The sequence below is a fragment of the Rhipicephalus microplus genome, chromosome 9 (genome assembly GCF_043290135.1).
Source record: "Rhipicephalus microplus isolate Deutch F79 chromosome 9, USDA_Rmic, whole genome shotgun sequence".
NCBI lineage: Eukaryota > Metazoa > Arthropoda > Arachnida > Ixodida > Ixodidae > Rhipicephalus > Rhipicephalus microplus.
This window is the reverse complement of record NC_134708.1, coordinates 19,823,809-19,967,987: the sequence shown is the minus strand read 5'-3', so window position 1 is coordinate 19,967,987 and position 144,179 is coordinate 19,823,809. Positions and strand designations below refer to the sequence as shown.

Below are 144,179 nucleotides of genomic sequence, written 5' to 3'. Positions count from 1 at the left end.
CAGCACTATATGTATCTCTGAGCTCCACACACACACACCCTGTCTACATCTTTTTTGGAGTGAGTTCGCCCCTTTCCAGGCTTTTTTTTTGTTGGTTATGCGTAGTGTGTACTTGCAGTCTCCAGGATGAATGCGAAGTTCCATTTAGCTGTAACATACAAGACCCCCCCCCCCCCTCTCCGCCTTCACATTCTTTATCGGCTAATTCTCAATGTTGCGTGTGAGCCGTGAAATCGAACTGTAGTATATTCTTGCATTGCTTCTATTTCACTTCATCATCAGAATTATCCAACTTCGCTTGTGGGGAACTTACATCGTCGGGCAACGCCAGTGGTACTGCTAGCGCGCGATGCCAGCAAAAGGGTGTGTGAATTTAGCGCATGTCTTCACTCTTTCGTTGGTGCCGACCACCGAGTTCAAGCAGGTTCTTTAAATAACCTGCCATGTATTCTGCAGTGGCTTTCCGAACCACCCTTTATTATTTCCCTCTGTGGTTCCTGGTAGTTTTGATAGAGACCGGGACAACCGGCATCGCTATAACCAAAGCCTCTGAGAATAAGGCGTTTTTTTCGACATTACGTGAAGAGTGCATGTGCCGTGGGGTCATGAGTAAGGTGGATAGCGGTGACAGAAACACTCTTTCTTTAGGCGTGCAGCTGGATCTTCAATCAACCTTTAAATGGTTCAGGAATACTGACCTCTTTCGCTGCTCCTCAGTAAAAGTGTTTATCTTCCAGTTCCCGAAAGTTCAGTGATTGTGTCATACTAGCTGAAATCGCTGTTTTGCACGCCTTATCTTCAGCAACATTAAGACAATCAGATTCCATGCAACTGATGGGACAGTTTGAATGCTACTCATACGAGTGAATTCAGCGTTGTTTTCCGGTGTGAACGATTGACGGTACGAAGCAGCTTGCTTTAGGAAAGCATGTATTCAGCAATAAGTGGTTTTGGCACCTTGAACACCACATTGAAAGTCAATCGTCAATGTATTCAGCAAATTAGGCTATTTGAACGAAAAGAGCATTGGCGCATCAGCCGTATGAAAAGAAGAAAGAATGATTAAACACAAAAACTATGCTTTGATAAAAAAAAACATCGCTAAGGCTACGGAAGATGGGGAGTGGAATTCCATGATGTCATTTTTAGAGGAGAAGCAAACCGGGTTTCTCGCGGTCACATTGATCCGTGAAAGAAGCCATCACTCGCCGCTGGAGCAGTAGCGTAGGCACCCCCCCCCTTCAAGCGACCCGGGGTAAGCGAACCCCGCAAAGTGCTCACGAGGAATCATCCCACAGCACACGCGTGCTCCGTCGAGCGGTGCGCTCAAATGGCCCAAACATGGCCGCCCACGACGCCGCGGAGGCGGCGGCCAGGGGGCGCTTCCGCGCGCATGCGCGCTCCGCTTCTTTTCCTCCTTCCCCCGTGCCGTCCACGCCCCCTGGATGGTTCCAATGGCAGCGGCGGCGACTTGCACGGCCGGCGGTCGCCGGTGAAGGTTGCTCCCGGGCCTCCGTCAATGGCACTGGAAGAATTCACGGCTTCCTGATAACGTCGCCGTGACTTCTCCGGTGCTGTGGACGGCGGTGCTGGCAATGCGCAGCGCCTCCTCTACGCTCTACGTCGTCACCATGTTTCTCTACACGTCGCACATATTCGGTGCCGTCGGTGTCACTTGCGATGCACTGATTGTGTCGCTCTGAAGTCGCTCGTCGGAATTTACCACCTACAAGTTGTCGCCCGACGAAACCATCACCATTTATGAATTCACACAACTTTAAAGGACACGTTGTGGATGGAGTAGTGCCTTCAAAGACACCCTCTTCGGATGCTCTTCAGAAAGTCTATGTATCTTTCCATGGATACTGTATGGATTCAAAGCATATGGACCTCTGAAGTCTTTCCTTGGAGGTCGCCTCTAACTATTTCATTCGATGAAATCAAGCGGAATTATCAACTGGTACGCCTACAGGACAAATTGAGGATGTGGTAGTTTCTCAACTACCTGCCACGGTTGTTTTTGAGATTCTACAGATCTTTCTATAGTTGTTAGATAGTGTGTATGTATGGACGACTTATGCCACCACTATGTCCTCTTTCGGCCTTTATCTCGTAGTTTTTTTTTCATTCTGTGAAACCTACAGAGTATCTCTTCGTACGCTTACACACACACGCACACACACAAAGTCAGCAGGGTACTGCTTCTATACAAAGCCCGCGGCGGGTGTCCTTGTGAGCATCTATAGATCTTCTGTCAATTCTGAGGATGAACCTATTTGTGGGAAAAAGTCTCTGTCGATGCGAACTCCTTATGGTGTGCGATCTTGGAAATCTTCCAAGGTTACACTTGGAAAATTTCCAAGTGTAACCTTGGAAACGCGTGATCTTTCTGTGTAATATTATTCATTTTTCTGGTGCTCTGTTCCACGTTGTAGCCTTGCGCATACGTGTCAGTGTACTTGAGGTCAAACTTTTTTTTTAGTTTGTGTACATGTTGTGTACTCCGCACACCTTTTCTCTGTGAATGAGTGTGTTTAAATTTGCATACCTCCACCAGTCATTTAACGAATACGCGTCTTATCGTAAGTGTAAACAGGTGTTTCATTACGTTTACCCGGAACTGCTTCAGAGAATAAGCACTGAGTAAGCCGTCGCTTCGACGAACTTAAGCAAGCAGGGCCAGTTAGCGAATCCAATGTATAGCACCTGGCGCCCATAGCTAAACGTCTTACGGGGTGTCCCACTCAATGGTACACCATCGGATACGCAGCTCAGGACACGTAGAGGGGCTGGAAAGAGAATAGACGATGGCGTGTTTATGGAACACGACTATCAGAGGCTGTCTTGTCCATTTAGAGTCTATAGAGTGTCGCGCCGAACGGATGGTGCATGGAAGTGACTCCAACGTAGGTGAACAAAACGGACGAATAGCCTCCTGAAGGAGCCTTTGCGCGTGTTATTTCCGGAAATTGCTCAAAAGACGCTTGTTTTGTTGGAAGATTTCCAAGTCGGGCCAAGGCCACGGTGTCCTCTCGGAAGTGCAGTTTAGTCGACCTTCGTGGGTGGCGTGAACCGATTAGAGTTTTGCTGCTTGCTGGTCGCGCATGGAGGCACTAACCGCGTTTTATAGCACATATATTGCGTAACGCATGAGATCGATGAATACTTGCTGGTACGGTATGGACGGAGAGTGCCTCCGGGATTCGAAACACGTTTGGACTGTGTATGCTCTACGTTTCTGAAAGTCGATCGCAGTTATACAGATGCACCCTTTGAACGCAGATCCCACTTTGCTCGTATATAATCTGGCGCAACTTAAAATTCCACTACTAAAGGGGTTTAACTGTGGAAATCTTCACTCTATGCTTCGTTTATAGCCATTGAGTTTTCAATGTGGAATCCCTTTTTTCGTCATTGAATGTGAATAAAATGATGCCTTTATTATACCAGAGTTCACTGGTTTTACATTTTGTTCCAACTAAGACGTCAACCACGCACGCACACGACGAACGATGATGTTATCGTGTTCACACAGTGGGGAAGGGGCGCATCTGGGAAAACCGAAACTATGCAGTTACATCTTCGGTGTCGTATCTGCCGTCCCTGTCTTTCGCGTTCCACTATTCCGTAACTTCCAGCGGTTGTGCGGGCGAGCTTAAAGGCATCCGTCGCTAGACAACGTGCTCTAAAAAGGTGTCTCACGCGACGTGACCCGACGTGCAGGGTCAAGCAACCCTGCAAGTCACGAGGCCGGGTACCGAAGTTTTCGTCGTGTCACCTCGAGATGCGTACCTTCCTCCCCATCTCTCTCTCTCTCCTCCTGCTGCTCTCGGTATGCGCGCGTCGCTTCTAGTGTCATCTCGGTGCACTTCTTTCCCCCGCTTTATACGCTCTCCCGTTTTATGCGATCTCATTCCTTCGGCGCCGTCTTATTGTCTCCGTGACTGCTCGGTGTACACGCTGTAACCGGACCCGTTTCTGCCGCGTACCTAGCTCATCTTTCTCGTTTCGTTTCGCTCCATGTTATACATGCGCAACTCCCCCCCCCCTTTTTTTTTATCCTCGAGTCTCGCTTTTTTCGCATTTGCTCGCCGCCTCCTTTTGAAAGTGTGCTTTTTTTTCATTTTCCTTTTCTGAACGGAACACCATTTGCCTCCCTCTCTCCGCTTTCAAACACACACTCACTCGCATCAGATTCTCATTCACACCCTCTAATGACCACCGACAGCGTTACCAGCGGAGATGTGATGGAGAACGCACCGCATATCCTTCTCCTCGAAGTGACTGCCGCATGCATGCTGCTGCTACGACAAGCGCTACGATAAGCGGAGTGAGTCAGTATAGGAATGGGTTTCAAAGAGAGAGGGGGAGGAGGGTAGAACGCGTTGCTGCCGGCGTTCGCTAGATGGCGCTAGCCTCGACGGGTATGTCGCGGCGCGAGTACATTACGTGGTTCCATCCCAAGACGACGGCGCGTTTTTCCTGGCCGGCGCCGCCGGTACGGATGTCGATGTGCTCGCGTGCAATCCTTGCTCGGTCCATTTGGTCATGCCTCCAGTTTTCAGTTTTTTTGTTTTTTTTTTCAGCTTTCGTGTTTTTACGGTTTAGTGTCCGAGGGAGTGGCCACGTTGATGAAGAGAGCGGCGCAAAAGAAAGTTCGTGGCACTATCGTTAGTATGTGGTGCTCGACGAGTTTTTTTTTCTTTATTTATTTATCTCTTCCAGTATGTCGTGGATGATGTCATTGTTGGCCCTCCGCTTGGGAATGCGCGACTTCTCGCAAAAGCGTCGCAAGCAGGTTGCCTGGATGTAGACCGCCCTCCCTTCCCCTAAATGAAGAAAGAAGAAAACTTACGGTATGAGAGGGCGGGGGTGTAGTGAACCGGCTTCGACGTGTAATGCCCTCACTGGCGCATTACTTGGGCACGGGCCAACGAACTTTACTTTTTTTGTGGAGCACCTCGATGCTCCCGTCCTTGTACGCGCAGCTCGTTCTGTACTTTGCAATAAACCTTTCTAAGTTGTGAAAAACCTTGCTGCTGAAGTATTCGCTGACTCACCGTGATGAACTAATTAAGATCGCAATAATTCGATCGCGCTAATTAGAGCGCAAAATCTGTGCTCTCGCACACGCTACCAAAGGATAGTTATTATCTGAACACGAAATAACTGACGTGGCTTGTGTTGTAATGTTGAGGTCTCGTGTGTGCATGCAAACGCTGACGTATGCGCCCCTCTTTTTATACGTCCCCACATTGGTTGTATTCAGTCTACCTTTTATCGCGGTGCTGTATTGTGGCACCATCTGGAATGCGCTCAGATAACGACTGTTGTTGCCTCAGGCGCATCGATGCACGACCCTAAAGCACCCCACCCCTCTCTATTTTATTTCATTCTCGCTCACGATGGACACTCTTCGTCCAAGTTGACAAATACCACCGAAACATTTTGTGTAACGAACCATTCGCGCAGGTCGTGGATTCTACAGTAGGCTTAGGCTTTTACGTTGAAATGGTTCTACAGATGGGCACTTAATTTTTTAGTTTTTTCTCTTAGACCGACTAATGGTGTCGAACACCGTACAAAAGTGAGAGGTGATGGCTTTAGGGCGAGAAATGCACTTATTTCTTCAAACTGTGCATTCGTGAGTGACGCCGAGACACGGGAACGCTTAGTCACACTCGCTGCACTTCCCGCTCGAGTGCGTTCGCTAAAATCCCTTCACTGCGATGGGTTGCGGCTTGCCTCGATATAGCAGTGGCTCGATAGTTGATAAGGTATCATCCGAAGTCTAGTTTGTAGCATTCATTAAATAATAGTCTTCGTTGTTAAGAATATTGTTGTGCATTAAAACACAATATACCACAAAAAACTACTCTGCTATTCACGCTCTCAAGCAGTTAACAGCCACGATAGCCAGAGGCATGCTTGCAGCACAAGCCGTGCAATGGTCGCAGCCGCCGCGTTTGTACGTACAGTTTCTTTTAAGGGTTGCTTATATAGCTGTAGCAGATTATTACTTAAGAGAAGTTTCCTAAAATGATAAGTATATACTGTGATGCTACTGAATTATCAATAGCAATTACCATAATTTCCAAAAAAAAAAATCACAGCGTATCCACAGAGTGAATGATGATGAGTGGGGCGAAGCGTCCATCAGCCCGTCCGTGCTTCCGTCCGTACGTTCGTTCTTGCTTCCGTCCGTCCGCGCGACCATCCGTGCGTCCATCCATGCTTCCGTCCGTTTGTCCGTGTGTCCGTCCATCCGTCTGTTTGTCCGTTCGTGCGTCCATTCGTCCGTACGTCCGCGCGTCTGTCCGTCTGTCCGTCCGTCTTCTAGTCTGTATGCCCGTCCGTCCGTGCGTCCATCTAGTGAACACTCCAAGTACCACCATCTCTCATCTCGCATCCCGGTGGCTACTTACGACAATGACGGAGGATGGAGAGCCCCACGCCTTAAGGAGCTTCGCCCCTAAAAACACTTTCTCGTTTAAGACCCCTCCGCCGAATTGGCATCTTGGGGGCGTATTAGTGCACTTGCTCAAAATGACACTAAATTTGCTAGTGTGGCTGGGGTATTCTGTGACGCTGTTGTGCATATGCTACACTCTTTTTTTCTACGCTCCCCTAACTCTTTCCTCTGTGTATGGGGTAGCACGCCAGCTATTCTGGGCTGTTCATTTCTGGTTGAAGCAGCGCACATGGGACGAGGACGAAGAGAGAGCACAGTTTCGTCACTTCAACCAAAGATGGACGACTACCAATTCGCTCAAGTTTCCATTTTTTATTTTCTATACTAGTAAACCTTCCTGCCATGACCCTCCCTCTTTTTTCTTTCCTTCTTTTGGCTGAAAACATGGCACACGGTGTCAGTAGTTCACCGAAGACAGTGATTCAACTGTATGGCTCACTATGTGACGAAGTTGATGCTACGAGCAGACGGTAGGAAGCGACGCTGGCGTTGTTTTTATGCAAGATGATTGACAGCAGGTCGGAAAACATTCTGATTATAAACATTCAGCAGCGTTCGTGCCTTAAGTGAAGCCTGATATTAGGTGTGGATCACTTTATGGACTATAGGGTTGTCGGCGTCTCCTCTCATCACGGTGTGTCATGTAGTCACGGTCCATCATAGAATCAACTTCACATGATGCCATCATATGTCGTGACATCATGATGACACAGGGTCGACAATATTTGTGACGCAATCATGACGTGGCGAAGAACCTTATATAGGGTCTCGCTTGTCGGCGTCTGTGGTGTAGTCACCGTCCATCATAAAAACGGGTATGTGGCACTAAATATGGGTAGCTTCTACTACTCGCCACCAGAGCACTGGAAATGAAGAGGCTGTAGATATCGCAACGAATAGCCGACGACGTAAGTGGAGCAGAAATACTTTTTCCGTACATGTCGTATGGGGAATTAAGACCGCGAACATATAGGGCTGAAGAAAAACACTACATGCTTCGGCCTTGCCCAGCTTTCACGTATATAGTGAAGCTGGAACAACCTTCCCTACATCATGGCCTCCGAAATGGTGAGCGTGCGCCCGCCATCTCGGAGGCCATGCCTATATGCTTTGCTCCTCCCCTGTTGTCTCTCTTCTCTTTTAAGGGGCGTGGTGCTTCAACCATACTTCATGCACATTCGTACTTGCGTTTGTGTGTGCGCATGTGTATATACACGTATAAAAGTGAAAACTTTTCAGTAGTATGAGTGCACCCCAGTCTCCTTCCCTGGCGACGCCAGTGTTCTGTCCGTTACCATTCGGTAATTAGAAACTCTGACCGGTAATTCTTCCCGCCGCTGCAATACGGAATACATTTACCACTCAACTCAGGTGTCGAACTCGGTCAACTATATACGTTAAAAGCTAAGCGTAACTGATTTCCTTCGCCTGTGCAACGCTGTCTTAGCAATGTTACGCGCGTGGCACGCCCTGTGCTATCGTTTATCCAAATCATAGGCTTTAGTAGCATATTGTAAGTAAATTTAGCCCAAGTCTGTAATGGAAACGCTCACACATTCACATTCGCTTCCAGCCGAGAAACACACACCACACACTGTTTTTAGTGGAAGTGAGTGTGAATGTGTGTTTCTAACATTCAGTTGCGCTGAGCCTACTTACAATACGACGAGTTACCAGCTATATAGTCCAACAACAAGTTTCAATTAGTAAGAGCGTATACCCCTGACTCCCCCCCACCCACCCACCCTACATTGCACCGCCGCCCGCCTGCCTTAGAACCTTGCACACGCCAGTGGCGTAGCCACAGCTTCTATTTGGGAGGTGTTTGGGGAGGGTGGCTAGTTCAACCATACCTTGTGTATTCGTGCGTGTGTTTGCGTGCGGGTATAGACACACGGGCCAAATTGAAAAAAAAATGGCAGCATATCCACGGAGTAAATGATGGAGAGTGGGGCGAAGAATTCGTCCGTCCATTTGTTCTTGCTTCCGTCCGTCCATGCGTCCGTCAGTGTGACCGTCCATGCGTCTATCAGCCCGTCCGTGCGTGCGTCTGTTTGTGCGTCCGTCCCTGCGTTCGTCCATACAGCCGCCCCTGCGTCCGTTCATGCGTCCATCCATGCATCTGTCTATGTGTCCGTTCGTCCATCTATTCAACACTCCAAGTGCCATCATCTCGCATCTTTTCATCATATATTCCCCATATACAAGCACCGTCATCCAGCGGACATTACAAGGACTAAACGAGAGGTCGCACACGCACACTTTCTTACGGCTTGCGCTTCGGGTCCACTTCCCACCTTTAACCACCTCGAGTTCATGGTATATACTAGTTCACTGTATTCATGGAACTGCGGCCGAACGCTCGCTAAACCTTTCGAAAACCAAGGAGGTTACGCCCAGCGAGTATGACGTAGCAAACTTTTTCAGTCAGATAGTGCTCAATGTACATGCCAATGGCTGCTAATGGGAAATGAGAGGCGGAGAATTCGGCTTTTACTTTCTTACGGCTTGCGCTTCGTATCTACTTCCCATTTTTAACCACCTCGAGTTCATTCATGGTGTATACAAGTTCATTGTATTCATGGCACTGTGGCTCAACGCTCGCTAAACCTTTCTAAACTAAGGAGGTTACACCCAGCGAGTATAACGTAGCAACCCTTTCTTGTCAGATAGTGCTCAATGTACATGTTAATGGCTGCTACTGGTGATCGCAGCCTGCGCGTTAACTAAAAGCCGAATGCTCCTGTCTCTCATTCCCCATTAGCAGTCATTGACATGTACATTGAGCACTATTTTTTATTGTTCAACAACGCACAGAAGAAGTCTCTCACCGGCACCACCTTGGAGGTCAGAATGTTATACTTGTTACATACTACGAGGGATGAACGGGTGCCGTTATAAGGAGCTTCGCCCCTTAAAAAAATTGCCGCAGGAAGTGGGGCGCCAGAATTCCTTTTGGCCACGCCAGAGGCAGATGCGTATATGCTGGGTAGCATAAAAGTTTAACTTTAAAGCTGTCATTTGTATATGCATAAGCACATTCCCCTACAGCGTTCGTCGCAGTCACAAAGGTCTGCCTAGACACTGTTTGTGGTTGTTACTGTTGTTTCGGTGAAAAGTTAATGCAGATGCCAACGTTCGATCCGGCCAAAGTTCACTCGCGTTGCGGGTCTCATGCGTTGTTGTGGGCCACTGACGCAACAAAATGTCATAAAAAAGAGAGAGAGAGAAACGAGGACAGGTCGACCCTCAATATCACGCCAACCCTGTCGTCTTATACTCTGCATGCGCACCCACTCATATATATATACGCGCGCGCACCAGTTCGGGGAGCGGACACGAATCTATACGCAGACTCGGCATTGCGTCGATTAATCGAAGGGATCGATATGACCGGCCGCGCGCTGCATGCGATCCGACGGCAAATAGCGTGTACGCGTATCTTACAGCAGTATACTGAATGAGTGGGGCTTCGGCCCAAAAGCCGGAAGTGAGTTCCGGCGGCTCGAACAAGCTAGAGGAGCCCGCGTATGCAGACTCCCACAGAAATCGCCGTAGGTATAACACTGTGGCGCAGTGGTCGTTCGGACGCCGTCATTTATTTTGTTTGCAAAATACTGCAGGTTCAAGAATGGGCCCATGAAGGGTGCGAACGTGCAAAGAAGTGCAATTAGACGACGCGAAATGCGAACAAACGTACGTACAAAGACATACATACATACATACATACATACATACATACATACATACATACATACATACATACATACATACATACGTACGTACGTACGTACGTACGTACGTACGTACATACATACATACATACGTACGTACGTACGTACGTACATACATACATACATACATACATACATACATACATACATACATACATACATACATACATACATACATACATACATACATACATACATATATACATACGTACGTACATACATATATACATACGTACATACATACGTACGTACATACATACATACATACGTACGTACATACGTACATACATACATACATACATACATACGTACATACATACGTACATACGTCCATACGTACATACGTACGTACGTACATACATACATACGTACGTACATACATACGTACGTACATACATACATACATACGTACGTACGTACATACATATATACATACATACATATATACATACATACATACATACATACATATATACGTACGTACGTACATACATACATATATACGTACGTACGTACATACATACATATATACATACATACATACATACATATATACGTACATACATACATACATACATACATACATACATACATACATACATACATACATACATACATACATACATACATACATACGTACGTATATACTCACTGTGGGGGTCTCGATATGGCGAGCGACACGCCACGCTCTTAGAGTGAACGAACACAGCAGACGCCGTCGGTACAAACCAAAGAACAACATACATTTATTTAACTAAGTTAGAACGACGATATCGTCCGTCGAATCGATACATCAATCGTTATCAACATGCTACGACATCCGTACACCATATTACCATACACTCCATGACAAACAAAATAACATGACAAACACACAATAACATGACTAACACACAATAACATGACAAACACAATAACAAACTCAAGCCGGCGTCGCCAACGCTTGACTTGACACGAGGGCTCCCGGAACACAGCCCGCGGTGCCACGCACCGGGGACCCACGCTAGAGACAAGCGTTCGCGGCAACCGCCACGCCCACAAGAGACTCGCTCAACTCTCGCCCGCCACCAAGGCTTGCCTTCCGCCAGGGCTCACCGCCGGCGCTACCACTCCATCAACCATGATGATGATAGTGGTGCTCAACGCGAACACAACGCCATCTATCGCCCGGTGGTTGTAACCCGAAATGCGGCTTTTGGGCGAGACACGTGCGCCACGCAGCGCAAACAACTTTACAGGGGGTGTCAGCACCCCCACAATACATACATACATACATACATACATACATACATACATACATACATACATACATACATACATACATACATACATACATACATACATACATACATACATACGTACATACATACAACGAACAAAGAATACATATTCAGCAAAAAAACGAATAGATTAAAAGCAAAAATGAACATGAAAGAAAGTCGTAACAGAGTAGCAACATGGTGAAATAAACGCAAAATTTTAACATACTTCAATTTAAAGTAACGTTGATAAGAGCGTGTCGTACGTAGTTACACTCAACGTGAAAAAAAAGAGAATTCAAACAATTTTAAGACCCATTGATCAGAGTACACGGGGTCACCAATTATTGTACGTATAAAAATAGCTAATGAATGACAGGAAAGTCACATAGTTGCACGTTCTGAAAAATTGGCGTTAGACGAATGGGAAGAAGGTATACGTTGTATTAATCATTTATGGTGCGTAGAAAGAAGGAATACTTGAAAGGTTTAGTTCATCCGATAAGGTGTTAAATAGAGACAATAATCATCCATAGGCTGTGTTTCAAAGAATGATTAAAAGTTATGTATTTGTGATGGAGGACAGGCCTCACGAAGTCAAGCCAGTAATTCACTGTCTTACCAGCGCAAAGATGAAAGGTTAGCTTTTATAGCGAGAAAAAAAATAGGGGGGGGGCGGATTTTTTCTCACGTGTCATACCAATTCATTATGGCTAATATTTCGGGACAAACAGCGCTAAAGACGTTGCCCCGCCACGGTGGTCTAGTGGCTAAGGTACTCGGCTGCTGACCCGCAGGTAGCGGGATCAAATCCCGGCTGTGACGGCTGTATCTCCGATGTAGGCGGAAATGTTGTAGGCCCGTGTACTCAGATTTGTGTGCACGTTAAAGAACCCCAGGCGGTCGAAACTTCCGGAGCCCTCCACTACTGCGTCTCTTATAATCGTATGGTAATTTTGGGACCTTAAACCCCCCAAATCAATCAGTAGCGCTATAGACGTATGCGTTTGTGCTTAAAGTTCCCTTAAAAAGTATCGCCGTATACGGATAATGTTTACTGGAAGTCAACTCATCGATACTATTCTTCCCGAAAGGTTACTTTCGCTGGCTGTTGACTCGATGGTCGTGGGTTCGATTCCGGCCGCGTCGGTCGCATTTCAGTGTAGGCGAAATGCTATAAAAGCCCGTGTACTGTGAAAGGTCCGCGCATATCAAACAACACAAAAAGCTCGACATTACTGGAGTCCTCCGCTACGGCGTCCACTGTAATCATATTGTGGATTTGGCTCGTGAAGCTTCATATATTATTGTTACTTGATTAGCCTAGCACTTACATCAGCACAGCAAAACCACTTCGTCTCTACGTGGGCATCAGCCGACGAGGGGGCATTTTTCCGAGACAAACCACGGGAAAAGCAGTACTTCACCTTTGCCGGTAATGCTTTGCGGTGTGGCTTCCACTTCAGCATTAAAAAAAAAAAATCTGGTTTCCGTTTCTGGGGTACACCGTCCTGGACAGTGTCGCATACTACGATAATTCCGAGTCTTCGTAATGGCGGCGTTTTACGCCATTCATAAATCCTTCTGGGCCAATCAGAAGTGACCCATGGCGAAACTCTGCGACGTGGCGGATAATGACAACGCCTCGAATAACGCTGCTGGACGTTCTGTAATACTGCCGAAAATTCGTAGTCATCACGAGTTATCCTGGGGAAAATTCACCCGCGCGATGAATTCACGGGTGTCCCAAAACTTGTGATGCAACGATCACGTCATTTGAACGTAACGTATCACGATGAAGTCGTCCTTTAGTCAAAGGTGCTTGTGTAGGCACTTCAAAACCCCTTTGAATGCTGAAAGCTTTCAAGAGGTGTTGGGTGTGGAGGTGTATCAGTGCAACCGATTCAGGTGAAAAAGGTGATAGCGAGTCATTTCAAGCTAGTGTAAAAGTGACCGTGTGGAGTTTACCTGTCCGCCGTTGATATTCGAGATGCAAAGTGAAAAAAAAAAGTTTCAAAGGCGATTTTGATTAGCCCTGGGGGGGGGGGGGACGACGATCTTCTAACTGCCGACATTCTCTGCTTCCGTTTTGTTTTTCAGCTATATCGTTGTACTCAGAATGATTTACTGATACGTGCCCGACATAACATTCAACAATATTGTTAACTAGGCGATTATTAAGCAAACTTCAATTGCGCTTTGAACGAGACGCCGGAGTAGATGCGGACAGGACGAGCGCAGGTGTTGCTGTCCACTTGTACCCTGTTGTCTCTTCGCAGGCACACTTTAAGTTCAAAAATTCTTGTCTTGTGAATTAGTCCCACTTCTTCCCAACCCGGACTCATTGACTACGTAAGAGTGGCTGTCGGTACACAAATTTTTCGTCTTTGCCCACTGCGGTGGTTTAATACAATGACAAGAGTGTACTTTAGGTTGTCCTACGTTTATTCTTTTTGAGCGACATGACTGAGCATGTATTTCCACTGCCCAGGTAAGCATCCTATATACCCTGTTATTTCCTCTTCCACTACGGTAGATGGCGCGTCCATGTATCGCAGATCTATGACTCGTATTCACAAAGCAACACATACTTTCCTCGAGTTTTTCTTAATAGTTTTAAACCTATATTGCTCATGACAAACAAATATAACGCATGACGATAGTTGTAACGCGAGAACAGAACGACGACAAAGAGACAAGAAGGACACGAGCGCTCGTTTTCTTCTTGTCTCTTTGTCGTCGTTCTTTGCTCGCGTTATAACTATCGTCATGTCATACCAGCTAGCCCAAGCTGTCGCATTTATAACGCATGTATAGGGAGTACAGGAAGTTGAGCAAAACGTGAGGTATAAGGCCGAGGTTGGTTTGGGAATACGCGCCTCCTGACTGGCTCCTTTTTGTGTCTGGCGTTTCCGGCGGGTCGCTTCTGTTTGATCAGCCCCGGCAGCTGGCCACACTTTGTCTCCGCGGCGAGCTGCAGCCATCGCGTGATGCTACTTCTCGTGTCGTCCGATGTCTGCGCACACTGGCAGCAACGCAACATAACCCCGTGACGACCGGACTAACGAAACGCTATAGCTTGTGGCAGCGCATTCGACGCCACATCGCTGTTTGGAGTGCGTCGATGTACTTCAGTGATCACGTAGGTGTTGGTGAAAAGTAGCATGTAGGCCTACTGATAAGTGCATGTAGAGCAAGACACGTAGCTTATTCGTCTCAGTGTCGAAACCTTCACCTGTCGTCCAATATGAGTCCCGCTTAAGAGCACGTGGTTGTCTTCAATGTCGCGTGCAAGTCGTACTGAGAATCAGAGAAGACATATCGTCCGTGCCAAGTCGGGTCTACAAGTCGGAACAATGATATACTAGGAACAACGTGTCGGAGCTCTCTGTCGGAGCTCTCTGTCGGAGCTCTCTGTCGGAGCTCTCTCTTGGAGCTCTCTGTCGGAGCTCTCTCTTGGAGTTCTCAGTCGGAACTACGGTATACTAGGAACAACGTGTCGGAGCTCTCTCTTGGAGCTCTCAGTCGGAACTCTCAGTTGGAACTCTCAGTCGGAACTTTCTGTCGGAACTCTCTGTCGGACCTACAAGTCGGAACCATGTGTCGTCAGCTTGAGTCGTCTCTTGTGTCATCCAAGATGAATACCGTCAGAAGCATATCATTGTCCTCAAATTCGCCTGCCCGGAGCCATATCTGCGCGTCATATAGCGAATCGGAAAAGAAGCCGAGCTTCCACGCCACTGAAAAAGTAGGCCTACTTGAGACTGCTTAGAGATAAGTCATGCTACTGGGGGTCACAAGGAGCTAACCGTCTGCACGCCTTGACTAGCTATGCAGCCTTCCGACAAATTGCACCTACTCGAACGTTCTATTACAAAAAAAAAAAAAAAACGTCTCCCAAAAACTGCGTGATGTTTTGTGTATACGACCTTTGCGAGGACGGTGACGAAGGGGCGTCATGATACAGCAAGTACGAACGTTGTCAACCATCGTCTGCAAACACTGCAGCACTGCGCGAAAGTTCGCTACGTGACATGCGCTGCCGTCTGCAGCCAATGACACGTTGCAGAAGGAAATCAGTGGTGGTGAGTGTGCAAAAACCAATCTGTTCAAGTGGTTCGAACGGATCGTTGACAGGGTTAGCAAGTGCAGACAAGTGTAACGGAGCTTTGCAAACGCCACCGAACCAATTTAAGTGAAACGAGTGTGTGCTTTCGGGTCGCTTTGGCGGTGCAGTCTTTGCAGCCGTTCTTGCACATCGCACGTGAGTTTATGCGTCGTCGAATCTCACTTTTCATCCGAGTTGCTATGCTCGCCACACTGCGGAATAATGTCAGATTTCGCGATTCATCTCGCAGATTGCCGCTTTTATCTTGCGTATATGAGCCAACCTGTGGAGTGATAAATTAGGAAAATTGGGTATAGGCTCTGACGGAGTGTTCTGATATTATACAGGTGTGGTGGGATTCATTCTATAGTGTCTTCTGTTTTCTCTATCTTTGTAAAAGAAATACGAGAACATTGTTGTTTTTTTACCTGTGGCTCCTGGTCGTTGCTGGAAACAACTAGATCAGTCCGACAGATAGGCTGGGTAAGGCATTGGGGCCATTGATTGTTGTCTTTTCCTGTATTGTAGCAGCAGTTTCGTTACCCGAAGTGTGTTAAACCGAACGAAAAATCGCCCTTTCCGTCGGTGGCATAGTACCAACCCACAACTTTTGAATTATGCACCAATCGAGCTGCAATGGCAGGTGCTTGCCCGTACGCTTCGTTTGGTGTTTCTGTATGTGTAACACGCACGCATGCACACACTGTACTCATTTAATTGAGCGCCCACAGTAACGTTGCGGGCGCTTGCATGCCGGCCACAGGAATCCGTCTGCAGAGCTACTGCGCACGCCCATGCAACTAACTTATATTATTTATCTATTTATTTACAGGTTTCCTGCTGGCTTCAGAGTAAAGTCATAAGCAGGAGTAACAGGTAAACATAGCGCTCTAAACGTTTTAATGATATATTTCGCACGGGAAATGCCGAGAACGCACAGTTAGGAACGCGGTAGATCAAATAATAATAATAATAATAATAATAATAATAATAATAATAATAATAATGAATTACCTGTGTCAATGAGAGAGTGCCAGGTTGCGCGTATTTTTCAAGGTGCCCATATGTCACCGCACCTCTTCAAGAAGGGGTTACTATGTAGTAAAGACCATCATCACGGAGTGGATGGCGATCAAAAGTCGGGGCGGCGTTTTCAACACTAAGGAACGTAGTCTATACCAAATTGCTAAGCGTACGCTTTCAATCGCACCCCGTAGGTGCGTCGAAAGGCGACTGCTAATTCGATGGCCGAGGGACCAGCAATTTCGGTAAAACGCCCCCCCCCCCCCCTCCGCAGTCGCTCCATGCCCTTTCGTTTTACGCTTGCTTTGCACCGGCTCGGCCATTGTGTATAGTACGCATGCGGCGGCGCGCCACTCCACTCGGATAATCGATCATGACTGGCTACACGGTCAATTGACCCGGCGGGAAGCGTATACTGGCCGCGTAGTATGGCCACTGCGGAGCTTGTTTCCCGGGTTGGAGCCGCCGTTCTAACTCCCGTATTCTAGAACATTCCCTTCACTCAAGTGACGTTTCACCTTTCACTCGATAAAGTCGATGGAAGCGCCCTCTGTAGGCACGGCAAGTTACTGCGTATCGGCGATAATGTGGTGCGATTCTCGAGCAGCGCAGCGTCGTTTTCAGCCGAGATGTGACGCAGTGCTCAACTCTGTCAAGTGAAGGGTGAAAGTCGAGTCGAGGAGCGTTTGTGAATACGGGGGTAAGGCCTCGGGATTGAATGCCGGCAGCTGGGGGCAAAGCAGAGTCTTCTTTGGTTGACCTTCCTGTCTTTCCTTTATCTCCCCCCCCCCCTCTCTCTCTCGCAGAAATGTAGATAGCTGAAATTCCGATGTAGACGTAAATGTTGAAGGCCCGTGTACTCAGATTTTTGTGCACGTTAAAGAACCCCAGGTGGCTTTATTTTTTATTTCTGTAACTAATTCTGCATTTCGATACGTTCCACGCTTCGGGATCCGACAACGTGCATGGTGCTTAACAGTGTGCACACACTAGCGGCATGCGCTGGTGATAGACGGCGCTGCGGTCGCAATCCCGCAGTGCCCCCAGGAGTGCGGTCTTATATGTGTATTCACTATTATTCGCATTTCTGTGAGAACGTTTCTTGGCTTGGTCGCTGTAATTCCTGCGTGCCGTATCTATTCCTAAGTATATTCATTCTAATATATCCCGCCACGCTCATCTTCAAGATGTCTTGCGATAGAAATTGAGTAATATAGGGTATTTCTGTCGTAACATTCATATAACGTTCAATAAAGTTACTTTAATCGACAGTCATTTCAATCAATCAATCAATTGGAGAGCATAGGGAGAGCATAGGGAGAGCTACAATGCGAGAGCATAGGGCCGTCCAGTGTGCCTCACATTTGATTTTTCATAGAAATGTGCTGGTTTTGCCTCGCCTAGCAGTGTTTTGAAAAAAATATTGTCACAAACGTCAATAACACTCCACAGAACATTTCCTTAAAGAACACCCATATATACGAAGCGACTGCTGATGATGGGTTGAAGCAGTGTGCATCGGATAACGAATCGTGGCTTTCTATTTTGTTCTGGTTGCCAGACTTTTATTTTGCTCTTGCAACGTTTTGTTCTGTCGTATACATTGATTTATGGTTCGTTAAATGTTGGTGTTTTCTCCGATGTTTTGGGCTTTTATTTTGTTTGTTCCGGTTAACAGCCTTTCGATAACATTTTTGTTGTTCACAGATGTTTCGCTTTCTACATCTGCTGTAAACACCGGGTGGTGATTTATGGACGGAAGGACATTGTACGGCCTTAAGGTCCTTCACCCCCAAAAAGGCAATATTTTCTTGAAGATAGAGCTGTCGTCACTGGAGAGGAAAAAAAAAATACTGTTACAAAACTTGCACAGTTGACACGTCCCCATCGCGCCTTCGTAGCCGACGCTTCCGTTGAGGACACTTCTCTAGCTCTAGCGACACTCGCCCAGTTAAGTTGAGAAAGCACACTGGGTCTGTGACGTAAGCGGTGGGCTATGCAAGGCCTTGTGGTCCGTTGCAATCATTGCGATCCATGATGTGGACAGAGGAACTCTGCGTCGGTGGGTGGCAGCGTACCATATAGACCAGATACCCAGGTTTATACGGAGATACACTTTACCCTATCACTAATGCCTATGTAGTCTTCATAAAATAAAAATAAAAAGTGGGGTGATGCACTTTTGCGCCTTCCTCCCAAATGCGCGCGCGTGTGCTCTCTGGAACTTCGACTAGAACGGGGCGCGTGATTTGGGCCAATAATGAAGACCTTCTCACGACCGATACAACTATCTGCCTTCCCCCTTTTCTCCTCTCCTATCTGTCGCTGCGGCCGCTCCACGCGAACCGTGACAGCGCAGCTCCGCTTGCCCACTTCGCATCCGCCGTTACGCTTAGAAATCGGGCGGCCCAGCCAAACTATATTCCTATATACGAGATGGACGACGAGTGAGAGAGAGAGAGAGAGAGTGTGTGGAGGGGTCGAAACGAGACCCGACCCCCGACTGCGGGGAGCGTGGCAGTACGGTGAAAGGGGGGGAAGAGGGCAACGCGAGTGTGAACCAGCCAGGTTGTTGTGACTTTCCGTCGCCATGGCGACGGCTCTGCTGCTACTGCCAGGCCCCCTTCTTCTACATTCAGTCCGTCTACCCGAAGAGGCAATGTAGAATGGAGGCGATGAGGGAGGTCTAACTCGCCCGTCTCGATTTTCTTTTTGTTTTACGTTGAAGGTGGGGGAGGGCATTATTCTCTTTTCACCTCCCCCCTCCCCCTTCCTGGTGCTTCGGCTTTTCTGCAACATCGATCATTTCGGCTGCTTCCCTGTAGGGCACACAACGGGCCAGCCAGCGTGTACCAGCCAGGGGCCGCGGTAGGCGCAGCCCTGAAGGCCCGGCACCGCCTGCTGGCCGACCTGGTGTCCGTGGAGTGGACCACTGGTTCCATTCCACTCCGAAGCATTGGCTGCTTCGTCGCCTTCATGTGTAACTGGAGTCCTAATCGCGGTGAGTTTCCCTAACTAGTTGTTTTCCAACTGCAAAACTCGGAGTACATTGCAGGTAACGGGACATCCGCGTTCTGGTTAAAAAACGGCTGGAATATCATGATATGTGTCTATGCAACGATTGCCGAGGTGTAACGCCCCAAAACTACGAAATGATTATGAGACGTTGTGGGGGAAGGATCCGCAAATCTCGACCACCTGGGGTCCTTTTAATGTGCACCTAACTCTAAGTACACTTGCATAAAGCATTCTCGCCTACATCTAAAATTCCGGCGGCCGGGATTCGATCCCACGACTTTCGGGTGTAGCAATCAAGCACCGTAGTCATTTAGACAACCGCTGCGGGTCTATAAATGCTGGAAGTTGTCCTTTCTAGAACAGAATATCTCGTACTGTCCGCGTGGAGACGAAGAGCCCGTGCAGTGCTCCGCCATTTTGCCGTCCCAGGATGCCTCGCAGCCTCCTCTGTGCCGGCTCTTTCATAAGGACTGCCCCTTATTGAGCATATATATCGAATTGGTTGAAATAGCTTTAATCGTGTCTCTGTTCAAACACTGGCTTTGAGTGTACCTGTCATAAGACGTAGGCTTAGGCTCTTGTAATTTCGCGCGAGGCTTCGGCTTTGACCTTCAGCAGGTTGATGAAGATTTGTGAACTTCGTTTTCCGAATCGGTAGGTTTTATAGACCTGAGCTGTATGTGGCCCTTCATATCGCGGCGACTAAACGAACGTGTTTGATAGGTATGATTGTCCTGGCCTATATCTGGCAGAGGCAAACAGTTCAGCAGCAACGAGCTCAATAGACACAGGGAACTCCTTTATGGTAATAGGTGTGGCTAAAAGCCACGGACCACATGTGGCGCTTTGTAACATTGCAAAACGTAGTTATATGTAACCATTTATAGCACCGCCACTAAATGAACGCTGCGGTTATTGTGAACCCATTCGTTCTTACATGGAAAACCAGCGAAAACACCTTCTAACGGAACTTGTGATGTGGGACTTTGAGTCCATAGGATATACATGACTTTTATATAACGCAGTGAACACACGAACACCAGGCATCTTTAGTAGGCTGCCATTCTTTCCCTCGAAATAGTAATTCCTTATCGTAAATATTTTACTGGCCGCAAAGAACGTCGGTAAAAGCGCAGCCTTCTGGGACAGCATCTTGCGAGAAAATGTTATATTTTGTAGATGCTCCAAGTGCGAGAGGGATTGTAGCTTTTTTTTTTTAACTGTAAAATCTGTTTTTGACGCCTCTAGACATGTCTGTATCCATGCACGTGAGATATTCACATGCGAGATAGCTTCTTTCCAGTTGCGAATTATTGCAATCAGATTTTCTTACGTCCAATCATAGCTCATCCGTAGCTATGGGTAACGCTTGTTGTTGCAGAGAGACGACATTGTAGCCTGGTTCCTCAGATTTCCTTCAGGTATAGCCTCTGCGGAACGTCTTCACATATAGCAACCCGAAGGTCGTGGGATCGAATCCCCCAACGTGGCGGCGGCATTTTCCATAGAGGCGAACATGCTTTAGGCCTCCGTGCACTCTTGAAGAACTCCAAGTGGTCAAACTTTTTCGTAACCCTCCACAATGGTGTATTTCATGACGATATCATGGTTTTGGGACGTCCAATTATATTTATTCATATATCGCCAATTCTCCAGCATCGTGACAGTCAGCCCAGGAGGCGCAGATCTGGTGAACCGCCATCTCTTCGACCGTTGCGCAAACGCTTGCAAAAGATGGTGGGTGATAGGAGAAAAAAAAAAAAACCTTTTACATGATCCGCAAATCAGCCCAGCGGAGAAACACAAAAGACGCGGCTAGCACCTGGGTGATTTATGTTGATCGATAAGCAGACCGTGTAGTCCATCTATAGTTCAGTCACGTACCCCTAGTGGTGTCGGCCACTACGTAATAACAGTCCCCATCAGGTTGGTACCAGCCGATAAAAGAACCACAAAACGAACTTTGCGCAATGTGCAGATTACATTGTAGTGTTATCTCTCTATCTCTTTTTATTTTCTTCTCCAGCCGAATTACATGGAGGTCTTTTATGCCCGACTTTGTTGTTAGTTTTAGCCTACTCACTGATGAGGGAATGCATTCTTGGAACGTGAAACCTTCGTGACGCAATCGTGTAACGATTAGCTGTCGTGTAATTTTCTAACACTGGCTGGTCACGGGTGGTTAAAGGGATTTCATAATGCAGCATCGATTATTTCGCTTCGATTGTGTTTCATAACGAGCTCAGTGTTCCCAGTGCTTACTGGTATATAGTGTAAGAAAGCGCCATGCAGACCGGTGATCGTGTTTGTATGAGAACTGTTCATGTATATATGCATATAAAGTGGAAAAGTTTCAGACAGGACTAGGAACTCTCTCAAAACATATAAGCCATCCCGTCGCCCTCCTCCACTCAAGTTACGCCTATGCTATAAACAGAAACACGTCATCTACTTCTTGTTATGGCGCCATGTTTTCAGCCGAAAAGTTCACGTTACTTTTTCTCTATAGCATGGCCGATTCATTCTTAACCAAGTGTATCGATTTTGGCGTGGATATAATGCTTGTTACTCATGGTGGGATGCAGTGATAGGTCGACGAAAAAAATTCGGAGCTCGCTTAGACTCTCATGAAACATATTTTGCCCTTGAGGCTCACTCAGACTCATAACCGTAAATTTTTTTCTCGACTCTGAATGAGTCGACTTGACGAGTGAGTTTGCAGATCTATGGATTCGGTGTACTATTTTATTGCGACTGATACCTTTAAATGTCACGCTACTACCAACTATGCAGTGTGTAAACATTCTCCCCCTACCCACTCTGTAATGCCTTAATGACCCTGAGGGTATTCTGTGGTCAAGACACTTTGGACAGCTGTATGCGCTAGCGGTGCGAAGACAGAGGGTTCAGCGGAGCTCGTGGCCTTCCACTCCCTCTCACCCTCGCTTCCATTTTTCCCACCCTTTCCGTGTTATACCATACTTGGCTACGTATGCTATCCTTCCACATCGCTTTGCACAGCTGGGCCGAGCTTTGTGCGGTCGCTGGTCACTGGTTGAACTCATGATTAACAAATAAGTAATGCTAGTGCGATGACGGTTGATCATGACGAAGGTTGTCGCGTATCTTACAGGTGCCCGTGTATACCCGGTACAGTCGGTTCATCAAAAGGTAGACTTGTTAGACCGGCGAGTCGCAGACCTCGGATCGGATGCCGTCTGCCAGCAGCAATTGCCGTCTGCTGCCACTGGTCTTCTGCTACCGTTGCTGTTCTTGGACCTGTCAGGACTTCGCGTACCAGGACTGGCGATACGAGCGGGGTTCTCGGAGTACCAAAACCAAAAGGCGACGTTCGTTCTCGACCAAGACCACGCACGTAAGTATAGCCTCGTGAACACGGCTCGTGGTTGTATATGTATACAGCTGGCAGAGCGGTCAGGAACGTACTGTGTTGGCTGTGTTCCAGTTCTGGACAACATCGTTGGCAGTCTATGCTGGCCGCTTAGACGATGGCATCTAGCACCAGTTCTCCGAGAAATTTATTTACTTATTTTTATTTATGGAACGCGTCTGGCTGACGTCTGCGCGACGTGACGTGACCTCACGTCGAGAAGACAAAGCTTAGAAAATCAAATGTAACTATTTTAACTTCATTCGTCTTCTCATCTATGAGAAATTGAACGTAGCTTACATTGAACGCTGGGAAGGCGTGTCTGTTTGTGTGCAAACGACCGTGCCGGTGGGATATGAACTATCCGAGCATTTTCCGAGCCGCCATCGCTGAGCTGCAGTGAGTGAGTGCGCAGATCTCGGAGTGATTGTGCGATATCGAGCCAACCCGTGGTGGAGGTGAAGCAAGCTTCAAGCACTCCGACCCATTCCAAAGATAGGTTTAACATCTTCGGTCCGAATAGGACCCTTATCAGATAATAAGCTCGTAGTATACTTTTAAATCGTGTTACACTCACCTTTAAAAATATGGGTTACAGATGGAACATGATCAGAATGACAAAGTAGGTGTATACATTAAAAACTAACAGAAAATAGTTAAGAACGGTTTGTATAACTTTGTCTTAGCCACACTTTGATATTAGTCAAAACGAGTGTTTTTGCCTGCGTGAGAAACTCTCGTCTTTTACGTGTCATTCGAACGTTAAAATGCATCAATATGAAAAGTAAAAAAAAACGTATTTCACCTTTTATAGACGTTGTCGAAGAATTTACAATGAGCCGTGTCACTTTTTGTTGTATGCTTTATTCTGTACTTTTCTTTCTCGTCATGTAACACCCAATGGCATAGCTTTCAACAGGTTAGGTACTCCTTTAAAGATAATTAAATACTGCATACGTTGAAATATGTGACTGTATACGCTTTGCCCTGGAAGTTCTTTATAGGCCGCGAGCCCATCGACTGGGGTATCTGCACCTCCCGCAACCTGGCGGCGACTCGGAAGACTCGCACCTTCCGTTTTTTGGCACTAGCACATTTTTGTGTTTCGATGCTACGACAAAAATTGTGGTAGTGTCAAGCAATAGGAAGAGTTAACAAAGCAGCGACTCGAAGACTGCGACGGCGTGCAACCCTCTGAAGTCGGCCGGCGAGTAGCAGCGGCATCTACAGCTGGGATCCACGGGTGAGACACCCTCCCACACTTTTTGTGGCGTTTGCTATAGGTTTTTTTTTAATGACAACAGCGATTAATTGTAATAAAAAACATCGGACATTAGCCGGGTGAGTATACCGTATACCTGAATAAGTGAACCATTTACTTCATGGAGATTGCGTAAAGCCAATGAGTTTTTTCAGCCGAGAGATATTGGATGGATGGATGCGAAACTTTATTTGAAGCCCTGAGGTGCACAACTCAGCCCGCAGCAGCCCGCCTCCACGTTGGGACAGCCAGGCCAAGACCGACTACCGCATCGTGGGTCCTCTGGACAGCCCACAGTTGATCCCCGACATCCGGGCTCTTAATATCCGGATAACCATTTTTCTTCATTGAATTGGTCCGTGACCCGCAACGAGGGGCAACGCCAGAACATGAGGTCTAGGCTAGCCAATTCGTTGTAGTACCTACAAGAGCTATTACGATAAATGTCGGGATGAATTTTATGCAATAAAGCCGGTCTGGGATACGAACTTGTCTGCAGTAGTTTGCGAGCCAAAGCCTGCGCTCGATTTAACCTATTGTTAGGAAGAGGAAAGAGTCTCTTGTCGAGATGAGTTTTTTTTTTTTCGAGGAGCTGTTTGACCTGGAGGTAATACTGTTGATGGTATAGAAAATCATTATTTAGGTCCGTCGGGGCGAGAACTAGCGCGTAGCAGGCCGCTGCCACGTCGGGACAGATAGGCCTAGCCTCTCCGCCATGTCGTGGGCCCGTTGGACTACTCATAACCGCGTACTTAGATCCGGACTGCGTAGTGTTGATGTCCGCACAAAACTTGGCCGCCACACAAAGCTATAGCATGTGCCAAGCAACTCCTAGCATAGCATAGCCATGCATGTAGTATGTATAGCAAGGGGTTGGAAATGGGAAGTGATGGGCGAGAACAAAGGAAATGAGGACGGGCGAATGGTAAAGCATGGCATAGCTTTGTATAGTATAAGAATGGTAAAGGGAATTGTGGGGGAGGAGGGCTGATGTCAAAGCGAGGAGGAGAGAGTGTGAAGCATATGAATCACCATGCATAGTACAGCGTAACAAAGTGTTCAAAGAGTGGATGTGAGGAGGAAAGAAAGGAGCGGAGAGGGCACTTCTTTCTCCGTGGGAGAGGGTAAAGCGTCGTATAACTTTGCGTAGTATAATTTAGCAAGGGGAGGAGAAAGGACAGGAAAGGAAGAAGACTAATGAGCACAAAAATGTTAGTGATGGGGAAGAGGAAAGGGTGAAGCATAGAATTGTAGGAAGAGGAGAGGGGAAAGCCTAGCATACTCATATACAATATAGTATAGAGCATCGTCTAACTTGGTGTAGTATAGTTTAGTAAAGAGATGAGAAGGTACAGCAAAGGAGGGGTTTAGGAGCACCGATATCAGGGTGAGAGAAAATGAGAGAGAGTGAAGCATTGTACAGCACGGGGTGGGAAAGGAAAGTGGTGGCAAGGAGAAGGAGTGAGGGGAAGGAGAAAGAAGTTAATGAGCATGGAATAAATGAAAAGTACGCTATTTTCTGCCTCCCTTGCATAGTATGGCACGAGGCTAGGAAGGAAAGCGATGGTGAGCAGTATGGCAACCCTGTACCAGCTCTGCTGTTTCCTCAATCTTCGCGTAGCAGCCCCATTTTTCGTTCACATTTGCATGATGAGGAGGATATCCTCTTTTCGAACGCGCTCACACACAAAATAGGATGGGCCGAGAACTGGGTGACAGACTGTTTGAGGTCAAGACATATGAAACCTAAAAAATAACGACAAGTTAGGAGAAGAAATAACTGAAATCAAAACGTTGATTGAGTGGAAATATTTAACGAGCAAGTGGCCAGACTCTCAGATGGGATTTATGACAGAGATAAGGCCCGATTTGGAACCAAGATAATGAAGACATAGAAATAAGGGGCCTTCGCACAATTATGCCTTACGTACATAAGGTATCTCACAATTTAAAGAAAATAGCGAACAGAGAAGTTTTGTCAATTTATTTTTCAACCCCTGCAAGCTTTCGGAATGTGTGGTAAACAGCAACAGGAATAGTCGATCATGCAATGAATCGTCACGAGAGCAGGTTTGCTGAATGCTAATATGATGTTGTGTATGATATTCCGGCGCGATAAACGTGGCAATTTGCTTTAATGACCGAGCGACACAGCATCCTACAATGTTAAAAATGGCTATGGATAACCACTATGCTGTACACTGCAAGGAATGTAAGTGCAGTCTTATCTTCTATACAACACGGTTTTCGAAACATTGATTGATTTGTGGTGTTTAACGTCCCAAAAACCACCATATGATTATGAGAGACGCCGTAGTGGAGGGCTCCGTAAATTTCGACCACCTATAGGGTTCTTTAACGTGCACCCAAATCTAAGTACAGGGGCGTACGGCATTTCCGCCTCCATCGGAAATGCAGCCGCCACAGCCGGGATTTAATCCCGCGACCTGCGGGTCAGCAGCCGAGTACCTTAGCCACCAGGCCACCGTGGCGGGGCACGGTTTTCGAAACAAGCAAGAAGGAAGAATGAAAGAGAGATTATAGAGGTTTTTTTTTTTTCATCAGGAATGCCTGGGATCGATGCATCAGTACACTATCACTTCCCTTTTTTGAGACAGCGTATTTTTTTCTGTGTCCAGAATATTTTTCACGCTGGGAACCCAGCCCGGTAATCTGCAGGAAGTGAATGAAGTTGCTCGCTCGCTCGCTCACTCACTCACTCACTCACTCACTCACTCACTCACTCACTCACTCACTCACTCACTCACTCACTCACTCACTCTCTCTCTCTCTTTCTCTCTCATGCGTGTGCCGACGCGCAGTAGTGCTGTTCTTTCACACTGTATGAAAGCGGTCATGACAACTTCAATAAATTCAATCGAAAGTCAGCGCTCTTTCCTGCTCATTTTGTCTCTTCCTATCGTTGTCGTGCTGTTACTAGAGTAAACCCAGAAATAGACTAACTGAGTAATCTTTATTTGTTCCATTTATTTTATCTAACCCAGAACAGACACCCTGTGGCTATAACATAATGCAGTGTCGCCAGGTGATACGTTTTATTATTTATGCGCAGTTGCAGATATCCTTGTGTTATACGTCAAATAAAGCATTAAACACAGAATACAGCCGCCCTGCTGTGCCTTGTCACTTGTTTTTGTTTGTGTTGTGTTGTTATTTTTGATCGTTCTGTTTGTTCCGTTTCTTATCTTTTTTTACCCTTCGGTCAGAAATCGACCCGAGCACATCATACCCCATGGCAAAGAAGTGAACGAAAGGGTGGCAGAAATACGGAGTTTTGAAAGTCTAAACGGGAAGATGTCGGCGACACGAGCATTTGATTTCTACTAATTTAAACACTGTGCATATTGTGAAATAAAATTTGGTCATCCTAATCTGAATTGTTTTGTTTGGCAATTAACCTTGTCAGAATCCCAGAAAGACGGTAGCAAGCACGTTTAAGTTCTTCTGTTCAAGACCAGTGACACAAATGTTCACCTTGGTGATAAAGCCAATAGCCTCAAACATGGAGGTGTATGCTGGTGTAATTTTGGTAAGCTTGCCATTCTTGCCCATGGGGTGCCTCTATGTTCTCCCATAGTAAAGTACCGCGTACTTAAATTGTTAACAACTATTTTCTAAACACACAATGTGAGGCCTACGGTACGGCTATTCGCTCTCCCATAGTTTAGTACCAAGTACTCTAAATCTTAAACAACTATTTCTGAACACGTAAAAACATAAGCCGTACAGTCCATTCTGCACGTCAATGGGTCTGAACTGGTTCAAGACGTAATTTTTGTCGACGCGGCCTCATCAAGCGTGGGGCGCACGGGAAGGCTTTATGCTTTCCCATAGTAAAGTACCAAGTACTCAAAAGCATTCACCGCTTTTTTTAAACAGCCATCTGAGCACCCGTCTCAGAACCTACCGGGACAGCCTATTGCCCTCCCATAGTAGAGTACAGTGTACTCTAAATCGTCGAAATTTTTGTTCTCAGACACCTGACATTCAGCCGGTATAGGAACGGCGTATGTCTGTCATAGCAGAATGCTCTAAAGTGCTCACAAAACATTCTTAAACGCCACTTCCACAAATTCTAAGTTATGCTTGATGTGCCCGGGCAATGCGTGACAGGCCTCTTCTCTCTGAGTTTATAGATTACCTAGTATCTCTAGTGTTCACGGGAGTCGACAAGGGTGTGCAAGCCTGTCCGACACCGACCCCTGCTCCCATCCAAGCTACACCAGCGCTGTCCCCAACCACGATGCAGCACAGATTTGCAAAAGCGAGGACAAAATCCTATATACCGACACCCATGGTGCACTCCAGAGATCCTTTACACCTTTTCGAGAGAACTTTGCGCTACCTCGATAGTTGGCGCTCTAGGCGTTACTGTGAAAGAACCCGGCACGTGCGAGTGTACACTATCGTCTCTTATGAACGGGAACACACGAGCGCGTGGCCTGCGCTCTGCGGCGGCTGCCTACAACGCCATTAACCGACGGTCAAGGAAATCGAGTCGGCTGTTGGCGCCATCTTTTGGCGATCAGTATAACGAGTGTCTCGCGTGGTGCACCAGTGGCGGAAGTGCTCAGCTGCTGACCGCGAAGTACGCGAGTTTTATTCCGGCCGCAGCAGTTGCATTTCGACGAAGGCGAAAAGTTTGAGATCCGTGCTCTGCGTGATATCAGTGCACGTTAAAAAAAAAAAAAACCCAGGTGGTTGAAATTTCTGGAGCTCTCCCCTACAGTGTCTCTAATATTGATAATATAGTTCCGGGATGTTAAACCCCCATAGTTATTATTATCTTTCAAAATATCGCGTTTCAATAAATGTGTCCAATAATCTCAAAAATCAGGAAATTAAAATATTTCGCTCGCTGCCTTCCGAATGGCTTGTTTCTGTTGCGAAAGCCATCATGAGATGGCTAGAGAGATCAGTTAAGACAGTAATTAAGTAAATTGTCCTAACGAAATTTCTAATTAGTGGAGTTAGATGGTCACGCAAAGGGGAGTAATGAAGACCTCGTGCTACTAACCAATCGTGGATTTGCGATACTGAAAAGCGACCTCTAGTAATTGTCATGGCGTTGCGAAATTCGACAAAGTTCAATGGCTGTCATTGAATTCGGTTGAATTTCATGACGCCACGATGATTGCTAGAGGCCGCAATTTTCTCCATATAAAAGGGATCAAAGACAAGTGTTTGATTGGTGACTTATAGTTGCAAAGTTCATCCGGGACCTTCGAAATATGCCTCCAAAACGTCCGGAACCCGTCGCACCGTATAATGCTAAGGTCTATATAGTTCACAGGGGCGGTTCGTGGGCACTGTGACCGTATTTTAGATGGGCGCGAAATGCACAAAAAATACACGTTTACTGATATATAGGTGCAGGTAATTGGTCAAATTTTAGCCGCAGTCGATCCGCCTCGTAATCACGTCGTGCTTTTGGTACGTGAAACAAACGAATTATCATTGTTGTTATACAGGTCATATGATTGCACAGACGAATTCGAGCGAGTATACTCAGTATAGTTGAGTGAGTATAGTAGCATAGTTATCGGTCGTTCGAGAAATCGGCTCACACGGGAGACAAAAGAAGCCGAGGCTATAGTAGAATTAGGCCATTTGTGTGTGACCTCGTCATCGATTTCCTTGTCAGAAATGGAAATGACGTTCCTTGGTTTAAGAACACGTGCGAGATGAGTTGTGCTTTGTCGCGGATGTATAAAAATGGGTGTGATTGGCATGAAATAAACAGTTGGAAGTTTAGCGCCTACCAATCTCTACGTCTGTGTCGTGTCCCTTTCTTTCTTTTATGCCCTGCGCTAATACACGCCGCGTTCATGGATGACCAACTAGCCCGATCAGCAACCCTTCTGATACTCAGCAAGCCGGACACATGCAGCGTCGCAAGAGTGTACTACACTCAAGGACAACATTTCTTGGCATCGGAGCGAAGGCTACTGAGCCAAATAGCGTACATCCTACACCGTCAGTGGATGTATATATAGTTCCGCAATAGCGCGCGCATTTTAAATGTGAAATATACAATGTCCTTTTTTTTATTTCCCTACGTGAGGCTAGTTGCGATTTTTCTCGTTATTTTTATTTGTTTGTTTCTATATGTTTAGCCCCCTCTCCCACTTTATTGCTCTTTCTATTTTTCGTCCTATGTTTCCATTTCTCTGTTTCTATTTCGCGCTTTATTTCTTTCTTTTTTCTATTTTTATGCGCGTTTTTGCTTGTATTACAACAAGCGCACTCCTTTTATTGTGATGATGATGATAAGTGATCATCGTCAAGGCACTCGAAAAAAGAGGAAAAAGCCTTCTTAGCGCCAAGAAGAAGTCTCCTTCTTCTTTTTCTTGACGACAATTTATTATCGTCAAGAACAAGAAGATAGATTATCGTCAAGAACAAGAAGAAGCAGACTACTTCTTGGCGCGAGGACACGCTCAATGTGCTGCACGCGGAGTTACACGCCAAGTGACGACAACGGCATACTACAGGTCTGTTCAATTTGGCTGCACCGGGGGCGCCAGTTCAGCGGGTACCCCATGCACCTCTCTCCTCGATTTATTGGTGCAGCGCGCGCTCTCTGCACTGGCTTCCTCGCTTTGTCGCGGTGCAAGCGTCAAGTGCTGCACGAGTTCTCTACCCGCCTGCACTTTCTCAAAAGGTGGTGGTAGGGGTTAGAAGAGGAGAAGGGCACCTAAAAGGTGGTGGTGGTAGTGGTTAGTTAAAAGAGGAGAAAGGCACCTAAAAGGTGGTGGTGGTAGTGGTTAGAAGAGGAGAAAGGCACCTAAATGGTGGTGGTGGTGGTATTAGTTAGAAGAGGAGAAAGACACCTAATTTCTGCAGCCCGGTCGGGAGCACGGCGCAGTGCCTACACCTAAAAGGAGGGGCAGAGAGGTTCAGCGTGGTGTGTGCCCCTTTCTCTTCCCAAGCTTGTAGCAGACAACTCTTGCGTGTTGCTCAGGGCGTGCCTGCGAACAAACAGTTGAGTAGAGCTCGTGTCACCGACGGGTAATCTTAGCCGTGTCTTATCGGCAGCTACTAGGACAGATTTTATACATGTGCGTCTCATGAACAGAAAAATACGCCGTGGCTGCAGTAAGAACCGTAGAAAAAAAAAGGTTAATGTAATAAAGATGCAGCTCGAGCCACAAGCAGCGCGCTCACTTGGGCTTTACGAATGCGCGAATCCGATGTGGTAGGAAGCCCCCAAAAATACTGTTTTAAAACACCTACTGCAGGGACCTTGCAGAAAAGAGCACACTCTGTTGGTCAAAGAACCCTTGGGATTGTTTTCGCTTTTTCTTGCTTATTCTTGCACGTACTTGAATATAAGGAGTACGGGATTGAATACTAAACCACTAGATCGTCGTTCTAGACAGTTTGAACAGTCTCTTGAAATCATACTGATGGAACCGTCCGACAGCATTCTTGTACCTAAGAACATGACTTACATTTTCTCGTACAACGAGCAAAGGAGTAACACAAACCCCGTCAACACCACCTACAGATCGCCGTTGTCGAAATGCTGCATGCTGTCGAGCAGTTTTCTTTATACGGCACGAAGACAGCCGTCGCGGCAGTGTTTTTGAAAACGCCACCATCAATACACGCCGTGCTAGCTATTCGACGAACTCTACCTGCACTTTCATCTTCGTTTTGGCAGTAGCCGCCGTGCTGTAGTGTCGTGACTGCACCTGCACTTGCTGAACAGTTGCTGCGCGCCCATTGCTCCGTGCACTGGCATCTCTGTGACTCTTTTCAGAACTAGTGCAGGTAGCGCAAGCCGAATCGAAGAGACCTTACAGCTTCCTACGGCATACGAAAGTCTGCTACAGCGCACGACAGCATACGATAGCCCGGCTCCCTAAAGTGCTCTGCACTTCAAATAAAAATTTATATAACTTTATGCGTGCACGCTAGAAACGGCAGAGTTGCGTCGCGTGATCAGAACGTTTAGCATATAGCGTCACCACGCCCACCGGCCACCAACTTCCTATGCTTATGTGTATACTGTGCGGTATGCAAGATACACGCAATGTTGACGCTAGGTCGAGGGACTTCCGGCCCTGCAGGTTTGACATCAAGTTGCAAAGACCCAACCAAGCTCGATAGCCGTGCAGACGTGTCGATCGCCGGCTCGCGTGAGTTCAAAACTTCTATTCGTGCTGGATGAGTGTGTCGCGTGTACTGCCCTCAGTGACATACGAAACTACTACAGGAAGTTGGAACGGTAATGTACATTGATAGATAGATAGATAGATAGATAGATAGATAGATAGATAGATAGATAGATAGATAGATAGATAGATAGATAGATAGATAGATAGATAGATAGATAGATAGATAGATAGATAGATAGATAGATAGATAGATAGACAGACAGACAGACAGACAGACAGACAGACAGACAGACAGACAGACAGACAGACAGACAGACAGACAGACAGACAGACAGACAGACAGACAGACAGACAGATAGATAGATAGATAGATAGATAGATAGATAGATAGATAGATAGATAGATAGATAGATAGATAGATAGATAGATAGATAGATAGATAGATAGATAGATAGATAGATAGATAGATAGATAGAAGCGTCTGGGAAGTTACGCGTTACCCCCTACCCTTACGGCACTTTCACCCGCACTTATTTTTACCAAGTTCCATCAAAATTTAATGTGTTGCCTGCAAGAACCTTCATATTTTATTTGTCTTTGTTTATTCATCAAAATGGCCTCACAGGCTCTTATATTGGAGGATTGTCTGAGGGAATTGGGTAACATAAGCTCGGGGTAATAATAGCCGGAGCATAAAAGCTTTTCTATAGAACTGCTCTATAGAACTGTTCTTCATTATACATTGTCCCCTTACTAGTTTTTTTTGTATTATTGTGTCGCGTACAGTGGTTTTCGCTGCCACCTTGTGAGTATTACCAGGTAAGGAACACTTAGACTTATTCATCCATGCTTGAAGCGTCCACATATAGTGACACCGGATGTCCCTGGTAAATTCGTTGCCATCAGCTCAGCCAGGTTACTACAACGTGTAAATTAACAGGCATTGTCGTGACGACCTTTATCAGCATCCCATTTCAAACGAGGTGGTGCAACCAGTAGTCACCTTCGTTGATGATGATTATGATTAAATGGGTGGCTGTTTTCATAGTCCCGGAATTTTTCTCAAAGCAGGCGAACAGATCCAGCGGTTAGTTACTAATAGGACGTGGGAGTGTACCCCTTGATCCACGCTGTTCCTTAGGATCGTTTATTACTTCATCTATTGTATACAGCATCCTGGCTAGATTTCGTTTTCTTTCCACAAGTTGCTTACATTATTGATCGCTGTGCGTGGAATAGCAAACTTAGATGTGCTCTGAACGGTGCCCAGCGTTACGCGGTGGGGAAGGCATCACGACGTCTATGTTGGTGGCTGTTGGTATTGGCCCGTAGTTGAAGAACAGCTATGGGTCGTCTAACAGGCCGACGACGCAGCAGAGATGATTTCTCTAGCTTTACGTTCCAGCTGCATGGTATGCTTATGAATGATGCCTCAGTGGAGGGCTCTAAAAGTTTTGGCCATTTGGTGTTCTTTAACGTGCACTGGCATCACACACTACTCAGCTCTCTTGCATTTCGCCTCTTCAGTCGTACGGCCACAGTGGTGGGGTCAAACCGTGACCTTCGCAGTAGCAGTCGAGCATCATGACCGCTACTATACCGCGGTGGACGACGAATTGTTTGTTTGTTTGTTTGTTTGTTTGTTTCACCTAGACTCAGCTGAGACTTGTTCTTTCTCTTCCGACGTGGGAATGGTCCACTGCGTGCTGGAGTGCGTTCCGAAGGATCCCTTATAAGGTTTTACCATCCATGCATTCAAGCTTTCGTTTTTGTATAACTTAGTGCCGCTATCTGCTGATTTGATTGATTGATATGCGGGGTTTAACGTCTCAAAACCACCATATGATTATGTGAGACGCCGTATAGTGGAGGGCTCCGGAAATTTCGAACATCTGGGGTTCTTTAACGTGCACCCAAATCTGAGCACACGGGGCCTACAACATTTCCGCCTCCATTGGAAATGCAGCCACTGCAGCCATGATTCGAACCCACGACCTGCGGGTCAGCAGCCGAGTACCTTAGCCACTGACCACCTCGGCGGGGCAGTACCGCTATCTGCGCCAAACATCTATGAGGCTCTGGGATGGGCCTTTTTCAGGTACGGACAAGGCCTCCAATGAAGATAGCCGAAATCGAAAGTGGAGTTCCCTGGCCTCCGAAGTTGTCAGGAGAAAATCTCGGAGGCTAGATATTTTTAGTGAAAATTTGCAAATGTCGCCGCCCAGTGACCCCCCCCCCCTAAAAAAGAAAAAAGAAAACATGACACGAGTGATGTCACCACTGCTGTGCATGCGCAGGCTAGTCTTATGGAATAGGCTCATTGAACCCCGTGTGACGTAACTTCCGTCGCGTTTTGAAGCGTGGGGTTGTCACGCCCCCTTGCGCCATACTGCGATGACTGGGCGAAGAAGAAGAGTCACGGTCGCGGAACTGGTGCCGCTGGGGGCTCGTCGCAAGGCCTTGTCATGTCAGGTGAGAAAACGCGCGTTTTCTCGAACGCACGTCGCGCTACGTCAGAAAGTCTGTAAAGCTTCCCGACCCCGGCGAAGACCTTATAGTTACAATTGCTATACTGCATAGCGCTGTGCATTATACGCTTCCCTGTAACCGCCGATAATGCTGCTTGTGTCGCAACAACAGCGCGTAGCGTTTAACACTGCCTGCAGCTGCCTCACATCGTTGTGGTCTTTCGGGCTTATCAATCGACGCGCTTGTGAATGCTACGTCACGTGGTGCACCACGAAGGAACATATCTTGATGGTTTCGGAGCATGCGCGCAGATCACGTACTTATATTCAAGCGTCGTCTGCTAAGGCTTTTTTCAACGAGCACGACACAGCTGCTGCTGTTTATCAGCACGTCCATGTCCGTAACAGCGTCCATAACACTTGTAGACGCAGGAGCGCATGTACAAGTGTATGTTCGTTTAGCATTAAAAGTGGATAAGCAACAGGAGATATGCGGAGCTTATCGCAATGGCGTATAGGAAAAAATGCCTGAGAGAGAGTGAGCGTCGTTCTGTGCGCATGTGCGCTTCTTTAGAAGCTTACTTTATACACTTTTTTCATTTAATGTTATCAGTAAATTTCGTGCCAAGCTCTAGAAGCTGCAGGCTCTCAATCCGCTATGGTGCCCGGTGAGGTCAGGGCACAAAACGATCGCGCCAGCATCGCTTTTCCCTTGACGGTGACATTTCAGCGACTCACTCGCTGGATTTCGTGCCGACCGGTGTAGCCCCCGCGATCTCCGACGACAGCGCAACTCTGGCCGACTGGACTCGCCCTATGCCATCTCCCGACGCCGACAAGAGCTCTCGCCGAGTGGTGCCCCGTCCTCGGACTCCTGCGACCATGTCCATCTTTCCTATCTTCTCCTTACTTCCGTATATATGTGGCTGTCCCTGCGCCTCTCTCTCTTCCTGCTTCTCTCTCTCTCTCTCTCTCTCTGTTTGGGTACGTGCGCATGACGTACCCAAACAAGTCCAACCCCTAAGCACGCGAGCGGTGTTGCTTTGTTCACCAGCGTTATGTTGTGGTCTTCTGCCTGTTTTTTGCGGGATGGTTTGTAAACGCTGTCTTAGACGTGGTAGAATAGATTAGCACAATGAGTGCGCGAACACGTAGGAGCGTTCTACGGCGGTCGTCTGTTCAATGCGCTGACCGTGGGGACCCGAACGCATGCGAAACGCTGGCACATTAGCCCTGCATCTCGTAGCAATTCACGGGAGAAAAATGGAAAAAAGACGCTCACATTCTCTTATTGCGTCTCATTATTTATGTAGAGCTTCATTAATCTCGTTAAGCAACAAATTACATAAACTACGCATGCCATATTAAATAATTTTCGTTATGTCACGCACCACTCTTTGCAACGTAAGAGCAGAGTCGTCTACGTAGAGGACCAACGTCACTGCATTGCCGTGTACGTAGGGCCATTCATACGCGCATGCCATGCCCTGATTGTCTGGGCGCGCGCAGGCAGAAGGGAGAGGGAGCAGCGTTCATCTTGAAATTTGATCCATTTCCGCGGCGCGTAGCGTTGCAAATTTTGGCAGACGTGATCATGAACGCCTCGTCTACGCATTGCGCTTGTCAGCTCAAAATTGTCAAACCTGGTGAGTGGCCCTTTAATGGTGAGAGCCAGTCAACCTGTTGACTGGCTCTTCAAAGTAGCCGTGTGTTCCGGTCAGCGCAACTTCTTAATATGCTTGACAGGAGTGATTACGGACTCATCATTCAAGTTGGTCACTTGGCAGCAATGATAACGCAGAATAAGGGCCGCAGCATCCCACTTTCGGTTGTTTTCTTTTTGTAACTGAGAACACTGAAATAAAAGGCAAGCGCTGCTGATAGATTGCTTAAATCTGAGTTGTCGCATTTAATGTTTTGCGCAGCATAGTAAGCACGTGGATAAAAAATTGACGCAGATAACCTCGACAACCGATAAGCGCCTGTGAAGTAGCAGCTGCATAACTCAGCTCGGTGAGTTGTTTTGGGTAGCAACGCTGTATCTACGGCGTGTATTTTAGAACATCAATAGACTGGAATCACCTTCCCGGATCTGTGGCCATCTTGACCGATCATCACTTCTTTCGTTCTGCGCTAACTAGCATTGCATAAACGCCCACACTTACTTGTTCTGTTTGTACGCAACGCTTATATTTTCTGAAAAAGCGCTGTATTCAGGTTCTGTGATCATCCTTCTCGGGACGGCTTTAAGCTCTCCCATAGTAGAGTACCCTGTGCTCTAAATCGTTACCCCCTTTTTCTAACCCCCCCCCCCCCAGTACTCTAAATAGTCACCCACTTTTTCTAAACACACATATTGGTTCTTGGACAGCTTCGTGTTCTCCCATAGTTGAGTACATCGTACTCTAAATCGTCGAACATTTGTTCTAAACCCAATAAACTCGGGAGAGCTAACTGCTGTCCCCTAATGAAGTGACTATAGTCGGTTACATCCCAACAATAAACAGATGCACCACCTCCAGTGGTGCAGCGTGCCTGTCATTCACCCGTGCATATGAGCAATGATTGACACTTTCAGTTTGAACCATAAGCACTTCTTTGCTGATAATGCAAATACTTTGCGTGTTATAAATTAAAAGTTCGTCGTTTATTGTTAAACTGTTACGTTTGGCTGAGCAGTAACTTTTTTTTTCGCGAAGTGTGCCAAGAAGTAAACTTTTTCGACTGAAAATTATTGAGATGAAAGCTTGCGTGCAAGGACAAAGTTATGTGCCCGAATTACGTGAAAGGTCGTGACGGGACGCAAATTAGTGATTGCAATTTTCGGGGACATTTGCGAAAATTGTGCTCGGGGAGGACGGTGACCGCTGTGGGCGGAACTTACATTTATTCTTAAGCTGCAACCGAGGAGGATCAAAGAAAATTGCTGGAGTGTAAATCATTGCCCACGAGTGAAGCCCGATTTTTGTTAATCTGCCTTGGCTGTAACCGACTACAGAACGCCCTGAATATTTAACGATTTCTGCGTAACCAGGGCCGGACCAGAAATGTGCGTGAGCGTTCTGTCTTACGGCCTTCGCTATTGAACTGAACCGAATGATAGCGTTTATCCGTGGTTAGCTCCAGCGCTCAGCGCGAGAGGCGCGGCAACTCAGCCGTATAAGAGAGTTTTAGTACTGCGTGCGCTGCGTACGTGGCAGCGTTGCGTACGTAAGGACGCCACGTTCTGCGTAGTGCGCATGCGCAGATCGCAACGCGCACGTATCTTATTACGTACGCAGCCGCTACGTACGCACGCATGAGATGCGTGCGTGCGTACGTATGAGGTGATCGCGCCGCTCTCGAGCAAGTTCGCGACAGCGCGAGACTTCGTTTTGCAAAATGGCGGCATCGAAGGCAAGCACCGACCGGCTCTGTGGCTTAAAATATGGCCATAATCTGGCTATAACACTTGGATTGGCTCACATTGGCTGTCAACAACACGTGCTTCTATTTTGATCTACCAGATGGCGCAACACGCTTCGCGCTCGCTACGTACGCGGGTACTACGGCGTACTAAAAGCCGATTAGTGGCAAACGACGCCACGTAACGCAAGGCGCTTGCGTGATGCGTACGTAGCACCATTCCGCAGTACTAAAACTCACTATAGTTAAAACTATAGTGGCTAGAAAGGTATACCTAGATCTTGGAAAGCAGCGACACTTCTTGATCTACGCTGCCACTCTTTCGCCGCTCCTTCGACCTCCTCTTTTTTTTTTTTCACCCATTCTTTTGCAGAGCCGTCGTATATATACGCAGCGCTGAGTGGCTGGAACGCGCTATCAGCTGGTCAGGTGGCCCTGACGTCACGAGAAACGTGCGCAAGCGAACTTGGCGCGCTTTTCACCGCACACACGTCATGAACCTTTCAGGTTCCCCACTCTAAACCTGCTTTCTCAGAACATATTTGTTTCTCCGTATAAAAAGGAATTTTTCCGGGGCACTCCTACCGACACTGACACTATAGCTTGACGTTTGGCGACAGTACTAATTTTGGTGACTTCTCGCTGTAGAGGCTAGAAAGCCACTATAGTCTGGCTATAGATGTGATGACGTTAGGTGCCAAATCTTCTAAGATGATCGCTTGTGCCTCACCAGCGGAGCCATGGTACCGAGTCAACACCAACGAGACAACAGTCAAGGTGGTGTTGGCCGAGCAGCCGTATAGAAATGTCACTAAATCGTGCGCGAGCACGTCATACAGTGTTGTGACGTCAGGATACAGTAGGAACCAAAACTATAGTTATTTTTTTTTCAGGGCGCACTCACTGTTAGCAGTAAAATTTTTTAGGCCTTGAGTGCGTGGCCTTTCATTCGATGCAAACGAACAAACAAAAATTTCCGTAACAGTCTACCCCTTTACGAAATTCGACAATGCGGTGGAGTTTGACAGCGTCCAGAATGGTGCCCCGGGCCTTCCACAAAAGACACCAATCCGAATCCAACACATCCCGGCATTCTTTTGCATACGACGGCGGCGCAGAGCCAGTTTTCCTTCTTGGTTATCGTAAGGAACTCTGTGCATGGGCGCATTTCCGGATACTCTCACACTTTCTGTCACCCCCTCCTGCTGAGAAAAATGCAACCCACTGAACGCATTAATCGGTAATTCTAATAATGACCACATGCAGTGATTGATTGCATGACGTGTGGACATTACGCAGAGCCATCCGAGCCGTCGTGGTCGTCGACACTGTCATCCAGGACGAAGGATGAGACGTCAGGTCTGGGTAAGTCGATGAACAGCCAATACTGGATCTGCAATTTCAATAGTTAATTAGTTAGCTTGTTGCCTAGCTAGCAAGGCAGTCATTTAACTGGTTAGGCACACAGCTAGCTAGTTCGTTCGTCCGTTAACTAGTTAGTCAAATAAATAGTTGCTTCAATAATTAGTAAGCCACTTGGGTATAATTCTAGCTAGTTACATAGCTCTTAGCTTCTTAGTCATTTTGTATGTCAATCAGATCACTAGTTAGTTAATTGTTGTGTTCCAAGCACCCCTGTGTCACGAGCAAGCCTCCGAATCCGCGAAGGACCGGATGCTGAAACTGCTTCCAGATGTTGACTCTTCCCCTTCCCCCGCTCGGCGCAAACGAGCCACCGTCGTTTCCCCCGGCAGTTCGGCCGCCGCCTAGATCCGAATAGGAATAAACTTGTTTTTAACCGTTCGAGGCTGTCTGAGCTTTTTGGACTCCCGCGACCAACCCATACGTCTATGGGCCGACGACAACACCGGACATAACAGTGGCGACGAGGATGGGATTTGGACCAACGCTACGCAACGATATTGACAAGCTACAAGCTATGGCTACGCACGGGCTCCCAAATAGGCTACCCCGATTCAACGGCTCATCATGGTCATCGTGGTTTGGCCGCCTGCAATTTTACTTCGAGGCTAACAACATCACTGATGCAGCAATGAAGAGGGCCAACCTGCTAACGCTGTGTGGGGAGCAGACATACGACACAGTCTGTGCCCTGATTCAGCCACGCACTCCAGCAGCCGTTGACTACGACGACATCGTAGCAGCGCTACAAGAGCACTATGACCCAAGGCCATCGGAGGTCTACTGTCGAGCCCGGTTCCAACGGCGAGACCAACTGGAAGGCGAAAAAGTGGCCGAATACGTAGCGGCTCTCAAAAAGCTCGCTGCTGACTGCAATTTCGGGACGTTGACCGCGACAACTGCAGCTACTGCGCAGGAGGGAGGATCGACTGCCACACCTGCTAACACCACTATGCTCCCCTTGGACGTCATGTTGCGTGACCGTTTTGTGTGCGGACTGTGTGACGCAGGTCTACAACAACGCCTGTTCGCGGAGACGGGTCTCACCTTCTCCAAAGCCTACGACATCGCCCAACGAGCGGAGAGCGCCGGTCACCAGCAGAGGGATATTCGACGGAACGTCGAGCCGGTGAATCACACCAGTCAGCCGTCAGGTCATTCCACGTCTAAGGCGAAATCAAGCAGAAAGACACAGCGCTGTTGGTGATGCGACGACATGCACGATTCCCAGGTATGTCGATACAAGACAGCGACCTGCAATTTTTGCCAAAAACTGGGACACATTAAAAAGGCATGCATCTCGAAGCGCAAACAGCTCGGACCGAAGACTTCAGTGCAACGGAACAACAATGTCGACGCACAGGAGGGCCAGACGCAAGATACAAGCCGAACAGCACTAACGTCATCGGCACTATATGACTTAAACGCCGTTGTGAACCTCGGAACGAGACCGAAGATTACAACTGAAATTATGGTACACCAGCACCCTATCAGGTTTGAGGTGGATTCCGGAGCAGCATGTACGCTCATCAGCGAGGACACTTTTCGCGCTACTTGGCGTGAGAACGCGCCAGCTCTCCAGCAAGACAACACGCAGCTGAGAACGTGGTCCGGACATTCCCTTCCACTGCTGGGCTGTGCCAACGTAGACGTGTACTACAACGGGCAGACCCATCAGCTCCCCTTGCTAGTCGTCCACGGTTCTGGATCAAGCCTTTTAGGACGAAATTGGTTCACCCCCCTTGGAGTGGTCATTGGCGGAGTTCACCACACACCTAGTTATCCGTCAGTGGAGCAGCTTCAAGATAAGTACAAAGCGATTTTCTCTGAAGAAATACCAGGGAACAACGGACCTCCAGTCACACTGGAGCTGCGGGAGGATGCGACGCCGAAATTTTTGAAAGCTAAGTCGGTGCCTTTCGTCCTACGAACGTCAGTCTAGAATGAGCTTGACCGACTGCAGGAACAAGGGATCATCGAACCGACGCAACATTCGGAATGGGCTACACCACTCGTTGTCGTTCGAAAGAAGAACGGTACCCTACGTTACTGCGGAGACTACCGGAGCACTGTCAACCTGGCGACAAAAGCATCTTCCTACCCACTGCCGACACCGGAAGAGGTTTTTAGCACGCTTCGTGGTGCAAAAATCTTCAGCACCTTGGACTTGACACAAGCCTACCAGCAGCTGAAGGTGAGCGAATCAACGTCTGAACTGCTCACAATAAACACTATTAAGGGTCTTTACAAAGTTAAAAGGCTACTATGCGGAATATCTGCAGCGCCAGCAATCTTCCAGAAATTTATGGAGTCTACACTTAGCGGGATCCCAGGTGTTTGCGTCTACTTGGACGATGTTATTGTCGGTGGCGCCTCCAATGAAGAGCGCACGGAACGCTTGGAGCTCATTTTGGAAAGGCTAGCAAATGCTCATTTGCGCATCGGTAAAGAAAAATGTGTTTTTGCGGTGCCTGAAGTGAAGTTTCATGGACATCAAATTGACGCGCAGGGTATCCATCCCACTGAAGACAAAATGCGTGCAATCACCGAAGCACGAGCGCCTACTAACAAGCAAGAACTGCAGTCGTTTTTGGGGCTATTGACGTTCTACGACCAGTTCTTAGAACATCGAGCTACAGTGGCCAACGATCTATATCAGCTCCTGCAGAAAGAAGTCCCATTGACTTGGTCGCCACGCCACCAAGAGTCATTTGTTGCCCTTAAGCAACTACTTCGCAAGTCTACTATTCTGCGACACTGCGACGAAAGGAGACCCCTACTGCTAGCCTGTGACGCATCACCATACGGAGTGGGAGCAGTCCTCTCCCAAGTTGACGAAGAGGGACGGGAAGCCCCGATCGCTTTTGCTTCGCGCACCCTATCACAGGCAGAGAGGAATTATTCCCAGCTAGATAAAGAGGGACTTGCCATCGTCTACGCAGCAGATCACTTTCGGCAGTACACTACCGGCAGGAAAGTGACTTTCATAACAGATCACCAGCCCTTATTGGGTAGTATGGGTCCCCAGAAGCCAATGCCACAGACATTGTCGCCGCGAATGACACGATGGTGCATCAAGATGTCGGCGTACGATTACGAACTCGTACATCGCACGGGGAAGAAACATTAGAACGCCGACGCACTAAGCCACCTGCCGCTAGACACCACAATAGATGAACCACCCCCGCCGGGTGATATACTCATGTTCGATGCGCTGCCCAACCCTCCGCTAACAGCTTACACGATAGCAGCATCAACGCAGGAGTGCACTGTCTTGAAGGAAGTCTACGCAGCTATACAAGAAGGCAACGTGCAGAAGCTAAAGGGTGAACACTTCAACGCTTACCGCAAGCGAGCTGCGGAGTTGAGCACTCATCGCGGTTGCGTCACGTTGGGATCAAGAGTTGTAATTCCAGCGGCACTTCGCGAACAGGCCATGTCGCTTGTACACGCAGGTCATCGAGACATTGTTGCCATGAAAAAGTGCGCCAGAAGTTATATGTGGTGGCCTGGTATCGACCATGATATAGAATTAACAGTTCACGATTGCCAGCCTTGCCAATGCACCCACCGAAGCCCGCCAAGAGCCCCTATTCCTGAATGGGAAAGACCAGACACGCCTTGGCACACCCTGCGCATTGATTTTGCTGGACCTATCGAAGGGTGTTCGTTCCTGGTGGTTGTAGACGCATACACCAAGTGGCTTGAGGTAAAACAAATGGCTACAACGACATCGGCAGCAGTTATCGACACTCTGCTGTCGTTGTTTGCAACGTTTGGCCTACCACGCAAGGGGGTCTCGGACAACGGCACTCCGTTTGTGTCCACGGAGATTCTAAAGTTTTACAGCGACAACGGCGTCTCGTCTGTTACATCAGCTCCTTACCACCCGGCTACGAACGAACAAGCCGAGCGCTACGTCGCTGAGCTAAAGCGCGCCCTTACTAAATACCAGACTGGGACAATGCAACGCCGCATCGCGCGCTTTCTCTTCAGACAGCACAACACTGTTCAAAGCACTACTGATCAAACGCCAGCGAAATTGATGTTCGGACGAGAAATGAGAACCCAGCTGACAGCAATTGTCCCGGAGCCCTCAGCGAAAGCACCGTCGGAGGAAGAAAAGCTCCCGCATAGCAGGAGAATTGAAAGTGGACAGCGCATATACGCCCGCCAGTTCCACAGAAAGCCCGGCTGGGTTGAAGCGACGGCACTCAAACGCATAGGCTTGCGGTCATGGCTCGTCGACATTGATGGAAAGGCCACACGCCGCCACCTTAATCAGCTACGCCGTTCAGGTAATTTGCCAAGGGAACCTCCCATTCAAGCAGCCACCTCGACGGAAGCTTCGTTTCACTTAGCCTGGCATCTCGCACCAGATGAATCGGCGCCGCCGCCCGCCGGCCTTGAACACAAGAGAAACGACACCCAGCGATCGGAGGCTTCTCTTCCTAGTGCGTCCAGAGCGTCCACGCGCCCACGGCGGCCCCCAGATCGTTTCCAAGCGACAAGCTAAGGAGGGAGGAGACGGTGTGTTCCAAGCACCCCTGTGTCATGAGCAAGCCTCCGAACCCGCGAAGGACCGGATGCTGAAACTGCTTCCAGATGTTGACTCCTCCCCTTCCCCCGCTCGGCGCAAACGAGCAACCGTCGTTCCTCCGGCAGTTCGGCCGCCGCCTAGATCCGAATAGGAATAAACTTGCTTTTAACCGTTCGAGGCTGTCTGAGCTTTTTGGACTACCGCGACCAACGCGTACGTCTATGGGCCGACGACAACACCGGACATAACATTAATTAACTACGCAGTGCTTGCTTCGAGCGAAGGTGACGTTTGAAGCGACAGGCATTAGGTTACACATCTGCTGGTGCTGATAGACACGGCACTATTGCAACACTAGGACGTAATTCAACGTTCGACATAAGCGACGTGGGTTGACGCTCAGTTTGAGACCATGCCATGCGGAATCGTGAACTTATTTCGACCACCATATGCACGTATTGTCGCTGAACGTACAACGCACTGAAAATATCAAAACATGTGGAGTCAACTTCGTACATCTCGTTGTAATTAACGAAGCTTTGAAAAAAAAAAAGAACTCACACGGTCTCGCATGCAATCGCCGAAGAGTCGAAGGTGAATCGAAGGCTCCCACCCTCCCTGAAATAACTTCACCACGTGACATCATCATGTGAAGTCACGTGATGCGAACCGAGTCGTACTGATGTCACGCAGGTGTCACAGTGTTGGCCGATCTGCGACGTCATGACGAAGTCGTAACGTGACGTCATCGCATGATATTTGCACATCTCGTGCTGACGCCACCGACGCTGATGCTCACTTTTCGAGCTTGACCAGGCGCGTCTAAGAATCTCACCCTGTGACGAGAGACCTAAACCATGTTTGCCAATTAGGTAATTAATTGTGGAAGATTGCTAACAAGTTATCCTCAAGAAAACCTACTTTGCCGTTTAGAAACTTTTGTTCACGTTTTCTTTGTTGATGACTGTAGTTGCAAAACGAGGCACTGACGATTATGTTTAAAGTCGTACTCATGATGACGTATGTATTCGGAGAACCGACGCGTTTTACCCGACGATCTACACAGGAGTGGAGTCTTGCGCATCGTTCAGCTTGGTATTCTAACCCATACCTTTTGCCCCGCTTGGTCTGAAGGTGGTGATGACAGCTGGCTTTCTCATATGTCGAAACTGAATGCTCGAAAACCCCACAAAGACCGATACGTAAACGAGAAAAAGGCTCCACCCCCAAATTCCGACGACTGTCTGTGTCTGCCACTTTCGCTGCCCTTGAGTGCTGCACAGCCCAATAAAGCTAAGGGGGGGGGGGGTACTGACACCAATTTCCAAAGCTACATTTACTCAAGTATAAATATCTCCTGCATGCAGAGACGACTCTGAGCATGGGTGAGACTCGGGAAATGTAGATATATTCTAACATTAAGGTCTAACTGCGCGTGGCACACCAACTTACATCGACATTAGCGTGATTTCAGTATACAGCGTCAATTCACGTGCAACCATGGCTTGTTGTACGTCACCATCAAAGTTACAGAGCGTAGCAGCCATGGAAGCCTCACGATACTCGCAAAAGTGCTCGGAGGGAAACTCGTACCGTGTCGTGAAGTCGGGGTGCAGTAAGATCCGAAACTATCTTTTAGAAACGCGTTGTAATGAGTATTTCCGGAGCACTCACGCTTGCCAGTACACTTTTCTGTGCTCTTGTGCGCTCGACTTTTCATTTGACTCCAATAAAAAAAATTGCAACATAAAATATTCATGTGAATCATTCTTTAAAGCCTTTCTTGACACTTATACTGCTCGCTTCTTCTACGCGTCACCACAACGGCACAGTACGGCGCCGAATTGTACAAATGTTTCTTACTTGCAGAGATAACGAAGAGCTCTGGCGACGGCCTGTGTAAGTCCTCCAATATCGTTACGTCTAAACAGTGGCGTGCATGACTTGACTGCGTATAAACAGCTAGGTGATACAAAATGCCATGATTACATCGGGGGACCCACCATAAACTTAGAGGTTGAGTAAGAGGTCCACTGTTAAAGGGAACATTTAAATGAGCATGCACCTTTCTTGTTCCTGCCCACTTAACTGCAAGTGGATGTCTGAACAACGCTTGGTGCACAGCAGTAGTCTGACACATAAAGACGGAACCGTCACCAACCAGCAGTTTTATGTAAATTCACGTCAGCGTGATTTTGCAAGAGACCGAATTCCCGACATGCCATGCACGCACGTGTTCCCTTTAAAAGTGAACCTGGCTGAACTTCGTTAGTAAAAAAATATATATATATAGTGCGCACGAGCGGTGTACGACCCTTTGCAGAAAATTTCCCAGACAAGTTTGAAAAGACCTACTTGCGGATAATCTTCTCGTAGTGCATCGTTTGAGTACGTACAGTCCTGGTCGGAAGTTCCCAGGTCACGCTTCCATAGAAATACATGGGATAGTAACCTGAAAACGTTTGACCCCTCTTCCCTCCCAACCCCACCCTGCACTCTAAAACACTAGTGACGTTCTCGAGAAGGAGCAGGCTGTGGTTGTTTTATTTGGCTGCTGTGTATGTTTTTCATAACTGCGTATTTTTGTGTGCGTTTTCTTTGTTTTCTCTCTCCATTTTGGCAAATGCCCGGCCGGTAAATTGTGCGAATTAATGGCAAAAGTAAATAAAATCAAACTTGTTGCAGTAGGCGGACTTCGCAGCAATGGTATTGCTGTAGTAAAATTACATATTATTAATGAGTAATGTAATGGATTACTTGTAGCGAGTAGGGCTAAGAAAGTTACTGGTCACTTTGAGTAATGTTTATTACGTGTTAAAAGTAATTTTTGTTGAACGTAATCTTTGGCGATAGGTATTGATAGCTTCTGGTTGTAGTTGACCGATGCATAAAAAAATAACAATGAAACGATAGTAATGTGTGTCACTACTTTCGGTCAGCTGGAAATTGTAGTTTATTTATATATGACAATTTTTGAAAGGAAATTAGAAAAGAAATTAGCAGTGTAAACTAATTACTTTTTCAGAGCGATTTCGCCATCTCTGGCGGTAGAGATTAACAAGCTTGTTCTTAGGGCTATCCTACCAACATATAAAAAATAAATGAAAAAAAAAGTTAATGATAAGATCTAAGTAATACAATGTGGCGCCAGTTTCGAGCAAGATGGAGGGATGAGAAATATGAAACCTCAATTACGTTTCGTGACCGGCCGAGTTTCGTAATGAAAGCGGGGCGTGGCAAAACACGAGAAGGGAATAATTTATGCACGCCGCCTGGAGAGATCATTATGGCTCGCTTCGCTTCGATACGTGCGCCGCGTACGTAGTTAATCTCTATCTGTCATCTCTCATTCTCCGTAATCGCGAAGTTTTTTTTTTTTTCGTTAAGCCTGTAAATAAAACGTTGAGTATTTCTTTCTCGTCTTGGCTTTCTTTCCCACGCCGTCCTCCATTGTTCCTATTCTGTGTGTGTCCGGGTATGAATATTGAACAGCCTTGATGATTGCGCCCTTTTAAATTAAAGAAAAATTACTGCGATACTTAATTCATGAAAGCACGACCCAAACGAGTTTTTAGAGTGAAGCTATTTTATGCCCGTATTTATAAACAAATCTCAGCCTTATCTCGCGTTTTTCTTATCAAATTTATGACTTAAAGGGGCCCTCAAACCCTTTTTTAGTACGCATGAAATTGATTCACTGGAAAATCGTATTGCCTCAAACAACGCTGCAAGAATTTTAAGAATCTGTCCAGTACGAACGGAGTTACAGAAATTTGTCACACGCTGCAATCGAATTCTCTCTTCTCTCGCCTCAACGAAAGCGCTGGAAGCTAAGCCGAGGGAGAGTTGGGAGGGGCAAACAAAAAACGTCGCACGCGCCTCCTGACCTTGAGCATTTTGTTTTCTTTTTTTTTCTCTTCAAATGCGTGAGTTTCTCAGTGTGATCGCACGTGCACGCGTGGACAAGAAGCGGCCTCCCGCGGCGATCTCTGTAACAACCGAGCGCGCCATGTTCAAATCAGCCAATGGGTGATAAATGGGCTTACTACGAGTGATTTATGGGCTTATTCTGTGTTTTGTCGAGAGAAGAGAGAGCATATTTAGCTGACTTTCATAATTTATTGTGAATTTCAGGCCGCGTGCTGCGCTTTAACATTTGGCTCGCGTGTTTTCGGGTGCCTCTACTAACGATCAGCAGCGTTTTTTGACCATGCTCAAAAAGTGTTGGCCCCTTTAAGTATGCGTGATATAAAAAGTAGGCCTAGCATTCCCAAGCCAATCTTGTAGTCATCTTTTACCCGATTACCATTTTTGTGTCCCTATAACCGCATAAAAAAGAAAACACAAGATAAGGTTAAGGTTGGTTTGTGAATATGGGCAATCAGTCTACACTGTGCCGTCGTCGTTGTCGTCGTCGTAGTAGTCATAATAGCAGTATGTGTTGTGTTGGTGGTGGTGGCGGTAGTAGTAGGCGTCACGCAAGTCAAATTTCCAAGTGGGTGATGAGGTTAATGAAGCCAAACTATGATAACTAGGATGTAGCATTCAATGATGCAGATACTGATGCTGACCGGATGATGATGGCGACGATGCACGTGACCTCGCTAGCCAATCACATAACGCGTCGCGCGTACAGCTCTGCTATCCCGTGGTGTAGAGACGGGGTGGAACTGGTTGAATCTGTTTTGTTCCTTTAAGGTTTGATGCTTGATACACACGTATTCCAATATGCGGGTTGACTGTTTTCTGTTTTCTTTGTTTCGTTCTTTGTGTAAATGAAGTACAGCGTTACTGAGGCCCACAGCTGTTCATATGTGAACTTTCATCAATGAATGAATGAAAGAAGGAATGAAAGAATCAATGAACTCTGAAGCCATAACCTGGCCTATACATTTGGCGTCGTCATAACGCCAACTGTAAAGAAGCCCGATGTGACACAGTGAGTGTTGCGCATATTCGAATCGTGCCGCCAGTTTTGCTAGATATCACTGCGATTTCGAATACTTTTCGAATATTTTCTAATGTCATCTAAACTGAAATGAATACAAATATAAGTACAAGAGTACGCCAAATTCAACAAGGAAGAGGGTAAACATTTATTCGACGCCAAATACGTAGAGCTGATGTCCATCGTGCAAGACTCGTCATTGTTGGTCAGGTGGCCAGAAGACCTCTGTCCCTGGTGGCTGCCTCTGCCCGCTCCGTCACCCACACTCGTGTTTCCCGGTCGCAGCCGAGCAGCGAGGTATCCTACTGCTGAGGGATATGCGCAAGCCGAGGATTATAAACTTGCTGTAACCTAGGACAGCGCTGGACGACGTGGTATATTTCATCACGCGGGCATTACCACCAATTTCGAGCAGTGACGTAGTACACCAGACAACCTTCCTTGCTTGCTCCGGCAGCCGGACTTCACCGGCTGTATAGGAAGCCTGTCCGTACACACACTTCGAAGAGTACCGACGATCGCACTAAACTAACGAAATGGGGTCTAGCCTCTCATGCATGTCGCTCATTTGAAACACGCGTTACTGCAAAGATATCGTTTCTCGGGTTTTTCTACTGCATTAAGAGTGACACTGCTCTCTCCACAGTACTACAGCGAAAAGCCAGCTCATCGAGTGAGTATTCGAAACCACAGTTTACTCGTAATATGTATCTACCTGCATGAACTGTGCACTATCAGTTATTGTTTGTTCTTTCTTCACTTTGCTACGTTTAGGCGTCCAGAGCTCGTAAGTGCCGAAGTGAGGCGCCTTTTAACCTATCTATCTATCTATCTATCTATCTATCTATCTATCTATCTATCTATCTATCTATCTATCTATCTATCTATCTATCTATCTATCTATCTATCTATCCATCCATCCATCCATCCATCCATCCATCCACCCATACATCCATCCATCCATCCATCCATCCATCCATCCATCCATCCATCCACCCACCCACCCATTGACCGACCGACCGACCGACCGACCGACCGACCGACCGACCGACCGACCGACCGACCGACCGACCGACCGACCGACCGACCGACCGACCGACCGACCGACCGACCGACCGACCGACCGACCGACCGACCGACCGACCGACCGACCGACCGACCGACCGACCGACCGACCGACCGACCGACCGACCGACCGACCGACCGACCGACCGACCGACCGACCGACCGACCGACCGACCGACCGACCGACCGACCGACCGACCGACCGACCGACCGACCGACCGACCGACCGACCGACCGACCGACCGACCGACCGACCGACCGACCGACCGACCGACCGACCGACCGACCGACCGACCGACCGACCGACCGACCGACCGACCGACCGACCGACCGACCGACCGACCGACCGACCGACCGACCGACCGACCGACCGACCGACCGACCGACCGACCGACCGACCGACCGACCGACCGACCGACCGACCGACCGACCGACCGACCGACCGACCGACCGACCGACCGACCGACCGACCGACCGACCGACCGACCGACCGACCGACCGACCGACCGACCGACCGACCGACCGACCGACCGACCGACCGACCGACCGACCGACCGACCGACCGACCGACCGACCGACCGACCGACCGACCGACCGACCGACCGACCGACCGACCGACCGACCGACCGACCGACCGACCGACCGACCGACCGACCGACCGACCGACCGACCGACCGACCGACCGACCGACCGACCGACCGACCGACCGACCGACCGACCGACCGACCGACCGACCGACCGACCGACCGACCGACCGACCGACCGACCGACCGACCGACCGACCGACCGACCGACCGACCGACCGACCGACCGACCGACCGACCGACCGACCGACCGACCGACCGACCGACCGACCGACCGACCGACCGACCGACCGACCGACCGACCGACCGACCGACCGACCGACCGACCGACCGACCGACCGACCGACCGACCGACCGACCGACCGACCGACCTACCTACCTATCTATCTATCTATCTATCTATCTATCTGCCTGCTTGTATACGCTAATTATTCTAAATTTTAAAACGTAACATGTTGTACCGCGCTTACAACTTCCACTCATCTGCTATTTAAAGCTGCTTCTATTTCACTTAAAACCAAAACCATTCAATACAATCATTAAAGATGTTATTCTAAAAAAATATTGTGCAAATTAGTGATGTCTTGACAAAGATGGTAATTTTTTAATTATCATATGGTATGTACTATTCAAACTATTCGATCTATTCCATCCGAAATTGTTTGATGAAAGCACTATTTTGTTCGAATAACCCTTGAACCTCAAAGTGACTGTTCGCCCACCTCTATAGTGAGATCATGATGATGGCGTGGTACTGTGGTAAGATGACAGCCCTGCTTGGTACACTATGTCTCTGTCCTCGCCTGTTTTCTTCGGTGTTATTCATGATATAAGCCTTCTGGACGCATTTCACCTTTCCCCATTTCATCACAGTAAAAATTTTTGCACCCAAAAGGGTGTAAAAAGGGTGTTTTTACGAGAAAGCACCCTTTGCAACACCCTTTAACACCCATAAATGGTCGATTGAAAAAAAAGCACCCCTTTGTTTGGGTGCTTGCCTCGATAGCACCCTAAAATAGGCTCTAAGGGTGCTTTTGTGCCTGAGAAGGGTGTAGGTGCCGATTCATCAGATGGAATATGCAGCATAAGAAGAACACATAATTATAATATTTGGGATTTTACGTCTCAAAAACCTCGATATGATTATGAGGGCCGTCGTAGTGGAAAGCTGCAGAGATTTTCACCATTTGGTGTTCTTTAATGAGCGCTCATATCGCACAGTGCAAAGGCTTCTACCTTTTCGCCTCCGCCTTAATTCGACTGCCACGGCCGGCATCGAACCCGCGACCTTCGGATTGGCGGCCGAGCAGCGCAGCTACTGCACGAATATGTGGACCTTGCGTTAAGTGACGGCCTAATTGACTTTGAATGTGTGAAGGTGCTCTCCGAATACAGCAGAATGTCAGCAGAAGCAAATCGCGTTTCATCTATAATGGCAATTAACTGCAATCCATGTTAAGAAAGCTTTCCTTAGCGTTGGTTATAAGCTGCATGTTTGCTGTGGATTATATATAACACAAATAATGTTCGCTCGAGTATGGGTGTGTGTGCGTGTAAGCGCGATTGTGTGTACACCCGTGCATGTGTGCGTGTAAGCGCGATTGTGCGAGTCCGTGCTTGTGTTAAGCGTGCCTGTGCACATGTGTACGCCCATGCATGCGTGCGTTTACGGTCGCGTGTGTGTGTGGCCGCTTGTGTGTATACGTGTATGTGTGTGCGCCTGTGAATAAGTATGCGTGTGCATCAGCCCGTGCGCCCTCAAATTTCGTGTGTGTGTGCGGGGGGGAGGGGGGGCACTGCTTCTTAGTGTTTAAGGTCCCACACCTGTTCAGACTGGGAGTCTATATGGGAGGTGGCTTAAGAAATGGCGGTGGTCAAGGCACTGTACACTAACTATTCAGTACATGGAAAACAGCTGCACATTTTCGTACCTCATCATTGCTTACGAACTTGCTGTGGTAACTGATTAGCTCCGTTGAGGCGCTTCTACGCTCGAAAACGTGGGTTATGACCAATTCACACGGAAAGCTGTCACTGCACTTATGCACAACCATCGTTTATATTAACAACGTTTAACAAGAACGTGCACTGCCTTTGCTACAGGTGCTTAGCTAGCTCATTGGGCAACCATATGGAATTATGTGCTGATCATGTGGTCAGCAAAAAGTTTGTTATAACAACCTCGGCACGTTTCGTGGTGCATGACAAGCCTTCTAAACATCCGCTACTGTGGATTAATTTGTTCCAGCTTCGACTACGCATTCAGTGTTTGCGGCACCATACGCGGAATCGCCTGACACAGACAATGCAAAAAGAAATTTCTCTGGAAAAAGGTGTAGCGATGCTCTCCCGCTAATGCCACCGAGGACGAAATAATTATTGTTTCTGGCCATTCCATGGTGGACTTTGTTTTGCGCAAGTTTTGCTCCACTATTTTTCGCCCACTGCAATCGCATTCCGTCAAAATACTCAAAGAACCCGAGGCTGGTAAATAACCTGCGTCGCTGTGCGACTGGCTGGAAGGAGAGTGGCCGTTTACAAGGAGTCATTCCGCGTTGAACGGCCGTCCGCCGTATGCGCCATAGCGTTTGCCTTTCGGCGCCGTCCTGGCGGGTTTCCCGCTCCTCCCCCCCCCCCCCCCCCCGCTAGACCCGGCCAGCGTTGCTTTCACAACGGCGGCGTAGATAAGCGAAGAGTTGCGTCACCGAACACCTGCGTCGACAGCTGCGGCGCCGCCACGCCGCCGCCAGTGCCTCCTCCTTCTCTCTCTCAGTGTTGCCCTCTCTGTCTCATCAGTCTTTCAAATGCGTAGCGTTGGTCGGGGGTCTTGGTCGCTGTGTGTGTTCTAGCGAACAGGCGCATATTCAATGGTGGTCACGCATGACACCGTGTTCGAAGTGACGCGCGGATTAAGGAATATTCATGGAGTGGCGGACACGGACAACGTGGGCCTGTTAACGGTGAGTGTACTGTTTTCGTAGGTAGTAATCATACAGCGCTAGGTGGGCGCCTGCAGCAGCTCTGCCGAAGTAGGCTGCCAGCCATTTACAACAGCATGCGTTCGCGGGCCTGTTGCAGATGCCCGATTAAACGTGGGACTTAACGAGTTCACACTGCTATGCGCGATGTTGTGTAAGTGCCTGCATCACTCATACAGTGAGTGATGTGATCACTTAACAAGGGCGGGATTAGTTGCTGATCGCACATTGTCTCTACACTGCGCAAAGTGATTGATATTGTTTTAAGATGTGCTTTGGGCTACATCGTAATAACATTTCTATTAATACTCAAATGTGCAACGTGCTTCTGTAGGTGTAAGCGCAAAAAAAGAAAGAAAAAGCAAAAATTATGTACAGAGGCGCACTGTACGAAATGGCTTTTTTTTTTTGCTTAAAGACGGTATAGTTGGAGGTGCTGATATGCCGCGATCCTCCCAGCACGTGCGCCTCGGTCTTTTAAGCTATTTAGGACAAGTGCCACCAGCAACAGGGAAAGATCTAGCAGACTTCCAAAGGCGCGTTGTTGTGGCCATCGCCGTGCGTTGTTTTCCCTCGTTTCTGTTTGCTGTTTTCGTGCTTCGCTTTCATCTGCGATAATGTTCGGCGTTATAACAGAATCGAGAGAGTACACGTGACTGTTGGAGCTATGTGCGGTTGCTCTAGCATAAGTCATGGCTGCTGCAACGTAGTCGGCGTCCGCGCGCGTTGGTGTCGTTCGAGCGCTCTTACTTGCGTGATTATGTTTAACTGAGTATTTAGGCACGGGTTACGTTTGTAAATCTCGTAGTCAATAATCGCTAATAGCGTGCCCCTGATTGCCATCAGAGGATGGGCTTGGTTGTCGAAATATGCCAGACGCTTTTTCTGAAAGCAAGCTTTGAATTTTTTTTTTTAAAGAAGTACTTTCATACGTGCAAGGCAGTGCCTATTGCAGGCCCGCAACTCTTTAAAAACTGGACGAGCTATCACATCGTTTATCAAATTACAATGAATTAAGATGATTGAATTATAGATGACGAATTTCTGTGCTAGATTAGGTGCACAAAACACATGTTCGCAGCCCTACGTCTAGAAAGCAGGCAAATAGGAAGCACAGCGTCAAATTTGGATTAGATTCCATTGACGGAGCGTCTTGTGAGAGTAGAAAGAACGAGAAAATTGTTCATTTTTGATGCCCTTATAGAGGCAGTCAGAATTGCACTGATTGGTGACTTGTAACAATTCCTCAGATTGTTAGAGGCGTGATTTAAGTAAGTAAATCTTTTGCTTTTTTTTTTTGCAGACCTCTTCGCTAGTGCCACGCCCAAGATCATTTGTTCTCATGTAAATAGAAAGCAGAGATGTCTTCACTGTTCGTACATGAAGAGGTAAGTTTCTTGTGCATTTTGATTAATGTTACATGTTCTGAACGTTGTACTTTAGGAATTGTTTTTCACACTGGCTCACTACTCTAGAAGGAATATGACTCTTAGGTGAGTTCAGGCTTTCGTAAGTGCCATTTTTGAGCTGTAGTCTTAAACTTCATCTCATTTCGGGAATTTGCTGTATGCTCGAAAACTCTTATCTTTATCATACGAAATTATTGGAATGTATGGGTTGTATGCTTCGAGTTCAGTGTAATGTCTATTACAAGCCATTTCGAAGGATACACATTACACATTCTTTATATATGGTGCTACCAGAACAGCACGAACATCCTTTTATGAGAAGTCATATTTGCTCTTATTACAGGATGGGAGGGTGCCGCTGACGTCCTGCGTAGTCTACCCCCCGGCCCCAGCCTAGAGCAAGCCTACTTCCTGAACCTCCACATGGATAACCGAAAAATCTTCCGTGTCAGTAATGACGAAGAAGGAGTGACAGCACTGATGAGTTGATTTTTTTTATTTTCAACATTGTCTACGGCCGCAAGGCCTTTGACATCCACTGTGATTGAGCGGCTTTTTCTCGGCGTGAGTTTGGAGTTTATCAAAGAAGTTGTTCAGGCAGTACGACGCTGAAAATTTTAGTGTCACAATGCCTGAACAACTTTTTCTAGTGTGGTCATGGTAGATGAACAAACATTGTTATTTGTGTAAGTTATTTTGCTTAAATATAGCTGGACCATTCCATGCCAAACGTCCCAGCCACTTTGGCGACCATCTGAATTGTATTTGAAAAAAAAAATGTGCTGACTTACTGCGTTGAAAACAGTGAACTGCTAGAATACTTCAGCGAGAAAAAAAGTTTTGTTCATGTGGCTGGCCTATTACTTCCTGGCATAATGCTGTCTGTGTGCTGTTTGTGGAAAATTTCGTTTTAAAACTACCGCTTATTTTTTCTAAAGCAAATTCGGTCTACCTGTTAAGCAAATGTGCTTCTGTAAGGTATTTGAAGCTGAATAATAATAGGGCAATTTTTTGCCACATTCGCTTCCAAAAATAAAGCCAAAATGTGTTATGTTTGCATTTTTTATTGCAATATTGCACCTTGTATGAATATCTGAGCAGTGAATACTTACTCCACAGAAGGTATATTATGAGGAAAAAATATCTTTAGACTTCTCAAGCTGCTGAAATATACGAGAAAATATCACGAATTTCACAAAATTGTGATTTTGGTCCGTATTGAGATGCAGTTTGCTCCATGTTGTGATACAATGAAAACTCATCATTATACCTAAACTGTAAGAAAATGAAATTCTTTTCTGTAATAAAAATCTTATCGCAAAAAGGACAGGAAAGAGCTCTGTCAACTGAATTTTATTGAAGGTGCTACGAGCGTTTTTATACTGAGCACAAGACCAGGGCTCATCTGCAACAACACATGTGTGACCATGACAAAATCATTTTAACCGAGAAAAGAATACTCTTTTTCGGAAAAGATAAATGAAGGTGTACTGATGCATTGATCCTTGGCCTTCCTGATAAAGAGTTCTAAAATCTCTCATTTTTCTGCTTGCTTTTTTTTCAAAAACCGTGTTTTATGAAACCTAGGACTACACTTACATTCTTTACGGTGTCTGGCCATGAGACTACTATAGCCCTTCTTAACATTTGAAGCATGCTGTCTTGCTTGATCATTGAAGCATTGCCCAGTTTGTCCTATGTTTACTTTTCCACGTGTTAGCGGTATCTCATACACATTAGATTGGCATTCAGTAAACCTATTCTAGTGACGAATGGTGCAAGATTGACTATTCCTGTTGCTGTAAGTACATGCACTTTTGAAAGCTTGCAAGGGGTGGAAAACAACAATGTCATATCTGCTGGCTCTTTTCCTAAAATTGTGAGACACCTTATGTACGTAGTACCATGTGACATGCAAAGGTGATTGGTCATTCTCTGTTTCTTTTGGTCCTGTTTCCTTTAACTTTACTTTCTGCAGGAGGGTTTCGCAAACAAGTGTGATGATGCTGTTGGGGTATTGGCTGGTGCTATCAGCCCAGGAGTGCTCAGAATGTTCTGCCTTTTGATAGTGGGCATTCAAAATTAATAGAAAGAGGAATTGATACCACATGTATTCAGGCCACCCTTCAGAAGTCATGTTAGCACAAGGGTGAGGTCAGGCTTAAAAACCAGATTAAAAGACTAAAAGATGCTGGGTATCCCAACAGAATCTTCACACCCGTTTGCAAAACCCTCCTGCAGAAAGTAAAGTTAAAGAAGACAGGACCAACAAAAAACAATGACCAAAACCTTTGCATGTTATACCACATCACGTGTCTCACAACTAGAAAAATAGCCAGCAGATATGATATTAGCGTGTTGTTTTCCACCCCTTGCAAGCTTTCAAAAGTGTGTGTACTAAACAGCAACAGGAATAGTAAATCTTACCCCATTCACGAGAATAGGTTTACTTAATGCCAATTTAACATTTGTAGAAATATTTTTTATCAGGTAAACCAATGATCAGTGCATCACTACGCGTTCACTTATCCTTTCCGAGAGGGAGTATTCTTTTCACAGTTAAAATTATTTTGTAGTGCTCACACGTGTCGTCGCGCATGAACACGGTTCTTGTACTCCGTATAAATGCGCTCGTAGCACATTCATTAAATTCAGTTGACAGTCTGTGCTCTTTCCTGTCCTTTCTGTCTCTTCCTAAAGTTGTCGCGCTGTGACTAGCACACAACCACGATGAACCAACTCTCCCAAATTAAGCTCTTGTTACGTAACATGTAGACCAAGTTTCGTATGGAAAGAAGGAGCGGTGCTTTTAAAATAAAATTTTTCACATACAACACCTAGACGGCATTCCAGAAAGTTCAGAAGGCAGCCACGTGACCAAATATTTTTCCTCTCCTAAATATTCCAGGAGTTCACTATTTTCAATGCAGCACGAGTTTTTCGAATACATTTGAGATGGTTGCGAAAATGGCTGGGACATTTGGCATAAAGTGACCCAGCTGTGTCATTAGCCATAATTATGCATTACCTCTTTTGTTTTTTGTGTGTCCTGACTCAGTTTTGTGTTCGTTTTTAGCATATTGTGTTTCTGATCATTGTATTGGTTTCTTAAGTATTCGCTAAAGTTATATGTGCGAAAACCCGTATATGTTTGCATGTACATCATTTCTCATAACCAATGGTTATACATCCAGGAATACAAAGCTTAATCCACTGTGATTGTATACATTTGAAAACACTATCCACATACATTTTTGTCTGCATCACTACTTGGGAACGATTGTGTACATGAAGGCGTATATAGTGAAATCATGGTGATTATATATATTTGAAAGAATCGTAAGTATATATTTGCCTGTATTTCATTCCTATTAACCGATTGTGTACACGAAGGAGTATTAAACTGGAAACCACAGAGATTGTAGATACTTGAAAGAATTATAGGGATATATTAGTGTGTATTTCATTTGTAGTCTCTATGTACTTGAAGCAGTATACTAAACTGAAACCAGTGTAATTGTATGTTGCAAAGAATTGTCAATAAAGTGAAACTGAAAAAATATAATAAACATTTGAGGTGTTGCATGTGTAGTGTACATATACATGAACGTATATCTGGTGAAAAAGTTGTGTGGCAGAAGAAAAGTTTATGTTTTATTTGCCTAATAAATAAACGCAATATGCAAGGGCAGCAAGGCTTCATTTTCTGTAACGCACATTATGCATATACACTGAAGTATATATAGATCCAGCACAGGTTCATACACGATTGTACGCGTTTATATTTTTGCCCACACGCAATGAATGGAGCTCGACAGGTGGTGCACCATCGATAATCAGGACCACTTTCTTCAAGTAGTGTTTAATCAGTGCATGCTGATATCTAGGTGGCAGTATTCGCCACCCCTGCCATGGGCACTCAACACCCTTGTGCACCCTTCTCGCACCCTCCTCAGAGGGTGCTAAAAAAGTGATGGACATCGAAGGCACCCTTCCTTAAGGGTGTTTTCTTAACACCCTACAGTTTTTTTACATGTACACCCTATTCTAAGGGTGCATGGTAAAGCACCCTTTTTGGAAGGTGCTGAATTAACACCCTTAGGGTGTCGTCCACGGGACAAGCTCATTTACACCCTTCTGGGTGTAAAAAGTTTTACTGTGCACCTGTCCTTCTTCCTTCTTGTTGCACTCAGTGACTACGCCAAGAAGGATGCGGCGGTTACCTTTCGCATCTACCTGGCCGCCGTCGTCGGTGCACTGTCGGTCACGATTCTCGTCATCTCCGTGCTCACCACCGGGCCACCCATTGTCGGCGAACAACGCGGTACGAGCGGTTCCACGAAAATTCACTGCTTTATGTAGCGCTTAACTACGCTGTAATCCAGTGCTAATTATGCGGTTAATGTAACGCCGATGGTCACTACTCTCGTCGTATCCGTGCTCACCACCGGGCCACCCATTGTCAGCGAACAACGCGGTACGAGTGGTTCCACGAAAATTCACTGCTTTATGTAGCGCTTAACTACGCTGTAATCCAGTGCTAATTATGCGGTTAATGTAACGCCGATGGTCACTATTCTCGTCGTATCCGTGCTCACCACCGGGCCACCCATTGTCAGCGAACAACGCGGTACGAGCGCTTCCACGAAAATTCACTGCTTTATGTAGCGCTTAACTACGCTGTAATCCAGTGCTAATTATGCGGTTAATGTAACGCCGATGGTCCCTATTCTCGTCGTATCCGTGCTCACCACCGGGCCACCCATTGTCAGCGAACAACGCGGTACGAGCGCTTCCACGAAAATTCACTGCTTTATGTAGCGCTAATTACGCTGTAATCCAGTGCTAATTATGCGGTTAATGTAACGCCGATGGTCACTATTCTCGTCGTATCCGTGCTCACCACCGGGCCACCCATTGTCAGCGAACAACGCGGTACGAGCGCTTCCACGAAAATTCACTGCTTTATGTAGCGCTTAACTACGCTGTAATCCAGTGCTAATTATGCGGTCAATGTAACGCCGATGGACTTCTTGCGAAGGTTTCGGTGTTGTCCTAAATCCCGTGCTTAAATCCCGCGCTAATGTCATTCTTGCGTGGGGGCCCTGGTGTAGTTTTGAGTCCTACGCCTAATACAGCTCCAATACCGTGAAACCCGAGCAATCGCGTAGCACGTACCAAGAAGAGATACCATTGGCAATCGCGCACTTGACACAGCCTCGACAATGGCGCGCTTGGCGAGGCAGTGGCGCCCCCTGGCGCGTGGTGCGGATATCAGGCGGGTGTTTCAGAAGTGATCTATATGACTTTGGATAACCTATTGCGATTAACCTTATGCGGTTGCTGTATAGTTTGTAACATTTTAGGTCTGTTTATTTCTCACTTGTTTAGAGCATTGCTAGCTATGTCGTTGGCCTGTTTCAATCACTGCGTAACCATGCGAGATGAGACAGAGGATGTACAAGCCGGTCGCTTGAAATGCTACTACATGAGAAAAGTGGTACGCCTTTATAAAATATCTATGTGCTCTTGGAATCGACCACTGCGCATTTCACCACTACTGAGGAGACGCTTTCAATTGCTCCTTAAGAAAACTGAGTGAATAAAATCAGTCGTCGGTGCCTGTAAGGATGTGAAGTATTATATGCAAGCTTTTTGAGAGATATGAGTATTAGAAGCAACGTGGTAAGTCCGACTTTTTTTAAAATTCAAAATCTTCAGTTAAAAGTAGCCTATACGCGTCAGGAACTCCTTTTGTCGCTATTCATTTCTGGTCCGCAAATCGCTTCATCTACGGTGTCCATAGCGAGATTCTGTTTCGATGTATCCGCGTTCAATGTGTCGTTAGTTAAGTTGAATTGTGTGAGTAGTACTCAAGAATTATCGTGCTCTGTATGAAGATTATAGATACTTTTCCCCGTGGTTTGCCTTATCCGGGCTTATGTGGCGAACTGGCAGCAGTCGCATCATCACTGATGTTTCTGCATAAGACTACTCGAAGGCGGAATTCATCTCCTTCTAATTAATTTTCTCAATGGGTTGTAATTATTTTTTCTCTCTCGCTTTCTCACTAGCAGCAGAGGACCCGGCGACTGTTCTCGTCCACCACATGAATATGCGACCGAGTGAGTACGCATTTTTCAACTGCGTCAGAATATCCTCCTACAAAACGTTCCGTCTCTGATGATATATTTGTTCACTAGGCGTATTACTCCCGAATTCACGACTACTGGTACAAAAAAAGAGGGGGAAAGGGGGTCTCCGCCTATATACATAGAGAACAAACGCCCAAGACATTTAAATTGAGAATACAAGTGATTGCCGGTGCCATTTATTTTTGATCCCGCTGAGTGTAGAGCAGTGTGCGCGATTACTACAGCCATATCAGCTGTATTCTGAGAACATTGAACTGGTAAGCATGTCCGTCTGTCTGTCTGTCTGTCCGTCCGTCCGTCCATCCGTCCGTCTGTCCGTCTCTCCGTCACTTTCGGGTAACCACTTCTGGCCTTGATGTCTCCTTGGGTTCTCTAGTCCACTCTTAAAAAACAAACGAGAAAAAGGTTCTTTTTCAGAATACCCAATACAGCACTGCTGTCACAAGCAGATCATTGAGAATACATTGACGTATCAAGAAAAATAAAATTCACAACAGTCCATTATGTATTCGCCTATCCCGACTCCAAGGTGAAAACTATCTACTTTTTATTCAGCCGGTGTACATTGATCTCACGCAGCCCCGATCCGATGACTTTCTGCCCCTAAAGTGCTCTTTTATTGCCCATTGCCTCCAGGATCGAATGAATTGCAAGCTTTTCTGCACCAAATCTGGTTTTGCACTGCCATCGTGGTGGGTATACTTTTGGCCGAGCGACAATTTCCTGTCATGACGTCACCACGCGATGTCACGTTGTGTTACGCCATTGTGACGCCACGATGACGTCATACATTTCGACTAGTGGCGCATTGCTGATGTCATGCGGCGTCGTCACCGCGTGATCGAGAATTTTTCGAATCACTCACGTTGACACTCAAGCCGATGGTGAATTTTCGTGTTTGATGAGGCCTTCGTAAAGTTACGGAGCCACTGGAAAAGTCTAGAGTCACTTGAAATTACTTTTAATATACTCTCGAATAAACACACACATGTTCCAGATCAGGTGAGCGTAACACGGCATCGACGCGGAAAGATTTATTTTGCAGACAGGTGAACAATTGCACACTGCTGTTGAAAGGGATCTAGGAAGTAGTCTCCCCGCACGCTAGCATTGTGTCGGGTGGCCAGGAATGGAATTGGCTGTCGCTGCCCAAACGTTTCACGCATCCTGCATATACCTTTGTGGTATTCTGCCAGTGACTGTATAAAGCTGACCATCGACGCTGCCTGTAGAGTGTTATGTCGGAAGCACGCGCACTACATGGGCATATTCCTTTAGTGAATGTTACGTGGATACAGTCAGTAGAGTCAATGACATCGTTTGTGTTCACCAGCGGCTATACGCGGGTGGTGGCTTGATGTTTGTTCTCAACGCAGGAAGGGCCACGGAGCGAATCACAGCACGCACCACCACCACCTCGCCGACCGTGAGAACGACAGCGGACAGAGCTGAAATGGAAACGATAGGTTTGTTGCACATGCATGTTGCACATGCATGCACATGCCATGCCGGTATGCATGCACATGCCGAAGGCGAGTCGCAAGCCCTTCATCTATTGTTTGTGTGTGTGGGGGGGGGAGGGGGAATATGTGCTGCCCTTTGAAGGTGCTGTTTTGCTGAAAAGAACACAAAAATAATATGTACTTGTTTCATTATCAAGACACGCAACAAGTAAAAAAAAATCGCTGACGACGGACCTGTCGAGTTCTGTGAAATGTGTGCTGTATCAGCTCATGTTAATTTCGTGAACAGGTACCATGCATGTTTCATACCTGAACTTTAAAAAGAAAGTGAATATACTCCGATTTGTTGTTCCTGTAATATTTCTTTTTTTCTCTTTTTTTCCTGGTTTGCACAAGCGCTTTACATTGTGACTAGGACTAGAGCTGCGCATGGGCACTTTCACGAAAGAACGAACGAACGAACGAACGAACGAACGAACGAACGAACGAATGAATGAATGAATGAATGAATGAATGAATGAATGAATGAATCAATCAATCAATCAATCAAATTATGCACTGCAATTCAGAGCTAGCTGTGGAGAAATCAAAGTCAAGCATTACAATTATGTCATCTGCCACAGGCGATTTTTAAAAACTTTGTGCTGTCTAAAATATTTTTGAAAGGTCCAGTGTAACCACACGCTAAGCATTAACTCTCGCAAAAACGTGCGAGGCTCAGGAACAAGTGGCAAGCAATCCTGATAGAGGATTGTGCTTTACGACGTGATTATCCCGTGAAGTACCTTGCCAAAATCCACTTGCCGATTTGCATATGATAAGAACGATTGACCCGCACCACGCTGCAAAAGGGGACACCAGCATACGGTATTTTTTTTTAATTCGGTAGCCCTTCTACAATGGGCAAAAGGAGACAAGCGATAGTGGTCGTAGGTTCACCTGATCTGCTATTTATTTATTTATTTATTTATTTATTAACTTAATTATTCATTATGTATTTATTTCACATCGCGCTATGCTCCCTCCTAACATTTTTCTTCCACCATTCCGGGAACAGAAATGCAATGATGTTAATGAACCGTAACTCATTAAAGTTTTCTCTCTCAATTCACTTCACTAGCAGAGACGAGTGGAATCTACCCAGTACATGAGGCACATTCGTTTTTTTTTTTTTGCAGACGACGTCTTTATTCTTAGTGGACTTGTGGTGTGTCACGGTGAACTGCCCGACTTCTTTAGAATAGCAGCTGGTGTTTTCGCGTACGCCGCCACTCAAGGACGGCACTTTGTGGGCAGACATGTCGAGTTTAGGGGCCACGAGTGTTGAAGATTGGGCGAGTTGGTTCGTCGTACTTGAACTTGTATAGCGCATTGCGGGGAAGAAGAAACGGCCGAGCAGACCGACACAAGAGGACAGAGCGCTACGCTCTGTCCTCTTGCGCTCTGTCCTCTTGTGTCGGTCTGCTCGGCCGTTTCTTCTTCCCCGCAATGCGCTATACAAGTTCGAGTTTAGGGGCACAATCGCGGAACGATTTCTTTTCCGATGCCAATGCTTTCAGTACTTTACACGCTTGGTTTGTTATCAGAGAGAGGATTCGTCCGCATTATAAACGTGATCAGACAGCAGCCAGTGGTAGGTGATAAGAAAAGCATACCATAGGGCATTATCACTCCGCGATAGCACCCTAACTGCGGGGAATGTGGTCTGCTATGATTGGAGGTTATATATCACGTAGCTGTATCACGGAGGAGGAAAAGCTACGGAGGGAGCATAGCCTCACGCCACCAGCCTGTGCAAGCCAACCCATTTTGATGCCAACAGTAGTGTCGGCCCAACACGTGACCTTTTGCATCAAAATCACGCAAGCGACGAGACTTGCCGAGACTTCGGAGCATGGCACCAAGTAGCTGTTAATCGAAACGAACTTCTTCGGCGCAGACCGGCCAGCTGACGCGGGAGGTCCAAAAACGGAACCTCAATGAGAGTACCAATACCTACCGCATGCTCTGACGTTTTGATCACGTGTTGGGCCGACATGGTGGGCTCCACTGGTGTGACGTAATGCACTTTTATTTCTTTTTCTTCCTCCATGCTGTGTATCGTGTGTAGCGTGACTCGTCACTTTTTATCGATATTTTAAAACACCCGTTATTACATAACGCTCGTGGTGCTTCGTGCATGCGTAACTTTAGAGTTACTAGAAACGAACATAAAAATATCCTCGGAGCACGGGGTATATATTTAGAGTGAATGTTTCCAATAGTGAACTTCTGTTCTTCAATGCTGTCACTATCATCGTGGTAGTTGTCTAGTGTATAGTAGCAGCCTCGAAGAAGACAAGTCTGCTTGTCGATGCCAAGACCTACAGCACTCTTGATTGCCCAGATGTTCCTTCTCCAGTGCTCACGTTCTAGTTCATACACCCTGCCGCTAGGGGCGTAAACTATAAGCATAGTGGCGCTAGTCAACACCTGTTCCCCGGCGTAAGCTTCCGCGCTCGTGGCGATGTTTCGCCAACACAGATAGCTCATATCGTGCAATTATTTCGTATAAGTGCAACATACTTTGGAAATAAAGATATGGGAAGTGATCGAGGTTTGTTTAATTTGTGGGACGCTAAGTAAGGACACCGCATGTCGGCCTACTTTATGCGAGTCTGCGGCTTTGCACGTTAATCAACCAGTGAGCAGTAAATACTAAATCAAACCTATAGCTTACTTGACCCTCCGTACAAGATTGCAGAAACAGTCACGCAATGCCAGCAGTTCGTCATAGAACCCGGGCGTTTTAACTCCAACGCCGTATGGCTGGTCACAGAGTAGCAGACGGATGTATGGATGGATGGATTGATATGGCTTTACCCTTTAGATCGGCCGGCGGCTAACGCCACTTAGACGTAGTATTTAGTGAACCAACAGCTATATGTATCTTTTTTAGGGGCGAAGCTCCTTAGGGCGTGGGCTGTGCGTCCCCTGTAGCCTGTATGTAGCCACCTCTAGTTTAGTTCTTGCAGTGTTCACTAGATGGCGGTACGGTCCCCTGTATGTAGCCACCTCTAGTTTAGTTTTTGCAGTGTTCACTAGATGGCGGTACCGTCTCCTGTATGTAGCCACCTCTCGTTTAGTTCTTGTAGTGTTTACTAGATAGTGGTACTTGTAGCTGATGATGAAACGATGCAAGATGTTATAAACTAGAAAGCGGTACTTGTAGTTGATGAAAGTCGCGAGATCTTATAAAATAGGAATGATGTCACATATGGCGCGTGTCATTGGTTAAAGGCAGTCGTTCGATTTAGTGCGGCGACGTACGCTAGGGGGAGCGATGTAATAAAATCGATTGGGCAAAATGTACAGAGGATTCATGGTTTACCAGGTTTACCTCCGGAGCTTCGCCCACTCATCATCATTCACTTCGTGGATATGGCGGAATTTTTTCTCTTTAAGTAGTGAAATTGAGGACTGGTGCTTTGCAGCGAAGGGTTTAATTTTCACTCGTGCCTTGACTTTAGCCACCAATCAGATAACCTCCTTCTAGTTAATTCTGTCCGCTTAAAGTCTATTTTGTTTTCCCTGTCCCTAAACCCCATTGCTTTGAAAAACTCTGCGCCACCATCCTGAACTATTGGGTGAAGCTCCATACAGAACATTATCAGGCGTTCGGCAGTTTCCTCCTCCTCTTCACACGCACTGCATACCGTGTCTATCCCTTCGTATTTGGCCCGATAAGTATTGGTTCGCAATACTCCCGTCCTGGCCTCAAACAGTAGAGAATCACCCCGAGTATTATCATAGACCCTTTCCTTGGCGATTTCCTGCTTAAAAGTCTTATAGATCTCTAGTGCGGACTTCTTAATCATGCCAATTCTCCACATATCGGTCTCGGCTTCCTTCACCTTCTTCTTAACAGATAATTCTTTTCAGTTTGGCCCCCTGCTGTTTTCTAAATATTACCAGTCAATTTTCTGGTTCGCTTCCACCATTTTGTATCGACATTCTTCATGTACAAGTAGCTGAATACCTTCCTAGCCTATAGCACTCTTCCTGTATTGAGGACTGGTGCTTGAGGACTGGTGCTTTGCAGCGAAGGGTTTAATTTTCACTCGTGCCTTGACTTTAGCCACCAATCAGATAACCTCCTTCTAGTTAATTCTGTCCGCTTAAAGTCTATTTTGTTTTCCCTGTCCCTAAACCCCATTGCTTTGAAAAACTCTGCGCCACCATCCTGAACTATTGGGTGAAGCTCCATACAGAACATTATCAGGCGTTCGGCAGTTTCCTCCTCCTCTTCACACGCACTGCATACCGTGTCTATCCCTTCGTATTTGGCCCGATAAGTATTGGTTCGCAATACTCCCGTCCTGGCCTCAAACAGTAGAGAATCACCCCGAGTATTATCATAGACCCTTTCCTTGGCGATTTCCTGCTTAAAAGTCTTATAGATCTCTAGTGCGGACTTCTTAATCATGCCAATTCTCCACATATCGGTCTCGGCTTCCTTCACCTTCTTCTTAACAGATAATTCTTTTCAGTTTGGCCCCCTGCTGTTTTCTAAATATTACCAGTCAATTTTCTGGTTCGCTTCCACCATTTTGTATCGACATTCTTCATGTACAAGTAGCTGAATACCTTCCTAGCCTATAGCACTCTTCCCCCATTCCTCACAATCGCTTCTCAAATTTTATCTTGCTGCTAGCTTCCCTGCCCTCGAATGATGTACATCCAATATCATCGTGTACTCCCTCATTTGATGTATTCCTTTGAGCTCCTAAAGCAAGCCTACCTATTCCACGTTGCTTAATTTTTAATTTTGCTTGAACCTCTGATCTTATGCGCAAGACCGCATTGCCGAAGGCCAGACCAGGAACCATGACCTTTTTCCACATTCAATGAACATGTAATACAAAGCGCCACCAACGGTGAGTGGTTGAACGAGAGCGAGGACACGTACTCTCATAGGAATCCCTTATCTGAGGTGGCCTGGGGTCGAAACTTTCACTTCGGCCACGTCCCGTGTTCAAGTATTTTTCATTTTTCAACATTCCATCGTCCCACGAACTTCGACATTTTTCGCATTCGCAGGGAACATAAAGTTCTTGGATTTGTCCGCTAAGAAGCGTCGCCGATCGTGGGCAAGGGCGACCCGGAGCAGCCCTGCAACGCCCAAGACTCGCAGAGTGCCCTATCGGCGTGGTGGGACCCGACGCAGACTGTCAGGCCGAAACGCATTTGTCCAGACTTTGAAGACCAGTACCACTGCCGGGACTACTGCCATTCGTGAGTGAACACCAAGCTATAGCACAAGCTATACCTTTTGTACTCTAATAACAATTTGCTAAGCGCTGAGCCCATATCTGGTTAAGAATGAGCAGTTCTTGTCTTTTAGAATTGCTTAAAGTGGCATGCTCTCCGATTCACTTGTTGATAAAATTGCTGTAAGCTCGGTGCTGCCAAAACTCTAGGTAGAACATTGGGTGTCCGAAAGAAAATACTCAATGGTGCCTATAGCGTGCCGTTGCTTATGAGCCACGTCCATCGACGTAGACAGCCCACACAGCCACCGTGCCGAGTTTCCCGTTGTAGCGCGCGCCGAGTATACACAAGTGACGACGAGAAAACGCGGCGTATAGCTCGTACTCGTAAACGCCCGCTATTCTACTGCGGGTACCATAGCCAGATTTGCACGTTAGTCTTGGCGCTGAAGTTTGGATATCCTTGCATGGTCTATGACAGGCTGTGGTTCCACTATGACCACGCCAATGAAAGACGTAGCATGAGCCAAGAAGGCCACCCTACAGAATCAACCAGCCTCGCTTTTTTTTAATCTTTACATAACTAGCGTAAACTCGTCCCCCTTTTAAAGTATGTGTTCTTATAATAGTAATCAACTGCCGGTGTGGTCTAGTGCTTACGCTGCTCGACAGCTAACCCAAAGGTCGCGGTTTCGAACGCCAGCCATGGCGGCCACAATTGGCGATGGAGGCGAAATTCAGGAGGCCCGCGTACTCAGATTTAGGTGCATGTTAAATAACCATGATGGTTGAAATATTTCCGGAGCTCTCTAATAAGGCGTCCATCTAACTATATTGTGGTTTCGGGACGTGAAAGCCAACAATTATTACTAAATAATCTATCTTAATCCACCCGTCATGACTGTTACAGCGAATGTCAGATATAACGAACTCGTTTTGTGGTATCGGTGATTAGACTGCAACATATACGCCTATTCATACCCGAATGCTGAGATGCCGTAAACGTGACGATTACAGGGCCACGAGCCAACGTGGGTGACGGCCACGGGCGATCAGACGAAGCCCGGCGCAATAAGCATCGTCCCGTGCCGAGAATCGACGCAGGGCCAAAGATACTCACTGAGGCGACGTCCCACCCGAGGCCAAGCTCGATCAAGAACAGCGTGCCTGCGGTAGCATCGAAGTCGCCACGACCAACCGCATTCGGCAAGCCGCCGCCTCAAGCGAAACCTGATAGGACGTCACCACCAACAGTACCAGGCGGACTGCCACCTCCAAATGTTCACGGCAAGTCACCGCCTCCGACGGGGGTCGGCAAGTCAGTACCACCGGCAGTAGCCGGCGAACCTTCAACCGTGTCCAGAAAGCCACCGCACACAGCTACTGCAGGGAAGCCCGCTGTAGCTCATCGGCCGCCACATCCAGCTACAGTCGGCAAGCTGCCGATTCCCGTTCCGACTGAACGACCGCACCACCGAGAGCGTGAGCAGGTTAGTTCGACTGCATAACATGAAATAAGTGCAACATTTCGAAAGTTCCTTTAAGCAATGCACGTGTTCATTGATTTGCCAACTTGTACCCGAGATCCAAAATGCAGATTACGTGCTAGAATGCCGACCCGGGCGTCGCGGGTTTGATCCCGGCCATGGCTGTGGCATTCTCATATAAACGAAATGCTGGACGCATGTGGGATGCCGCTGCATATTGAAGAACACCGAATGGTCCAAAATTTCCGGAGTCCTCGTGTTCGACGTGTCTCGTAACCGTGTCGTACTCTTGACACGTGAAACACTATAGTTATTATTATTGTTAGTCCCAACACAATACGACATAACCAACATATTAAAATTTGTAACGTGTGGTTCTGTTTTGAGCGTCATCAAACTTAGACAACCGGGGCAGTTGACGTGGTCAAGTCCCCTAGTTGCAACGTTGGCTTGTAACGGCCTGTCATTACGTAACTGGCTCGTCGTAATGCCTCTTAAGTCCCTGTCAAGCTTTTCCTTTCTGTATTTTTCGCCAGTTTTAAGCAGCTGTACATTAATCTGGCATCGGTACTAGAAACGCCAGAGGAGAGCTACTAGTAGAATTCGCAGAACGCAATAATTTACGGATTTTGAATACCTTCTACCGAAAACGACAAAACCGCAAGTGGACATGGAGGAGCCCTAATGGCGAAAATAAGAACGAAATAGACTTTATAATGAGTGCACACCCTGGAATCGTGCAGGATGTGGAAGTGATTGGCAAGGTACGATGCAGTGACCATAGAATGGTACGGTCTCGAATTCGTCTAGACTTGAAGAAGGAACGACAGAAACTGATACGCAAGAAGCCAATCAATCAGCTAGCACTGAGAGGGAAAGTACAGGAATTCAGAGTGTCACTGCAGAACAGGTACTCGGCTCTCAGTGAGGAAACCAACCTTAGCGTAGATACAATGAATGAAAATCTGACGAGTATCATTATGGAGTGTGCAGTGGAAGTTGGAGGCAGGGTAGTTAGACAGGACACTGGCAAGCTTTCACACGAAACGAAGAACCTAATTAAGAAGCGTCAAATCATGAAAGTGTCAAGTACAACAGACAAAATAGAACTGGCAGAGCTTTCGAAGTTGATTAATAGACGTAAAGTATGCGATGTAAGAAGGTATAACATGGAGAGAATTGAACACGCTCTGAAAAACGGAGGAAATGTCAAAGCATTGAAGAGGAAACTTGGGATAGGCAAAAGTCGGATGTATGCACTAAGGGACAAAGAAGGCAAAATAACTACCAATATGGATAGGATAGTTAAGATAGCGGAGGAGTTTTACAGGGATCTGTACAGTAGCCGAGACAACCACGACCTTAATACTATAAGAACTAGCAGTAACCCAGATTACACCCCACCAGTAATGATAGAAGAAGTCAGAAAAGCTTTGGAGAGCATGCAGAGGGGCAAAGCTGCTGGTGAGGATCAGGTAACATCAGATCTGCTGAAAGATGGAGGACAGATTGTGTTAGAAAAACTAGCCACCCTGTTTACGAGGTGTCTCCTGACGGGAAGAGTACCAGAGTCTTGGAAGAACGCCAACATCATCTTAATACATAAGAAAGGAGATGACAAGGACTTGAAGAATTACAGGCCGATCAGCTTGCTCTCTGTAGTATACAAGCTATTTACAAAGGTAATTGCTAACAGAGTAAAGAAAACATTAGAATTCAATCAACCAAAGGAACAAGCAGGATTTCGAACAGGCTACTCAACAATTGACCACATTCATACTATCAATCAGGTAATAGAGAAATACTCAGAGTATAACCAACCACTATACATAGCCTTCATAGATTACGAGAAGGCGTTTGATTCAGTAGAAATATCAGCCGTCATGCAAACACTGCGGAATCAGGGCGTAGATGAAGTATATATAAACATCCTGGAAGAAATCTACAGGGGATCAACTGCTACCATAGTGCTTCATAGAGAAAGCAACAGAATACCAATCAAGAAGGGTGTAAGGCAGGGGGACACAATTTCCCCAATGCTGTTTACCGCGTGCTTACAGGAGGTTTTCAGAAGCCTAGAATGGGAACAGTTGGGGATAAGAGTCAATGGAGAATACCTTAGTAACCTGCGCTTCGCCGATGACATTGCATTGCTGAGTAACTCGGGGGACGAATTGCAACTCATGATTACGGAGTTAGACAAGGAGAGCAGAAAAGTGGGTCTTAAAATTAATCTGCAGAAAACGAAAGTAATGTACAACAACCTCGGCAAAGAGCAGCGCTTCGAGATAGGTAATAGTGCACTTGAAGTTGTAAAAGACTATGTCTACTTAGGGCAGGTAATAACCGCAGAGCCGAATCACGAGATTGAAGTAACTAGAAGAATAAGAATGGGGTGGAGCACATTCGGCAAGCACTCTCAAATTATGACAGGTAGATTGCCACTATCCCTCAAGAGGAAGGTATATAACAGCTGTATCTTGCCGGTACTTAGCTACGGAGCAGAAACCTGGAGACTTACAAAGAGGGTTCAGCTTAAATTGAGGACGACGCAGCGAGCAATGGAAAGAAAAATGGTAGGTGTAACCTTAAGAGACAAGAAGAGAGCAGAGTGGATTAGGGAACAAACGGGGGTTAAGGATATCATAGCTGAAATCAAGAAGAAGAAATGGACATGGGCAGGGCATGTAGCGCGTAGACAGGATAACCGCTGGTCATTAAGGGTAACTGACTGGATTCCCAGAGAAGGGAAGCGGGTTAGGGGGAGACAGAAGGTTAGGTGGGCAGATGAGATTAAGAAGTTTGCGGGTATAAATTGGAAGCAGCAAGCACAGGACCGGGTTAACTGGCGGAACATGGGAGAGGCCTTTGTCCTGCAGTGGACGTAGTCAGGCTGATGATGATGATGATGATGATGACATTAATCGCTTTTGCATGGTTGCATTAGGTATAACTCAATAACAATGTCTGCTACTCTCTTGTCCATTTTAATAGACGTCAAAACTCCCGAACCAGGTGAGTGTTATCCTTCAGTACCAGCTACAAATCTCAAAGGCTCGGTTTTTATACATTACTCGCAGTGAAGTAAATTTTGGTAACCGGAAACCCATCGGCAACCACAATGTTTTAGACACCATTCATAGTTATGCGCACGCGCTTTGCAGACGAAAGCAGCCGTGTCGGAAGCCAAGCCGCAGCCGAAGCCCAGTGCTACGACGACCCCAGGTGGCACATCAGGGATCGTCACCGACCGCAGCGTAGCAGCTGTCGGTTCCGGTGGAGCCGGGGGTCGTTACGTAGTCGAAAACAAACAAACACCTGGGCCCGTAGTTGAGACAAGCAGTGAGGAGGAGGACGAATACGAAGACGACGATGGCATGAGCTTCGAGGAAGGTTTGATGCCACCGCGCCTGTCGGGACGCGGCGACGAAGAGGGTGATCATGGAGTCGGACACGGCCACGAGACGGCGCTGAAACCGACGCCCCCTCCCGGTGATAAAGCGCCGCCTTATGTTGCCAACGTAACCCACGGTATGCACACGCGCATTTAGTCTTTAATTTTTTTTCATTATTTCACTTTTATTCATCAGTTGTAGCGAAGGAACAACAGGAGTTACGAATCCCTCTGTATAGTTTATATATTGCTTTGCGTTGAGTTTATTAGCGCAGGGTCCCTTCAGAGCCTGTTCCGCAAAAAGAAATCGAGGGATAAAAAAAAAACGTTTTCACTGCATAGGCGAATCAATGAATGCGATAGCAAGAAATTGTAATCTACGAAGTAAGGCTAGCAGCTCATTGTTTTGTATCCCATCTCGATTAACTCTGTAGAACGCTTATGTAAAAAAAAATACAACTGTTTGAATGAGAGAAGCCGTTTTTTTTATTTTTTTAGAGCCTAGGAGACTACACGAGCCGTTTGCTAATGTCTGCCGAGATATCTCGCGCGACAGCTATATCGATCATTGCCATGTATGATCAAGGTTCACAGCTGCTGCTCGAGTAACACATCCCCTTCCCCACTCCCCCGACGTTCTTCATACTCCTTCAAAAGAGAGAGAGAGAAAGAAACCTTAGTGAGGTGTACCTGCTGGGGTCATACAGGGCGGGAGTTTCCCTCCGTAGCTCTCCTTTCTCAGGCAGCGACCAGGCCTTGAATACTGGCGCGTCTCCGTAGGCGGGCTTTAGCAGCAAACGATGGCACGCCTCGCAGGAGAGTTGATGTCATCGCGTACAACGTAGATGTGTCGGCTCATTTTCATTTCTGTTTCAGCCATGTTTGTCGGCCCCGGTCTAGCCGCCGTCAGAACATACTATGCTAGGGGGAAAGGGTGTTGTCGATTCGTACATTATTGATCATGACGGCGATGGTAAAAGCCCGTCGAGAGTGCCCATATAATTGCTATCGGCAACGAAAAAGAAAGAAAGCAAAAGAAAGGAAGAAAGAAAGAAAAAAAAGAAAGAAAGAAAGAAAGAAAGAAAGAAAGAAAGAAAGAAAGAAAGAAAGAAGCCTCTCTTGACATGGCGAACACACCCCCCAGTTCAACCATTCTGTGCGTCCTGGTACATGCCATTCAATCCGACCAACTAGATTTCGAAAATACCAATCCTGACAAATTTACGGGAACCGTAAACGGTCATTATAAAGAGCCTAGAGTTTTCGCGTATTAGCATAGCACAATTTCCCAATCCCGAAAACACTATTCTTACCGCGAACGCGCGAAGAGAAGATACGGTTGGAGTCGTAGATATCGAAGGTCCTCAGAGCTTCTAATCATATACTGGGTCCTACGTAGCTTGTAATCGATAAAAAAAAATTGAAGTTCATTGTCATCTGTGGGTGCCATATACCTACCATAGGAAGTTTCAGAAAATTTCATTTTGCAAACAAAGTTTTGCAAGACAGCCAGTACATAGGTGCCCCCCACGCACCAAACGGTCATGGGCCTTTGATGGGAATGAGTCGGCCGATGCCGCTGCCCGCGCGCTCACTCTCCGGGCACCATCCTCATCCCCTTACGATTTGGACCTCGAACCCAATCCCGCTTACACATTTAAGGATGTAACTCGGTTTTATCAGTTCGGCCATCAAATCTCTACCAAACACTGCAAGGGCCTCACAAAGGTGGAGGAGTGGAGCCTCCTTCTCATTTACACCGAAATTATTGTGCCCGACAATTCTCGAACACTTCAACCCCGCTTGATAGGGGAAGTCGGCACTGTTTGGAAAATTCCTTCGACATTTTCCACATGGAGTGGGTGGGTAAGAAAAAAAAAAAACTTCCAACCTCACCCCTTCACACAACCCTTCCCGGGAGGACTGGGAGGCAGCCCTGCTCGGCTGTTCTGACCTGACGGCCTAACGGGCCTTGGTTGAGCGTGCCCGGGCCACGGCCTATGCCAACGGGCTCCCGTAAAGGGCTGCCCACCCATTGTACGGGGCCGGCCCGTAAGGACAGCTCCCCACCCTACGTGTACATAAAATGCTGTGCAATGCACTCTTAGCGCTATAGGTTAGTGTAAAATGCTTATCAAGGAAGCGCACAGACGAGTGCGATTAGACGTTCGTGCAATTTCAGATGCGGTGACCAGCACTTCAAGGAAGATGCAAACGAGCGGCGACTACGACGATGACAAACCGGGCATTGTGGGCGGTAAGGAAAGTAACTTTTCTCCTCGACATTCTGAGTGTTTTTACGCCATTAGCCAGTGTGAAGCGCTGAAAGTACAACGTGGACCAAGGAGGGCATGAATAATTAAAACGATATCAGTGGTTTAACATACCAAAACCACGATATGTTTACAAGAGATGCCGTAGGGCATGCCTCGGGGAATGTCGACCAACTGGTGTTCTGCAGGCAACATATAGGATGTTCACGATACACAGGCCTCTCGCATTTCACCTGCATCGAAATGCGACCGCCTCGACCGGGATCGAACCCGTGACCTCCGGTTCAGCGGCCGAGCACCGTAGCAGCTACCTCACCACCTCGGGTCGGAGCGGACAAAAGACAGGAGCGTATACTTGCAAGTCTATCCAAAAAACAGCAAGAAAGAAAAAACGCACGCAAAGTGCAGAGTGGCTCCTCAGGCCAAGATGAACACGTGCAGTGATTAACGGTGACATAACTTATCAACCCTCCCCCCTCCACTCAAAAAAAAAAAACAGATTAGCTGAGCACGAGTAAGCGAGATTAGATGCAGAAGGTGAGAGCACATAGGCTATCTTACTTGCGGACCGGTGCCTTTCAAATTCGTTAATTCTTTTACGCATGTGAGAACCCACATGGCCTCCCAAAAGGCCTTGGCAGGAATTTTTTTTTGGGTGGTGGGGGGGGAGGCACTTTTTTCACTTGAATCGATAGCCCGGCAGGCTAATGTGGCAAGTGTGGCGGGGCAGGCAGACCTCGTCAATTAATCAATTACTAAAGTTCTTATTTGGGACAGCGCGTCGTCACTCTCTTTCACTGTCTTGTGTTTTCGTGCTGTTTTTCGCTTCGTTAATCAATTACGACCCTCTCGCAGGCGTCAAGAGAGACAAGTCACTACAGTGGGACAAACGGAAAGGTAAGGAACACATAGCGATTTCAGTTATAGTGTCATGACATCTTTTTTTTTTTAATAGAAAGTAGACAATAGGCATGGGGTACAAAAAAGAATATTTCTTTTTTTAATTAGGTTGGCCTTTCCAAGCCAGACCGAGTTTAGAAGATAAGATAGATTTTTGGAAGTATTAAAAATACTTGAATTGGGAGTGAACAAAACCAGCGTTTGGAGTTGTCTCCTTCGAGGCTTCAGCTATTGCTGGCTGTCTGGCTTCGGCAACACCGCCACTGGTAAAACCTTACTATCTTTGTTTTGTTCGGTTGCCGCTTCGTGGGCCAGCCAAGTCGCGAAAAGTTGGTCGACGAGTTATAGGAGCTGCGCAAAGGTGCCTTTTATCCTGCCAAAGATCTTTATTAATACCTTCAATTGAGCGAAGAGCGTATGAGGAACCCTAGTTCAGGATCCCAAGGATGATTCTTGGCGATGTGTCGAGCCCGTTGTGGAGTGGCTCGGATGACCTCAGGAGGTCCGTCGCGGAGGGGGGGGGGGGGGGGCGTCCCGCAGCTTTCTTTTGCATAATTGATAGAGGAGAGTTGGCAAAGGAGGAAATAAGTTTACGGTGCGCTGCGCTGAATTCTGGCACAGAACACCGACCTGTCACAGCCCGGAGAAATTCCCTACATAACAATGTGGGCGTGACTCGTTCTGATAGGCAATACTAGGAAAAGTCTCAGTTTGCAACTGACGTATACTGCCACTGCTTCCTCTCGCGAGAAAGCTTACGGTTGTGGCACGCGGTGAGTGTTGCGAAGGTGTTTGCAATGACGGAGGATGTCTCCGTAACGCTGCAAAAGGTCCCCCCACCACGAACTGGTTGTCTCACGGCGCCGAGGGCACCGGTATCAATTTCACTAGCCTTTGCTTCGCATTCCCCGAGTACGTGATTTACTCTCACGGCATCGCCCTCGCAGACTTGTGGGATGCACCTAGGGGTACATTATGTGGAACAGGAACGAGTACAGTATATACGTACAGATCTGGAGCTTTCTCCAAGTGGCCCATCTTCTTGTATGGCACGGTCTTGAATGCCAGGTGGAGCGACAGGCAGAATTCCTTCATTAACTTCTTGTACTCCCCATGTTCAAGGATCTTCACTCAAATTAGCCTTTCTCAATGCTATAACCGTCTCTGTGCTGCCTGCAGCGCTGCTCCTATGCACGGTCGGCTCCACCCTGACGGACGAGGCCGTGTACCCGGTCAAGGAGCGACTCTGCGACCACTACGTCTTCACCCACGTCACCGTGCTGGGTTCCGAGCTGGGCACAAACTACGGTATCAGCGCGTACATGACATTTCGTAAGGTACGTGTCGTCACTGCGCGGAAGTTCGCGAGTGAGTCTATTGTGGCGAATAGCACGGCGTAACGTCGATGGCTACTGTTACAATGTTGGTTCAAATGCAGCGCCCCCACGCGGCGCTGATAGTTGTGTCGAGGTGTGCAAGCCTGGCACGGCAGTGGGGTGGCCGTTTTGGGAAATAATAAAACACTTCGTTCTGGGCTAAGGGCTCAAGATGTTCTCGTGTTCTTCGCGGGCCTGATGGCCTACTGTTCATGGTTGTCACTACCGCCTGGCCATCAGTTATTCTTCACATGCAACAACCACATAGTCGCATATACGGCACTGGGCATGCCTCGCCGCGGTGGTGGCTAAGGTACTCGGCTGCGGACCCGCAGGACGCGGGATCGAATCCCGGCTGCGGCGACTGCCTCCATCGGAAATGTTGTAGGCCCGTGTGCTCAGATTTAGGGGCACGTTGAAGAACACCAGGTGGTCTACATTTCCGGAGTCCTTCACTACGGCGTCTCTCATAATCGTATGGTGGTTTTGGGACGTTAAACCCCACACATAAATCAATCAATCAACGGCACCGGGTATGTGAACGAAAATGATAGGTTTAACCTTAAAGGGTCCCTAAACCACACCGAGTTCAAGTAGTTTCTTTCTCGCCTTCACTGACCTTACTAAAAGCGACGTCTACTCATCACTAATAATTTTTTTTATTCTAAATCATGTGAAATATGAGCAATAAGCGGGTAGACAGTCAGGGCTTTGCGCTTTTCGACTGCAGCCTGCTGTCTCCACTTGCGCAGTCGCAAATGGAGACAACGAAGTGAGATCAGTTTGTCGCGCATAATAGTCATGCAAGACAAGGCAGGACGGGCACGCGACTGCACGACAAAGCGGGCCAATCGAAAACTCACCACAGATATCTTTCGTATATCGGCCAATCTAGAGCTTATCTCCCCCTGACGTCACGTGAGCTATCGGCCCTGACGTAATGAACTGTGCCGCAAAGACGGTAAAAGCATGCATAAAGAGATAATAACACGCTTGATTTGGTATATTTAGAGGCTGTTTAGGGTATCCCCGGGATGACGAAAGAGTAGAGTGGGCCAGGGAACAAACGGATCTCAAGGACACCTTAGTCGAAAGCAAGGAGAACGGGGCTGGTAGCGAGAAGGCGAGATAACTGCTGGTAATTAAATGGGCCCTGTAACACCTTTTTAAGTAATAATTGAATAGCGTGACTCCTCATTAGTCACGTACCGCATTTGTTTTTTTAATATCCCCGTCATATCTGTTGTTCATACAGTCATGTTATGCCATGCCAAGTTTGGTATCGATACCATTATCGAAACGGCCAGGAGAGCTAAAAGTCGTAGGCGGCTAGATAAGATAGATACGCGCAAAGTCGCTGAACTTCGCTAAGAAATGCTTCGCATTTACAACAAAATAAACGTTACTCACATTGAGCGTCTAGGGAAGCGTCTGCTTGTGTGCATACGACAATTCCGGCGAGATCGATATATCTGAGCGATTCGCTGAGCCGCCATCATGTTTAAACAGCAACGTAGCCTGCATCGTATTTGTCTACGATGCGGTCTTCTCGGAGCTGTCTATTTTGCCGGCTACTTGAGAATTGGAATGGGACTTAAGATGGCAGCCATCCATTTGAATTGTTCAGTTGATGAAGGGTGTTTTGTTGTGCGGTATACATATTGTATTTGTTTTTCTGTATGTTACCCGCTGGCAGTTTTCGTACATTTTTCACAATCTCCGTTATGTTGTGGTATTCAGTGTACTTCCTACTATCTGGATAGGCTGTACTGTACTTGCCGCAAATTGAGCTTGTGTTCTGTCTTGTAATCTTGTTGTATTCCCCCCACGGTATGCCTTATGGCGCTGCGGGTATCAAATAAACAAAAATAAACAAATAAATCATTTAGCTTTATATTTAGCCGTCTATATATATATACGGTGAGTATTGGATCACATCCGTCGTCGCTCCGTTGGCGTATGCGGTAGAGCTTCCAGGCCTTGACGAAGTTTAAGTGGCGTTGGCTCAACGTGCCGAACCCACGGATTTACTCATGCGCTACGAAGAACACGCTTCCGGCACGCGCTCGCGTATACGTGAAAAAGGCGCAGTGGCACGGCTGCTGGATAATCCGCGGGCCGTGGCTGTGGCATCACGAAACATCAACCGTGTAGTTTCGGGCGGCCGAGACAGCTGCCGTGGCCTGCCGGTCGACTCACTTGAGTATATTCTAGTTTACTATAGTTCTGGGCAAGCTGTATCGCGTTATAATCTCGAGAAAATAGAAGTTAGCAAATCGATTTTTTTCTTCCTGTCACACCAGATTGGATGATATCGAACTGGCAGCACATCTGTTAATTGAGTCATCCGGCTTATATATATATATATATATATATATATATATATATATATATATATATATATATATATATATATATATATATATATATATATATATATATATATATATATATATATATTCGCACACGCCGTAAGCGTCCCAGATACGATTGCGGGTCTGCGCAACTACACGCCCACGTGACCTTCAGCGCGCCTGCAGCGCATATAAAAGTTGCGATTCGGTCTAGCGCGGTGTATTTCAAAAAGTGAAGCTGCGAACGCATAGTCCGATTCCAATACACGCCCACCCGCCAGAAGCCGTCGAACGCGCCGATCCGTCCACCACACAATGTTCAACCTGCGGGCCCTGAAGGAGAAGGAGAGGCAGAGGCGGGTGGCGTCCCTGCTGGCGTCCCAGAACGCGGCGCGGCGTTCGTCCGCCCTGACGCGCGTCACGAAAGACGTGAGCGAAATGGAGCTGCCCCGCACGTGCCAGACGGTGTTCCTGGACCCGGACGACCTGACGAACTTCAAGGTGATCATCTGTCCCGACGAGGGCATCTACCGGGGCGGCCGGTTCGTGTTCCACTTCCGGGTCGGCCCCAACTACCCCCACGAGCCGCCGAGCGTGAAGTGCGAGACGCCCGTGTTCCACCCGAACATCGACGAGAACGGCAACGTGTGCCTGAACATCCTGCGGGAAGAGTGGAACCCCGTGCTGACGCTAGGCTCTGTCGTGCTCGGACTGCTGGTGCTCTTTCTGGAACCCAACACCGAGGACCCGCTGAACAAGCAAGCCGCCGAAATGCTGCTTAACCACCGGGAAGAGTTCGCGGATTTAGTACAGCGCGCCATATTCAGGGCGCGCAACTCGGGCGTCGCCAGTTCCTCTCGCATGCCCATGTGACTCCCATAGCTTCGTTTGTTTTTAATCTAGAAAGTTTTTTTTTAGTAACTGACTGCGGTGTTACCCGCTTGAACGGACATCAATAAATCTGTGCGATTGCGGCGATGGAAGCTTTTGCTGGTTTCACGTGACGTGCCTCAATTTAATTGTATATACAGGGGCATCGACAAAATCTTGTTAACATGTGTCCCGTGTACAGCTTCAGTTTAGCCTACTTAAGGTTGTGTGTTCGAAACGTGGCCACATCCCCCTTACAGCCACTGAAGAGGGTATGGTGCAAAGCCTGCCCCATGCATTCACATAGGCGGGGGGGGGGGGGGGGCGTTTCTACTCGGTGGGGGATTTGACATAAAAGAAACGTCTTGCCCGGCCGTGGCAGGACAGAGGTGGTTGATGACCGCACAGTCAGCTTCACCCTGCATGGGAATGACGGGTAAAACGAATGGCAAGCTTCATTTTTTCGGCTCATTGTGGTCTGGAGCCGTGTCGTCGCAAGTTTGTTTGCACAGCCTTCTCGGGCTCACCCCACCGCGGTGGTCTATAGTGGCTAAGGTACTCGACTGCTGACCCGCAGGTCGCGGGATCGAATCCCGGCCGTGGCGTCTGCATTTCCGATGAAGGCGGAAATGTTGTATAGGCCCGTGCGCTCAGATTTGAGTGCACGTTAAAGAACCCCAGGTTGCCGAAATTTCCGGAGCCCTCCACTACGGCGTCTCTCAGTGGTTTTTGAACGTTAAACCCCACATATCAATCAATCAACCATCTCGGGCTCACCAGCAGGCACTGCGTTATTTAATCGACCATGCGTAGTCGCGCGAGCTCCACCTGGGCAGTCGGACCAGTAAGCAGCTTCTAGGATATTCCCACCACTCCGCTTGCGTTGAAGCGATAGACGCGAAGAGCGCCATGGTCGCTCGATTCAACAAATCGCGTATGCCACGAACAAACGAATTAAACACCAGCTTGCCATTAAGATAATTTTGTTGGCCTTTAGACAATGGGTGTGCACTGATACAGTGCATGGACACGCACGTTGGCAATGCAACAGCACCGCCTTATCTGTCTTGTAGCTGCGCATTCGTGAAGGCGCGGCCCCTGAGACTGGTTCGTGCAGGAGATAAACACTTTATATCTCGTAGGCCATAGAACGTAACAATTTGGCAGGCCGTTCGAGACGTCATTGTATCCCGATTTGAACGATAAGAACACCCCGGCATAGTGGTATTTAAAGTCATTTTGGAATGTAATTACAGTAAATGAATAGAAGAACCGGCTAACGGCAGCTAGCGTTCACATACGTAGGCGGTCGAGATATTTAGCATCACAGATGTCCCTCTCCATTGCACAGCTACCCGTAAATTACGACGAAGCGCTTATCTGCAGATGGCTTCCATTCAATCTCTTTATCATCATAATACACTATCGCAGTCTGCGTTACGCGAACGAACTTGAATCTACTCAAGCCGCCTATTTCACGATTCTACGGCACGTATGCCTTCCCCCTAGTGAAAAAAAAATCTAGAAATGTCGTTTGGTCTTGGAGGCTTTCGTTCTGGCTATAGCGGTTGTCACGGCCCCGTCCGAAATGCCAGAGAGTAGCACACGGGTCTAAAGGGTAATGCAGCTTGACAATGCTCCTGCCCCATTTTACAGATGACAGCAGATCATTGCAGACATATAAAGAATAAGCGCGACAAACTTACTCGAGCATTCTGTTTACGCACATCGTATCTCACTTCAACAAAAATAACTTGCTAATAGATAACCAACATGGCTTCCGCAATAACCGCTCGTGCAAAGCTCAGCTGTTCGAATTGGTAACTGATCTTAATGATTATCTGAATAACTCCCGCTACACTGACGCAATTTTTATAGATTTTGCTAAAGCATTTGACCGCGTGCAACACAAAAGGTTGATGACTAAAATCTGTAATCTACAGCTAGACGATAAAACAACCCAGTGGATAAGCGGTTTTCTTACTAACAGGGTGCAGTCAGTTAAACTTAGCAACGTTATCTCTACTCCCAGACCTGTCAAATCCGGGGTACCCCAGGGATCCGTACTAGGCCCTCTGTTATTTCTAGTCTATATTAATGATATCGGATCCAATATTAACTCTTCACTGCGCCTCTTTGCAGACGATTGCGTAATTTATAAGGAAATAACGGAACCAAACGACGTAAACATCTTGCAGTCCGACTTGACAAAATTATCAGAATGGTGCCATTTATGGCAAATGGAAATAAATGTAAACAAAACCAAACACGTACGCTTTTCATCCGTTGCACATCCTTCGCCCAATGAGTATGTCATAAACAACTTGGTAATTCAGACGGTTCCATCTGTTAAATATCCAGGTATTTTTTTATATAACCTGGACTAGCCACGTAGAATACATTACCGCGAAAGCGCTACGGAAACTTGGTCTTCTTAAGCGCCGCCTGAAACTTGCAAACAAAGACACGAAACTTCACGCATACAATACTGTTATCCAACCCTAGAACATGCTTCCGTAGTATGGCACCCCCACACAGCAACCCTTACTGATACGCTCGAAACTGTCCAAAACAAAGCCGTGCGATTTATTTTGTCATGTTATTCCCGATATGAAAGTGTGTCATTCATTAAGAAAAAATTAAATCTCCCCTGTCTTGCCATGCGCAGGAAATATTTCCGCCTATCTGTCTTCCACAAATTATACCACAGTGATTCGCCGTTCTGCCATACGTTCATTCACTCTGCTTTGTACATTTCCGCCCGCGTTGACCATGATCATAAAATTGAACCTATATTTTCTCGCACAAAAAAAAAAACATCAATACTCCCTCCTTGTCTTAGCGGTAACCGAGTGGAATGCTCTGCCTGCCAGCATTGTAACGCATACACAGAAATCATCTTTTCAGTCTGCATTATTTGCGTTCCTTGAATGTGTTGGACAATCTTAGGCATTGCTGTATAACGTGTCGTGCAGCTTTTTCAATGTGCTCGCTTGTGAAAACCTTGCTGTGCTATTTCTTGCTTATCTTGGTTGACTGACTTTGTAGCCTGCGCATGTTTTTTTTGTTTTTTTTTTGTCTTCTTTGTTTGTTAAAAAATTGCTTTTGTCACTGATTACTGTATAAAAACCCCCTTATGTAATGCCCTAGAGGCCCTTAAGGTATATAAATAAATAAATAATACGCGAGCCAAAATAGAATTTTGATCAGCAAGCATATAACGTATGTATGCATGAGTATTTATAAATGCACGAATGAAAACACATACCTACGAATGAAAGTGGGGACTATGATTATATAAATTTTCATGCCCGATGCACAAGTATATATACACAGTTCTTTGGTAACACCTTTCACGAGATTTCGACACAAGCAAAAAAAAAAAAAAGAAAGTAGGGTACCCCTACCTAATCACCTAATGTGGGGGCATGAAGTGTGTACCATTCTTTCGATCAGTCGTATACCTGTCCCGCAATAGTTTAAAAGGCAAGGCTGCGGCCACGCAGGTTCCTGACAATAATGGTGAACAGGGGACTCTGACCTTGCAATCCAAGAACAGTTTACGTCCCCTCTTGACTCCAGGAAAGGCAAGGGCCAAAGACAGGCCACCTACTAAGCTTAGTCATCCCTTTATCTTCGCATTTTTTTTCATACATTGTGAAGCATGTCTTTTGGACTCGACCGAACAAGGAGGTGGGGGGAGGGGCGAAGGTTTTCCACAGCGTTCCGTCTCCTTTAATGGCGAATTCGTATTAAGCCTAGTCCGCCTGGGTGGATGAGTGGCTAGGGTGCTCGACTGACCCGAAAATCACCGGTTTGATCCCGCCCGCGGTGTCTTATTTGGTGGTCTTATAACGCTGGATGGTCAAAATTACTGGAGTCCTGCACTTGGGTGTTTTTCGTAATCACGTAGTGGTGTTTGGACGTAAAATTCTCCATAATAAAGACCAATATATTGATCACTCCTATGCGATGCGCACGTATTGAAGATTCCATTGGCACGTCAGATTTGGGTGCACGTTAAAGAACCCCAGGTGGTCTAAATTTCCAGAGCCCTCCACTACGACGTCTCTCATAATCATATGGTGGTTTTGGGATGTTAAACCCCACATATCAATCAATCAATCCATTGGCACGTGGGACGCACGCTTAATCTTGTCTGCAGCTGTGACGCAATGAAGTCATTTTTTGGCGTGCACCGTTATCGTGGTCCCCACGAGGTTTCGATTACAGTAGACCCTCTTTTACAAAGGGCGGCTCTGGTTCGTGTGCTACAAATTGTTTCCGGTGCACGATCTACAGGCCGAATTCGTCACAACTGAGCGGGTATAGTTTTTTCGCATCAGTATCGTACAATCTGAAGAATGACGAAACATCCCGCTATCACGTTAATATATAGCGCGAAACATGTTTTTCTTCTTGCTGAGATTCGCCAAGTTGGCACAAGAAAAACTTCCCCGAATTTCCGCGTTACACCACTCGCTCTTTTTTTTTTCAGCGCTGTATCCTATATGTTCTTCGCCACACTTTAGCGTGAGCATTGCGCAAGCTCTATTCTAAGCGGTGCAAGTTGGGCCGTGTGTTACACGTAACACCGGACAGCGTTCTTGTGCAAGAAGCGAGCAGGTTGACCACACCAGCCTCGTCGGACAAGTATCGAGCCCAGCGTCTGCCTAAACGTCCGAAAAGACTTCGCCTAGTCGCAAAACTTTAGCGCGTCTGAATTACCATCAACGCAATGAGCGCCAACCCTATGGATTCGGTCCAACGTCAGCAGCAGAAGCAAGTGCAACAGCAAGAGCGGCAACATGAACGTGCTGGAACGAGTCAGGGTGCTAAGGAACGTTCCTCGGCCACCCTGGCCCGCGTCGCAAAGGACATAAACGACCTGAACCTGCCAAGCACTTGTCATACGGTGTTCCCCGACCCGGACGACCTCATGAACTTCAAGCTGATCATCAGTCCCGATGAGGGCTTCTACCGTAACGGCCGGTTCACCTTCAACTTTCGAGTCGGCGACAACTATCCGCACAAGCCGCCCAAGGTGAAGTGCGAGACGCGAGTGTTCCACCCGAACATCGACCTCAAAGGTCACGTGTGCCTCGACATCCTGCGAGGCGACTGGAGTCCCATGATGACCCTGGGTTCGGTCGTGACCGCCCTGCAGTTCATCCTCCTCGAACCAAACACTGATGATCCGTTCAACGAGGAAGCTGGACAGGTGCTTCTTCACAACCGGAAGCTGTTCGAGCAATACGTCAGAACATCCATGTCAGGAGGGCGCGTCGGTTCGACGTACTACGACTGTTGCCTCGAGTAACGTGTCGTCTGCTGTTCTTGTAACCTGACGCACTGCGCACCTGTAGCAGACGGCAATAAATATGTGCGGTGACGTGACCCACAATTATTGCCTCGAGTAACCTGTCGTCTGCTGTTTTTGTTAACCCCACATATTGTGGACGCATAGCAGACGCATATAAATGTGCGTTGACGTCGGCCACTTGTGCCTGTTGCTAAAACACATATTTACATGCATAGGCGTGTGAACGAGAGAAAGTTGCAGGGACCCCCCCCCCCCCAACCCCCTGCAACTACGTGTTGGTTAGGTTCTAATTATGCTCCATACTCTACTGGACCGTTCTCGTCATTTTTAATGCACATTTTTATGGTTAAAGCCATTTCACATGGCACAAAAAGTTGCGATTTTCAGGCTGCGAATTCGCTCGCAGCGAAAAAAAAAGGGGGGGGGGGGGTATAGTTTGCTCCCGCCGCAGTTGTCTGCGGCGACCAATACGTTGAAAATTTTCGCTCTGATCGCAGCGGCGGGAGCGATTTTCGGTCGGGACCCGTCGAAATGGGGCCACGCCGCCCAAGCCGTCAAAATTGTGTCGGCCGTTTGTTTTGGTAATGGCCGATGCTGTGCATTTTAAAATGAATTTTGATTGGTGGGCGTTCTCAAATGACGAAACAAGCGGGTCATTCGTTACCGTTCATAGAGACTTAATGGTATCATAATGCACCGATCATGACATTGCGTTCGAAAAATTCTGCAGTGTCTGCCACAAAGAACAGGGACAAGAAATCACCGCTTTTGTCGCAGAGCGAAAATTACGGTGCATTTGCAGTCCACGTGAAATCGCCATTATCGGCGGTTGTGAACAGGATTTTTTTTTTCACAGCAATCGCGGCATGTGAAAAAGCCTTTACACGTGCTGTTGCGTTTAAAGAACTCTCCCGTAAATCCTGCAACTATTGACAGGCTTTCATTAGACCCCGTCATCGCTTCGTTTTATTTTGGCGTTCATCGCGGATTTCGTTTTCTTTCGGTTTTGGCCTGAGGGGGTCGGCGAGTGATACTTGTCACCCCCCCCCCCCCCCCCGACCAACTTCCTCAATGAATAACCCTTCTCACGTCTCTTCCTTGGAGCAACAATTTGCGTCCGTTTATGTCGCCATGGTAGCACGTCATGCAGCCTAAAAGAGCGCGTGATGCTTAACTCTTAGGGTATGTTCCAGTACTCATGCTATATGACTAAATAAAAAGCCAATCGGACAGCAACTTAAGCCTCGTTCCGCTCCTCCGCGGTAGCCGGCTAAGTAGACATCTTTGGAAAGACAGTATTGGAATCGAACACGATGCAGGCTGATTTGCTGTCTAAAGCAGCTGCACCGCAGAACGCTCGTATCTCGCTGGTATACGACCGTTCACCACGCTTTCTCTGTTTTTTTTTTTTTTGGGGGGGGGGGGGCGTATTATACGCGCCGTTTAGTTCAAATTTCGTGTGTTCGCGCGCGAAAGAAGTTAAACTCTGTTTTTCTTAGCTTTCTCCGCTCGACACGAGATGGCGCTGCGTCGCGCAGACATCGTCTGCAGATTACTTGGAAGACAACAGGGCTCGATGCTCTGAACGTTAACCGTCTACTATATCTGTCCAGAATCAGAACGTAGCCTTACCGCCGTATTCACAAACGCTCCTCGACTCGACTTTCACCCTTCACTTGACAGGGTTGCGCACAGCGCCGCTGCTCGGCTGAAAATGACGCTGTGCTACTCAAAAATAGCAGCAAATTACTACTGATATGCAGTGACTTTCCCTGCCTAGCGATGGCGCTCCCATCGGCTTTTTCAATTGAAGGTGGAGCGCTGAGTGAAGGGGCGTTCTACAATAGGGGGGTTAGAGGAGTTTCGCCATGCCTCTCTTCACCAGCCGTGTTAACGGCGTTGCGGTTGCGCTGCCAAGGTGAAGGGCATGTGTTCTCTCCGACGCCGCGTTTTGGTGGCGATAAAATCCAAAAACTTCCGTATACTTAGGCTTACGCCTTGTACATGCGCTACCCGCACAGCCGCAACACACGTGGAGGGACTCCTGCCGTAGCCAAGCGGGCGGAAGGTGAAAGAGCGTCGCTGATTCGCTAATTTGCCATCCGTCTGAGTGCGGCAGTTGTCCCGACACGTGCATTGCGGCTGCGTGGGTAGCGCATGTACAGGCCCTTGAGTGCATGTTTGATTGATTGATATGAGGAGTTTAACGTCCCAAAACCACCATATGATTATGAGAGGCGCCGTAGTGGAGGGCTCCAGAAATTTCGACCACCTGGGGTTCTTCAACGTGCGCCCAAATCTGAGCACACGGGCCTGCAACAGTTCCGCCTGCATCGGAAATGCAGCCGCCGCAGCCGGGATTCGATCCCGCGACCTGAGGGTCAGCAGCCGAGTACCTTAGCCACTAGACCACCGCGATGAGGCTAAGTGCATGTTTAGCGTACCGACCAGGCGGTCAACTTGGAATTGGGAGTTAAACGTTAAACAAGAAGCAAAACAGAGAGGCGAGCATGTTGGTGCTAAATAATTACGACGTAAATATCGCGTGAAAGAAGACGGGGACAAGAAAGTGAACAACCGCAAACGCTTACTCACAACTGAAAGCTTTATTGCTTGAACCGAAACTGCATAACATCTAAACTTGACGCTCGACTGAATCCGGCGCATGCGCATCGTAAGTGAAGCAAAAAAAAGCAATAAACCAAAACCATTACACACCTCCTGCGTCCCATTAACTACCATGTCTACCCCCCTTTTACTTGAGTATATAGTATCACTTCCTCTTCCAATAAGGCCAAAGAAGGATCGCTAACGAACATAGAATCCTCGCGTTAATATGGAAAGCCTCAGCTTTCCATACAATGCACTGTTTTGTGTGTACAGTAAACCAGCGCATTTTATATTCTACCCACGTGATAAAGCACGCGAGAGCTGGGGCTATGAACGCGGTTGAAGCAAAGGACAAACGAGCTGGTCCATCTCTTCCAAGGGTGCATGCAATAACATTCCCTAGCGTGTTCCACGTGGCGAAACGACCCGCCCGTCGAGCATGAAGGAATCGCGAAGGGCGGGGGGGGGGGGGGGGGGGCTTGTTTTAACAGCAACTGGGAACTTAAAGTTTGTGGGCGTGGTTGTGATTGCTGGCGCACGTGTCACCTCGACTGACGTCAGCGGTCGGCTCGTATACCCACACGTACTGCGCTCTCAACGCGAAGCGACAGCGAAAAGTGTACTTCCCTCTGGAGCAGCCGCATTCGCTAACAGCAGCATTTTGTAGAGCCACGAGATATAGGATCCGAAACAGTTAGCTGCCCCTTTTACTTCGTATAGTCTACAAATTGTATATTATACGAAGTAAAAGTGGCAAATGAGTTTCACCGCAAGGGCTAAGCAAGGAATGCGATAGCAGTAAACTTTACTGCTATCGCATTCGTTGCTTAGCCCTTGGGGTGAAACTCGTTTTTTTTTTCGCGGCGTAAGCGCACGGTCACCGCGACAATCTTGACGTGCGTCGCAATCTCGTGAGATTTACGACTCGTGACGCTTCGCTATAATTCCCCTGAATTTCGGTGACGTTCACCTTAGGATGCATCATGTTACTTAGGGACCCATTGGCTAGGGTGCAATGTTTCTTTATTTTTTTTCGGCGCATACCCTTGACAACACAACCGCAAAGTAACCGCGGTTCCACACACAAAGCGCGTGAAAAAGACACCTCAATCATCACCGTCATCATTTCCCTAGTGTGACGCACATATTTTGAGGCGGCTATCATGTTCACGTCAGCCGTGCACCTGATTACATTGTTCAGTGGTGTCATCCCGGCGTAAATTTTGTGTCTCCATTACATCGCACGAAGCCGGACCCGCGACAGGTTTGTGTAAGCTGTATCGCGTTAAAATTTCAAGAAAGTGAGAGCTTGCGAAATGATTTTCCTTCCCGGGTTTCACCCGACGGGATATTACCATACTGCAAGCACTCTGGTATGAATTTATCCTGCTCGTTCTTTTGCTTAGTTTTGTACGCGCGTGCATGTCCCTTGCTACAACCAAGGACGTGTGTTTAGAAAAAGTGGTTAACGATTTTGAGTACTTGGTACTATGGGAGAGCATATAGCCGTCCCGTTATCAACTATGCCAATTCGTTTGCCATTATGATTTATTAACGCTGCGGCGACGCGACGGCCAAGTTAGGGTTGCACTTATGTACCTAAAAGGCTATCTACCTTGTACGGGTTTTTACAATACGTAAGAACGCAGTTTAAGCAGAAAAAAGTAAATGCATGCGCACAAGTTTATTACCAAATGTATTTTCTAAGCATACGACGCGTTTCTTATATTTAGCACGTTCCCGAAAAACAGATTTCGTTAGTTTTCGGACAGAAAAGCTTGCTATTTCTTCCTTTTAACCGTATTCACAGCGATATACGGTGTACTTGCGGCGTTTTATTACAACAGAAACTCCATATTATTGTTTGCTACAATGTATCTTGTATTTAGGTACAATACAGGCAGATGTGGACGACCCGTTACGGTGGTCCAGTGTTTGACTGCTGCAGGACCGAATCCCTGCCGCGTAGGTCTCATTTTCGATGGAGGCAGAAATGTCGAGAACCCCAGGTGGTCGAAGTTTGTGAAACCCTCCACATAAGGCGTCTCTGATAATCGTATTGGAGTTTTGGGGCGTTAAACTCAATCAATAATTCTTATGACACATGTCCTTGATATGGATGAGGGTTTATCTCATGTCGAACCCCAACTTCTCGTTGGTCTTTCTATCGTTATCTACATTCGCGTTATATTGAACGGTGACTGGGCGACACATGCCGTAGCGGCGACTCTAGATTAATTTTTAGCCTCCTCAGGTTCTTTATCGAACACTTCAATCTAATCGCACGGCTGTCCTTGAATTTTTTTTTGTCCCAATCGAAATGCGGCCCACGGCCACAGCAACGTGATACCTTAGCTCTCATAAGCTACCTCAAACAAACAAATCAATCAGTCAATCAATCGATTGTTTGACTAGTCAATAAGTAAGTTAGGCATCCAATAATCTTTTCGGTCAAATAAAAAAGTCAATCATTCAGTCAATAAAGTCCGCAAACTATTCAGTCAATTCAGTCCACAAACTATTTGATCAATCAACTTTTAAATAAATCAATTGGCCAATTGTTCAATGGATAAGACAGCCAATCGATTCCTCCCGTAGTCGGTCACTCACTCAATAAATTGATAAGTCACTATGTCAGTTGTGAGTGTACCGAAACTCCCCTGTAAAGTTGTTTGCGCTGCGTGGCGCACGTGTCTCGCCCAAAAGCCGCATTGCGGGTTACAACCACCGGGCGGCAGATGGCGTTGTGTTCGCGTTGAGCACCACTATCATCATCATGGTTGATAGAGTGGTAGCGCGCGGCGGTGACCCATGGCGGAAGGCAAGCCTTGGTGGCGGGCGAGAGTTGAGCGAGTCTCTTCTGCGCGTGGCGGTTGCCGCGAACGGTTGTCTCTAGAGGGGGTCCTCGGCGCGTGGCACCGCGGGCCGCGCGTCGGTGGCCCTCGTGGTAAAAGTCGAGTGTTGGCGACGCCGCCTCGAGTGTGTTATTGGGTTTGTCCTGTTATTGTGTGTTTGTCTTCTTATTCTGTGTTTGTCATGGAGTGTATGGTCATATTGTGTACGGATGTCCTAGCGTGTTCATTACAATTGATGTACAATATTTCGGCAAACGATATTGTCGTTCAAGAGTAGTTAAGTAAATGTGTGTATCGTTTGGTTTGTACCGACCATGTCAACTGTGTCCTTTCACTCCGAGGGCGTAGCGCTCGCTCTTCAATTCGAGACCCCAAACAGTGAGCCAAGCAATCAGCTAATAGTCAAGTCAGTCATGCACCCGAGAATTCGATCAACCAATCAATCAATGAGTCAGACAATCGATAGATCGTGGTCGTACGTGCAGATGGCGCTGGAGAACGAGTATCGGGGCGGAGTTCGCTTCGGCGTGAGTCTGGCGCCGTCGTACGTGGAGTCGCACGCCGAGTACCGGCCAGCGTTCAGCGGCATGATGCAGCGCTTGACGGACGAGTACACCGTCGACTCCTTCGGCGTGCTCGGCGCCACGGTGACGCACGTGGGGCTGAGGCCCGGCATGCCCGTTACCAACTGGATATCGGTGAGTCGGAATAACCTGTGGTCACCTTGTATATTTTCAACCATGTGTTGCTAATGCGAGAACGTTCGTACAAGGGCAACTCGTATCATTCAAGGGCATCTCAGATCAAACTTCTTGCACCCAGTACATTTATTCGACCACGTCTCGAGTATACGCATAGGGAGCCTGGGACCCATATTTAAAAAAAAAGACATTCACAAACTTGAAATGGTCCAGAGGAGTGCGGTAAGATTCATCTGTAATGCCTATATCAATCTTGATTCACCTTCATCACTTACGGCTACTAACAATATTCAACTCTTGAAACAGCGTAGAGCTATCGCCAGACTCAAGTTCCTTTTTCTGCTTCGAAATCGGCAGTTTAATATCGATACTCGTGAATACCTCTCTCCATCTTCTTCCAGGCAAGACAGACATAGCCACAACCATGATCTGACACCACACATTGCACGTACTAACCTTTTCAAACCTTCCCTCTTTCCGCGAACCATTAGTGAATGGAATAAATTGCCTACATATACTTTTCCTGAACATGGCACTCCTGGCTTCGAAAAATATATGCATAATTTCGCTTAGAAGCATTGTTAAGATAACGTCACCTCGTGATTTCAATTGTGCTGCTTTACTTTTGTGCTTCAGACTGTTTCCAGAAATCAGTGCACCTTTTTTTTAGTATTGTATATTTAGTTTGCCCTACTCGGTATCATACTTGTTTTTCAGTTGTAGCGCCAGATAGTTAGAAAACTTGCTGTATAACCTGTTAAGTCTATTTTCACTGGGTTCCCTTTTTTTCGCCCTCCCTGATTGGTCTATGGACTGCAGTATCTACAATATAAAATAAACGATCTAGTGTCACAAGACAGTCGAAAGCAAGCGAGCATACAGACATTACCCTGTATAGTGTGGGCGTATAGCAGCGACCACTTCTGTGCAGAGTGCTCGAGCAGCCGGTTTTTGCTCTGCGGGCCGAAACCTTCAGGCAGTTTTGGGCTCTGAACTGGTGTATCAGGAGCATGCACGGCCTAGTTGTCAGGCTGTCCACGTCAGAGCCTGATACTGCCCCAAGGTTTCGCCCCACAGAGCAATAACCGGCTGTTCGCGTGCTCTACACAGACGTGGCCGCTGCTGTAAATTAGACGAACCTACGTTCTTCATACATACTGGGGGGTGTTCACCGTCTTCATCGGTTGCGGGGACTCGGCTTGCCTGCCCTCAAGGCATGGTGAAGCAACCACAACCAAGGCATGCCTGCTGTTTTAGCTCCCTCTTGGTGGTTTGCACGTGACATGAAGGACGCACGACGTGGCTCCGACATGGCGGCTTGAATGACGTCAAGGCACAATAATCAAGCCGCGATTACCTTGTTTCAGTGGGATGTCGACGTAGCGTTATTGGACCTCCATGCGTGAACGCCGAGAGAACCGGCCTGCCATGGACTGATAACACTAGAGTCACATCACAAAGTGTGCACTCTACATGCATGCTTGTGCTCCAGCTTGGATGTTTCATTGACGTCAATGCCAGTGATCTATTAGCTAAGTGCGTCACGCTAGAACTCCTTGTTATATGCAAGTTTCACGCGCGTTATTCGTGGTGCAGGGCATGTCGAAGAGCATGGACCGACTTCCCACCAGGGGCAACCTGTTTTTGGGCATTGTGCTGCAGGCGCACTACCCGTCGCTCCGCCTGGACAGCGTCCGACAACGGACACTCGCCGAGATGCTCAGGTCACAGATCGAGCCGCTCAGGCAAGTGCACCCGGCTAGTCAGATTGGTCTTGCCTTCATATCAGGCAAGCGCAAACATTGCATACACCAAAACCTATAATGCCGCCAGCTAGACTACAGGATAATGTAAACACACAACAAAAGCATGGTATGAAGAACGTTATTAAGGTACTGGGGATCAGTGCAGGACTGATGCTGGCTGCTCACACGTCGTTACAGTGAGGCGAAGCCCCTCTGCCACACAACAAAAGTGTCAAACAGATTTCCATCCACCTTGTAAATTTTCTTTACGTATACACGCCTCTATTTAGGTGTGGTGACGTTTCATAATATCGTAAAATGATATTTTCGTGTCGCGCTGACCCCGATATGATGGTGGTTTACCTCGGTGGTGCAGCGGCCGGTGCTCGGCTGCTGATCCGAAGGTGGCAGGTTTGATTTGGGCCTCGGCGGTCGCATTTTGATGGAGGCGGAACGATAGAGGCCCATGTACCGTGCGATATCGGTGCACGTTAAAGAACCCGGGGATGTCGAAATTTCCGGAGCCTTCCACTGAGGCATGCCTCGTAACCGTATCGTGGTTTTACCGTAAAACCCCCTGATAATGTTGCATGATTAACAGGCACACAGCAGTATAGTGGTTCATTCCGGGTTATTAGTGGTCACCTGTGGCTTTTGTTTTACGCTGCATCTAAATTGAGAGCGCGAATGTTTTTATTGCATTTCACACCCACCGAGCCCCGTCCGCCATAGCCTTTGGGACTCGAACCTTCGTCCTCGAGCTTACCATTTCGACAGCTGTAATATCTCGACAAGTCAGGCGTGGCTGGACGACGGTGTTTTCAGACGGGTCACTGCGCGTGCGTCGCCGCAGGGTGGACACCCTGGTGCTCATCACCCACCTGTGGGACGTCACGTCGCTGCGGAACTCGCAGTCGTGCCTCACGCAACCACCTTCGCTCTGGATGCGGGCAGCCGCCCAAGACGACACCAGCGAGCCCACCACGCCCGACCTGGTGAGCATGCTCTTCTCAAACTTGAAGAAGGGGTCTCACCTCAGCTGCAGCGGGCCCCAGGCACACAATTTTGTCCCGCGAGGGCCGGGGCAGTGAAAAAGATTAAAAAAGGGAAAGGGGGGGGGGCTGTAAATTGCCATTTCAGAAAAAACCTTTCACAAGTTTCATATGCAGGTGATTTCTGAATGAGATAGGGATGCAGGATCCCAATATGTTCATAATGATCTGCAAAAGGACTAACATCTGGATTCTGAAATATGGCTGTTGTTTCGCGGTTATGTTCTACACAGGCTGACTGCATGCGTTGCGTGAAGGAAGCGATGCTTTAGGCAAGTCATGCCTGTCTAGGTCACGAACATACATATCAATAAAATTTTGAAAAATATTGGTCGAAGACTGTAGTCATGTACGGGCCGCGGGCCGTATATAAGCGTGCCAGCTCGCGGGCCACGTGTTTCAAATTACTGGCTTACAGGGTTCATGAACTTCCTTTACAAGTAATCGTCAGTTGGCCTCAGTATGGCAGTTTATCGAAAGCTTCAGGCATGCCCCACGATTAACTGTCGACGTCGGCCATGGGTCATGCAGGAAATCAGCGTCACGTGATAACGCCATAGTGACGTCAAACCACCAAACTTTGTCACGTAATTACGGCATCGTCACGACGTTACTGGGAAGTAACGTCAGGTGATGACGCTTTCACATGACGTTGAAGCTTGGTCGAAGGTGGGCTGAGTCGTGGAAGCCGTGCAAAAACTAGATGAGGTGCGTACAATCCTGGAGGCATGTGCTAAATCACGTTAGGTGAAGAAAGCTTTCGGAGTAGGCTGGGATAGACTGGTGAAATGTAAGGAACACTGTCAGTTACTGCGCCATGAATCGGTCGCGGCAAAAAAAAAAAAATCTCGAATCAGTCAAATACGAGAAAAATAAACGTTTTGTCGCGCGGTTCAAAGGGCCAGGAAACAATCCCGAGGTCAAAAAATCGTTATAAAGAGAAATATTTGAACTTTTGCTTTGTGAACATGCTGCCGCCAGAATTTTTCGAATACATGCTATATTGAGAAAGTCACATGGGTTAGAACATTGGTTTCAGCTGGCTTCAAACTGTCGTGCGGCCTCGCCTCCCTTCTCCCTCACAGGGAAGGGAAGGCGTAGCCCATTTTCGTGATTGGCTTAGACCAATTGACGAGCTGCGTGCTACGTTAAGTCACCGATCAGTGACATTGCGTCACTGCACGTGAAAGGAAGATTGGTCAGGCGTAGGAAAAAAGCGCGAGAATCTTTTTTCTAGATGGAAGCCATGTGCGGCGCTGTAATACTCGGAAAACCTGATCGCCGCTGTCTACTCTACGTGTCTTAGAGTCACTGTATACGCTACCTTTAGGTGATAGAGTAGCGCATTTGTTTTCCAACGCTGCTAGCAACCATGCGGTGTGGGGAAGCTGGTGCACAGGCCGCACCGCCGAAAACGGTCGCCACCCACCTGGAATCCACCAAGTGACCGTCGTGCACTCTGCAGCTGATTAGCTACGAACTAGTGCTATTATTTGTTTTAGGTTCATCTCCTTAAGCTTCGTCAGCAAAGTATTTGCGTGAATTCAGCACCATTTTTGAAAAAAAACATACAGAAATAGTCAGTGCTGTAGGCTTAGTGGGGTGTTTCTTGGATATGGGAGGACCTATATTTTGCGAGTTGTTGCTTGTCTTCCATAGCTCGCGCCACTTGATCATGTGGCAGTGACAGACTAAACAAAATGCTTTTGGACTCCCGTGGCACAGTTACGAAAGCAGGCATTGCTTCTTCGCCGGTCGTTGACACGCCATGCACGTTGACTGGCGATCAGCGACACGCTGTGTCGATCAGTGACAAGTCGCCCGCAAAAACAAAGTGTGGCTTCGCTGCGTAAGTATTGTTGCTAACCAGGCAATAGGGAGTTTTAGTGCTGGGTACCCAAGCGGCTTGCGTACGCAGGACGTTGGGGCGGCGGTATGGCGCATGCGCGAAACCCCAAACATGCGTCGCAAGGTCGCTGGGGCGATAGGGCCATGCGTCCGCGCGGTCCGCCTTCGCAAGAACTCACGGTATCCGTACTGCGTATACTCTAGCCGTCGAGTTAAAATAAGCCAAAGTGCGAGCACTTATAGCGATCACACGGTTTCAGCCAGATTTCCAAAGCTAGAATGGCCTGGAACATAGAAACTAAAAAAAAAACATACGCCAGCCCAAACATATGCCAGCCCACCAACTGAATAGGTGGCGCCATCTAGCGCGGCCATAGTGAAACAAACAACCACAACTTTGTTATTGCAGAAAAATTGTGCATTGTACATCTGGTGCAAAAACTGCGCAGCGACACTATTACAAATGGGTAACCTTTTTATTCATTTCCACCTCAAAAACATTACGCGTAAGCTAACATGTTCATGACTGCGGTTGCACGAAGTGTCACAAGATGTCGACACTGTCGTTACATTAACCTTGTATTTTTCATTTTTTCTGTATTCTAGATAACTGTACATAATAAAAAAGTGTCCTGATCACTATGTATGTTTAATTTAACATTTTAAATCATAAAAAGACTTGAATAATACGCGAAGAGACGCTACGGCTCTGCGAGCGCGTGTGAACTTCGTGCAGCTTGCGTTTGCGTGCGTGCCACCGTGGCGCCAACTAAAAAACATTCCGGTTGGGTATGGGTTGGGCACGCAACGCCGCACGCTCCCAAGCCCGCAAGGCCCCCAGAGAATGCGTACCCAGCACTAAAACTCCCTAATATGGCGGACCCCTGCGCTAGTCTGCTCTCGTAGGGAGCATATGCGTAGTCTTAGGGTGCCTCGATGCGCGCGCCCGATCGTAGGAGCGGATATCGGGGGACTCTACGTAGTCTACTCATGCAGCGCCTCCATGCGGCAGCGGTGGGCGAAAGCGGAGCGCGCACTCGACGACTTCGAGAGCGTTCGCCAAGGCACCGAATATATATATATATATATATATATATATATATATATATATACAATAATAATGAGATATAACAGACAGTAATGCCAAGGAATGTACAGGGGAAGTTATTAACATTAATGGAATGTAAATAAGAAGAAAGAAAAGTGGATGAAAAAATTACCAACTGTAAGCAGGAATCGAACCTACGACCTTCGAATTACGCGTTCGATGCTCTTCGAAGGTCGTAGGTTCGATTCCTGCTTACAGTTGGTAATTTTTTCATCCACTTTTCTTTCTTCTTATTTACATTCCATTAATGTTAATAACTTCCCCTGTACATTCCTTGGCATTACTGTCTGTTATATCTCATTATTATTGTGTTAAAAACACGGAAAAACGAGCCCTTAGGTATACACTTCTTTCCCTTATATATATATATATATATATATATATATATATATATATATATATATATATATATATATATATATATATATATATATATATATATATATATATATATATATATATATATATATATATATATATATATATATATATGAAATAGATGATCAGAGTTTCTTCCGGCTACCGTAATAAAAGTTATAAACTTCGAGAATAGTGCAGTATAGGAAACAAAACAATAAAATATTTATTTAATCCTAACAGTTTCGGATGGTAGACCAGCCTTCTTCGGAGGATGTAAGTGAAATGATACAAGTTCCCGTAGCAGAGGGTCACCCTCACAGTTTAAAGACCCTCCAAAAAAAAAAAAGAGAGAGAAAAAGACAAGCGGGCGAACGAGGTAGCAACAGACAACAAGAAGCAGAAGAAGGAGAGGAACTAGAAAGGAGCGACGGAGAGCCGCCGGAAACGAGCGGGTAATTCTGGCATTGTTACTTGGTATAGGTAAGACGCGCCGCCAGCGGAGGCGACCAAGAAAAACGGAAAAATGTGGAACATGTTGCCGCTTACTCGCATCCCACACATGGATCGAGTTTAAGTTCACGTGGTTCGGCGGCTGGCCCGTGGCATCGGGCCACACACACACACACACACACACACAAGAAGCATACGACCCGCTCCAGCTTTCGGAATATAATGGCCACGTTGGAAAGCTAATGTGCCCTCTCCCCCTCCCTCCACCTGCCCTCTCTTGCAGAAAAATGTACAACCAGTCATACTGAAAATAAATAAATGGGTATTCTTGTAAAGGATGAAAATATATAAAAATAAATAATACTAAAAAGTACTCAGAAAGGAAAATAAAGTCTAATAATACTAACACAATCCGTTTGGTTCACGTAGCATCGAATTCGTTTAGTTTCGCTATATTGACCAACTTGCGTGTGCGACTTCACGTATGTATAAATAAATAATTGAGTAATTCAATTTCTGTGTTTCACGAAACGTCGCGGAGACACGTCAGTCGCCCAGGGCTCTCGTTGATTCCGTGGGTAAGTGATCTGAATTTCTTTATAAAGTATGACTCCCGCTGTTCGCGCTCCCATGTGTTCTGGAAGCCGGATTGTAGGAGTATGACACTTACGCGTTCGAAAGAGTGACCAGGAAGATTGATATGTTTGGAGAACGGCAAATTGGGGAGGCCCTTTACGTGTGCCCTGTGGGTGTTGAAACGCAAACGGAACGCGGTTTCCGTGTGTCCAATATATTCCTGTTTGCACACCTCACAGCGAATTTTGTATACCACATTGACTGAGTCACAGTTAAGGTCGTCTTTAATTTTGTACACATAGTCTGAACAGGAGGCTTCGGCCGTATCTGTGGTCACCATGTGTGTGCACATCCTGCAGCGAGGTTTCCCGCACGGTCTACAGCCCTGATGGTGGTCGGATTTGTGTGTTTTCGCCCTGACCAGTAAGTCTCTCAGGTTTTTATTTCTTCGGTAAACCACCTTGGGCGGAGTCTGAAAAATGGCAGAGAGGCGACTACTCTGTTTAAGTATGTTGAAGGGGCGGTTTAGTATAGAATTCACCCGAGGGGCGGCGGCGCAGTATGTGAGGATTAAATTTGCCCCTGAAGTTATATCATCTTTATTCCCACCTTTTTCTCCCATTGTTGATTCTCGGTCCAAAGAGCGAGCGCGTTCAATTGCATTGTCAATTATTTTTTCGGGGTACTTTTGACGCAAGAAGGCTGTTCTCAATTCCTGTGCGTGGGTGTCAAATTGCGTGATTTCAGAGCAAATTCTTCTGTATCTGTGGGCTTGAGAGTAAGGAACACCTGTTTTGCAGTGATGGGGGTGACTGCTATGGAAATGCAGATACTGTTGGCGGTCTGTTGGTTTTTTATACAGGGAAGTAGATATGGTGGTGCCACTGAGTGATACAGTGACATCCAGAAAGTGAACACTCCTCTGCGAATACGTGTGCGTGAATGTTATCGAAGGATGCACGGAGTTGAAACCGAAAATGAATTTGGAAAGATTATGTTCACTATCGGCCCACACGAAGAATATATCATCGAGGAAGCGTCGGTAAAATATAGGTTTGAATGGAGAATTTTCGAGGAAAGGAATATCTAAAGAGGCCATGAAAATATTTGCGTAATTTGGGGCCATTTTGGTTCCCATGGCAGTTCCGTTTACTTGCAGATAATGGTTTTGGTCGAATTCAAAGTTATTATGTTTAAGTACCAGATTTAGGAGCACCTCTAAAGCGCTTTCGTTTTATATATATATATATATATATATATATATATATATATATATATATATATATATATATATATATATATATATAGGAGGCCCTGTACAAGAGCTACACGCCTTCTCGCCCCTTATTTTTTCACAAAACACGTACAATCTCAGTACTACACGCTGAGCTTGTAGGGATTTCGCACTTGTCGGCTATGCTATCACCGCTTGCGTGGTGAAAATGCAGCAAACGAAGTGAAATAAGTTTATCACGCGCGATAGTTTCGATACCAGGCCAAACGAACACGAGACTGCATGGCAAGACAGCTATAACTGATACGACACAAGAGACAGCTATCCTGTATCGACCAATCGGGAGCTTAATTCATCCTGACATCACGACAACAAATAGCGAGCGTCACGCATTGTGTGGCAAAGACGGGAAACGCCGGTATAGAATAACGCTCCCGTACGTGTTTCAAGCGGTTGTTTGGGGGGCCCTATGACAGCTCAAGTTAGTGGTGCCCATCTGTTATGCGTGAAATCGTGCATACTTCTTAACGGATGTAACGCGACAAACTCGTTCGCTGCAGGAGACGTCCGCGCACCTCCTGGGCTACTACCGCTCGAACGTCACACGGACTTTCCTGTCGATGACCATGGCAGTGATGAGGTAGGTTGCGATGCGTCATTCATTGGGCATTTGAGAGCTTCCTTTCTAACCTAATTGGCACAAGCTAATAAAAGGAGAATGCTTGCGGGTATGAAGTGGCAGCGCCAAGCCCAGGACCGAGTTGACTGGCGGAACATGGGAGAGACCTTTGTCCTGTAGTGGAAGTAGTCAGGATGATGACTATGATGAAAGGACACCTCACACTTTAGCGCATCGAGTAATACAGCGGTAGCGGCATCCGAAGTCCAGAACCAGATCGTAGGCCAAGAGGGCAATGGGCATACTTCAGTTACGCTCCTCCGTTCCCTCATCCGATCCTTCTTCCCCTCTGGGTATAAACAGTGTTTCTCCTTTTTATCATCCTGTAAACCATAAAATATCCACTGTGCCCAACTGCCTGTTGCATTGCAACAACACGCGCGCAGTTTACGTATTGTGCTGCCCGCAAACCATTTACTATCAGTCTATGGGTCGACCTGTTTCGCGCAAAGCGCACATACCCAGTCTACGGATTTGCCTGCTGCCTGTAAACCACGCGTTGCGCAATTTATTGATCAGCCTGTTGCCCGTAAACCACACACGATCAGTTTACAAACGTGTCTGTTGACCGTAAACTACACGTGGGCAGCTTACGAATCTGTCTGTTGCCCGTATACGTGCACAGGTACCGTTTAGACGAGAGCCACTCGCAGTCCTCCCGTGCCATGGGCGTCCGTTGCGTCGAGGGTCACCCCACGTCGTTCGCCGATACGTGCTCCAGCGTCGTGCGCCGGGGCACGCGAGGCGGCTTCGACGGCCGCAGTCTCACGCCCTGGTTCTCCAAGAGAGGGGCCGTGTTCACCTACGAGGACCGAAGCTCGGTCACTGCGAAGGTGAGTTCCGATGAGCACAGAACTACTACTCTATGAAGAATGAGTACCAACTCCTCTTCGCGAGCATTATAAAAACAGTGAGGTTAATCCCTCCTCCCCCCCCCCCTTTCGTCATGCTCATCCTAACCCATCTTAGCGCGCCTATGATTGGTTCACCCTTTCCGCCGAGCCTCGACATTCCCCCGTCCCCACTTGGCACGCCTTTGATTGGTTTCCTTTCCAGTGACTAATTTCCTGACCTCGCGAGCCAGTTGCAGCGTGTCAGCGCGTGGCTTTTTGATGTTGCTGGCGAGCTGCAACAGATACGTGTGATCAGGCCGTTTCGTCCATTTTGGCGCGCAGCAGTCTTTTTCCTTCACTCGGAGTACCAATCTTGCCATGCTGCAAGGTCACGTGACAAGCGCAGCATTATCAACGGACGGGGAAGCGTCTACTGGGAACAGCTTCCCTGTTAGTCAGTTTCACTGCCAGGTCAAAGTAAGGCTAGCAGCTAAATATTTTAGATTCGATCTCTTAAAGGGGCCTTAGAACAACTTTTTGAAGTTTTGTCAGCGTTCAGGCTAGAACATCATCAAACCATTCGCACCACAAATCTAGTGACACGCCGTGTACCAAGGCCGCTACGGACAATTATATTATACCTTTCTCCTCAACTCTGCCTGGCCTCCTCAACTTATGAGGCACACAGGTATCACTGGCGATCATAAAGCTCTCATGAGCGCCGCTCGACATTTTAGCTTTTATCAGTCTACCTCCGAAGTCGCACGCCGACAGGTTGCACGCTGTCTCGGAGGCTATCACATAACGTGCCTGGCAGCACGCACGTCATCTGGCAACAAAGACGAAGCGCGGTGTGGTTCAGATCTGCTTCGACAGGTGCCGCCACCCTACCAGTCGATCTTTTGTGCATTCTACAGCCTATGACAGCCAATCAGATCGGATGCCCCGGTGACTTTGCTGCTGACGTGCTCGAGTCAAGAGCGTGTCACTACAGTGTACTATGTAGTACCCCGTAAAGTCACTTTGTAAATGAGTGGTTGAAAACGCGTTTGACCGAGTCGAAACGATCTGCACCTGCAGCGATTCGCGGCTTTAAAGTGTTGTAATAAATTACACAGTTTACACAGAGAGCTAACATCTGTCTCCAAATCACTCTCGAGACTTGCGTCTATCGGTCCAATTTGTTTGTACAAGACCACCAAGGCCGTTTCCTTTTAACTATACGAAACGCTGAAATAAGAAAACACGGCCTCTCCAAGGAGAGAAGTAGTTTTGAAGCAGTCTGCCCCCTTAACGCGAAGTAAGCAGTGAGCGCACGGTTCGAGCCTGCGACTCATCTGTCGAGGAAGCGCGGGACCACGCTCTTTTGATCGAAGTGCTCAGTTGCTGCCCGAAAGACGCAGTCCAACCACCCGTCCTCTCTTGGCACCTTTCACGTTCCTTCGTCAGACAGAGCCGGCCGATGCGTTTCATCTCCGCAGAGCCACGCCTGTAGGCAGCTTCCTCTCGCACACAAAACATGTGATTCGAAATAGAAGGCGCAAAGAAGACGACAGGCGAAAAGAGAGAGACGCACACGCGGGGAGCAACTTTCAACAATGTTTATTTGAAAAAAAAAAAAAAACTCGTGGTATTTATGCAGCGAGTGTTTTCTTGTTTCAATGCTGCGCGTCGCATTCTTATATCACTTTTTTTTTTAGATAACAATTCGGAGGCCTCTCTCACACAACGATTACCGGCTCCAATGATCATTGTAATCTGTTGCACTTCTCTCGACTCTTGGCAGACACAGAGCGTGCGCGAAAATCCGGTGTATGGTGCAATGATTTTTTTAGTACATATCACCATTTGTGTCTACAGCATGAGAAGGCGGTGTTTTTAGGTGGCTTCGAGAATGTATTGTAAATTCCAGGCCGCGTGCCTCCTGTATAACATTTGGCTCGTGTATTCTCGGTAGCCTCGACGGCCGATCGACAGCGTTTTCTGGGGTGTTGCAGGATCCTTCTACGAGTTTGTTAGAGTCGCTGTAAACACTACCGCTTTCCCGTATTGGTCGCAGATGAAGGGTTGTCTTCACGTGTTCCGAAGCCTGGGCGAGCCACGCTTCGGCTGGGCGCTGTTCGACATCGAGCAAGAGCTGCTTCACGCCGAGGAATGCGACCTCGAGCCAGTGCGACCGGCCGCACACGGCCGCATCAGGACGGTCAGGGCCATTCTGGACGCGCAGGGAAGGACGGCCAGGCGACGGAGAAGACGGAGATGACGTCGTCACGACTCCGCGCTGTTCGTCCAGAGAAAAAAAAAACGAGAAGGCCTTTCAAATTTGCTCTTTCTTTTTATAATCTCTTGCTTTGCTACGTATAGCACTCGCGGATACTAACGTCACATCAATGTTATTTATTTTATTACGAGTGGTACACGCAATAGCTCGAAATAAGCGCATCATGCCGTGACGAATCTGGTCGCTTAAGATAAATTTGGCTCTGATCTACGAATTCGAGTAGCGACCGTATAGGGGAGAGGGGGGGGGGGGTTCAGCCATATTTTATGCACGACCTCTGGATGAAAAAGCGCCGGCAGCCGTGCTGTATGTATGGTCGTGCGGGTATTATACGCGAGCAAATTTGAAAAAGATACCCTCATTATCCCCGCTTTTTTACAATAACGAGACACGCTAGTATCTTTGGCGATTGCAGCGCTCTCTATTCTAGTACACTGTAACGGTTCTTTAAGCTTCGTCCATGCAGTCACGGCCTCGGAGATTTCTCGCTGACAACTTGCGCGCAATCTCGGAGACCATAGCCCAATGCGCCCGGCAGCACGCACACCATCTGGCAACAAAGACAGAAATTGTGGGTTGGTTTGTATTTGCATTGACAGGTGCCGCCACACTCGATCTTCCACGCATTCTACAGCCAGACAGAGCGGAAGCCTGGGTGACGTCGAGCTGCCAGACGATGTCGTATTGTGAATTGTTGGTTGAAAATGCGTTTGGCTGAGCCACAGTGATCTGCAGTGATTCCCAGCTTTGAAGCGTTGTAATAAATTAAACAGCTTACGGAGAGCGCTTGAGTTTGCATGTAACTGACAGTTGGGACTTGTTCTACTGGCGCAGTTTGTTTGTACAAAATTGTCGAAACCATTTCAAGGTTTCTTAAGGGGTACAAAGATTAAATTGGTCGACTTGACTTCTTTTATCTTACTCTACACCCAAGTACCACTTCCTCCAAACTGCTTTCAATATAGATTGCCGCATTACTATTTCCTACTTAACCAGAATTCCATCCTTTAACAAAAACATATTGAAAGCGAATCTGTTCCTAGTCGAGTCTTTCATGTGCGATGTTAGTACAACGCTTATCACGTGGTTCGCTTTACGGGTATATGCAACAGAGTTTAGGAAACTCCTGATACTCGCCACTGGCGCACTTAAGTGAGAACTATTGCTGCGGGCCGGAAGCTGCAGAAGCTCAAACGAGGCAACAAGATGAAGAACTGCGGGCACCGAAGGGGTGCGCACTAGTAATAAACAAAATAACAAAAAAACTTGCTTTCGTTCGCATAGTACGCAATTGTCTCGTCCAGTTTGTGCGACATTCTCGCTTTCAGAATGGCCAAACCTTCTTTTTTTTTCCAATGAAGGAAATGCCTGACGTGAGTGCCAGCGAGAACTGACGTGGGAATGGGCTAAGGCCCGCCAATAGGTGGTGAATGTGTAGATGGACGTTCAGAAAACCGTAGATTCTCTTTCCAGAAACATTCACGATGACGCTCTCATTGACGGGCATCTTAAGTGAAGGTTTTTTTTTTTTTTTTTGTAAACCTATATGTGTAAGGGTGGTCTGGTCGTGATGGTATGGTCGAAAGGTAGGTGGTAGCACCAATGAAAGCCTACCCTATACAACCGCCTCAAGGCTTACACAAATGGTGTGTAATGAAGAGCTGAATACAAGATACCGCAAAGACTTGCGAAACATTGAAATTTGATAGTCCGACTAAGAAAAAGGCTACCAGCTTGGCTCTTTGATCAGTGTCCGCGAATCGAAGCTCGTTGAAGTTTTCCGCAACAAATGAAAAACAGTTCCGAACGGATTATCCCGCTGTAGCGAATGTTTCGGAGAATGCTATAGTTGGATAAAACAGCAACGTTCAGCCATCTTTTTTGTCGCGTTTGAATATTTTCTTAACGTACACTTAACGTCAAAGAGACCCACCAGGTCCGAGAAAAGATTTTTTTTTTTCACAGTAATGCGTGTTGGTAGGTGGTCAAGCTGGACGGCACATGCTGATGACGCGCCTTAGAACAGGCTGTGAATCTAAAATTAAGGATGGCTGCAGGAACAGAGGAAAATAATCTCTTTTTTCTCGCGTGGTCCATAAACGTTTTACGCATCACTCTGTTACACGGACCAGATGCTTGTTGGTGGGTAGATTTCGACGACTGTAATAAGGGCTGCAGCGCGAGCACGAAGGTGCTAGAAGAAACAGACGAAAGGCGAGACACGGAAAGCAAAGAGGACAACACAAGGGCTGCAGCTGTCGCTGCAGCCCTTATTACTATGAATTCAAACCAACTAGCTCAAATAGCCATTCGTCGATGACTGTGTCGAACGTTGTGACCCTTACAATTACTGTGGGGATGATTAGAGTGGCAATAGCAATGATGGTTGTTGTAGTGATGGTTATGATAATGATAGTGTCAGCTGTCCACAGCGATGCATCATGATCATTGCAGAATCTATCCCTGCTCTACGGCAGTACCTAATAATCACTTATAAGTCTTCGAAATAAAACTGCGAAAATTCACCAGCCGAGAATAGAGGAATTGGTTCTCGAACATTCCTTTCTCTTTTAAGAACTTCTTTCCCCTCTAAGTTTGCGGTAATAACGTTGAGAGAGAGAGAGAGAAGGAATGTAGTAAAGGTGGGGAGGTTAACTGGACTATGCGTCCAGTTTGCTACCCTACACATGGGGAGGGGGAGAGGGAAATAAAAGAGAGAGAGAAGGATATACACATGTCACATCAAACACACAATGCCGAGTTTCGCAGGCGGTCCCACAATGAAGTTGCTGTCCAGTATCTCAGGAGGGCTCGTGAGCAATAACGTCGGGTTGTTAACCGAATAAGCACATTTCCGATGGAGGCGGAAATGTTGTAGGCCCGTGTGCTCAGATTTGGGTGCACGTTAAAGAACCCCAGGTGGTCTAAATTTCCGGAGCCCTCCACTACGGCGTCTCTCATAATCATATAGTGGTTTTGGGACGTTAAACCCCACATATCAATCAATCAACCAAATAAGCAGATGGTCACCTGCGCCGTGCGTTTATCTGGCGCTACAGAGCAAAACAAGCCCAAATAAAAGAAAAGAAATAAACAACACCGCACAGTGTCGTCGTGTTGTTTTATACTTTGAGGCGGTATAATATATTTCATAGGCTTCAGGCGGATTTTCATTAATCTGAGTACATCGTGGCTGCTTTTATTGTGCCGCCTTGATATCTAGTTTCCGCAATCACAACGCAGTCAACAATTTCACCTGAGCACAAGCTACCAATCTCAGAGGCTACAGTTCCGTCCACAGCAAGCACCGGATGTGACTGCTGAAACTGAAAACGCGTCGTGGCCGCCATGTTTTAACCGTCTACACCTGGTTGCATCTTTTTGCGCTTCTTTCAAGAGCACACTCACAAGAAGAAGAGAAGGAGGATCGGTCTCCGAGGCCAGCCGCTGCCGACGTTTCCAACATCAGCGTCGCGCCAAGTCCGGGACATGGCCAGCGTGACAGGTGACGCACATGTGAACATCGTTATTTCAACGGGAACACTCATCGTGCCCAACGAGCTAAAATCGGTTTTGTACAAGAACAAACGTCGGCTCCACCCACAGTCATCTCCATCCCCTCCATGGAGAATTCGTCTCTATGCTCTATCCAATCAGCGCTTCTTGTTCTTGTGATGTCGAGCACTACTGGAGTGTTTCCGATAGTCGAGTTTCCCGTACAGACTTATCGTTATGCCACTGTTTGAGGATCGGAAACTTAGACGTCTCGGTTAATGTCGTCAGGGAATCTGAAATCGCTGCTAAGCTAAACGGAATGTTTGAGGTACTAACGACTAAACTTTAAAGAACTTTAACTCATGATATAAGAAGTAATTGCATTAGCCGGCCCCGCCGCGGTGGTCTCGTGGCTAAGGTACTCGGCTGCTGACCTGCATGTCGCGGGTTCAAATCCCGGCGGCGGCGGCTGCATTTCCGATGAAGGCGGAAATGGTGTAGGCCCGTGTGCTCAGATGTGGGTGCACGTTAAAGAACCCCAGGTGGTCGAAATTTCCGGAGCCCTCCACTACGGCGTCTCCCATAATCATATGGTGGTTTTCGGACGTTAAACCTCACATATCTATCCAATTGCATTACCCAGAGAGAAAGTATACTTGCAGTTGTAGTAGAAGCCAGCTAGCCCGATGGTCTTTCAGTGTAGAAAGCCAGGCGCACCGCGTTTTTGTGGACGGAGCTTCAATTTTTTCTTAGGTTGTAACCGACTGTAGGGCAAACATTTTGTCAACGACGACATAACGCTATTACACTTCGTGTCGTGACGTCCCGTAGGACCATAGAACCTGTCCAAACAGAAACGCAAAATGTAGCGGGCTCGAGCAGCCGATTTTTAATTGACATTGAAGGCTGTGATATTCGAGGTGTTTTGTGTTTGAGTTTACCTTATAAGCAATTGATTGTGTCGTGGTTCAAGATTGCGTTCATGCATGTGCTTTACTCCCTCATGTAAGTGTGTAATGTTATGACGGCCAGCCCGAACGAAGCATGGACAGAGAAGGAAACACCGACACAGTCAGATAGAGCACTGCATTTCGTCTCGATATTCTGACGCGTCATTTATCGGACTGCTTGCCGAACTGTCATTAGGAGCAGAGGCATTTTTGACAAGTTCTATAGCCCTCATATAGCCCCTGCTCCCGTTCCCGTAGGCATTCGGCAAAAGTGAACCTCATTTCATGTCTGAATCAAATACGAGCTTGAATGTCGAATCGGAAGTCGTATAAAAAATTTACTAATTTTCCCGTTTCAGAACAGATTGAAATTCAAAGACAACTAATCTGTACGAAAATGCTTCCTATACGTCGTTTATTACACGAATGGAAGTAAAATGGAGCGCGTGACGCGTCGTGTGTGTGTGTGTGTGTGTGCTCCTCTGAACCTCCAAAACACGGCTCGTCCCTCCCCCCCCCCCCCGTGCTGCCCTCTGCCGTTTTAGTAGGAGTTTGGTACAGGCCCAAGACAACCGCTATGGCAAGGATGAAAGCCTTTAAGTTGAAGAGCCAATGCACGATCACGATGCCCCTGCGCCTGCGCCGTGGCGAATGCCGATAGTTATAGCGCGAGAACAAAACGACGACACAGAGACAAGAAGGACACGAAAGACTAGCCCAAGCTGCCCAAGCCCAAGCTGTCACACTATAGCTGCCACACGCCACACTGCCACACAAATAGCCCAAGCTGCCACACTTCTAAGTGGCGAATGCACCGTGAAACAGGTGCTGGAGGCCTATAGTCAGCTGACTCACAACGTCGCTATTTGTCTCTTGCACCATGGCAATCACGTATTGCCACACAAATACATAAACGAAAAAAAAAAGGCGCATTGTCAACGGCAGTTTCAGCTTTCGTGCATAGAGCTTCTTTGTTTGTTTGTTTTTTCTCATAAAGAAGGCATCAGGTCAACTGAGTAGCTTTTAAACAATATTTGATTTCACCGCGGGTACCCAAATGTGCTTGTCGCTGTGCCATACTGAGTTTTTTTTTTTTTTGTAGCGTGGGAAAGGCGAGGGCACGCCGAAAACGGAACATCTGACGACGCGTCTGTGTCGTCATCGGCGTGTGACGTCATGCGTTCTTTTTTTTGTGCTCGATAGAGAAAACATTCTTTGCAATATCGAGCTGATTGTGATCAATAAGAGAGCAGCGATGACTAATAGTAATCAGATAACGACCGAGAGCAGATAGCGAGCACGTAGCGAGAGCAGGTTTTGCTCCATAGATAGATAGACCAAAGTAAAACGTTCAGCCCGTCCTCATACCCAGCAATTTCGGACATCGCTTTTAGTTCACCGTTTTTCACACCACGCGGCGTACATTCATGCTGTATGTACAGTGTCAATTTTTATGAAAGGGAGCACGTGGCCTTCGCCCTCCGGCGGCTGCTGGCAGCGCGTTCAAGTGGGAGTGAGAGCAACTACACTCTTTTTTCGCGTCATCTAGTGGCGAGCAAAACAACCATTCGTTGCTGATACGTAACCAGCGGCAAGATTGCGACCCCTCTCCCTTTAAGGCGATTACGCGAGATCTGGTAATCCACTTGAAAGGGGAGCGGTTGCAAGCTTGCCGTTCTATCCTTAATTATTACTACTGGTAATTATTGTGCGGATATTGACTGATTCGCGGAGCCAACTGTGAGGTTAGCCACCGGTGCCTTTAAAAAAAGAATACTACTCTTGTCAAAACGTTGCTTTCATTTTGTTCGAAGAATTTTCACCACATCAACCGCCCATTTTGGCATGAACGTTTCGCCTTCTTGGCAGGTCATAGTATTAGGCACTCTATGCCAATATAGTGATGATACAGTCGTGCTGAGCGCTATGTGGTGGTAACTTTCAGCATCCTCGTACCTTTATTAAGAACCGCGGCGTCATCAGTGCTTCGGCTATTGCAGTTTTAACTTTTGTCTTCTTTCTTTCGCAGAAACAACTGGTCAGAGTGGTAAGCATATGAAACCTTTGCCACGATTATGAAGCAGTTACTAACGCTTGCATTTTCGATTCCATGACCACGTGATCACGTAACGATTTTTTTTTGTGTGTCACGCTATCCAAAGTGAACCAGCTCATCGTCGCCGGTCTATGACGACTCACTCGGCTTCTTCCAAAATGGCAGTTCGTCTAAACAAACGCACTTGCGTAGGAAATAACGTACTGCGTACGCTATTCTTTTTTTTTAACTGTCCGTTATGTTTTTTTGCATCACCCGCTTTTAGTCGCCAGCGGTGAAGGCACAGGCGAAGCCAGCCGCGAAGCCTCCTCGGTTGCAGGTATGTAGGCATCGGCGCACACTAAGCTGCGCGCCATTTTTCTCATAGCTGTCTCAAGGTGAACGACTGTGTGAATAAATGGTACACGATAAAAACACATATATGAAACAGACACAGGACGCAGGAAAGAAGAGACACACCCGACACTGAACTTGCAATTGGTGGTAGTCAAAGATATTATCAAGGAAGATGATATACCTGTCAAACCATAAGGCGAAGCCTCGTATGAGCTTCCTAGTCATACCTATTTAACAAGCCTATTTCTTTTGATGATAGCGCCAGTGTAGGTAGGCTAACGCAACTACTCGCTTTTCAAGTTACGTGCAAGGCCTCAGCCACTTCTCTTGTGTAGGTGTCGTTATGCACAAACAAGATATATGTGTCAACAAAAAAAAATCGTACACACGTGAGCATGCACGCTCGCCTTTAAAAAACGTATACGTGTTTTTTTTTTCAATAAACGAGTTGCAAGTTCAGTGCCGTGTGTGTCTCTTCATTCCTGCATCCTGTGTCTAAGCCCTGTTTCGTATTTTTCTCGAGGAAACCAACCAACTCGTCCAATCTGCCTGTCTCAGTCTTCGTGAATGTTACATCGGTTATCTGAGATCCTCGGCGAGCTGAATACGTTCACTTTCGGCGAATCGCTGCAGATCAGTACAGTCAATTGTGAAGAAAGAAAAATGGCTTTCGCCGTCGAGTCCTTTTGGGTTCAGTGCCGTAAATTTAGAAAAATTCCAAGGGGGCACACATCCTGTCGTGGCAGCAATATTGTTTTTTATAAATACAGGCTTTATTTCTAATTATAAAAAGTTACCCAAGTTTGTAATTAAAACAAAGCAAACATGAATTTCGTGACCAGGCCAGGGAGCTTTATCTAACTGTTATGCAGTTGATAGTAGAAACGTAAGTCGATAAAGTAAGGTTTCGAAGTTTAATTCAGAACAGGGCCCTGCTATACTTCTAGTAAATATGTCATTCGGGTTAAACGATGGAATGCTCATGCTAGCGCATTAAAGTGCAGTGTTTGTTTAACTTCTTCGCCATTCACCATCGTGTACACCGTTAGGAATAGCTAAGTGCTGTATTGAACTGTGCTGTGTAGCCTAGCGTGCTGTATTCAACAGTGAAGCAATGCAGATGTGATGTTCGAAAGCTAAATCGGAAGAAGAGACACTTGCAAAAGCTCTGCCTTCCACCCACCCAGCCCGACGAGAAAGGAGCGTCTAAAGCCCTCTGATTTCTCCATGACTTACGTCACCGGTTGAGCGACTACATAAGTGATCGCGTGACATTTTTCTTTGGGCTTTAGTTGACTGACACTCAAACTTAAAAATGCATACGCATAAATTATCTCCACTTGTCGGTATAAAAGTATTCGCGCAGATCCACGATATGCTTTAAATTCCTTTCTCTTTTTTTTCTCTCTCTCTCACAGAAATCGCCGATGTTGGCAGCGGCAGTGCCAGTGGCAGTGGCAGTGGCAGTGGCAGTGCCAGCGGCAGCTCTAAGGAAGCCTTCTCTGGTGAGAGACATGCTTGGGTCTTTCTAGTATTTTTTTAACAGTGCAATTCACTTACTGTAGCAATAAGAATAAACACAATCCTAGCTGCTCACAAAAAAGAAGGCCTGTTCTTTCAATGAACTCATTCAGTGATTTGAATTAATTATGCAGGTGATTAATTGCTAGTTATCATGATTGTATGCGTCATATTAGATGTACCCAATATGACTCTTAATTTGAATAGTAACCGTAGACATCGCAGGAGTTTCTTTTTTTAGAATATTTTATATATTTTCTGAATATTCGCGAAACTGAAATTTTGCGCACGATAGTGCCTGACAGAGAAACATAGGTGTCACTCCGAGCCTGTGTCATTAATAAATAATTTTATTTCCGTAACAGCGGCGGCTTTCGTCGTAGGTTCCCACTTGAAGAGTAGGAATTCCTTGCGCCACATGTGCTAAATTTCAATTCAATTCTGATTTATTTAAGATATTTCCTGGCGGATAGGGGGGGGGGAAGGCTAAAGGCTTTAATCTTCTGTGTGGGCCTTCAGAAGTGCGCGGCAGATGTAATTCGAAAATCAGAACAGTAACGTTTAAAGCTATACATATTTGAAAAATAAATTATGCACAAAAATGAAATGGTAGTCGAATGATGCAATGGTGGTGGCTACTATGTCAGTGCCCCAATAGAAGTTACTTTGTCTCGTCGGTGCCTTATTTGTTCCGTTTTATCAGTGTTCCCCACTGCTTTTGCAATGTGATGGCTCTGTATTAAGGCAACGTGTGCACTTCACGTTTTCAGAGAGCCAGCTTGGAACCATGAGGTAAGTGTGACACCCGATGCAACAGTCTAGGTGGTGTAGGCTGAGGCTACTAAGCAGTCAGTGCAGAAAACTGGGCTAGTTGGTGCTGTTTCATCTTGTTAAAACACGACGAAAGTGACCAAGAGCTCCAGAAACCAGCTCTTTGTGAGCCATGGCTTTTCCGTCTATTTTGTCGCACCGTAGCAAAATGATTCAGCTGTCAGGTCTGCTAAAAAACGCGGCGTAGTCATTGTATTTGATTTGGGTAGCAAATACACCTTCATTCACCGCTTTCAGTGCATTTTTTTTTTTACAGTTTGTAACTTTGTAGACAAGCGCACACATAGAAAAACTCACCCGAACATCGGGAAAGAAATCGTGACGACACATGTAGCCAGGCTTTCACTAACACGCCACATATACAAAGAATGACTCACATTCCAATAATTATGCATATAAACTAGATCTGTTACCGATTTCGTTTCAGGTAAGAGTGCGATGTTCGAAATAGGTGGTGGTGGTAGTGATTAGAATGAAGAGGAAAAAGGCACCTAATTTCTGTCTGCCTTCAGGCGACACGGCGCAGTGCCTTATAGGGGTGGGGGGAAGGAGGGATAAAAAGAATAGAAGGAAAGTAGAAGCAGAAGAAGACAGCCAACGAGAGGAAAAAAGAAGGAGATAGGAAAGTGGGGATCCGGTCGAAGAAGTCCAAGGGCGGGGTGCCACAATGCGAGAGCTACACGGCGTCAGGAGACCGCGGAGGGCGAACCAGTCGGCGGGAGCTACGCTGAAGTCGGAGATCGCGAGGGCACAACCGTCCAGCTTGAAATCCTGCGAGCGAATCCTCGAAATAGGAGGCGACGTGTGCCCAACTTCCTTCCGCCCTCTCTCTTTCCGACTTGTCAGAAAACTTTGTTTTCCTCAACTGTGCTGCGAAAAGTTGCTCAAAAAAGAGTGAATAGAACTTTTTGTGCCTGACAGTATTAGCTGTTAACACTAAGAAAATAGTCTGGATAAAAAATAAAGCGCACGAATCAAATTGAAGGTTGGCTTCACTGCATTGAGACAACTGCTGCAACGAAGCGTAATTCCAAAACCCTTCCGCTGTAGGGTGACTTCACGTGATATCTCGGCAATGTGAGATGGGATAACGTGAGAGCAAACCTCAGTATGATATATACTGAAAACGCGAAAAAGTTGTTCAACTCTGTTATTCAAGACTTTAGTATTATCGCTATTTTTGTAAGGCGTCTGTGGGCAATAGCCTTCGCCGCATAATTAGTTTTTGCGCAGTGAAGTATTCTTGTCAGGGAGTACATGTGGCAGTGATATATCTGTTGCAGTAATGTATAAATTCAGGAGGTGGAAAAACTTATGCATTTTGCTTTGACTATTGAGACTAAGCCATAGGTGCCTCATTAAGCGTGAAAATTTGACATAAATGGGGCAAAAACTATCACACGAAGACGTCATTATGACGTCACAAAACGTGACGTTAAATGATGGCGTCATCGCACAAAATTTTAGCTTGGTCGAGGCTCGACCGATTACGGAGGCAGTACAAAGCTAGGTTCGAGAGAGAAAACAATGCAATGCCTCCGATCCATGAGGCAATGCGAAATCGCGTTAGATGCGGAAAGCTCTCGGTGGTGCGCGAGCCCCTTGGCTGAGGCGAAAAGAGGAAGGCTCTCTCGTTCAACTCGGGTTAAGGTCGTTTCACATGACACAAAAAGTAGTGCATTTCAGACTGCGAATTCACTCGCGGCGAAAAAAAGAGGGGAAGTTCGCCCCCGGCACAGTGGTCTGTGGCGAGCTACCAACATGTTGCAAATTTTTCGCTCTGATCGCAGCAGCAGGGTGATTTTTTTTTTTTTGTCAGGACCTGTCGAAATTGGGCAGGGCTGGCCAAGCCGTCGAAATTGCGTCGGCGTGTTTGATTTGGTAATGGCCGACGTTGTGCATTTCAAGATAAACTTAGATTGGAAAGCGTTCTCAAATGACGAAACGCGTGTGCCCTTCGTTATTGTTCATGAGAACCGATAATATAAAAATGCACAGGTCGTTGCATTACATTTGAGAAGTTCGGCAGTGTCTGCCACCAAATAACGGCACCAAAAATGCCTTGCCCACCATTCCAGTCGCAGAGCTAAAATCGCAGAGCGTTCGTAATCCATGTAAAACAAAGACCACCATTAGCGGCGGTTGCGAATAGAGTGGAACACAACGATGTTCTGACGCTGCAATTACGGCATGTGAAACAGCCTTTAGGCGAATGTAGAAGGGACTCAGAGTGCACAGGCGTATGCACGGGAAGGGGGTGGCAAGGGGCAGATACTTCCCCTTCCCGTAGTCACCTAAGGGGAGGTGAGTGTAGCGCGAAGTCTACCCCATAGAATGACCTAAAAGGAGAGGGGAGGCGCTGCAATCAAGCTTCGCCCCGCTCCTAAAAAGTAACCCTGGGGTGTGTTCCAATACTCACCGTAGACGGCTAAATAGACAGCTAAATGGACGGCGACCATATTAAGTCTCATTCCAATTCTCACGTAGAAGGCAAAATAGACAGCTCCGAGAAGACCGCATCTTAGACGAATACGACGCAGGCTACTTTGCTGTCTAAACAAGATGGCGGCTCGGCGAATCGCTCAGATAGATCAAATCTCACCGGAATGGTCGTTTGCACACAAGCAGACAATTTCCCAGACGCTCAATGTGAGTAACGTTTATTTGTTCTTGATTTCAACGCGAAATATGCGAGAAAATAAACTGTTGCATTGGTTTGTTCTAGCTTTTTCTTTTCGCCGCGAGGTGGCGCATCGTCGCGTAAAAGCCGACCATAAGTGTTCCGATTCTCGGATAGCATGGGCTCGGTGCGGTCTTCTAAGCAGTCTGCGTAGACTATCTGCCTGCTGTCTAAGAATTGAAACACAGCCCTGCTCGCGCAGCCACACTGTAACTCCCACTTTCCCCGCTTATTCAACATAGCACCTGATAGTGAGGTTCCCGTTTAGTATCTGGGGTGTCCGGCCAGGCGCCGAAGTTGATCGTCAAGCCGATAATGCGAACGCGCGTCATACAAATAAAGTGCACGCGCCGTATACTGTCCCGGGCTTATCAGGACCCGGCCAAGCAACGATGAACATGTAACAATAAGCGTCACTCCCACTCGCAATCTTATCTGCTCCTTTTCGTGAGAGTCCACGCTGACACAACAACTGGCGACGACGATGACATGATACGGTGCTGGTAGTACGCGTCGTAATAAATTAAAGAAAAGTGCGTGCTGACTAGTGCACTCGCATCACCCTGTAAGTAACCGTACGAAGTGCCCACGCATCGCACAAACCGCCTTCCTTTCCAGGCTGAGTTCGGTGGATGGAGCTCGGCGCAAGCGGCTGATCTACTTCGGAATGCTGGCCGCTGCAACGCTCGCCGTCACAGCGCTGATCATCGGCCTGTCGGGCCGCAACAGGCCGCCAGGAGCAGCCGGGGCGAGTTCGTGCCATTTTGTTTTGTTTTATTTATTATTACTGCTAGCCCTAAACTGGGCCGTTACCGAATGGAGGGTACAAAATACTTATCAGGCAAAGTTGGCTACAAAGTTATTATGACACTTTACACGGTTGTTACGAACAGCGAAAAGATTTAAAAAATGAAATGATGATCATACACCCAAAAAAAATACAGATCAGAAGATTAGGTAGGTGGAAGGTATCTACAGAGTTTCGATCGAATTCAAGTCCTGCCTCAAGGTGGTCTAGATACATACACTACAAACAACTAGGCTGGCAAGCCACATCTGGGCAATGTGAAGAAGAGAGAGAAAATTCTATTTCGTAATATATAGGTAGCTTCATAAATTGAAAAAAGACATCATTTGCCTGTTTGTTCGACAAAGCTGCACAGAAATCCGCGCGGATGTATTTCTCGGGAGAACGGCTCCTTGCGAACCTCGCGAGATTGTTTGAATTAGCCAGCCGAAAAGGATCAAGGTGGCTAAATTATCGTGCGTCGGAGCTCCCATACGTACTAGCGCCAGATTTGCAGCATTGATATTCTCTCGGCACTCATGTTTATTTTATTTTTTTTAGCGGGACTCGACGAAACGGAGAACCCGTGGCCATCAGCCGAAGAACGTTACTTCACCCGCGAAGAAGATAGCTACCTCTACGCGAAAAGTGAGACAACAAATCATCGTAAATTTTTGAAACATTTTTTTAGCGCTATTACACCCTCTGAAGTCTTCATTATTATCGCACAGGAGTTGAACCCCGTAGCCGGTAGCACCTAATATAAGCGAGAAGTAATGAAATTTTCTACGTGATGCACAGAAAGTGGTCGAAAGCAGTCTACTTGAGGCTGAGTGTTTACGCACGCTTAACCACTCTCATGGGCATCGGCAGGGGAGGGGGAAGGGTACAAAAGGCATTAATCCGAAGCCTCGTGTAGCAATTGAATCAGTAGACTCACAAAAGAACTTTGAGTCATCGCCACTATTCGTAATCACCCCCCGCGTAGCACCAGAAGACAGTTTGGCGAGATTGCCCCATGCCCCTCCTCTATACGAGCACCCCGCGGCCTCACCAACATTTGCCCCCGACCCAAGACACGGCTGCAAAAGTTCTCCCTCCGCGATGCGACACTAGTTGCACCCCCAACCCCCCCGCCTCCCATACACACACCTTAATCCAAATCCTGCCGACTATTGTGTGCACTGTCAGCCTTAACTGTACGATCATGCGTTCAGAATCAATTTACTGGGTACACATGTATCGGTCACAATACACTTGTATACAGATGAGGCTCCCAGAGCGTTAAATGCTAAATACGAATACGAGACCCCTGCAGATATAAATCACCACAAAATTGCCATCCAAAATAGGCATACCAACAAGCGGCTAACAGTCAAAAACCAGTTCAAATACGAAATGAGATAATGGGAGTACAATAGTACACAACGCGAAATGGAACGCGTCAGACGTTGTTGTGTCACGCTTGAAATCGCAGCGGCTCGACCACTTTCGGGAAAGCCTTCGATAGGACGATACCATTACGGAAGAGGGAAACCATACTCGTTTTTCAACATGATTTTAACAAGGCATAATTGTTATTTTTATGTAAGTAAAAAAGAAAGTTAACCACATTTATGAAACAAGATGGCCGTCTAGGCAAGTTCTTTGGGATTACGTCATTGCCCCCCCCCCTCCTGAATTCCCCATGACGTACTTCAGCCCTCCTTTCTTGCTGTGTGTTTCTTCGTTCCCTCTTTCATTTTCTTCCTCTCCACTACGGCGTCTCTCATAATCTGAGCTTATCTCATAAGCTGAATTTATCAAGAGAAATAAAAAAGAACGCGAAGAAAAAAATAAATGCACCAACTGCATGAGTCAGTTCCAGCTCTATTCCTCTAATTAACCCGGACGGAAATCTAATTTATAAGAAGCCACGTGTAAGAATTGAATCGGCATACGCAGAAAAAAAAACTTTCAGTCATCAGCGCATCTTGTAATCAACCCACGTGTATCACTTCAGAAGACAGTTAAGCAAGATTGCTCCCTCCCTCCACCTCTGTAATCGATCATCCTCTTTCCTGCAGTTCTGTTTCCTTCATTCTTTTCCCGGTAAATTCATTTGATACTTTGCGCCCGTCGTGTCCACTTCGCAACGCTTGTCGGCTTACCTTTTTTTTTGGCCCCAATAACTGTAGCGCAGTATCTTCGTCACGCAAAACCAACTTGCCCAACACCTCACCTTGCTGACGTTTTATCTCATAACCATATCGTCCATGCTTTTGGGGATGTTAAAGCCCAACTATTAAAGAAACAATAGGGAGTTTTGGAATAGCGCACCGCGAGCCCTTGCTGTGCGGTCGCTGCCATTGCGCACGCGTCGTAACGCGAGTCAGCGATCGCGGACCACACGCAAAAAATTCGAAATTGCGTGCGGTAATGGCAGCCCGCATGTGGCCCGCAAGCGCCGCTGGTTTCGAGGCTACGGGCGGTGATGGCGGCCCGGAAGAGCTGGTTTCGAGGCTACGGTGTCGCTGCGATCGTGCGTTGCGGTTTGCAAGAGCAGGGCAAACACTATTCTAAAACTCATATATAGCGCCCGCTACGCCCGCAGCACTTACAAACGGTATTCTAAAGCTCCCTATTAATGGGCGTCTCGTCGTGCAGCCATAGCCACCGATCGCGAATCCGCGACGGACGACAACCCGAGCTCGAAGCGTTTGGCCACCAAGGCACGCAAGGCCGTCGAGGGCCGCGGGAGCGCCACAACGACGACCACCACAGCCGCCACCAGGCCCCCGGACGTCGTGCCCGACGTATCGGCCGACGGCGACTCGGAGAAGAAGGAACAACCGCGGGCTGGACCTGACGATGACCGAGAGGACGATAGAGAGAACGGCTCTCCACCCGCAGCCAAAGCGTCACCGAGCAAGCGCACCCCAAAACCCGCCCGGCCTGCACACGATGGTAATTGATCTCACCTATTTTACATATTGTGATAACGATGTCTTTTTTTCTTCTCTAATGGTATTTTGTCTTTTGTTATGCATGTTGTTGTGTGCTTTTTCACATTGTAGCGTTTATTTGTCCGATTATAATTTGCGGATTGTTAGTCTTTGTGTAAGAAGTTGGTTTTTTATTTGCGTCTAAGTTGTGTACCAGACTGTATTTCGGAGCAAAAGCCTCCGTCAAGCTTTACAGTCTTTTGCTTTTCGTTTTTTTTCCTATATACAGGAAATTAAATAAACCTCAATTACATTCAGGGCTCTTGTGTGGGGCTATATATTGGGAACATACTCAATGATAAGGCAGCGCTGTCAAGTTAAGCACACTAAAAACAGTTGTTAGATGCGCGTCTAACACAGGGGCAGGCGGTTCCACGGGGGGGGGGGGGTGGGAAGCGCTAGGTGCGATCATCATCATCATCATCATCATCATCATCATCATCATCAGCCTGACTACGTCCACTGCAGGACAAAGGCCTCTCCAATGTTCCGTCAGTTAACCCGGTCCTGTGCTGGCTGCTGCCAGTTTATACCCGCAAACTTCTTATGCTCATCTGTCCACCTAACCTTCTGTCTCCCCCTAACCCGCTTCCCTTCTCTGGGAATCCAGTTAGTTACCCTTAATGACAGCGGTTATCCTGTCTACGCGCTACATGCCTGGCCCATGTCAACTTCCTCTTCTTTATTTCAACTATAATGTCCTTAACCCCCTTTGTCCCCTAATCCACTCTGCTCTCTTCTTGTCTCTTAAGGTTACACCTACCATTTTTCTTTCCATTGCTCGCTGCGTCGTCCTCAATTTAAGCTGAACCTTCTTTGTAAGTCTCCAGGTTTCTGCTCCGTAGCTAAGTACCGGTAAGATAGAGCTGTTATATACCTTCCTCTTGAGGGATAGTGGCAATCTACCTGTCATAATTTGAGAGTGCTTGCCGAATGTGCTCCACCCCATTCTTATTCTTCTAGTTACTTCAATCTCGTGGTTCGGCTCTGCGGTTATGACCTGCCCTAAGTAGACATAGTCTTTTACAACTTGAAGTGCACTATTACCTATCTCGAAGCGCTCCTCTTTTCCGAGGTTGTTGTACATAACTTTCGTTTTCTGCAGATTAATTTTAAGACCCACCTTTCTGCTCTCCTTGTCTAACTCCGTAATCATGAGTTGCAATTCGTCCCCTGAGTTACTCAGCAATGCAATGTCATCGGCGAAGCGCAGGTTACTATGGTACGTTCAAGGAGAAAAGGTCGCAGTCTTGCCGCTGGTTCTGTATCAGCAACGAATGGTTGTTTTCCTCGCCGCCAGATGACACGAAAAGATACTGTGGTAGCTCTCGATCCCGCTTGAACGTGCTGCCAGCAGCCGCCGGAGTTCACAGGCAACGTGTTCCCTTTCATAAAAATTGACACTGTACATCGGTAAACCGTGAATTCCACTCGCAGCCGTTCCAGAGTTTCGAGGAGCCTGTCCCGGTGTACTTCTGACGCAGAAAGCGTGAGGAGCGCGTGAGGCTTAACCAGCTGGCGAATCATGGCAGAGTTCTTTGCGGCGTTCTTGCCAGTATTGCACCGTGTTGGGTATACTCCCCGCATGAAGGTCTTGGTTGAGCGATTCGTTCATGAACTCGTGCCCGCCGCTCTCAAATTGCTGCCGCGTGAACGAGTTGGGGATGGGAGCGAGCACCGTGGTGCCATCTAGTAAGCACTCCGAGTACTGGCGGTGGCTACGACGGACAACAGCGGACAAGCTCACACCCTGAGGAGCTTCGCCCCTAGTATTTCATTACTAAGAAACTTCTAAGACTTCCCCGAAAGTGTAGAAAGTGTTATCTCAGCGTCGCATTATTTTTCAATAAATATGTTCGAATCTAACAACGTTTTTGAGAGCGCATCTTTCTGTGTGATGCGAATATTTTTGTGCCTGGCTCAATACTCTGAGTCGAACTATGGTGATCTTATCGCGTAACCGTTAATTCACACGCAGGCACCAAGTCTACGCACAAAAAGAAACAAGCGACACCTGGTGACGACAAGAGCCAGACAGTGTAGGCGTCACCACTGACGGTGCCTCAACGTCTGCACACAGTGATGACGTCATCACCTGCACTCGGCTAGAACGGACACTCAAATAATTCTGTTGTCGTACCCTAGAAGCTCCACATCCAATCTGTGCTGGACTCATGTCGGCACAACGGTCATGGCGTTAAGCTTAAGCAACAACGTTTTGAAGAGTGCTTTTTTTTTTTTAAGAAGTGCCAAGCGACAGTATTTTTGCCGGATATTTATTACTTTGTTTATTGTCGTAGGCACTAGAGTGTCTACGCTAAGAATGCAGGCTTCCACGAGGGCACAGCGAAAAATTCAAACGAAACCAGTGCGATTTGTTTGTGTATGCATTCATATAGACGATATGGCCCGTACAATTAATGGCGGCATTTTCATTCAGCATGCACCCTACATCCCACTCTTGCGTTGGTGACGTAGCTTACGCATTCCACTTATATTATGCAACTTTTCTAAAGATTGATTAGAATAAAAAAAAAGGGGGGGGGGGGATCGGGCTAAGGTATCTGACAGATTGTAGGAAAGAAGGGAGGGCAATTTTAAGGGCTCGCTTTTCATTTCTAGACACACCATTAAATAGAAAAAAAAACCAGATATGGTCAGGTTAATTGTAGTAATTACGACGTCAATGCGACGAAAGTAAGGTGGACGAAAAGATTACTTCCCGCGGGCAGGGAGTGAAGCTGCGACCTTCGAATAACACTCGCGATGCTCTAACAACTGAGCAACAGCGCACGGTCATACCCCTGCCCCCCCCCCCCTTTTTTTGGGGGGGGGGGGGTCGTACAACGAGCATTTTAATCTTACGGCCACACTCGCATTCATGACCACTAGGGGCGCTGGCTAACTCTTCCAAGTTAAGCAGGGGCGTGGCCAGAAAGAGTTTTCAGGGGAGGAGGGGGGATGGTCAACTATATGCAAGTACGTGCGTTTGAATGTGTGCGTGCACATATACGAAAGCAAAATACAAAATTTAGGGGGGGGGGGGTGGGGGGCTTAATGTGGACACGGGGAATGACTGCCACTGTGGCTCATGTTTTAGGTTTTAGAGCATCGGACGCATTATTCAAAAGCCGCAGTTTCACTCCCTGCCCGCGGCAAGTTATCTTTTCATCCACTTTTCTTCACGTGTATGCACGTACATTGTAACTACTGCAAAACGACATTCCCTATACTTTCCTTGGTTTCTTGTCTGTTTCAAATAATGTTGTGTCTTGCAGAATAGAATGGGGTACCGTATAAATTGGGGTTGAAAAAAAATAAAAGTGGTGTAAGGTCACCGCCAGTCTTGGAAGATCATTGGGGTCAAATGACACCAGGTGTGCAACTCCTCCACCCCGAATACATTTGTACCAAGGTTCCAGGTGAATTGTGACAATCGTGGCTGCGGAGCAGAATAAAAAAGAATACTAGTGCGTTCGAGAGCGTGGTTCGCTTTTTAGACTGAATAAGGAAATGGGAAGGTTAAGGCTCGCATGCAAAACGAAATACACCAACCAGCTGGCTCCACATGGAGCGCATCTCAATCAACTGCCGGCGTGGTGACTGGAACCTGGCCACGATGTTGGCTTTTCTGCAAGTATGCATGCTGCGAATTAAGAAAGATTGCTGCTACCACCACATTTTTTAGAGACACAGTCGCACGGTACAGTAAACCCTGTAGGTGTGTTCAAACAACGCGCCACTTGCAAGTTCAACGAACGAAGCTTTTGTGGCGCCACTCCTTGTTGCATTATAGAACTGCGCACATTGCAAATCTCAATGTCTTCTTTATAGTACTCTATCTCAGAGGTAGCTTAATCTTGGAAGCCATGGCTTCAACATATGTCAGTCTTTGTCTTTAACTCTACAAGGTAATGGCACGCAAGTGTGTTTTTAAAAGGATTGTAATCAGAAAATAGCGTTATTCGCAATTTTCAGTACGTGTACTCGCCTTGACGCAAAACAACACCTTTGATTTTGGCTTGAAAATAAAAAAAAAATAAAAAATGAAAATTTTTTGTGCATTTCAGTCGGCGCATCACGTGGTTGTTCAATAAAAATTGAAAAATGCACAGATAAGTTTGCTGTATAATTTACAAGGTTTGCTGGGACGCATTACATGGCCTTCGAGACTTTATTGAGTTAGTTATTTCAGAGGCTAGGCAATAAGTATGTTTGAATTTGGTGGCTATGACGCTTCTTGCCTTTTAGATGCGGTACCGCGCAGGTGCAGTCATTATTGCCTAGTTTATTGTAAACGGCACAGCTATGCATGCTGAGTTTTGTTTTATTATAAATAAGTTACACATTTAGTTGATCACTTACACATTTAGTTTATTTTAGCCACATTTACTTGAAGCTAAAAAAACCTTTGAAATAAAAATAACCGTAAAATTGACGCCTTTTTTGTCTAGCAGTCATATATTACCATCAATTTTGTTGTCCATCAAAGACAGTACTATCGAACAAAAACCACAATTTGCAACATTTTTTACGACTGATTTGCAGCGCCCCTGTGGCGAAGCGCGCAGGATGTTGTGCGATCCCATAATTCCTTGGTCGCAGGCGTGTAAAGATGGCGTCCGACTACGATGAGCCGATATCCGACCAAGAAAAGGTATTTCCAGCAACTTTTTTACGCCCCTTCGACGTTTCCTGTGCGAGTGAATTTGTCAACCACGCTTCGAGCATCAAGCGCGACCCGCAGTCGTGGTCGGTCAGAGTTGCAACGGCGCGTGACAAACTTTTTGACAGCGCTGGACCGACAACTCGGAAGCTACCATCACCGGCGATATCGGTTATCGAGTGGCGACTGCGGTGATTGTTGCCAATGTCTTTCCGTCCCGCTCGTTCGTTGTTCAAGAACCGTACGAGGCGCTTCGTTTCGCGTCTATCCCAGTCCCGTACGGCTCTCCGGGCCAAGTTTCGTCGTAGCTTCGAAGGGTTAGGCTTAAAAAAAAAACAGCAAAAACTTAGCGGGGCCGATCCCACCTCGGTGCGAGTCGCTCGGTAGGTGCTTCGTTTTCAAACAACACGAAGCTTTGCTCGATCTCGGTTTTAGCGAAGGGTGTGCCTCCTGCGTCGTGAACTTGTAGTTCGTGAGAGTGCCCAGGGCTGCTGCCGTCAATGTTGTTCATCGGAATAAACGAGCGCCTTTTTTTGTTTAGCGATCGGCGATGCCATCGGTGGACCGGTTTAGGAACGATGCTCGGTGGGTGTTTTTTGCTAGCGCTGCGAACGTGTCGTTCGCGGTCGCTTCCTGCCGCCGTTTCAAAGTCCGCCGCGACGAAGCGTTATCGCACTCGAGAGCTTTGTGGCGTGCGTTGCTGGAGCGCTTGTCGCTGAATGCCGACAAGTCGCCGTGCTTTTACTGTGTCACGAGCATTGTCATAGCGACGTGCTCGTCAACGACTTGACCGCGAATCGTTGCCAATTGTACCGCGAATAATCTCCGTTGTTAGCTTCGATCATTACAGACTTGAGAAAGGTGCTTCCGCTGATATCTTTAAAACAGAAGCGTGTAGTGTAGCTTGCGCTCTTCCCGCGGGTTCGGTGCGTGAATGAATGTGCCATCGGTGTGCTTGCTCCTCGTGAGACGGGTCAGCGTAACCAGCTACATCGCTCGTTTTGAGCGACCCCGCGACCTCGCACGGACTCGATCCGGTAGATCCCGCGTGCGATTAAAAACGCCGACCTGTATTCGACGGAGCCCGGGTATCGTTGCTACGACTCGAGGATCTTGTATCGGTCGGAAACACTTGTCAGCCGTAACGCAGGAATTCATGCATGCGTTAGCAAACGTTTTAGATGTGTCAGTTTAGTTGTTGGTAACCCGTGCGGCACTCTTTCGGTGCGAGTTGACGCCCGGTTAAACGTCATTTTGTTCGGCCGTTTTATGTTGTGTGTGGTGCGTGAACTGATGTTGTCGTCCTGCGCCTACAAACGACACGCTTTTTTTGCTGTGTACGTCAAAGCAATATGGGCAATGCGACTGGCGCTAATGACCATCCCGGTTTGCCGTGCTTTCACTTCCCGTACGTACTGTAGTAGCTCAAAGCTGTAAAGGAAACAAGAGGAAATAAATACAAGCTCTACATTCCACCCTTCCTCGGTTCCCCTACTTCAGCGAACTTTTGCGCTACTACAGTATGTTTAGAAAACATTGACTTTGCCCAAGAAGGTATGCTGTCGTTCGCTTCCTATTTCAACTTCTGTTCGCAATCATCTTTCTCTGTAAACAGCGGCGATTTGCATGCTCACGTCGCGCTGCACGTCGGCAGTTTTCTTTTTTCTGACAGGAAGTTTGTTGGTCGTGACAGAAATGACGGTCTGCTCTTGCACGCCCCTCCATACATAGTCACGAACCGAGACGGGCCTCTTTAAAAAACAGGCGTCTTTGAACCCATTTCTCTCGTCCACGAACTCCGTTCTTTTCTTTCATTTCCGCTTATTTTTTTCTGTGGGGCTTCCCAACGAAATGTATGCCTCCCCCACTTGGCTGAATCACCGCAGCGCCAACTGAATCATCGTACATGCGATGACGGCCTGGCGGAATAACTGCTTTCCTGATAAAAACGCGCCGAGAATGCTATCGGAAATGCGATATCCGATATGGCACGCTGTCGATCTTGTCGCCCAGTTGGTTAAGTGAAACGTGCTATAGATCGGTGGTTTCCAGTTTACGTACTCGTGAAATCGACCTGCTTGCCGCAAAACGATCGGAACGGGCGAGCGCGCTGACTTGAGCTGCTACGGATTTTTCGTGCTGCGAAGCAGGAGGGCTGGGTTCGATTACCGTTCGCCACTGCCTCGTTTATGTAGGAAGAGAAACGCGAAAAATGTATGTGTGCTTGTAGTTCTCGCGAAAGAAGTTGGTCTCCCGGTCGCACCGCGATTTTCAACGGTGGCTAAAATTCTTGAGGCCAGTGTATTTGTTTTTGAGTGTACGTTAAAGAAACCCAGGTGGTCGAAATTTCTGAAGCCCCTCTTCATTTTCCACACGATCATATCGGGCTTTTGGGACGTTGAACGCCAATAATTATTATGTGCCGCGAGACATCTAGAAGTATGGATGCCACTCGGTGCAATCTCTATTGCGATCCTCGCTCATCTTGTTAAGCCAATCGCGATCAGAAACAAACAAAACTCGAGCGTGATCGAAATCGCGCAGTCATCCTTTTTCTCCCTTTGTCGTCTGCTGCAGTGGCGCGTCCGTGCGACACCTTGGGTGTGTGTGACGGCTGTGGACTGCGAAGCGGCGTCGTTGTGTAGCGGTGTAGGAGCGACGACGCGTCATTCCCACGTTCCTCCAGCCTCGCTCGCCTTTTCACTCTTGGTGTTTTGTTCGTTTTCGATTCTCCGCGGCGCGACCTCCGCGGACCGCGCTTGTTATTGCCTCTGACGGGGACCCATTCTTTGCGTTCGCTAAAGCGTGACCGTATCCTGCTAACGAACGTACTACGCTCGAGGTGCTTCTCTATCCGGCTCGCTGGGCGAACGAAGAGTCGACGACGCCTGCATTCCGACGCCGCGTCGTTGGCGTGCGTCGTTTATTTGTTCCTGTTATCGCCTCTCACTCCCGTCGCTGTTGTCAGCGGCTTCGCGAGCTTTTTCGTGCTTGTTTTGTCCCGTTTTACGCGCGCGCCGAGCCCCCGCGATCCCGACGGCGTTATCTTCGCGTACCGTGCCGCCGTTCTACGGGAAGTTGCGCGATACTCTCTAAACTTCCCGGCTACCCAAGATAAAAATACGCGAGCCAGGGGCTGTGCGAAAACGGGCTCGAGGAACGAGACGTCTTGGTAGGGGGGGCGTCGCTTGGCACGACCGGATAGTGTCGTCGTCGAACGCTAGGTGTCGCGCGAGAGCTGATGTGTACCATGTCCCTATATTTATAGTTTCGAAATAGTTGGGAAATCTGGCACTAGGTGTCTGTATGAGATGTGCGACGCAGGGTTCTTCAGCCGGCATGGAAATGGATGGGTAGCACGTGGACTTGCCGAAGCTTCGTTCTCTCGGTTCCGTAGATGTCTGTGGCCGCTCCATCTCCAAACTAAGTTCGTCCGTCTCACTTCACTGTTGGACTGACCAGTTCAGATCGGCTCGCGAGGTTTTAAACTAACTGGTGCTTTATCCGAATCAAGAGCCAAAACGCAACACTTAACAAAGCCACAAGCCCAAAGGCTAAGCAAATGTATGTGCTGCCCCTCGGCTGAATGATCGCAGTGCCACAGTTCCTTGTAGTGAATGTTGCATGATACTTTATGCTGAGAGATTGATTGGCCTTACCTCTGATGCCAAGTCACTAAGCCGTTAACATAGGTGCAAAAAAATTTCAAACTTTCGTTTAGCCTTGGAGTTTCCTCATAATACTTTCCTAGAGGGAAATCTGGCGCTAGTGTTCATTGAGGCTGCAACGCATTGTGTAACAACCAGATTAACGGATTTGTCTAAGCTTCATTCTTTCGACTTCGTCTGACTTCATTTGGCCCATAAAGAAGTTGAGCAAACGTTCAGCAGTTCCACTTCACCAGCTTCACTTCTTTAGGCTCACCAATTCAAATTGGCCCACAAAGTTCACGACAATTCTTTTTTCTGAACCAAATGTGAAAGCACAACAGTGAACAGTCACAAGTGTGTTTGAAGCCAGAGGCACAAAGATTGGGCAAATCCTTGTACTGTGCAATCTGAACGACTGCAGTGCCTAGGTTACTTGTAGTAAATATTTTAAGAAACTTTATGCATTCAGTTTTGTGTCTGAATGTGCATGCGTGTTTACAGAGTTCCGTTACTACGATGTTTTAGGAAACACTGTACCTAATTGTTTGCAGAGAAAGGCAATGCAAATTGTGGTTAATTGGGCACATTCGCTCCGTTGCTGACTATTTTCTCTGAGCACGCTTTGTAGCTCGTTCTTGCGTTTTACTAGTCTTTCTATTATGTCTTCACTCGTTTTTCTATTTTATAAGTGCTGCTGCTTTGAAATTGTTTTCCTTCTCACTATCACCTGTTTCGACATTTCTTTCAAAGAAAAAAATATACTCTAGAAGTTTGCGCTTGCTAAATTCGGGTTTTGCTTTCCTGTGAAGAGTAGCACGTGCATGTCCTTCAAACAGAACTTTTTCCGCCTTTATTTTGTACAAAGCGTGTTACTGAGGCGTAGACCGAGACACTTGTGTCTGTCAGCAGGCACTATTTATAAATAGTGCCAGCTGGTTATGATTCATCCTGTCAAATATTACCAACAGCTGTTCCTACTGTGTTTATCGTCTCTTATAATGCCGTATATGGCTGAGCTGCTGCTCGAAATGCCCCACTGACTATATGCAGCTGTACGGTGTGCAATAGTATGTTTGCAGCTTGCAGCTACGTGCAGCTGGCAAGTGTGTGAAACGATAACCTTGCACTATTAGCTTTCACTGGTAGCCCTTTGTAAACGAACAGCAAGCAGCTTTTGGTATTTGAAGCTTTAGTTTAGTTTTCCTTTTCTGGTAAAATTTCCTATAAACTATAGCTGTCCTAACATTGCTTCAAAATGTCAAAATAGTGTTAGGACAGCTAGGACAATTATATTATGGATCAGTTTCTTGATAGCCTGTATTTGTGGGTCTTCACTGCATGCATTCATGTAGCTAAAGTATCATTGAATGGTTATCAATAAAGCAATTCACTTTTGAGCTATAATAATATTTTGGGAAGTTTTCATTGATATTTTGGGAAGTTTTCTTCTTAAAATAGTTATTACCTTCCAGTACACATTGAATACTTCTGCTCTAAAAAAGTTATTGCTGTTGAAGCAAGAAAATTGAAGCACATACAAAGTTAAGCTTGAGGAAGCTAATTGCTAATAACTCGTGGAAGAAAGGCTGGCTAATTGGAAATAATTAACAATAAAAACACAACTGGGACAAAAAATGCTGTTGGAAATTTTCAACAATCTCAAAATAGTTTCATTATTTCGACAACAACGAAGAACTTTTCTATCAATCAGACATACTGCACTCGTCCAAAACGATTTGGTAAAAGTTCAGCTAGAACGAGCTGTGCTCATCCGAAATGGGAAAAGAGTTTGTACACTGAAGTTTTGGCAAAATCCATTCGCACACACAGACACACACACGTTCACTCCACTCAATCACTTATGAAGTCTTAGAAACGTAATCCCAAGTAGTGTATGAGGAACCCCATCTAAAGGCCACAGTTCATCGCTGCTCCATTGACAAAGGAAATGTTGAATACTTCTTCGCAGGTTCGCATAGTGTCGGATTTCATCCAATTAGCACCGCCCGGGGAATTCAACGAGGTGTTCAACGACGTCCGCCTGCTGCTGAACAATGACACCTTGCTCAAAGAAAAAGCGTCCAGGTGAGGGAGGTGTTTAAACTTTGGTGTGGTTTGTTAACGTGGTTCGCTCGTCATACCGGAGACGTGCTGCTTGCTGCAAACAACATGAAAATGGGACAAAGATTAACCCTACACAAGACATAGGCATTGCCATGTGTGCGTCGTGGGGAAAAGACTGTGGGGTGCAAAATTGTCAGGAGTACTCTATTCTAGCTTCGTTAAGGAATATAGACTCAAATTAAATGTTTCAGGCTCTAGCAGTTTTTACAACCTATACAGTTACAACCTACACTAGGTTCATCGTGCACTAACAGAGCAGAACGTCGCATTTGCAGGTGAGTCGACGTCCCGGAAACTCTGGTTTCTGGCTGTATCTCTCCATGTTTTTATTTTGGTAATCTCAGTCTCATCTTTGCGCTTTTCACAGTTGGAAGTGCTGTTTGTGTTGGACATTAGCTATAAGTCATGATGGTGTTTTGAGCCCAAATTTGTGCAGAAAATACATTCAGTTTCAACACGGTCTTTGTAGATGTGAAATATTGCATGTGTATTTTTTTTTACTTCAAATACTTTGCCTCTGAGAGTTCACCAAAATGGGCAGTTGGGTGCAGAACATGCATATTTATGTTCGTTTACATTATTTTGCATAGCTTCAATTATCAATGCATTGCAGAGGGAAGTGGGTGAGATATTCTGCAAAAAAAAATTTACTGAATGAAACATGGAGTATTATACAATATTAGCAGGAAGTTACGAATGTAAAATGAAACACAAATTGAATGAGAGGGAACTTGCATTAACATGAACGTAAATGAATGTGATATTTTTTAGAATATCATCAACAAGTTTTAAATGCAAGAAATACATTGAGGAGGGAATGCGAAAACTGAAGGAATCTCGGCACATGTAAAATAAATCTAAGAAATAAAATGCTTTGGAAGGGGGGCATAGTACGGCGGTGACACTGGCACACTTAGTGTCATTTTAAGGGAGTGAGGTTATGCCCTCAGAATGTCACTTCATTGGCGTGCCGCTACGCAGGAAAATGATGTTTACTTTGGAAATGATGGTAATGGCGATGGCTACTTAAGCAATGCAACAGTATTTATTTGCAATTTCAGGCAGTGTATCTTAATAAGTATTAATGTGTTACACCTGTAAGCAGCCATTAAATAATCATTTTAACGGCCACGGCACAACATGGTGGTCTATGGATCGGCCATGGCGGTCGTGGCTATAAGCTGCTTCAGAGTGATAGTTTTTTTTTGCGAAAGTATGTTTTAATGTGTAAAAATATTCCTAATAGCAGAAATTATAGTTTTAGAACTCCATGAATTCTGCTTCGGGTAGTAATGCATTTATCTTCGGGTCACTGCATTGAGGCTAGGCACTTCATCGCAGCAAAGTGAGTTCGGCGAACATGCTCACCGGTAGGTTCGCTTTGCAGTGTGTCATTAAGCATTCCTGTGTCACAGCCTGGGAAGGACACTGGTGACAAAGCGCGCTTCCTTAAAGTGCATGCAAGCTGCATGTCTGACAAAGGGTATAAGATGATCAGACAGGATTATTGGTGAAGGTGTGCAGATAAAACGTGACCCTCCACATTTAAGCTATGTCACCAAATGTCAGTGCCTGTGTCCTGTCAGACAAAGTACAAAGACTGGTTGTGAAATGAGCTGCTCATTTCGTTCTCTTCCTTTCAGTGCATTCGCACAGTACAATAAGGATCAGCTGACACCAGTAGAAATTGAAGGTTCTGAACACCAGGTGAGTGTTCTTACGCTTCATGTTGGTTGAGGAAAAGAAAATTGTCGCTCGACGTTGTCATTGTAAATGATAATGGAAAAACAGTGCTTTTTGGTATCGACAATACTGGAATCAATGCCATTTACTACATTCTACAGCAGCTAAAATCTTGTAAGTTAACAAAGCACATTCTAAATTTATACTGCTACTTTATATCTAAATTTGAATATTGTGAAGAAAAAAAAAAAAAGCTTGGTGACGAGATGTACGATTGTTCTGCTTGGCAGTAAAAGCCATATTGTATTTCATAAACTTCACAAATAGTAGCTTGAAAATGGCCAGACAACACAGTTTCTCGCTCTTGCTAAAACTGTGTTAATCTCTATATTGTGGACCACATTGTCAGGAGCAAATCACACAATGAGTGCTTTTATATTGGGTGGTAAGTATTGTGAATAGCTGTAATTATGGCCAGTAGAATGACGCTCACATCGTGGTATTCTCCCTTTAGCTGGATTGGTGTGCTGAACATTTAAAGGAGTATGAAAGATTGTTAGAGAGTGTTACACACGTCTGGCTCTTAGAGCAAGCCCTCATACATTAAAGTGGCCCTAAAACACTTTTTTAAGTAACCATGGAATTAATTCACTGGAAATTCAGCGCCGCAAGAGTTTTAGAAATCCGTCCAGTACAAGCGGAGTTACAAAGATTTGTCACACGCTGCAGTCGCATTTTCTCTTCTCTCGTCCAGACGAAAGCGCTGGAAGCTAAGCAGGGAGAGATGGGAGGGGCCAACAAAAAAACGTCACGTATGCCTCAAGACCTTGAGCACCTTTCTTTTTTTTCTTCAAATACAAGGCTTTTTCAGTGCTATCGTGCGCGCAGGCGTGGACAAGTGACGGCCTCTCACAGCGATCTCTGTAACAACCAAACGCGCCATGTTCGAATAAGCCAGTGGCTTATAGGTGGTTTTACTACGAGTGATTTTTAGGCTTATTCTGTGATTTCTTGAGAGAAGAGAAAGCAATTTTTAGCTGACTTTGATAATTTATTGTGAATTGCAGGCCGTGTGCTGCGCTATAACATTTGGCTCGCGTGTTTTCAGGAGCCTCTTCTACTGATCCACAGCATTTTCTGACCATGCTCAAAAAGTGTTGCAGGGCTCCTTTAATAGACGCTGCCATGTTGTTGATACAGTGTGTCTGCAGTACTGAAAGCTATCGTAATTTGGCACGACTCTCATGCTTATTTCAGTGCTGCTGATATTTTGGAAGACTCGTAAGCTCTTTGAAAAATATTCCTATTTCCTAATATGGGATGTCCAATTAAAGAAAACCTTATCAAATAGGCTTCTACTAGTCTTAATATGTACTGATGGTCTAATCAGTCAGCCTTGATAGTGAGGAAGCAGTTCATAAACGAGAAATATGCACTCATCACATATAAAAATGGATCAAACACATGCTCTGGTCAGTTATCTAGCCAAGCGTCTAGTAGTCGGTGTTTTTTTTTTTTTTTTTTTTTTTATTGAGGCGGAAATATTTGAAGGCCTCTGTACTTAGATTTAGGTTCAATTTAACCTCTGTTGGTCGAAATTTCTCGAGCCTAATACTATGGCGTCTCTCATGATAATCATATGGTGGTTTTGGGATGTTAAACCCGAACAATTATTATATTCTAGCCAGTTTGATGGTAGTATTCAGTCCGCCTCAGTGGTACACTGGTTTCAATACTCAGCTACTGACCCAAGGTCCCATGTTTAATTTTAGTTATGTGATTACGTTTCGATGTTGACCAAATGCTAGACACCCAAGTACTGTGCGATGTCGGGGCATGCAAAACAACACCAGATGGTCAGAATTACTGTAGCGTTCTACGGCCTGCCGCATCACCATTTTAATTTTTTGGCACCCTGTACATTCCTGTGACAGTGCACTCGAACCTCGATATAACGAACCCAAATATAAAGAAATATCGGTTATAACGAAGTAAATGAAAAATAATCTTGCGATAATTATGGTGTTAAGCATAGGTCTTTATGACGAATTTTCAGATATAACAAAGTTATTGTTGTGTAAGATGTAACATTGTTATAATAAGGTTTGGGTCAGACCTCGATATAACAAACTCAGATATAGTGAAATATTGGATATAACGAAGTAATGAAAATAGCCTCGCAAGAGCTACAGTGCTAGCAATATATCTTTATAACGAACTTTCATATGTATAACAAACCCATTTTCATGTAAGATGCAACTTTGTTATAAGGAGGTTCAGTGCATTTGAAATTTAGTTACCTTCTCCCCCTCAATTGTCATCCACACACATTTTCAGGCGCTCATCACCCACTACAATGACCTCGGCGAGGGTCGGTTCTATGACCCGCGCACGCGGCAGTCCTTCCGGTACGACCACCTCCGCAAAGAGGCGACGGACTACCAGAGCCATCCGCCGGGATCCAGCGGGGACGGCAGTGTGGGGCTGCCCGAGGGACATGGCGAGAGCTGGCGGGCCGCACTGGAGGAGGCGTGGACGCAGTACGCACGCGAGCACTACCGGCACGGCACGTGCGCTGTCTTCGACCGCAGTTCCAGCCCCCAGGAGCTGGCGCTAGTAGCCTGCCTCGAGGACCACCAGTTCCAGGCGCAGAACTACTGGTGGGTCGCTCCTTCGGCGTGTGTGTGTGCTCAGTTTTACAGCAAAGATGTTACGAGGTCGCAACAAAGGCAGTTTACGGCGCTGCAGCTGTCCACCTCTGGTATCCATAACCACTATCACACGAAATAAAACTAAATGAAGAATACCGAGGACAGATTGCGATTCAAATCCGAGCCTTCTGCGAGACAGCTCTGTACTCTACCACTGAGCTCTGCGGGCCCTTAAAACTGTTGCTAACCGACCATACGTTGGCCTTATGTTGGGTAAGGAATCTCATTAACATGCATAATGAAGTGTTTTAGAACAGTAAAGTAACAACCAGGCATCATACAATGCAGATTGCATAAAGAGTTTGTTGTTGAATGCTGCAACCCATCACGAAAGCTTCAAATATAATTCTTCATTGTTATTAGCCACAGCATCAACAAAGTGCACATGACTTCTTACGAGTGAGTAGCGGGTACCACACATCGATGAATGACAAATGGTGGCATAGTGTACACTTCCCCACAGCACAAAAATAATGATTTACGGCGTATCGGGTAGCATGCGAGTGTGTTTGTAGCGGTTGCCTCAAGAGTGTTCAAAACAACTCTAGAAAGGCTGTTCTTCCTCCTCTGTGCTGTGCTGTGCATTCTGCTCAGGCCTGGCAGTGTTTTTGCCTTTTATGGGGCTACTGTTCTTTTAGATGCGAAGCAGCTTATCGCGGTGTTCGATCCGGTGTGCCATGCCCACCCTTACTGCGCATGCGCAACATGTGCTCCAAGCACTGCCAGAACGCACTAGCGCGTTCTGGCCTGTGTAAGGGGCTGGGTACGACACAGCGGCCTCACCCCCTTGCACTCTCTCAGCAGTCATGTGATGGCGTCGGAGAACGTGATTCTGCTGATGCGGGGTGGGCCAGTGCATCCTAGTCAAAACGCACCGGCACGTGCTTGTGCGTTTCTACAAAAGCCACGGTGTGCACGCCCTGTGCCGCTTTGCACTGCCTCATGATCCTTTTTAGTGAGAGACGGTGTAATTTTTTTTGCAGAGAAGCTGTGTTGCTCTACACTATCCCGTCGTTGTCATATGGGTATTACTAGTAGTAGTATTGTTGAACCACTTTATAAGAGACACTGACGTAAAAGATACCGAGGTATAAGAGACCACTGTGGCTATGTTGAAATAGGGGGCGATCAGAAAGTGAGAACGTGGTACCCTGCATACTACAAACGCCGATTCAACGTAAGCGTCATGCAGGTCACGTGACCAGAGGGGGAGTGATAATAAAGAAATTGAAGGAAATTATAATGGTAAATGTGCTCAAAATGTGTAAGGGCACGTGTTTCAAAATTAGCGTGGGCTTTATGACCCCATTTCTAAAAGTTAATTCGAGTGCGAACACATGACTAAACACATGACTGTACTAAATGAATGCCGATTACATGCATGCTCACTTTGGTGTCTGTTTTAGCAACACTGCTTCAGCAAGCTTTCATTGCAAAAGAGGAGAATCCTAAAAACTTGCCCAACATTGCATGCTTGTTCCTCGGTCACCAGGAATGGTCGTTGGAGAAGCGTCTGGACAGTAAACTTTCCCTCGGGTGCCGCCACAGCGGATGTGAAAGGGCTCGTAAGAGTTCAGGTAAGGCCCTTTTTCAATTTAATGTCCAGTTAGGTTCGATGTTATGTGAAAGAGTTATTTAGGACAAGTGTAGCTCCAAGTTGTGTTCATTAAAAGTCAAAGTGCACTCAAACTTCAATATAACGAATTATCAGCTACAACGAAGTAAAAAATAGCTTTGTCATAGATGCAGTGTTACAAATATGTGGCAGTTCTGAATTTGTTACAGAGCTGTGCACAGGCCGAATTTTTCAGCCTGAGCTCGGCCCACCCGAGCTCGGCCCTTCCGAGCTTGGCGCTAGAGGGATGCGAGCATGCGCAGCTCGGCCCAATGCACAAAAACAAAAGTGCGCGTCTGATCCGGTCCACCCCAACATTATACAGGTTTGCTGCGTAGACGAGATGTCGTTTTCTGATAATGTGGTATTTTATGCTACGTATCAGAGTTGACATCAACAAAGGACACACGACAGTCGCTGTATGCAATGATTACAAGTTGTGTAACAATAGGCTGTCCACTGATTCGGGTTTCAGTAAAGTGCGGTGCTCCTGCATCACACATCTCGCCCAATTGAAGGTCCGTTCGCTGCTCGCACTTATATAGCTGCAGTGTCTAATAATTTTTTCTCAAGCATAGTGCGCTTAGAATATTTAGACTGCTTAATTTTCCAGCAGTTTATTGCCTCAGATGTGGAGAGAAGATTATGCCAAATATAGATAATTGCAGAGCTCGTCTTGTGGGATCCTCTCTTTGCATTCAAATTGGCTAAAGAAAAAGAGAACCAAGAAGTGGGGGTGGTTGTGGAGATGACACTACGTCGTGGAAAATAGTTCTGGCACAACCTCTATATTTTGGGGTTAATTGGGGCTTTGCACCTGACATGGCGCACCGAGCAAAAAAAAAACAATGTAGCTCGAGCCTGGCCTGCCCCGCCACGGTGGTCTAGTGGCTAAGGTACTCGTCTGCTGACCCACAGGTCGCGGGATCAAATGCCGGCTGCGGCGGCTGCATTTCCGATGGAGGCGGAAATGTTGTAGGCCCGTTAGCTCAGATTTGGGTGCACGTTAAAGAACCCCAGGCGGTCGAAATTTCCGGAGCCCTCCACTGCGGCGTCTCTCATAATCATATGGTGGTTTTTGGGTCGTTAAACCCAACATATCAATCAAATCATCAAGGAATTTCTATGGTCACATATTTTGTAGCGTAAATTGAATTGCTGTTCCACTTCTTGGTAGTGCAAAAGTCTAGCTGCTTGTCATATGCGCTTCTTCTCTTCGCTTTAGAAACCGTCTTTTGGCGCTGTTTTTTTTTATCTCTTTCTTTTTTGTCATTCCTGAAAGATGAGAAGACAGAGTAACACACTTACATTGTAAAGACTTGTTGCCAAGTTTACTTAATTAAAATTATCCTATTTATATCCTTCGGTGGTCTTTACCTCTAAAAATATTCATTATGCTTTGCATTTATTACTGATCGTTAGGCACATGCACTGAGAAGTCTGTGATTGACAGGTTGGTGCTGTGGCACCACTCACAAAATGGGGTGCTAGCTGTTTGGCTGTGTTTTAAGCACTGGCAAAAGAGCATCCATTGCTTCGGTGTATAGGCCAGTTTTGAAGCTACTGATGGCATAAGTGGAGAGTGGTAAAGCACTTTTTTATTGGGGCTTTTCGCAGGTCCATTACTACGAAGATGGCAACGTCCAGCTAGTAAGCTCCAAGGAGATCAAAGCCACCCTCAACATCACGGTAGGCCTCTTTTTCATCATTTATTTTTTTAGATCTTTTTATTGCTGGCTTCTTCACACGGCACGTGTTAAGCATCAGGGAAAAAGGGTACTTTTAATGTTTTTGCTGGCTACAGGAGATAGTCAAATAGGAATGGGTGGCAGTGGCATAACTGCAATCACTAGCGAAAAAAAAAGAAGATAAACTGATCGAAATATGTCATGTGAAAAGAAATGTTATATAAAAGCGAAATATGCAATGTCGTTGCTGCAGTGAGATTTTGTGAGGTTAATGAAGTCCCTTTTGGAGTACAGTAGACTCCTTTTAAACGAAACACGAAGGGACCAGGAAAATGTTTCATTTAAGAGGAGTTTGGTTTACTGAGAGTTAAACAGGGGTAGAATACAGTAAAAGCTCGTTAACTCGGATCTCATGGGACCGGAGAAAATGTCCGAGTTAACCGAATTCCTAATTATCGAACAGACCATGAAAACAAAAAGAAAACGTACACGGCACAGACAAACCTTTATTTCTTGAAAAAAGTGCATTATTTTAGCCTGCCTCGCCGTCGGAATTTCGGACAGAACGATTTTATTTAATCCCATCAGGTGGTGGTGCGCACGTTCACTGTCGCGAGAACAAACGCAGAACTCCTCGAGGACAGCGAGGGCTTCTGCAGCCTCCTGCACGGTGCGGCGACGTCGCTTCGGCTCATCACGTCTTTCAATATCGTAACCTTTCTTTTAGGATCATTTGCTGGCTGCTGTGGCCGCTTAACTCCTGTGACGGTCGCTATGAAGCGCGACGCCAGCGACAACGCGCACAAACACAGCCGCAACACGTGAAGTCGCAACACAAAGAACCAAGACACGAAGTAGTATACCAGTAGGCGTAGCATGGGCGTAGCGAGCAGCTGTTAGTAGACACTAGATGCGCCGATGGCCCAAGCGCTTCCGTTGGGTGGTGACTAGTGCCACCTAGCCACTTCCCCCTCATTCACTATAATCATCGACATATTCTGCTGCAGTTCGCTCGGTTTCAGTTTCTCCGAAACTCCGGTTCTGCCGTCGGTTACGGCAAGTGGTGCTTGAGCCTCCAAGCCGCCGAGATCGCGCGACTCTGGAGTCCCGATAGCCCTCTCCGGAGTTGTCCGAGATAACTGGTGCGCGGCTAAATCCCTCCAAATTAATGAGCATTTGACCTCATTGAAATATACACAGTTTTCCGGGACTGCGCCGCAAGTCCGAGTTAACCGAATTTCCGAGTTAACGAGGTCCGGTTAAATGAGTTTTTACTGTATTCATCTACGAAACCGAACATATTAGCGGCAGTTGTTTCATTTAAGCAGCAATTTAATTTAAGAGAGTTTCGTTTAATAGAAGTCTACTGTACAAGATTTTTCAGGCTCTATTCCGGAGATATGGAAATTCATAGTCATGGTTTTTTTTTCTTTCAAGATATATGCTGCAATACAAAAGTAACTTATTTAGGGAGAGCGCATTCAGAAATAAATCGTACTGAAGTTATTTAGTGATTTAACATTTACGTATACCTTACGTTGCTCGTCATGTTTCTGTGCCTTTAGTGCAATGGTTTTTCTAGATTTTGGTCTGCCACGGAATCATTAGTTTTGGTCTGGCAGTGTAAAAAAATGCATATTCCACTATTCTCAGAGTTCAAAAGCCACCAATGTTCATTACGCTTTTACCAAGTGTTGAGCTGTTATGCCTGCTCATTTGTAATATAAATTTCTTGTCACTCGTCTCCTCTCTCCTGCAGAATGAGCAGCAAGCTGCCAAGGAGTTCGTGCAGATCGTCGAGGATGCAGAAAACGAGTATCAGGTGAGTTTCCACATTGGCGTATCGAACTGTTGCGAGTTTTTTATGAGTGATGTGCCATCGCCGCCGTCGAAGCTCCCTGCAACGTGGACGCGGCGCCAGCGTCTTAAGTTTGATATCCCAAAGCAATTGTCCTCAAACTTGGCTTCGCAAAGATATTTTGGGGGGTATGCGAAACCCATGCTCAAGGGCGGAGGTGGGGGGATACGTTTTGTAAAGCCACAGTACGCCCTGTGACAGCGGCCCCTTTCAACATTTGGTATGCTTCGCTGCATAACACTCTAGCATTGCAGTGAAGCTGACTTAGATTGACCCCTTTTTATGAGGTGGCTTCAAAGCTTTCGTTGAGATTTTATGCGGCGTATGCATGGCATGCTTTTTCCAGGTCCTGCGTACTCTAAAAAGAAACTCGGCTAGAAACGGGTTGAATGTGGCCGCAGGCCGTGCAACTAATCAGCAAGTTGTTGAGATCGAATTAGTGTGATACCTTAGTTTGACCATTCTTTGCCAGTTATAAGTAAAAAACACCTATTTCACGCTGCATGTTGTGTTAATTTATGACCCCTTACTTTCCCTTGTTGGAAGGGGTCTCCCCATCACTTGCGCCGGTCCACAGGTGGGCCCGAGAAACTTCCATGACTGAGAACAACTGCCTTGAAGGGATACTGAACAAAATTTTTTTGTGGTGAAGGTTTTCAGCCAAATTTAAATTTTGCGTGATTAAATCAATAAGCACAACCTTCATTCCTGCAGAAACTACAAGGGAATAAATAATGTAATGGGTCTTTCACAAACTGCCGCTACACGCAGCAGTTTGTGAACTAGAGGCAACGTCACGTTCGCCCAAAAGGGCTAGTTATCATTACTAGCTGTTGCCCGCGTCTCTTGATCGGCTCGGCTCACCTATCAGTTGCCGGTAGCGAAGAATGCTCCTGGCTGGGGTAAAAAAAAAATCAGTGCTTTTGTGCAAGGGGGAGAGGGGGACGAAGGAGAGGTGGAGAAAAGGAAAGGGGAAAGGAAGAGGTGCACTATGCATGCGCTTCAGAGTTTGTGACGTCACGGCCCGCCCTCGCGCGCAACCGCCGATTGTTGACAATCCATCAATAATACAGCCAACGCTTCAAAAATATATGGGAAATGAACTCTGTTTATTGAAACAGTCACATCTTCCAAGTAGAGTTTCAAAATTTCATCGGTTTTTCAATTTTTTGTTCAGTTTCCCTTTAAAGATTTGCCGTAGCTTTAACTTACCCTATACAAGTACAGCGGGTCACAGAGATCACAGGGCACGGAATTGGTGAGAAAATACGGTTATCTCAAAAAGTTGCAGTTTAAGGTAGTACTTGTCCATTTCAGTGATTCATTTAGATATAAGTGTAGTGCCAAGGTAATGACAGTGCAGTATAGTAAGGAAGCAGCAAGTAAATTTTTATATTACAAACCATGTCCCTTGAGGGTCGAAAAGTATGCAATACAAATGCATTTTCTTGCACCTTGTTTATTATCTTCGAGAAAAGGAGATTTGTTTAGCATGTGCTAAATCTTTGCAGCACTCTGCAAAGTTCTAACATGCGGGTGCTCTTCCCCGCATTGCTCATTTGCCCGCGAGGGATTGCTTCACTAGTCATTGTTCGGGTGAAAATATTACCACAAGCTTCGCACGCTTTCATTACAAGACCCAAACTAATGTTTTGATTCTCGTACGACAAGCGAGATGCACTTCTTTGTGCTGACTGCACTGGCATGAGCTTGGCAGCACGAATGCTATCATCAAGAAGGTGTGCTACAGCTAGGCTTGTGTGAATATTTGAATGCTTTGAATATTCTAACAAATTATCTAGTATTCGAATTCGCTTCAAATCATGTTTAAGCTATTGAAAATTTTGAATTATTCAAAATAAAGAATAGGTGCATGTGACGCCCTGTAAAGGTTGTTTCACTGCAGTGAAGTAGTGATAAGCCGTGAAAACGCATATGCAGGGGACATCCGCACTGTCGCAAAGTCTTGCTTCAAGGTTGAATAAGGATACTACCCTCACATCAATTTATTTTTGAAGTTTAAAAGCCTGTTATATTGATGTACGTGCTCTAAGTTTAGCAAATTTTTAAAATTAACACGCTTTACTGGCTATAACTTGCATTCTACCGAAAGTCAAATGCTATTCAAAGTTGTTTCCGCTTCCCTTGATGCAGAAAAGAAATGGCATTTGCACAATTGTTGTTTAAATTCTTAAAAAATATTGTGCTAGGTAGTTAGAGCATGACAAGTATGCACATATTTCTATATATTATGCGTTATACATACTATTCGAATGCTATTCAAAATTGTTCACCCAAAATTACTATTTGCTTCGAACCTAAAATTCACATTCATTATTCACACTAGCCTAGTTTTGGAGTCATTATATTGCTATTTCGGAACTCTGCTGTTGATCTTTTCCTTCCTTTTTCACTTTTCAGACCGCCATCTCCGAAAACTACCAGGCAATGTCGGACACGACGTTCAAGGCACTACGCCGACAACTGCCACTGACGCGAACCAAGATCGACTGGACCAAGATCCTCAACTACAAAATTGCCTCTGAGCTGAAACACCACTGACTGTCTCCTCCTCTCTGTGCCACCCACGCTAGCACCTTTTTCTTTTTTTTTTTTCTAGGACTCCTCTTCCCAAGCCCGACTTTTCTATCCTGCGCGTGCTTCGAAACTGCCACAGTTCACGATTTGTGTTGTTTTCATTTTCCCGGTTAATCTTGCGTTGAGCCGTGCCGTAGCGCTCTGGTCTCCTTGCCTCTTATTGTGAAAAATGAACTTTACGCCGTGCGCTGACGGACTCTCCTGTGTTTGGACTTGGGTCGCCATTCTTGCTATTCAGGTGTGACTGTCCTAAATGCATTTTCTTTATTTGTTTGAGGCGAGCAACTGAGCTAGTTCAAGCTCTGAGAGTCTTGTTTGTAACGTGGCACTGCTGATCGTCGAGCCATTGGAGATAGTAGTTTTAAAGGTGTTGTTTTTTCTTTTTAATGCAATAAGTGAGTAAGGTCTAAAGGCTCATTTGTGAGTGACCTAAAGAAGTTGTGTGGCCATGCGCAACTGGCGACCGTGGAGTAACTGTCGACTGCCGATGTTCATGTTCAGCAAGTGTGATGTGTTATCACAGCAACACATAGAATGTTCACGGTGTCAAGCGTCGCAGGCCAGTCACCACGTGGAAACGCCTCGTGATTGGTGCGTTCCACATCTGCTCGCATTGCTAGCAGATTTGTCATTCTTCCGTGTCTGATTGGCTCACGAGTTTTGCAACTGCTGTGACGTGGTCGAGGCATTAAGCAGTTGAAATTGTTCGTTCATCAGCCAACGTGACCACTCGCGACAGTTCGCAATCGAGTACCTTTGCAACCCTCTTACCCAAAACAATGGCTTTTCGACCCTTTGTGGCTGCAACAGTCTGCACGATCTCTGCGTGTCGCTGTTGTGAATGGGCCTGTAAAGACTGGAACAGCCTGTTTGAAGGCCCTTGTTGATTTTTTTTCTCAGCAGTTACTCTCTTGAAGGTGGATTTTCTAAACTATGTTTTACTGATTGTTTACTCTTGTTGACATGATCCTGCGACCGCTTGTATTTTTTTAGAACTTTTGTGAAAGTGCAGTTAACGCAGTGCCTGCTAAAATGTGGGCTCATTTAGAACACGAGTGAGCTCAGCATAGCAGCTTTTTTTGCGTGTGCATGTTCTGTTTTTTCCTTGACTCTTTTATACACAAGTTAATGGTTCATTTTTAATTGAGATGTGTGCTGGTCTTGGCTATGCGGAATCACTCTTGAGATATCTACATTTATGCCAGCCTTTCATGCTTTCAATTTCACCTTGTTTGAAAGTATGCTAGTAGTGTTATTTCATAAGAGACATGTTTGTGCTTTAATTACTTTGCACTTTGCCATACGATAGAAGGCGTGTCAGTTTGCTAAATTTTAGTTCAGATCGATAGAGGGGACAACTGTGGAAATTCAGAATGTGCAAGACACTTTCTAAAAGATCTCTGAATTACGCTAACCTGCATCTTGCTTCTCAGTAGACATTTCACGGCCAAGCTTTTTTTTTCCGAACTAACGGACCGCTGCGCAATTCTGGAATCTAGTATGGAGGAGGTAAAGAACCAGTAGTACTATATAAGCTTGAA

At 46.7% G+C, this 144,179-nt stretch overlaps 5 protein-coding genes and 2 long non-coding RNA genes across 7 annotated transcripts; all 7 read left to right on the top strand.

Moving 5' to 3' along the window:
• The first annotated feature begins 34,801 nt into the window (after positions 1-34,801).
• On the top strand, positions 34,802-49,867 carry LOC142771583 (uncharacterized). The gene is made up of 4 exons (XR_012886002.1): positions 34,802-34,882; positions 39,583-39,648; positions 46,115-46,144; positions 49,840-49,867. It is a non-coding gene; the product is annotated as an uncharacterized LOC142771583 (long non-coding RNA).
• A 3,669-nt stretch (positions 49,868-53,536) lies between these two features.
• Positions 53,537-57,630, top strand: LOC142771578 (uncharacterized). The gene is made up of 3 exons (XR_012886001.1): positions 53,537-53,802; positions 55,124-55,208; positions 55,573-57,630. It is a non-coding gene; the product is annotated as an uncharacterized LOC142771578 (long non-coding RNA).
• Positions 57,631-58,199: 569 nt separating this feature from the next.
• Positions 58,200-105,189, top strand: LOC142771581 (uncharacterized). Its single transcript, XM_075873263.1, has 15 exons — positions 58,200-59,553; positions 61,307-61,354; positions 62,761-62,850; positions 67,927-68,121; positions 69,114-69,586; positions 72,748-73,114; positions 75,160-75,234; positions 76,106-76,147; positions 77,330-77,487; positions 92,024-92,236; positions 93,836-93,984; positions 94,838-94,979; positions 101,173-101,252; positions 101,917-102,124; positions 104,184-105,189. The coding sequence occupies exons 2-15, from the start codon at positions 61,339-61,341 to the stop codon at positions 104,385-104,387; spliced, it is 2,412 nt and encodes an 803-aa protein (XP_075729378.1). The 5' UTR covers positions 58,200-59,553; positions 61,307-61,338; the 3' UTR covers positions 104,388-105,189.
• Positions 80,082-80,858, top strand: LOC119165610 (NEDD8-conjugating enzyme Ubc12). The gene has a single exon (XM_037417730.2). The coding sequence runs from the start codon at positions 80,196-80,198 to the stop codon at positions 80,751-80,753; it is 558 nt and encodes a 185-aa protein (XP_037273627.1). The 5' UTR covers positions 80,082-80,195; the 3' UTR covers positions 80,754-80,858.
• On the top strand, positions 85,178-86,170 carry LOC119165609 (nedd8-conjugating enzyme UbcE2M). The gene has a single exon (XM_037417729.2). It carries the CDS (start codon positions 85,489-85,491, stop codon positions 86,068-86,070), a length of 582 nt encoding a protein of 193 aa, XP_037273626.1. The 5' UTR covers positions 85,178-85,488; the 3' UTR covers positions 86,071-86,170.
• Positions 105,190-105,321: 132 nt separating the features above from the next.
• Positions 105,322-122,284, top strand: LOC142771582 (uncharacterized). Its single transcript, XM_075873264.1, has 9 exons — positions 105,322-107,910; positions 110,880-110,897; positions 111,172-111,225; positions 112,661-112,747; positions 113,534-113,555; positions 116,893-117,026; positions 117,623-117,709; positions 119,708-120,007; positions 122,024-122,284. Exons 1-9 carry the CDS (start codon positions 107,895-107,897, stop codon positions 122,086-122,088), a joined length of 783 nt encoding a protein of 260 aa, XP_075729379.1. The 5' UTR covers positions 105,322-107,894; the 3' UTR covers positions 122,089-122,284.
• A 2,298-nt stretch (positions 122,285-124,582) lies between these two features.
• cpa (F-actin-capping protein subunit alpha) lies at positions 124,583-142,914 on the top strand. Its single transcript, XM_037415589.2, has 8 exons — positions 124,583-124,702; positions 130,331-130,446; positions 132,129-132,192; positions 134,506-134,828; positions 136,372-136,456; positions 138,112-138,183; positions 139,942-140,004; positions 142,462-142,914. The coding sequence occupies exons 1-8, from the start codon at positions 124,661-124,663 to the stop codon at positions 142,600-142,602; spliced, it is 906 nt and encodes a 301-aa protein (XP_037271486.1). The 5' UTR covers positions 124,583-124,660; the 3' UTR covers positions 142,603-142,914.
• The last annotated feature ends 1,265 nt before the right edge of the window (positions 142,915-144,179 follow it).

Coding starts and splice junctions, on each gene's coding strand:
- LOC142771581 (XM_075873263.1), top strand. Junction 76,148..77,329: donor ACAGTGGGACAAACGGAAAG/GTAAGGAACACA, acceptor TGCTGCCTGCAG/CGCTGCTCCTATGCACGGTC. Junction 93,985..94,837: donor TCACAGATCGAGCCGCTCAG/GCAAGTGCACCC, acceptor GCGTCGCCGCAG/GGTGGACACCCTGGTGCTCA.
- cpa (XM_037415589.2), top strand. CDS start 124,661: ATGGCGTCCGACTACGATGAGCCGATATCCGACCAAGAAAAG. Junction 134,829..136,371: donor TTCCAGGCGCAGAACTACTG/GTGGGTCGCTCC, acceptor CTCGGTCACCAG/GAATGGTCGTTGGAGAAGCG. Junction 138,184..139,941: donor AAGCCACCCTCAACATCACG/GTAGGCCTCTTT, acceptor TCTCTCCTGCAG/AATGAGCAGCAAGCTGCCAA.
- LOC142771582 (XM_075873264.1), top strand. Junction 112,748..113,533: donor CTCTAAGGAAGCCTTCTCTG/GTGAGAGACATG, acceptor TCACGTTTTCAG/AGAGCCAGCTTGGAACCATG. Junction 117,710..119,707: donor TAGCTACCTCTACGCGAAAA/GTGAGACAACAA, acceptor CTCGTCGTGCAG/CCATAGCCACCGATCGCGAA.
- LOC119165609 (XM_037417729.2), top strand. CDS start 85,489: ATGAGCGCCAACCCTATGGATTCGGTCCAACGTCAGCAGCAGAAGCAA.
- LOC119165610 (XM_037417730.2), top strand. CDS start 80,196: ATGTTCAACCTGCGGGCCCTGAAGGAGAAGGAGAGGCAGAGGCGGGTG.